This window comes from Zootoca vivipara, chromosome 8 (assembly GCF_965207765.1).
Source record: "Zootoca vivipara chromosome 8, rZooViv2.hap1.1, whole genome shotgun sequence".
Lineage (NCBI taxonomy): Eukaryota > Metazoa > Chordata > Lepidosauria > Squamata > Lacertidae > Zootoca > Zootoca vivipara.
Genome location: NC_142591.1, coordinates 59,277,237 through 59,399,132, shown reverse-complemented (window position 1 = coordinate 59,399,132; position 121,896 = coordinate 59,277,237). Strand labels below are relative to the sequence as shown.

Genomic DNA, 121,896 nt, shown 5'->3' with positions numbered 1-121,896 from the left:
CTGATAAAGGTCTGAAGGCCCCAATGATCTGAAAACAAAGAAGGCTTCTGTATGGTTGTTTTCCCAAGGTTTTGTTTTGGTGCTCTAGTGCTTGAGCAAAAGCAGGCAGGAAGAAGCCTTGAGTAAGAACAATATGGTTTGGATAACCATGCCAACGCTGTTCCTGTTAAGTACAGAGATGGTGGCTCTGAGCCAGCAGAAATTTCCATCTGTGCTACGAATGGGCACAGGGTTAGAAGGAGCTAATGATGGGCGCCAGGTGAATTTTGTCCCTAAACATTGGCTTCTGGGTATCGTGGACACCCTCTGTCAAAATTCAGAATTGCAAACTAAATGCTGTTCTATTTATCAGACTTTGGAAACTCAAAGGTTTGCCCCTGTAAGTAGCTACACTGAACAGGGTGTGTGTTTTGTAGGAAATATATCTGCATGGCGTACAAATAAATAATTATTGTATCCATGCTACATTGTTTTCCTTCCTTTATCCATTTCACTTGGCACAAAAGGTAATTGTGTAACAGAGGAGCTTATTCTGGTCTCTGTTCTGGGTTGCTGTCACACTGGCCTGCATTCTCAAGGAACTGCACAAATCTGCAGCATAATTTCAGCTGGCCATGCTTCTTCTGTGTAGAACACATGGTCTCTGAGATTTGTTTAAAAATAGTTTTGAAGGGTTAATCTGAAAATTAGCTGCAACATGATGGGCTTCTACCCCATACCACACTGATATCTATCTGAAGAGCAGGTTTGTTTATCTGCCTGTTTGTTTGTTTGTTTGTTTAAAAATATTGGTTATTTTTCATGTATATGCTTATACATTGCTCAGAACTTTTTATGGTGTGCTTCTTACTTATTGGTTAGTGGACCTTAGGGCTCTGGGTTATAGACCAATAATTAACTGCTCTATCAATTAATACAAGGATCACCTTTAGCAACAACTAAGGGAAAGGGGCAAAGGTCCCCCCCAGGAAAACCACCAATAAGGTGCAAGTTTGAGCAAATGCACAACAAAGCTTCAGGAAAAGGCAGTGAAAAACCAGGTGCTGAAATAAAGACAAACAGCATTAATATCAAACAACATCCAGAGTAGCTAAGGTTCCCTAAACTCATTTATTTCAATGAGTTTAGGAGCGGCTCAGCTCCTAGGATTGGGCTGTTCGGATGCAATTCTACACACACTTACTTCAGAATAAGCCCCATTTAACAGTACAGTCTGCATAAACCAGCACTGGATTGCGCTGAAAAGGTTAGGAACATAGGAAGGGACATTATACCAAGTCACCCCGTTGCTCTGCCTAGTTCACCATTGCCCACACTGACAGCAGCTCTCCTAATCTCAGAGTCCTGGGTTCGAGCCCCATACTTTGGGGGGCGGGGTCCTGCATTGCATGTGGTTGGACTAGATCAGGCATCCCCAAACCCGGCCCTCCAGATGTTTTGGGACTACAACTCCCATCATCCCTACCTAACAGGACCAGTGGTCAGGGATGATGGGAAATGCAGTCCCGAAACATCTGGAAAGTCGAGTTTGGGGGTGCCTGGACTAGATTATTGTCCCCCCAACTCTACAATTGTATGATTCTGACAGGAAAAAGTCTTTGCAGGCCCTACCTGCTTGCGGGCTTCCCATAACCATCCAGAGAACTGCAGGAGGCGGGACAAGATGGGCGTTGGGACTCTTCTGCCGAAGCTTCCCCCGAGGATGCCCTCTCTCCACCTCTTCACTTTTGCCCCTTCCCAAAGGGCAATCAGGCGCGCGCCATCCTCCACCTGCTGCTTGTTTTGTGCACCTCGAGCGTCTCTTCCTCGCGCGAGGATTTCCCCGCTCACTTCGATCCCGACGGGGTGGCGTGGTGGGGAAAGCTCCCCTTCTCGCCGGGCCGTGGCTTTGCCGCCCTGCCCACCTGCTCCACCTCACCTCGGACTACCGCCAGTCATTGCTTGCTAGGTGAAGCACGAGGGAGGAGAGCGCGTCCCAAGCCCCGAAGCAGCAACAGCCGCCTGTGCAGCGCGGGAAGGCGATTCCAGTCCGGGTTTTCAGGCTGGGGCGAGCGAGCGCTCTGCGCCGAGAGAGAGAGAGAGAGACTAGCAAAAGAGCCTCGCTTGCTCGGCTCTGCCCGTCCCTCCCCGCAGCTGGGGAGCGCCACCGCCGGGCCTGCGGGAAGGCAGGCAGCCGGGGCCCCGGAGCCACTCGCCCTCGGCGCGGGTCGCCCTCATGGCCGCAGCGCGGCGGCCGGCCTTCCTTCCCAGCAGCGGCGGCGGCAGCAGCTGCCCCCTCGCTTGCTCGCCGTGAGTGCCTCCCCAGCCGCCGCCCCCTAACTGAGCCCCGCCGCCGCCGCCGCCGCCGAGCGAGCCCGCTGCTGCTGCTTCCCGCGCACCGCGCCGAGGCGAGCTGGGCGCGGCCAGCCATGCAAGCGCGGCGCCTGGCCAAGCGCTCCAGCCTGGGGAGCCGGCGCCTCAGCGCCTCGCCGTCAGCCGCGCAGCCTTTGCCCAAGCTCGACAACTCGTGGAGGCCGCCCCGGCGGGAGGGCTCGGCGGCCGCCCTCGAGGAGGAGGACGAAGAGGAAGACGTGGTGGTCGACGTGGAGGAGGAGGACGACGCCGACGAGGCGGAGGCGGGCGGCGGAGCGGGAGGCAGTGGCAGCCCGCCGCCGGCCGAGCACGCCGGGCCGGGCAAGGGCCACGCGGCCGCCCGGGGGAGCCTCAAGGTACGTTGGCGTCGCTGGGCGGGAAAAGCGCTGTCGAAGCGCCGCCTGCTGCCTGGGCCGGTGGGGTCGTCGTTACTCTAGTCTCCGGACGGCGTTCCGGAGGGGCTTCATAGGGCGACGTCTTGGAAGTTGCGCGGGAGGCGCGCCTCGCTTGCCGCCACCCACCCCCACCCCCCAACTTGCTTGCAACCCCGAATACCAGCCCTGGGTAGGAAAAGAATGGGAGGTTAAGAAAGGGGAAGGGAGCACCGGGGCATACGCAGAGTGCCTTCCCAGCACGAGGCTGGAAGGACGGGGCACCGACTCCATTGCACATCTGACTGCCCTGCCAAGCTGGACAGGAAAACCGCCGCATACCATCCCCGCTGCATAACTGCCCCCCCCAACCTACCCACGTTTATTGCGAGGAAAATCTAGCTGTCTGCGGGGAAGGGTTTGGGTGCATGTAATGTGTGACAAAGGCATCAGGTGTACGTCTACCGTTCTGGGTGGAAAGGGTATAAGGGTGGGAGGGTAGTGTATTTAAAAAATAAATAAATTGTGGATTTAAACAAGGAAATGTAGCATAATCTACTGGTTTGTAAAGGCCCTTTGGGATTGGTGTTACCCATCTCAGACAGTTAGCTCATAGTGTAAATAAAGATGGCTGTTGTTTACATTTTTTTAATAAAAGCATCAACAACGATCCTTTTTACACGGTCTGTTGTGCTGTGTTGCAGAACTTTTTGCTGTTGCAGGATTAGGGATGGTGTGCTGTGCTAGAATGAATAACATGAAAGGAAGTGCCCCCCTGACAGTAGAGGGCAATGCTGGAATGACCACTGATAATAAGGATCAGCGTTTTGGGGTACTAGGGTGTGCGTGTAGTAGGCTTTGAAATGCATGCATCGGAACCACGCTGCTGCAAAAGAATGAAGCCGGCTCAGCTGCAACAGTGAAACAGGAGAGAATGGTAAAACATAATGAGGCAGTGAAGAGAGCCATGGGGATATTAAGTGTCTTGGGGAGGGGGTGTGTGAATAGGTAATGGGCAGGTTTATTGGGAAAGTAGTTGGAGCAATTAGGGCTGCATCCCTGTACACACTTTCTTGGGAGTAACCCCCACTGAATTCTGAGTAGATGAGCATGAGGATTGCACTGCAAAGCACAATCTTTGCACTGTGTGTGACCAGAGTCCCCTGTGACCAGTGAAGAAATTCATTCATTCAAGTGGTTCTAAAATTTCTGAAACAAGCATGTGTGACTACTACAGGGTGCTTCTTAGGTGATCTTCAGTTTGTGGTGGGATTTGGGGGAGGCATATATTACAAAGAACGTTAATAATGCAGAGTAATGGCCTTTCATTTATATTTTTCTATTGCCCATCAGTTTTTTAATAAAATAATTCCAAGGTGCATTGTATACAAAGAAACTAACAGAGGTGACAGAGAAGTGATTAAAACAGAAAAACATTAAAACAGAAAAAACATGAAAATGCATCAAGATCTAAAGAGCCAGAGGGAAGCTAACAGTCAGAGCAAAAATCAGGAAAAATTGTTTTTGAGAAAACAAAGGATAAAAGCTGACTGAAGGAGGTACTTTTTGGGGAACCATAAATTGGGGTGCCACCACTAAGAAGTCCTCCATTGTAGCCACCCTTCCTCTCTTGTGCCCAGAAGACAAATAGGAAATCAGTCCAATACTCCTGGTGGTCAGTCTCTGTTTTATTTCTTATACTTCTGTTCTGCTTGCCCACATAGAGGTTTACATAGAGTTTTCTATGCTTCATATCTTCTTAGCATTGTCACTGTTGTAGAACTAGGCCCATGTTCTGTAAAGCTAAAACTTCTGAATGGTTCTATGTGGGGCTATCCTATATGACATTTTGCACTTGTCCAGATTACAAAGGTACCTGATAGATTTCCTGAGTTAACGGGGAGATATGTAACCCTGTGAAGTCTATGCTTTATTCTCTGCTGCCCAGTGGAATACAGTATGAAGTGTGTGCAAGGCTTTTATTAATCATTATCAGTATCTACCATGTCCAATTTTACATAACCACACCACAGCCAATTGTGATTTGGCTGAGAAAGCGTGGAGAAATGTTGCATTGCCCAACAGGTTGACAGGATCTTTCTGGTGTCTTATCATCTCCCTTAAAATTGTATTCGGCCACTTCCAAACTGTTGCCATTTTGCAGGTAGGATTGAGTCTCGCACTATGAAATGCAGATGGCACTATTTAAATGGATTTGGCACTCTGGTACAACAAACCCATATAAACAATTTTTTGGACTTTTGCAGTAAGGAAAGTGATGGGGAAATGCACTGGAAAGTGTGGAAATTGCTTGACGTGATGTTGTATAAGCTCCCTGCGAACAAAGTGGGATGAATGCTCTGATAAACAGGTATTGTAAAAGTGGCCTTAGCTTGGGTTTTTCCTTCTGCAGTCTTAACACCAACACCAATGCAAGCCATGATCAAGGATATATGTTGTGCATATGTTTGTGTCTCAGGTGTCTCTCTTTCTTGATTATGGTTAACATGGAAAACTGAGATTTTCAACACTGGTGCTTTGGCTCCTTAATTGGTAGATGTACCAGTGATGGAACCAGTGGCTGCAGTGCTGTGAGTGTTTGTAGGCAATGGGATAGTAAGAGGTGATTGGAGACCTACAGTTTAAACCTATTTAAAAGTATATATATTTGTCATTTTTCATGTTCCCTGTCGAAATATGGCAGCCTGAGAACTGTGCTGCATGCTTGGAAATGTTTTTGGCTGTACAGTGAAGGACACATGCTAGTTTAACCCAATATCTGCTAAAGAAGAGAGCTTGATAGGGTAAAGTAGAAATGGGAACCTGTGGTCTTTAGATGTTGTTAGACAGCATGGACCATGCAATTAATATTAAAGAAATTTAGCTGCTGAGCTAAATTCAAGGATCCCTAAACAACTTGGGATCTAGTTCCCTGTAGGAATATCTTTTCTCATATAGACCCACCTGTGTGTTAAGATCTTTAAGGGAGACCCTCCTGCCTGTACTGCAGGCAGCCATATTGTAGGTGCTGACTCCTGGGGTGCCTGGGCACCCACAAAACTCCGTTGTGGGGGCTGGGCACCCACAAATTTCAGTACGAAGGCCATGCACACTGCATGGCACCCATGGCCCTGGGCACCCACAGTCTCGGGGCCAAGCTGGCACTCCTGCAGGCAGCTGAAATAAACCATGTGTCAATACAGTGGTACCTTGGTCAGTGACGGAGGTTCATGCTCCGGCACCGGGAGGCGGAGAGCAGGCGTGGCGTGGCAGTCGTCCTGGGCAGCGCCCAGCGCAGGTGGGGGGCAGCTGCAATGGCACCCTGCTGGGATCACGCTGCCGGGGGCGGGGCACTCCCCCACACTCCTCTTCCTCTGCCAGTGACCTTTGTTTGCATACGTTTTGGATTACAAACACGTCAAACCCGGAAGTGCGTGTTCCGGTTTGCAACCTTTTTTTTTGGATTATGACCCTTTTTTATTATTATTATGAACAATTTTTTTTTGGAGGCCCCATTGGCGAAAGCGCACCTTATTTACACCCTGTTTTGGTTTAGAAACGGACCTCGGAACAGATTATGGTTGTAAACCAAGGTACCACTGTATAGAGGAAGGGCCTTCAGTGGTGGTACCTTGACTGTGGAACTCACTCATCATTGAGGTACAGCTGACTCTTCTGAGTTCCCTCTTCAGCTGAACACTCATTTGTTCACTCAGGCTTTCACAGAACATTAGTCCGTGATCTTGATGGCTTAATATTGTATCATGTTTCCTCCTAGTGATTAAGTTGTAGCCATTTTAGTGCTTTGTGTTGCGTTTTTGCATTAGTTTTAATGTAATATATACTATTGTATTCTTTGGAAATGAAAAGTAGATAGTAAATATTTTAAATAAATAAGTAATGCCCACTATAGTTAGTTTAGACAATTCAGCTTCATAATTGGTGGTTTGAAATCGGAAAGTTTTGAAAATGACTACAGCTAGCATTCAAACACTGTTTCTAGTTTGGATAAAACAAAACAACTAAAAGGCGGTGGGGGCATTCCAAACACCTCTAGAAAAAGAATTGGGGAGGTTGCAAACTCAGGAGAACGCTATGGTTTTTTAAGAAGTGCTAAATCATGGAGTAGCTTTGCATCTGAATGCAGCCCCGTATCTAAAAGCTGTATAATGCTTACTTAACAACATTGCTAAAGGTATGGAATGGACAAGTTGAAACCACATTGTGTACTGATTGCTCCAGAAAGGCTTTTCTCAAAGATCCAACTGTGTTGGTGGTTAATGTGTTATGTTTTTTTAACTGAGATGGAGGCTGACAAACACTTGACACACGATAGTTGGATTGTAATGCAGAGAGTTCTAACCTGTTGCTGATGCCACAAATAAACTCAGCTTGGTTAAGACAAGAAACATCAAAGACATCTGCTTTGTATGACAAGAACACTTCTGTTCAGAAACATGCAGTATAAGGGGAAGTATTATATTTATTTTATATGGGGGAAGGAAGCTGTTGAGGAGTACTGTTTTGCATTGTTAACATTTGGGCCTTACACAGAGAATTTTAAAACCTGGTTTTTTATCATCAAGAGATGCATTGATATAGAAGTAAATAATAATAATCTGCTGGTAAAACCAAGAATGATGTACAGTACTATGACTGATACTGGAAGTAGTTGTACTATAAACACATTGGTCTGAGGGTTAAAAAGTAACTGTGCTATGGTCCCAAAAGCTGCGCCATCAGTTAATGTTACACATTTTTGAAACTCTGGCCAAAACTATGGAGAAACTTTAAAACGCAAGACTATTCCTGGCAATGTCCCAGTTTGGATATTGTACTACTCTTCTGATATGCTGGGTCATAATTTGAAGGAATGGGAGCATGTTGCAAATTCGTGGTCTCCCTGCTCCCCTCTCATGCACCTAATCTCTCACTTTTCTTAGGCATTGTGTGCTTCGAAAGCCAATAATGCAAATCATAGGTAGTGCTGACATACAAACAATGGTCTGCGAACCTACTCCAAGCCATGGTTTTGAAGATTTAGTAGTAAAAAGAGTTTCCAGTTTTAGTCATTTAGGGGGGAATCTGAGGCTGGAGGAGAGAATGGACACGCAAAAGAAGGGAGTAGTGAGGAAAAAATGTAAAGGGCAATTGCATGTTCCTGCTTCTTAAAATTATGGTTTGAAAAATTACCTGAATTAAGCCATGGCTTCTTCTTTTTTAAAAGAAAAGCATGGAGCAGAGAGGAGCTGCTGTGTTGGTCTGATCAAATGAAAAGTACTGTACACAAATTTACATAAATATGCCAGCTTCAATCGGCAAAAAGAATATGCAGTTACTGGGACTAACAGCCATATGTGTTGTTAATATAAAAGTGTATATCCTTCCCTTCTGGTGACTATGCACAATTCTGGGGTAGCCAATGAGTTGCCCTCCAGATGTTTTGGACGACAACTCCCATCCCATTCCAGCATGATTCAGGAATAATAGAAGCTATAGTCCAAACACCTGGGGGTGCCATGTTGACCAGCCCTGCTGTATATGCACAGAAGTGCCAAAAAGGTGCACTAGTTAATTCCATTTATCCTTTCACTGTTTGTTTGTTTGTTTGTTTGTTTGTTTTGTTTTTGCATGTGTAAACTATTTTTTGTTTCTTGTAATTTTAAATATAGTATACTGTTTGGGCATCAGAAGATTAGTACCCCGTTATGTTGTATTTCTTTCCTTTTTAAAGCATTTTTATTAAATTTTCCACTTTAACAATCTGATCAAATTACATTAAATGCTCCAAATCAGGGGTTCCCAACAAAATTTTCTCGAGGACCCCTCATCGAGCCGCTATTGTGACAAGGACCCCCATTAATTCCTAATCCTAAAATTAAAAAGTGAGAGCCAAATTAAGAGTCTTTTTAATACGTTTTTTACAGTTACAACAGAGTACTCCATCAGTATACAGTTAGTTTTAATTTTCAGTTCTTAATGAGATGAGTTAAATCTGTCCTTTGAGTTCATTATTTCTGAAATATTAGGTTCCAAACTTGAAACTTTCACTCTGAAATCTGACTGCAAATCTCTACCTGCCTACTAGTCAGCAGAAAATAACTTTTGGCTCCATTAGCACCTTTTTATTAAACAATTTTGGCTGAGTGAAACATATCCAGCGCCGTGGTGCGAAGATCCCTCCGGCGCCCCCCCCAAAAAAATTCCCAAGAATTGACAAGCTTTTTTAGGCGGGGGACCCCCAAAGTTGTTGACCATTTTTAGGAAAGGTTCCCCAGAGAAGAAGCTGACAAGAAGCAGCAGGTGGAAATTAGCAAATGATAAGGAAAGAAGGGGTGAAAGAGGGAGGGAGGGAGGGAGGGAGGGAGTCAGAGAAAGAAAGAGAGGGAGGGAGGGAGGGAGAGCCGCGCACAGCGCCCAAGCGGCTCTTGCTTTTCTTGCTGGTACAGCGAGCTGGGAGAAGAGACGGACTGACAGGAGCTCCCGTCCACCACCACCCCTCCCAGCTCGCAGCAAAGCAAGCGGAGCAGGCTTGGTAACTGGCAGCAGGGGGGAATGGGGCATCCCAAAAGTGCTCCTCCTGCCTTCTGTGCCTGCGTTCCAACGGAAGGCAGGCAGGGAAGGCAGGCGGCTCAGCCCGGGAGAGGCTGTTGCTTTTGCAAGCAGAGCTACAGCCTCTTCGGGGCTAGAGCGCCTGCGTTCCGTGGGCTCCTCTAAAGCAATTACTTCGCTTGCTTTAAGGAGAGCCAACAGAAGGCAGGCAGGCGGCTCAGCCCGGGAGAGGCTGTTGCTTTTGCAAGCAAGGTGACAGCCTCTTCGGGGCTAGAGCGCCTGCATTCCATGGGCTTCTCCCACCCAGTCACCCCTCTGTGCAAAGGGGGCTGATTTGTAAGGCGCCCGCACTGCTCCCTCACTGACAGAGGGGGTAAGACCACCACCCCAAAAAACACTGGCCCCCTCTCTCTCTGGGGGTGGGGGTGGGCGGTGGAATGGGGTGGGGGAGGGGAAGGCGCAGCTGCCGAGGTGAAGAGGCGACCTCGCGCCCGCTTCAAAGCCTCCCTCCGGGTCCTGAATTGAGGGAGCAGGGGCGCCCAGCAGCGAGTCCGCCGCCCTCCGCCGACTCGGGAGTCTCATTGGGTCTCCTCGGAGGAGGCGGAGCCACGCCAAAAACTCCACAGAACAGCGTCTGGAGCTGCTGGCCACAGGCAGGGAGAGGGCGGGAAGGAGGCAAGCGAGCTCTGGGGCTTTCGGCGTGGCGCCTCCTCCTCTGAGGAGACCCAAGGAGACTCCCGAGTCGGCGGAGCGGATTGCTAGGGGTGCCACGCCGCGGCAGCAGTGCGTGGCGCTCCCGCTGCGCGCGCGCCGCTCGGTACGCGCATCTTGGGGAGGTGATCTTGCGGACCCCTCTGGCATAGCTCGCGGACCCCTGGGGGTCCACGGACCACTTGTTGGGAACCACTGCTCCAAATTATAATATACATATCAAATAGTCTGAATATTCTGCCAAATTATAACTTTTTTAATAGGACTTCCCATGCTTCAAGTTCGGAGGGTTCTGATCGTCTCATACTTCTACTGCCTTTCATAGTCTTTTCCGATGGTTCCTCTAATTCTTTCTGTTGTTATCCTTCATTCTTCCACAGCCTCTGAGTTGTTCCCACAAGCAAGTTAAAACAAACAATGATGTGTTTCTGTGTGGATTTTATATTTATGATTCCCCTCTATAAGTTCGCAGTGTTTCCTCACAGGCTGGTGTTTCTGCCGAATCAGTCCAAAAGACTTTTCATTGCTGGCAGCCACCATCTTCACATAGTTCTGATAAAATCAAGTCTAAGCGTCTGCTCAGTAATTTTCCCAGACCGGTTGCATCAAACATTAGCCTTTCCAGGGGAGATTTACCAAATCAAACTGGAAATACAAATATAATGACATATTAAAGGCTCACCTCCCCCATAGCTGTTAAGTTCTCCCTTCTTTAAAGGGAAATTCCCTTATGCTGAATAGGCTTCCTCATGAGAAAAGGGAAAACTTGACAGCTATGACCTCCTCCTATGACTATTTATAATTCTGCAGCCCGGTCTTGACTTCCAATATGGCGGATTTCTAAATTAAAAGTGTGACACAGCCCCCACATAGATTCCAGGAAACCGTCCAAAGTTTTTTAACGACTCTTCAGCGGCTAATGAGATCCTGCTTCTGTCTGATGTCAACAAATTGGAGAATCTTTTATCCTCTTCCAAGCAAATCAATGATCAAAAGCCTTAATTATATAGTATTATTATTTCCACATAGTTTATAATTTTAGAGCCATATTATGTCAACAAATACAAAACCTTCCAGTCTCGCTTGTTATAGATAATGTAAATGGTTCTTTGGGGGAGGGGAGGGGTTGCCAAGTACTATAATAAAGCAAAGTACAATAATAAGAGAGACTCCCCCCCACCTTTCCGTTCCAACATACCATCCGTTCCAACATACCATCTTAGATGTTAATCCTTCTTCCACTCAGTCTTTTTTGGCACCTCAGTGGCTGGGTTAATTAGCAGAGTAATCCCCCCCTCCTCGCTTGAAGCATGTCCAAAACTTAAATCCAATTTTTCATCTTAAGAAATGGAACTTGATTCGCTTACGGAGACAGCGTCCAGGAGAGCCAGACTCTCCACCCAGCCCCTCCTTCCTTCCGAATTTGAGGCAGGGTTGTTGGGCATCTGCGGATGAGACTGTGTCTTCCCGTACCCCCCAGGAAGATTTTGGGAGGCTGATTACTCCCGTCTCAGCCTCTAATTACCCTGTGGGAGCTGGAGTGATGGAATTTTCAGCCATCTTCCATGGTGCCTCAAGCGGAAGTCCCCGTTATGTTGTATTTCATGCCAGAAAAATGGAAGGGAGGGAAAATAGGCAGGGTAAGCTAAGTATAGCTAAATGTTACTCGTTTCTGTGTTGAGGCCTTTGGATTGTCAAAAGTTACGCAGGAAAACTGTGCCTTTTTTGGCCCTTTTGGATGAAACTGTGCAATATATAGTAGTAGTCATATAATTTCTTGACCACAATAAAACCATTCACATTTCTGTTCTGGAGAAACTGATATTTGAGCAGAATATTATTTCTTCATCTGTTGAATAGCAAAGCTATGAATTCTCTTTCTTTGTACTATATTTTTTTAAAAATGTTGATTCAGAAGAAATGATGCTTATAATGGCATTCCTGATGCATTATTTCAGGTAGTGTTCTTCAGCACAGCTATTTCCAGACACTTTGAATGATTAGGCTTAACTAGCATAGGTTATTTATAATAAGCAGGCATTGGCAAGGTGAGTAAATAAATTCAAAGAGTAGCCTAGAATGTAACAATACATTAAAATTCAGAGCAGCACCTTTCCAAATATTGATAGAAGAATCTTTCTTACCTCATTGTGCTCCTCCGTGAATATTATTCTTGCTGAATAGATTGTACAATATAATTCTTCTTTTTCAAATTGATTTATCCTCAGGCTAGCACAAAAAAAATATGTTTAAGAGAACTTGAGGTTGGAGTTGTATGTTAAGAATACAAATCAATTAGATTTGTTTTTAAATAGCTTTTTAGATGCTTGATATTTTAACAGCATGAGGTGTAGCCTGGCCCCTGATGCTCCCAGTGATGGTGTGCTATTAAGCATATTTCAGACTTACAGGAAGGGTTTATTGGTGCTAGTAAAAGCTTTGAGGAAGAATTTGCACCCTAAGCATTCCTGTAAGTCTCCTTTTATTATCATTTCTAAAAAGGTTTTGCGTAATGTTTCTATGCCCAGAGCTCTCCCATTCCATATATCTAGTCCTGCATCTCCAACTAGCTTCCTGATATATATTTTTCATGGCTGTATCATTGACATCTTAAATACGGTACATGCATGATTGAACTGCTTCTCCCAAGCCTCCTTCTCTTTGGCTACATTCAGACAATAATATTTTGGCCTAATAAGCTGAGGTGTGAATGAGCCATGTGCCCCTGCAGGAAAGCCAGGGAACAAACCAAGAGGTCTTCAGTTAACTACAGTTTCATGTTGTATCCAAACTGGGAAGCCATGGTTAGCAGTTTGAGAATAAGGTAGGATATCAGACCATGGTTTGAAGCTGGCTTCATATCTGGGCTTCTTCTGGAGCCATTAACTAGCTTCCCAGTTGCACATAGTGCAAAATTATGGTTAACTGAAGACTTCTTAATGTGGCTATTGACTAAGGTCTATAGATACTATTATCCCTGTTAACCAGGCATTAATTCTTCTTATGTCACTAGAGGCTAAAATAACCTTGGTGACTAGGAGCACCTATCACCAACTAGTGCAGCAACGATGTCCTGGAATTGGGCAGTCCTTATATTTGGGTTACTGTGATGCACTATTCGTGGGGCTGCCCTTGGAATTTCAGAAGCTGCAGCTAGTGCAGAAGATGGCAGTGAAGGTACCGAGTGGAGAGCTAAAAGTGCTCAAACAGGCTGGCTGCTGTTAGGTACCAAGCAATGTTCAGAGTTCTGTTTCTGGTGTATAAAGCCCCAAACAACTCGGGACCAGAATACTTAAAAGATTGCCTTCCCCTCCCTATGCAGACATGTTAGGATGTTAAGATAATCAGAGAAATCCTTGCTAGTGGTACTACATTTTCTAAGCATGTCACTTGGGGTGGGAGAATGAAAAGGGGCTTTCTCTATTGTGGTGCCCACTCTTTGGAGCACTCTCTCTATTACTGGCATTGCTGATTTTATTTAGATTTTATGTATATTTTAATATTTACTTTTTAAACATTTTAGTGTTGAATTCTATTTTGTAAGCCTGTATGGGAAGCAGTGTTTAAATAATTTTAATAAAATAAGGTTTTGTTTCAGAATCCCCCCTCTATCTCTCTCACACAGAGTTTCAGTCACCAAGTCATGCCACTTCCCTCCTCCACAGCACAGCAAAACAAAAACAAAACAACAACAACAACAGCAAAACAACCCACCAGGTGTTTTTTCAGAGTCCACAAATCATGTTCTGGTTATCTCTTGTCTTGGCTACTGCAAATTTCTGTCCTTCCCTTTTATGCACCTTAGTCCTTTCATTTATGTCTAGAACTCTTCTATCCAAATCATTAATCTCCACTGAAGGGGGGGTGGGGGAAGGTGCATCCCATAATAGTACCACTTCAAATTAAGTCACAGATTGAAACTTAATTTGGTCTAATAAAGCAAGTTTTGCTACAGACCAGGCTTCTGTCTGCATAGCTATTGAATTACTGGAAATCCCCATCGAAAAGCAGATACAGTAGAGTTGAGTCATAGTGGGTTGCAGCAAAGCAAACTTACTTTATCTGTACCATTCTGCCTTGTAAGTCGCCTGCAGAGTCAGAGGCATCATGTGATGGACTGGAGAAGCAACTAGCACAATAGCAGGATAGAGTTGTTAAATTTTTGACTTGGGAAGGGTCTCTATGCAGAGCAATGAGACTAAGAGAGAATATGTGTCATAACTTGGAACATTGCATTTCTATTCTTTACCCAAGTCTAAAATTATAATTACCCATCCCCTTTCCTTACCCTTTATAAAGAGCAAGTTAGCCAGATGAAATTTGAAGGCTGTGTAAAAATCTGGTCTTTGATACATTGTAACTTGATGGGGGAATAGTAACACAAAGTTAATTGAACCTGTTGATTAGAATTTGAATCCAATTTTGCATGAACCCCATACATGTTATTGCAGATTGGGAGTGCTGTGCGTCTGTTCTCTTAAACTGAACTTTCAAAGGGGAAATTTCCATCACCCATAGGCCTACAGATTGGACCGTGAGAACTTGCTGCATCTCCTCAAATGCCTACACAGGTTTCAACATATCTAACAAAAACTCCTAGCCGTCACTTCTGCTGCATTTCATTTCATCACTCTTTTCTCTGCTGACTTTATCCCTACAGTATTTATTATTTATCCCTATTATCCCTATTATTGTATTTTAATATTCTGTTGGAAGCCGCCCAGAGTGGCTGGGGAAACCCAGCCAGATGGGCGGGATATAAATAAAATATATATTATATTATTATTATTACTCACCATATACAGTATTGCCCATTATTGTTACCCATGAATTCAGCAGATATGAAGTCTTCTGCATTCCTTAGCAGACCCATCCATTTGTACCATTGAAAGGGACATTGTGGGAGATTTTCAGTATACCACATTACCCCCGCCCACAAACACATTTAAAAGGGTGTAAGGTGTTAATCGTCCAAAGGCCTGGTTGAGGAGGGGACATTTTTGCCTGGCACCTAAAGGTGTATAATGAAGGCGCCAGCCATACCTCCCTGAGGAGAGCATTCCACAAACAGGGAGCCACTGCAGAAAAGGCCCGTTATGATGTTGCCACCCTCTAAACCTCTCGTAGAGGAGGCACATGAAGAAGGGCCTCAGATGATGAATGCAGGGTCTGGGTCGGTTCATATGGAGAAAGGCGGCCCTTGAGGTATTGTAGTCCTGAGCCATTTAAGGCTTTATAGGTTAAAAAAAAACCAGGACTTTGAATTGGGCTTGGAAACTAATTGGCAGCCAGTGCAGTTGGACCAGGATTTGTGTAATATGCTCAAACCGTCCTGCCCCAACCTGGCCACCAAATTCTGCACCAGGTTGGACAGCTGACCTACGCACATACATGTCAGGTACGTGCCATGCACACAGTGGTTGTCTGAATTGTCCCAGAATTAGTATTTGATTTCTTCAGGATAATTGGTTTAAAAATCAGCTTTCAAGATGGGAAACCTCATTGTCTTTCAAACATGACCGTTATTACTAAAGTGAAAGGTATACTTGTTTACAATTGTTGGCTGTGTTGTGTTGTGAGCTGCTAGCTTTGCAAAACAGAGGGGCAACATATTTTCTTGGCAATATGTCATTTGGCTGCATGTCGAGAAGTATAATATGACTAATGCTTTCAGCTTGGATACAGTTTGTGTTCTTAAAGTAATCATTCTGGTTTTACTCTTGAAACAAGTGCCAGAAGGCTTTCCAAGGAAACTACAAAATGGGAAATGTATTTAAATATTTTGCCTCTAATCATTTTAAGCGTGCGCTTGCACTGTAATTTTTCATTGTATTTTACAGTAACCTTATACCATACCATTATAATTATTTTTACAGTTTTTTAAAAATAAACTGGCACTGGGCAACAACCAGCAGTGTTTCCTGATAATACCCGTGTTGAACTCCCCCCCCCCCCCCGCAATCCATGTATTCAAAATTCTATGTATCTGTTGCATATTTTTAAAAAAATTATTATTGATAAGCTCTCTTGGAAAAGCATCAAGATTTTAACCAAAACCTTCACGTTTCACAAAAGGTCTTCAAGACTGAAGCTGCACCTTTATTTTTGCACAGGACTATTTTCACACATGGTCATAGTGTGGCTAGATGCAAGCAAAGTTGTACAAAGCTACCCATTTCTGTTTCAGTTACTCATTTTTCCAGTTTTAAATTCATTTCAGTACATTTCCACATCAGTTTGTGATTTTTTTATTTAAAAAAAAATTAGTTCCTACTGTAACATTTTCTGCAAGCAGTTTCCCCTAATGTAACACATTTTGTATGCCATTTTCACTAATATATTTGTCGTTTGTTTATTAATTCAATTTCTGTCCCAGCCTTCCTCCCCAAGAGGCCAGAGTAGCAAACAACAAAGCAGTAAAACATGACAACTGCAATTTAAAATAAGTTTGAACACTTAAGCACATCTAAGAATATGTAAGCCATGCTCAAGACGGCTTGCAACATGCGTAATTGCAAACATTAACAAAAGTAATCATAGGCAATAAATGAAACATCAGAAAGTACACATATTGAACAATTTCCACATAAATCATAATAAGATATAAAATAAAGATACAAAAAAAAATTAACATTCGCAAACCATCCTCCCTCAACAAAACCCTAACCCAAGAGTCTGTTCAGCCTTAGCTTTTGTAGCTGGAGTTAGCGTGGGTGGGAAAAGGCCTGCAAGGCAGAGAGCAAGTTGCGACAAACCCAAAACGTTGCCACCAATTAGATGCGACAATCCCGGCGTTGTCACTAAAACTTTCAATGATCCCACCTAGTATGTGCGGATCCCACCAATGTGATGTGCCTCCCTTTCTATACCACTAGCAGAGTGTTGAAGGAAACTGGTTATTTCACAAACCACCCACCTATCCTTCTTGCGCCCAAATAAACTGCCTGTTTAGGTTTGGGGTCTGCTAGTGATCGAAGTGCAGTTCCAGTTCTCCCAATAACGTGGCTCTGTATCCCTTTTAACTCCTGGCAAGTGTATCAGGAACCACCTTGTGCTCACAGTCAGGATTCCCTTTTACCTAAGGTTCACCCCTGCAGCCTTTGGCTACTTTGTGGCACCTTCCTCCTGGCACTTCTCTTCCCTGGGCTTGACCTTGAGGTTTTAAAACTATATTCCTGCTCCTCAGGTTAAGTCTAACCTCCTCTCTACGGTCACCACCCACTTGAGTTAGGATACTTCACTGGAATAACTAGGCACATCCGTTTTTAAGGTAACATTTAAGAAAGCTTTATTAAATTAGAGGACATGTAAAATGCGTAATGGTTTCATGCATATAAGCTCTTAGATCATGTTCTTAGTTACAGATAGCATTGGCTGAATAATATATTTCTAGTAAACTTCTCCAAAAGCACTCTAATATCTCCTATAACCACCCAAACGCTCCCGCTCCCAAAACCCCTCTCGACTCTATCAACTGAAATAACTGCTCCCCATTCCTTTTAAACTCATGGCAGTTCCGCCCCTCAGGAATGGAATGCGTCACTCAACAAGGAGGTTGGGATTAACAATTTCCACCCTGGGGTTCTATCGCAAGCCAGCCCTGTCCGTTACACAAGTCTTCCAGGATTCACAGCCAAGATGGTCCTGCTGTGAGAGCATGCTGGGTCTTCCTTCCTCTGTGTCAAGGGTGGGGGACCTGTGGCCCTCCAGAGGTTGGTGGACTCCAGCTCCCATCAACTTCAGCCAGGATGACCAGTGGTCAGGAATGATGGAAGCTGAGGTCCAATAAACATCTGGAAGACCACAAGTTCTAGAACTGAGGCTGGGTGCTGCCCACTAAGAACACCTTTCTTGTTTGCCCTTGCTGCTCTTATTTGATATGTGGATGGCACTCTCAATGGGGTGCTCATGACAATTTGCAGATATCTCTAGTAAAGGAAATGAAGAGCTTTCTGTCTGAAGCCTGCGAAGCAAAGTGGTTGGTAATGTGAGTCGGAGCTGCTAAATAGAATTGGATGCCTAGAGGCTATGTCTGCCCCCTCTTTTTAAAATGATGCAAATGAATTGCAAGAAATCTAATAATCCCTTTTAATTTTTCAGGCAACCAGCATAAAGCGTGAAATGACCTTCGCAGCATTTCAGCAGGAGGAGCTAAAAAGTGATCTGAATCAAAAACTGTCAGACCAACATTTTTTTCTGTTGGCGATGAAGGAAGAGGATTCGAAAACAGCAGACTCCAAAAAACCTGGTAGAGTTCATGAGCACGAGAAAGAAAGCACCCGCTCCATCTGCCTTCTCGAGCAGAAACGCAAAGTTGTATCTTCAAATATTGATGTGCCTCCTGCAAGGTAGGGAAGCCTGAAAAGCAGGGAAGATTGGCAAAATGACTAGCCTTCCAAGTTCAACAAGTTGGGTTTTTCTGATATAAACTATATAGCGCTTCCTACAGGTTGAATGTGTGTGTGTTGTGGAGGTTAGTGGTCATCGTTCAACATGGACCACTTGGGTAGAAGATTCACTGGGCAGCCTTTGGCCAGTTGCTACTACTCCAGTCCTGTCGTCGTAAAATAGGTATCAATAATAGTAAATTGTTTAAAGTGAAATGCCAGCAAGGAATATACTAACGCAGAGGCCTTCCACACTTATGACAGGTGAGACAATTTCATAGCCATGCTGGTGTATCATCAGGAGGGTACCAGGTCAGATAAGGCTGCCCTAAACTATACTCAGAGGCCTGATTCAGCTATAATAATTTCAGTCTGGTTTAGTCTGATAAACCATGATTTCATTAAACGAAGAATGAGCATTGTGCCTTTGCTTCTGTCTTCCCTTCTTTCTTTGTCATGCTGCAGTGGAATAGAATAGAAACTGAATTTGAAGGATGGGTATAAAACCAAGAGGCAGAGCAAGCCAATCCACAACCCTTGTGGGAAGTGTTAGAAAGCTAGAAGCTAAATGGCACCTTAAACCTAGGTAAGGTGCACAACAACGGAATGGCTAGGTGCGCTTTTTTAATAACAAGAATACAAAGCTGAAAATGAATGAACTGCAGCTAAAGTATTATGTTCATTTTTCACATGGTCTAGTCCTTCCCCTGCCCACCTTCCCTAATATTCTTAAGAGGGTCTCTTGTCCAGTCTTCAGAGAGTAGTTGGAAGTGGGGAGGTAGAAAAAGCTCCTCCTTTCCATCCACTCTGCAGTTTTAATATGAAACCTTAGGCGCAGTGCTCAGCGACTGCTTGCACTAATGAAATTCCCTGCCGCAAATGCGGCTAGAACAATTAGAGCTTCATACACCGCCTGTGGGAGGGGTTGGATGGAGCCAGTCACCACTGACTTGCCCCTTCTGGCCACAGATCAGCCATGTGGGCAGGAAGCCTGCTAGTGGTATATCTGGTGGTGGAAAACTGCAAAACGGGGGGCATTCTGGAGAGGGGGATAGAGCGGGGCTGAACAGTCTGAGATTCACTGGATAGTGAGCCTGACTCATGGCTGTTGCTGCCAGCATCAGGCTTGATCCATACAGGATTACTGCAACAACCTGGAGGTGGTGCAGGGATCAGCCCCAATCATTCTCCTGTTCCTTCCACCATAGTCACTATAAGTGGCTGGGCTGTGGACTCAGCAGTGGCTCTGCAAAGTCCCTGCAGTGGCGGGTGGGGTTTGGATTGCAGATTTCATTCTAGTGCAGTACATAGGAAATCAGTGCTGGTTGCCTTCTAGGAGTCAAGACAAAATATCTAGATCAAGCATCCCCAAACTGCGGCCCTCCAGATGTTTTGGCCTACAACTCCCATGATCCCTAGCTAACAGGACCAGTGGTGAGGGAAGATGGGAATTGTAGTCCAAAACATCTGGAGGGCCGGAGTTTGGGGATGCCTGATCTAGATTCTGGAACATCTTAAATCTTCTTGATTCCCCAGATGGCACTCCTCCCCACCCCCTGCATTTGTACTGACTGCTGCAAGTTTCATTCAGAAGACTTATCTTTCCCTCCCTTATCCTGCTTTCTCCCATTTCCCTTCTTCCTTCCTTCTCCTTTCCCTCAATGCTTGCCTTGGGGCATTAACAAAAGACTCATAAAATATATTTACCGTAAGTGTGCTTGCATTATTATGGAAGCCATTCTGTGTGATACGAACCTTCCCCAGAGTTTGAGGTAGTTGGCACCCATGATTTTGTTCTGGTCACTTACTGGACTTCCTGTGGAAATTTGTCGGACGTTATGGCACTGGGTTGTAGCTTTGATTCTGCCTCCATCCACTCTCAGATTATTAGACCTCTTGGGAAAGCTTTAGAGTTTGATATCCTGAACCCCTTCACTGATTGCTTGGTGCTGCAGCCATTAGGGAGCTTAAAATGAAATAGCAAAATAAAACAAGGAAGAAAGGGAGCTGAAGGCATAAGGAAAGGTAAGACTCTTTTTAAAAATAATTATGTATGTGGTGCTGTTGAATGGACATCGTAAGAATAGGGGTAGTAATGGCTATTTCTTCAGGGCAAGTTCATGCCGTAACTACAATGATGCTGAATAAAAACGGGGTATCAACTAAAGAGCCCCAACTGCAATTTTGTGAGAAATTACAGAAAGCAAATGACATACACTAAATGGTTGTTGTTTATTGAAAGGAGATAGGTTTGTTTGTTTGTTTGTTTGTTTTTAAAATGGCCAAGACAATAATCTAGTTGTGTAGTATGATCTGCCATATCAGGGTTCAATTGTGGCAACTTTTAATGCCAGCCCAGTCTCTGGTCACCCCTCTGCTCCCTTGACAATAGAAGGGAACCTTGAGTGCAGCAAATCCTGAGCTAGGCAATTACACCTGCAGTCACTGTTGTCTAATACAATGACAGGGAGCATCAAAGCTGAAGTGCCCCAGGTGCTCTTTTTCAGGCTAGTATGCCATGGCTTATTCAATTCGAATCAAGCTGTACTCTAAACCTCATCAAAGACTGCAGCACCTGTAGTAACTAGCCAACATCATGGCTCACATTCTCCTTGCTAACATTGCCCAATAATATTCTTGGTAGCTTAGCATGATAAAAGTCTTTTCAGACACAGGACTCACGTTTAACTCCAATGTGGTATTTACTATTAGTGTCTTTTTAATACTTTTAGTGAATTTATATTTTTGCTCTCTTTTTCTGCTGCTTGTGCAGCCTAACACAAGACTCTTGCATGCTGGTTCTTGCTACACAAATGGCCTTTGGCATCCCTTTCATTTTTCAGTCCCACCCCCCACCCACCCCGGACTTTTTTGCACCCCAGTTCCATTGACAAAGCGCACAAAAGGGGGGATAGCATTTTTATTAAAATGGTGGTAGCCACAGCATGCCTTAATTGAGCTTGTGTGAGCCACCAGTTGAAACTCTTGTACAAAGGCACAAACACATCGGTGTTTTAAATGTGTATCTCTCAGGTTCATATCACTCCAGGACCCAATGTGCTAGGCTATGCCTGATGGTGGTGTTTTTTTTTGGGGGGAGGGTTGTTTGTTTCTTTGCATATCAGCCCATGAACAGAAGCATTTGTTTGAATCTGTGATGTGTCTTGTTGAATTTGCTTTTTGACACTCCTACACAAAACCTATTTTTCTCTTTGGGTATTTGCTTCTTAAAATGTAGGTGAAATATTTCTTGGTGAATAAAAAAATAATACTGTTTTCTCATCTACAAACATATGAATATAACATAACTTGATAGAAAATTCTGCAATGTAAAAATAATATCCAACAAGTGGGTTTTTTTTAAAAAAAAACAGCTTTTAAAAATTCCTACAAGTTTTAGGAATATCTTAGGATAGCCATGACTAACTCAAGTCTACAGAGTATGTCTTGTTGTTGTTTAGTCATTTAGTTGTGTCCAACTCTTCGTGACCCCATGGACCAGAGCACGCCAGGCACTCCTGTTCTCCCGCAGTTTGGTCAGGCTCATGTTGGTAGCTTTGAGAACACTGTCCAACCATCTCGTACCGTTCTCCTTTTGCCCTCCATCTTTCCCAACATCAGGGTCTTTTCCAGGGAGTCTTCTCTTCTCATGAGGTGGCCAAAGTATTGGAGCCTCAGTTTCAGCGTCCGTCCTTCCAGTGAGCACTCAGGGCTGATTTTCTTAAGAATGGATAGGTTTGATCTTCTTGCAGTCCATGGGACTCTCAAGAGTCTCCTCCAGCACCATAATTCAATAGCATCAATTCTTCGGCGATCAGCCTTCTTTATGGTCCAGCTCTCACTTCCATCACTACTGAGAAAACCATAGCTTTAACTATACGGACCTTTTTCGGCACGGTGATGTCTCTGCTTTTTAAGATAGCTATCTAGGTTTGTATGTCTTAGTTGGATACAATCCATTGTCTTCATTCTGGTGTCAGTTTAGGAGAACAATCCATCTTGAGTATATTAACATGCACAATTAATAAAAAAATAACTATTATTTACATTCTTTGTTTAATTCTAATGACACAGCAGTGCTTAATTGTGTGCTTAACCTATTAATTCCATTGGCCCTAAATTTATCTAGATTGTGCCTATAACCTCGGAGTTTATGTGGAACCAACACAATCGTCACCATGAAATACAGCATAAAAGCATGTTTACATCACTGCCACAAGGGGTCACTAGAAAGTACTTGCAGCCTTGATACAGGAAAATGGATAAGGATTGTCCCACGCGGTTTTTAAAAAACAACCCAAATATTGTTTGTTGCATATTGTTTATTGTAATTGTATGAGGTTGAATTTGCAGTCTCTTGAGTTTCAAAATTCTTTACAAAGGAAATGAATAAGAATAAGGGTGTTGCATAGAATAGGATGGTGATCCTGTCAAACGTCACACAGCAAAACTCTTTTAATTTTTATTTAGTTTTACTAAATGATATTAAAAATGCATCAGCACTTCTGGGCAATAGTTAAGGTTAATGCTGCTCTTTCTTGTGCACTTTTGAATTACTTTAAAGTGGAGATCACCTGTTGAAGGTCAAAATGCTCACCTTGGTGAACATACATATATTAGTTGTCAAAAAAATGCATTTGCATTCCTTGCATGGCTCAGAGCAATACAAATCCCCATTAAAAATACAAAAATGCTGATGGGTTTAAAAGAGAAAATTCAAGTTGCAAATGTGTGCCTAAACAATATAGTTTTCATAAGACATCTCAAGGGAGGGAGGGAACTTCCTGCCCAAAGTTCTGCTAGCAGGGAGTTCCACAGGGCAGCGCCTGTTAAACTAAAGGTTCCATCTCTTGTGAAGGCCAGCCAAACTTCAGAGGCATGAGAGCCACCAGAGGTGCCCCCCCTCAAAGGATCTTGGTGATTGAGGCGAGTCAAATCTGAGTATAGCTTAGTTGGGTACCACCCTTTAATTTCTGGGACTGGCTCTGGAGCAGCCATGCAATGGAATGTGGCGTAGATCTTGCTTATTGGCAAGGAAGCAGTGCTATGATTCCCCAACAGAAATATGAGTAAGGATTGCAAGACGAAATGTGCATTCTGGCTGGCCAGTGTACAACAGAGCTGCTAAGTTTACTTTCAGAATGGTTGGTCCCATTTGTCTGCACAGTTAAATCAGTCACCTAGAGAGTTGTATTGTGACTAGATTTGTCTGTTTCACCTAGACAGGTTAGATAACATTCATTGTCAAGTACTAATTACTGATATGGAAATAAGAGTGAGCACCTGTGTAGAAAGGAACTGATATGAATTATGCACAGTGCTGATGATATCTGCAATTACTGAAGCAAAACTAACTCATGACAATACAGCACTTAATGCCATTAGATACTATGCTGTGTTAAATATGCACGAGCCCCTTATTTCAAAACGTTCAGGTGCTGTTCAGGGACATAAGAAATGAGTAAGTGTAATAGTCTGTCTAAAAGAAGTCAGTTGCTGAGTATCCCATGAACCATGCTTTATAGAAAAACTAAAGCAATGAAATGTGTGCTGGCACCATATCTACAGTGCAGGTATAATACAGACATAACATGACTCACACCGAAAGCTTCAGATCTGCTTCAAGACTGTAGTTCAGCTGCAATTCATCTCACTGGTTTTTATCTGAGTCTGCAGTCTAACTTCGTTGCAATTCATCCTTGTTTCTGATAATCAATTCACATATATTGCTTATAAATAGGTAGCTTCCCACTGATTTCTCCAAAATCTGGGGAAAGAAAGAAAAAGAAAGCTATTAAACTAGCTCAATTAAGGCTTGCCAGAACACCAGTTTGTATGAGCATCTTTAATCCTTTTATACTGTCTCCATAGGTAAAAAGGTAAAAGGTAAAGGGACCCCTGACCATTAGGTCCAGTCGTGACCGACTCTGGGGTTGCGGTGCTCATCTCGCTCTATTGGCCGAGGGAGCCAGCATACAGCTTCCAGGTCATGTGGCCAGCATGACAAAGCCGCTTCTGGCGAACCAGAGCAGCACATGGAAACGCCGTTTACCTTCCCACTGTAGCGGTGCCTATTTATCTACTTGCACTTTGACGTGCTTTTGAACTGCTAGGTTGGCAGGAGTTGGGACCAAGCAACAGGAGCTCACTCCGTCGCGGGGATTTGAACCGCCAACCTTCTGATCGGCAAGCCCTAGACTCTGTGGTTTAACCCACTGCAAATTCAGTGGGAATCAGAGAGATGCATTAATACAAACTGAATCTCAATATGTGTACATATATGTCAAAGGGGGGAAACAGTTAAACCAGAAGCTACTGCTGGACTCCGTTCCCATCATCCCCAGGCAGCATGACCGCTGGTCAGAAATTGCAGCTCTATTTTAAATGTATTATTTATTTGGTTTATATAATGCCCTCAGAGCAGATGGCGCTAGCTGTGAGACGTGATTTTTTAAAAAATTGCTGTCAAATTTTAGTAAAGGAGAATATAACAAAGGAAATTGAAGAAAAGGGGGAGCAAGGATAACAGGCAGAGAAGAAGTGTGCATGCACACGAAAGCTCATACCAAAATAAAAACTTAGTTGGTCTTTAAGGTGCTACTGAAGGAATTTTTTTATTTTAGGCAGAGAAGAGAAAGGAAAGGATGGTATGAGGCTAACCAGGAGCAAATAATATGTGTTAACATCTTCTAGTTTCAAGGCACTTGTATATTCTAGTTTCAAGGCACTTGTATATTCCCAACCCTCCTTTTAATGGAATACTAAATGTTCACAGTTGCATTTGCACACTTTCTGCATGTGTAATGCATGAAAGAGACAGGAGACTGTAAAACAGTCCAGGTTTTGGATCATTGCTAATGTAAGACATGGAAAAGTGACTAGAGTAAAGGACTTCAATCAATGATTGGGAAAAACAAACCCACTGTATTATTTTTCAAAAAGCCGAATCATTAGCTTGAGAGACAAATAGATGGATCATTTTCGTAGTGTGTGTTCACTCTCCTGTCTTTACACCGTTCTAAATGGGAGATTGAATGAAAAATAGACAGTCTAGATACTGCTTTTAAAGGAGATGTAGTGGATAGCATGTGCACACACAAAGCCTCAGAGAATATTTCTGTATGTTATTTTGAGATTTGTATCCTGCCAAACATGGAGCACTTAGCATGACTTATTAGCAGATACAGTTCAAGTTAATGACTGAATGCTTTGTTGCACAGTGGTACCTCGGTTTATGAACACAATTGGTTCCGGAAGTCTGTTCATAAACTGAAGCGTTCATAAACTGAAGTGAACTTTCCCATTGAAAGTAATGGAAAGTGAATTAATCCGTTCCAGATGGGTCCGCGGCGTTCATAAACCGAAAATTCGTAAACCGAGGTGTTCATAAACCGAGGTTCCACTGTAAATGGTAAAGGTAAAAAGGTAAAGGACCCCTGGATGGTCAAGTCCAGTCAAAGGCAACTATGGGGTGTGGTGCTCATCTCGCTTTCAGGCTGAAGGAACCGGCGTTGGTCCACAGACAGCTTTCTGGGTCGTGCATGATTAAACCGCTTCTGGTGCAATGCAACACTGACGGAAGCCAGAGCACAGGAAAACACCTTTTATCTTCCCGCTGCAGCAGTACCTATTTATCTACGTGCACTGGCATGCAAGTGTAAATGGGAATTGGGCATGCGAAGGTGCATTTGTACTGCTGCTGTCTCCTTTTGTCACATATGTAAAAAGGATATGGGTAATGAGAAAGAAGAGCCTTGCTCAATCAGACCACCTAGTCTAGCACCCTGTTTCTCGCTGTAGGGAACCAGATTCTAACAAACGCGGGGAAGGGGCAGAGCAAAGAGGGGTGAGCATTGGTTGTTATGAACAAGGAAAATCCTTCAGTTACAGATGATACTCCAGATTCCAACGCCAGCTTCCAGTAGGGAAAAGCCTGCTTCCATTATGGGCTGAACAACCTACAGCTGATCTGCTCTGCCCGGCAGGTGGCAAATTCCAGCAAGAGACTTGCTTCCATCTTAGGTTGAATGGGATCCAGCTGTTGGGTCTTCCTTCCCTTGAATCAGAGGATAGCACCAAGAAAGACCCAGGTGGGAAATGCAATCTTAGTAATCCAGTCACCCTAGGGGCATTTATTTGATGCTCATTTTTGTTATGTGATTTATTTTTTATTTTTTAGTAAGCGACTTCAAGAGCCTCTCAGGGTTATAAAGCAAGTTACTGTATAGGCATTCTAAATGAAATTGGGTGGGTGCTCTGTTATCCATCAGGATCATTTGGGTAATGTTGGTAAGGCCTCTTGCTCTTTTCTCAGGTGTTCATAAGTATTCAGCTAGTATGTGGGGGGGGCACTATTGCAGCAGCAGACTCTGCCCCTTTCCCACCCACCCCCATGTACATTCATTAGAAAATCTGTATGGAAGCTTACAGGTACAGACGTAAACACAGGTACAGTCCCTACAAAGACTCTAAGGGACACATGTAGGGCTGGAAATGGAGCCTGTTGACCCATTCAGGTGCCCCTTCATCATTCACAAGCAAATGCCTGAATTAATGTCAGTATCTTGCAAAGTATGTGAAGTGGCTAATTATAAGTTGGCAATATGTTCCTTAGGTAAAGGTAAAGGGACCCCTGACCATTAGGTCCAGTCGTGACCGACTCTGGGGTTGCGGCGCTCATCTCGCTTTACTGGCCGAGGGAGCCGGCTTATAGCTTCCAGGTCATGTGGCCAGCATGACAAAGCCGCTTCTGGTGAACCAGAGCAGCACTTTGATGTGCTTTCGAACTGCTAGGTTGGCAGGAGCTGGGACCGAGCAATGGGAGCCCACCCCGTCGCAGGGATTCGAACCGCTGACCTTCAGATCAGCAAGCTCTAGGCTCTGTGGTTTAACCCACAGCACCAACCGCATTCCTTACATTATCACAATTGAGCAGGGGCGGTGGGGGGGGAGATACATTCACACATTAATCTAGGGCAGGGGTTGCCAATGCAGTGCCCTCCAGATCCAGCCAGCATGGGGGTCACTGGCCAGGGATGATGGAAGTTGTAGTTCAACAACATCTGGAGAGCCACTTACTTACTTACTTACTTACTTACTTACTTACTTACTTACTTACTTACTTACTTACTGCTTTATCTTTCCCAGGGCAAACCAAAGTAGCTTACAACCAACCAACCAGACAAAAACACATACATAGATACATTAAAACCGGGGGGGGGGGTTAACATTAAAAACTTCCCATGATGTGTGCCCCAATCTAAGCTTTTGGCCACAGTGTGAAGAGGTAGAGGAAAGTCCTATGTTGTGCATAGAACATGGTGCTAGACATTTTGGGTTTATGCTGTTATTGTTGTGCCTGGGCTTATACCTGTTGAAAAAGCTAGTGGTAGTGTTGTTGCTTGTACGTAGCTTTTCTGTTTCCTGTTAATTTATGTTCTGCCCCCTTCCTTGTGGGAACAAAACTAAAAGCTCATAAATCCTCAATTAAATAAGTATATGCTTATATGATACTGCCACCAATAAAGCTTATATAAACTGTAGAGTGCTTAAGCCAATAGCCTTTGCTTGAAGAGCAGTACTGCATACCCATTGTAAATGATCATGAAGTGAGGATATGCCTTATTTTCTAGCCAAGGGGCTCAAGAAATAGCTGTGAAATTTCAGGAAACTGTTAACCAGCAGGCAGCATCCTCTGTAAAAGTAGCAGCTTTGTAGCTTGCGTTAAGTAATGTACAAAAATATCTGTTGAAGTGCCAGACATCTGTGCTTACTAAAGCAAGGCTGAGAAAAGCTGGCATCTTTGTGTATGTGTTTAATTTGTTTGGTTTTCCCGAAAATTAAAATAAACCATTTGCAGGGTTTTTTGGGGTTGTTTTTTTTTTACGGATGTTAGCTATTTGATTTTGACAGAGTACCTGCAGTTAAGGCATCCTTTATATCTGTTATCAGCTAAGGCTAGCTTTGGCTGCTGTTGCAGTGTTGTGTTGATTGAGAGGAGGCCATGAATTGTCGTATGACTTACCCTGGATGTAAGGAAAGAGTATAGGCCTTGGTATATCAATAAACAAAATAGGCCCAGTCCGTCACAAAGTGTGTCTTGTTCCGCTCCTGCTTCTGCCCATGGAGCCAGTTTGGTTAGATGTCGCAGCACCATGGAGAGTTCCTTGTTATCATCCTTCAGTGAGGGCCTAAAGTGAATACTGTAGAAGCCTTTGAGCCTCTGCGTCCAATCCAGTCCTCCTTTATTAAACCCTAGAGCAGGCATGTCAAACCTGCGGCCCTCCAGATGTTTTGGACTACAATTCCCATCTTCCCCAACTACTGGTCCTGCTAGCTAGGGATCATGGGAGTTGTAGGCCAAAACATCTGGAGGGCCGCAGGTTTGACATGCCTGCCCTAGAGATTCTTAAAGAACCAGCCCACTGGGCTGCTTCTCCTTTGTTCTGTGCTTGGTGTGCTCCCTCTGCTGATGGACTGGCAAGGTGGCATGGGCAATACTCAGTTCATCAGGCCCAAGGACAGCACCTGTGAGGGTCCTGCCTCTGGTTCTGTGGGCCTAGGTGCTGTGCCTCTCTTGGGCCCCTGATCAGGTAACACCAGTCCCAGAGCCAGGAATCTGGTTCAGCTCCTTAGCCAGTAGCTCTGCAGCCTTTTCATTTAGTATCCATCATCCCATGCTACCAGGATTGTTGGTCAGGGAAGGGAATGTGCCCCTTGGACTGCAAAAGGTGTGTGCGCGCGTTCGTGTCTCACTGTGCAAGTGTTTTGGTGACTTTCTTCAAGGTGTTAAGACTGAACATCCTGCTCCTTTCCTTTCTAATGTTGTTATGTATTGAGCAGTTTGTCTCAACCAGGTATCGCTGGCAGCTTCAGCCAGTGCAGATTGGTTGGCCATTGAAGGAAGCCAGCCTTTCTGTGGGGATGGCTTGAATCTTTGGCTCCTGCATCAGACATGTGTGGATCCCGACAAGAGATCCCCCTCACTCTGTGCTCACATACTCAGGTGCTTCCATATAAAGGAACTGTGTGATGCTTAAAAATCAGTACTAGTCAGACAAAACTGTTATAGGAAGTAGAAGGGGGCCTGACAGATTTCAACAGGGGGAAATGAATGAGGATAAATTCCCTGTCCAAAGGCTTTGTCCTCAATAATTCTGTTTCCTCGTCCGTCCTTCTGCCCTCTCCAGAAATACATAGCTTCCATTTATTTTACAGAAGAAGAAGAAATGGCAGTGCTGGTGGTATTATTGACCTAAAGATTGGTGGGAGTGAAAGGGGGGCAGGCTAATCCGATGATGTTGAAGCACTGCATTTGTTTTTCCTATCCCCTTTCCCCCCTGAAGCTGTAATGATGTCTTCCTCATAATGAATGATCTTGGGAGGGGAGAAAGCTGTATTGGAGGGGATAGTGGCTGCGGCTTGAGAAATTAGTTTTACGCGTGTCAGGCTTCGGAGAAACATTATGTCATTCTCATTTGCACTGCTTGAGGATGAGCTCATTGGGGAGGAGCCTCCGTGAATCGCAGCTGTGCCAGTTCAGCCTGTAGTGATTAGCATTCTCTGCGCTCACTAGCAGAACAGAATAAGGAGGAGGAGGAGAAAAAGGGAAGCTGCATTATAAATTATTTAAAAACCTACAGATAAGTGTGTGTGTTTTTTTTAAGTAATCATAAAACCCACAACAGATTCAAATTTCCAATCAAAAGAATTCGAGCAACTATTTTTCTTGTTACTGTAGGCTGGAAGGGATTGAGTTCTGTCTCTAAGAGGACGAAAGCTGAGCCCTGTATATTGCACCCAACTTTCAGCCCTAACTACTGATTTGGGTGATCTTCTTGGTACAGTGAGGCTTATCATTTATATTGCTCTTCATCCCTCTCCCCTCCCTTCCCCCCCAATCGATATGATAATCTTACTGGATAGATATCCTGAACTTTTTAGATTATCTTTCTTTTTTCCCCTTTTAGAAGGAAAAAATAGATTGCATTTTGGATTTTGTAACCAGTGAAGCTTGGCACCTTAGCCCAGTGCATCTGAAATATGGTGTGTGCTGTGAATATGGGTGTCTCAGGATCTCCCAAATAGCTTAGTGTTAAAAGCTATGTAATGGAAGGTAATACTGTGCTGAGCATTTAAACAAAAACTGATTTGGATTGGGGGGAAAGAGGTAACAGAATCTGAAAATGAGGAGTGTTTCAAAGAAGTAGGAGAGGGGGGGGATTAAAGAATCAGGAACTAGAAATAAGAAAGGGAAGTTGAAATGGACGGAGAAGTCCTATATTGAAAGATGACTGTAAGGGCTTGTGGGAGAGGCTGAGGACCCCTCTAGACTGGTGGGGATTGGGGTGTCTTCCGCAACATGTCACTGATGCAATAATAGTGCATTCGTGGTGGATTTATACTGGACCATCATTCTGCTTTGTAGTTGTTCTGCAATGCTTCTCCAATTTTGCAAATGGTATTCAAAGTGGGATTACTTATAACTGCCCAGATACCATCATGAAAATGAAACATCAAGAATGCACATTAAAAGGGATGTTTGGAGGGGTCCAGGGGGGCTGTCCAGGGGTAAATCTGGAGAAGTAGCTTCAGCTTGTAAAGGTACCACAGTTATTAAAGAGAGGAAACAGAGAGGAAACTGGTGTTCACAGAGCAGCAGAAGTCAGTGAAAATTTGTCTATTCACAAATTGGGGTGCTGTTTATAAACTCCTAGAGGGCAGGTGCGTTCATCCTAGAGACACTGTTTCCAGAACAAGCATAATTTACTTTTCAAATAATTGTCCCTTTTCTTGTCATATTTATGATCTTTATAGAGATTAAACTATTGAGGTTTTTTAGGGTTGGCGGTGGGGATAGAACGTTGTAGTTTTCTGATATCTCTGTCAGGAAGGTAGACTTTTTCCAGTCCGTTAGTGAAGGAGGCTCCACATTTTAGATACAGTGGTGCCTCGCTTAACGAATGCCCTGCTTAACGAAATTTCCGCTTAACGAAAGGATTTTTCGAGCGGAGGTTGCCTCGCTAGACGAATTCGTTTTATGAAAAATTCGTCTAGCGAATCGCGGTTTCCCATAGGAATGCATTGAAATTCAATTAATGCGTTCCTATGGGCAAAAAAATTTCAAAATTTTTTTCAATGCATTCCTATGGGATTCGCTAGACGAATTTTTCGTTATAAGAAAAGACCCGTGGAATGAATTAAATTCGTCTAGTGAGGCACCACTGTAGTAAACTTCATGTACACTTAGGTTTCCCTCAACAAACTTGTAAAGTGTGAGTGACAGACATAGTTGCATCTTAAACAACCATATACACCTCTCTTGGTATTTTACAGTTTGCATGTTGCCTGAGTGAACTAGTGGTGTCATATTGTTTTATTTACCACAAAGCAGCAAGACTCTTAAGCGTGTTCACGAGGGCCAAACTACACATTACACACACGACACCAACCTGATTGTACATTTTATAGAGAAGGGAAAAGGCAATTTGGAGCAGAGAAATTGTAGTGAGATCATTAACCTTACCCTCCCCCTTGCTGTTTCCCTGGTTCCTAACATGAAATGTGAATTTTGAACCCTGGGATAGGGTAAGCTGCTGACGACAGGGTCATTTGGAGTGCAGAAAAGTGATAGGAAAGGGTTGAGCATGCACACATACCCGTGCTCTTTTTACTTTTTTTTTTTTTAGGGGGAAAGCAGTGGGTGGGAGGGTGAGGTGCTTAATCTTTCCCGAACATGTGCAAATCTCCTATGAAATGTGCCTCTCTTTTTAACACCAACCCAGTCTGCTTCTGGATTTAAAGCTCAGCTGGAGAACATGAATTAAGTCTGCAATCTTATATAAAGCCTTCCTTGGAGTAAGCCCCATTTAACACTCTTCTCCTGCCCTGTTCCTTCACCACTACCAGTTCTCCTTGCAAGTATCTCTTCTCCATCCCTGCATTTGTTTTCTGAGGAAAGCTCAGGATAGAGTGGGAACCCCATTTTTAATATCTACTTCCACCCCAAATCGGACGATACAGAGGCCCCTTTTCTGTTAAGAATTTTAATTTATTTGAACTGATACAGATCAGGGCCTGCTGGGTCAAGGCTAGTCTAGCATCCTGTTTCACAGTGGCCAGCCAAACACCTAAAAAAGCAGAATTTGAACACAAGCCCCCTCCCCACCTGCAATTCCCATCAACTGGCATTCAGAGGCACAGTGCCTCTCACCACGAAGGGAGAACAAAGCCATTATGCTAGTATCCATTTTTATTGCTATAATGTCATTTTCAACAGTAGGCAAGTATTTTAAAAATAAGTATTTTTAAATGGGAAATACAGCTTTTTATAGATGATCCTTCCTTCCTTCCTTCCTTCCAAAAAAAAAAAGTAACAAGTTAATGTTCTGGAGCAAAATTATAATCCAAACTACTGGGCTAAAGGCATCTTTTTCTAAGAACACAAATATTTGTTTTGATTCAAAGTGTGAACGCAATTTTTTAAAAAGAGTAGAAACAAAATATGTTTGCAACCTTCTGTTGCTGTTCTGTCTGGATTTTGGTTATCTTTAAAAGTAAATTATATAAAACCAACAGTCTTTGCTTGCCTATGGGTGTGCAAACATTTTGGGGTCAAGCTCCACATTTGCTCAGGGTGAAGTGGGGGCGCCCTCCCCTCTCCCTATTTCTTACACACACAGAGACACTTCTCTCCTGTTGATAAGCAGGTTCATGTGGAAGTCAATAGTCCTTCATATACCCACATCCCATCCTATATAGGGCTTTGAATGTTACACGCTTTGAACTGTGCCCAGAAACAGACAGGGAAGCAGTGAATCTGCGCTAAAGATGTTTTCTGGCCCACTAGTCCTGCTTTGTAATCTGAGCCAATAGCACTTCAAGTCTTCAAAGGCAGTCCCAATGTGCAACACAATTGCGGTAGCCTAATCCCAACTCCTATTGAGATTGTAAACGGCTTTTCCAGCCTAGTCTTAATACCCCCCAGCAGTGCACTATGAATTTTCCTGCCACTCAGCAGATTTGCATACAATGTTTGCCGCATTGTGAGCCAACTCAGTATTGATAATTCAGTAAATGTTAATGGGAAGGGTATACTGAAAGCAACCATCAACCTTGACTTAAGTACATTATCAAACATTGTGTCTGAAAGGCATTAGTCCGTAGGGATCACTCTCGGGCTTTGGAAAGATAGAAGCTTCACTACATCGTAACACCGTGTGAAGCAAATTTTCCTTTCTCTACCCTATGCTTAAAATGATTGCCATTCATTAGTCAACTCCGTGTTAAAGGGCACTATGTTTGCCTTGAGGCTACTTTGTCTAATTAGCTTCATGGGAAATTAAGAAGGTGCTGTTGTGTTTTTTGCATTTCCCCCCTTTGAATTTCATGTTGTTACTACTCTTCAGTTACAGAGTAAATACTGCTACTGCTTTGACAGATACTTGAGGGTAAAACCTGCTGCCTATTTGTAATGTTCTTTATGCTGAAATCAGGACTGAACTTTGTGCTATTCAGGAAGTGTGTTAACAATCTCCTTCTTCTGTTCTAATCAAACATGATGCTTTTTGTTCTTCCTTTTCAATTAAAACCCAAAATTATTAGGTGATGTATTCGTGTATCTGCAGTGCATCATGTAATCTGGTCTTGATTGAGAGGCTGCCTGGTTGTTGTTTTTTCCTGAGCAGTCAACAGGAACATAGAAAGTTGCCTTACAGTGAGCCAGACTATTGTTCTATCTAGCTTAGTACTGTCAACACTGGCTGGCAGCTGATCTCCAAAGTCTCAGGTGGGTGCCTTTCCCTACCAGGAGGTGCCAGTATTACTGAACCTTGGAATTTTCTGTATGCAAGACAGATGCTCTGCCACTGAGCTCTGACCATAGAGACACCATAGTACCTTGAGACCTCAAGCAGACATAAGAGACATCCTTCACTGTGTTAATGCATAAAAACTTCAGTCCATGTCTGCTAAGTCCCTTTGATGCCTAACTGTGTTGGATTGCCACCCAATATGTTCTTGGTGATGATCCTACATCTTTGGTACTCTTTTGCACCTGAAACACATCTAAGTCGGAGCCAAGAGATATTGCTAGACTTTCTGTTTATTTAAGTCAGCATTCCCTGGACCAAGTTGATGCTAATGAGGCCTTGGCTTATCTGTTTTATCCACTTTTGTCAAAACAGTTTAGGTTTCTGCTCTTTACAGAGCTTCTGAGCAGGTAGAATTTGGAATATCAACAACATTATTGTTTCCCCAGCCAGCCTGCGTTTCCTGCTGATGTAGATCTTTCTTTTCCTTCGCTTTCCATTTCAGAAAATCTTTGGAAGAACTGGATATGGATAAAGTCACAGCAGCTATGGTCCTAACCAGTTTATCCACCAGCCCTTTGGTCCGCAGCCCTCCTGTCCGACCCAATGGTAAGCACTGTATTCCTACTGACAAGAGATCGTGAAAAGTGGTAGGGATAGTGAACTTAAATTTCATAAGTGGCTGCAATTCATGAAGCATGTATGTCTAACTATAGTAAGTATCCATCTGTTGCACTGGGAACATATAGAAAAATAAATCATATAAACCAGGGGTCCCTAAACTAAGGCCCGGGGGCCAGATGCAGCCCAATTGCCTTCTAAATCCGGCCCACGGACAGTCCGGGAATCAGCATGTTTTTACGTGAGTAGAATGTGTCCTTTTATTTAAAATGCATTTCTGGGGCCTGCCTGGTGTTTTTACATAAGTAGAATGTGTCCTTTTATTTAAAATGCACCTCTGGGTTATTTGTGGGGCATAGGAATTTGTTCATTCCCCCCCCATATAGTCCGGCCCCCCACAAGGTCTGAGGGACAGTGGACCAGCCCCCTGCTGAAAAAGTTTGCTGACCCCTGGAAACCATTATGCTATTAGGGGACCTTGTGATCAATGCATTGTTCATGAGTCACTTTTTTCTGAACAAGGGGGTGGGGAGTAATTTTGAGCAGACAAACAGCAGAGAGGGAGATATTTAGGCACTCCTTTCCCTCCCCGGTTTTTCCTCTCTGGGTAGAAGCTTCTAGGCAGTTTTTAATTTAAAAACAAAACAAAAAGAGAGAGAAGGGGGGCATGAAACTTGCTGCTGTGTGTAACAGGTAGCATATAAGATCAAACTGACATTCTTCTTTAAATAAGACAAAGAATAACAAAGAAGATGGCAGGAAAACAAGAATCAGACTTACTCTCTCTTTGTTTGTTTCAGCCTCATTCTATCAGGCTTTCTTCTCTTTTCAAAATTTTGTTCAAGTATAAATCTTTTCTTTTAAAAAAAAGAAAGATAAAGAGAAGTTAAAAAGCCAGAGAACACAGAAACGCCATAATTATGACTGAGCGTTACATTTGAATGATAGGTGCTTTTTTCACCCCTTTAGCTTCTGTGGACAAACAGCATTTAAAACTATCCTCGACTTACTTATTTATTATATAAAATTTACATGCTGCTTGATTGTAAAAAAATACACACATAACTCTGATACCAGCTGTGCTATGTGTGTATAAATTAGTGAAAGGATTGCAGTACTCCCAGGTATAAACTCTTCACACATTTACAGCTGCAGGACTGTTGCCAACATTCTCTTCTAAAAAACTGATACAGTGGTACATCAGTTCTCAAATGTAATCCGTTCCGGAAGACCATTTGACTTCCAAAACGTTCAAAAACTGAGGCACAAAGGGCTTGCTGCAAGTTAAATTGAGAAAATTGAAAACACACAGTGAAAGCTATTCAACTTCCAAGGCACGTTTGAAAACAGAAGGATTTACTCCCGTGTTTTCGATGTTTGAAAACCGAAACATTCAGCTTTTGAGATGGTCAAAAACTGAGGTACCACTGTATTGAGTTGCTTTGGTCCAGGGGTAAACAGAATATTATCCTCCAGATGTTGTTGAACTACAGTTCCCATCATCCTTGAATTGTTGCCCAACACATCCGGGGGGGGGGGCTACCATGTTGGCTGCCACTGCTTTATCCAGTGCTGTTCAACTTTAATTCACTTTCCTTTCCTTTTGATCTCACGAATTTCTAGAATCCTTAAATGGATCTTGGAAAGAAGGAGGATTCGTGCCTTCGAGTACCAGCAGCAGTGGATATTGGAGCTGGAGTGCTCCAAGCGACCAGTCAAACCCATCCACCCCTTCGCCCCCTCTTTCTGCCGACAGCTTCAAACCATTTCGACTGCCCTCCCAGACAGATGACGGCATTGACGAAGCTGAAACTAGTAGTCTCCTCTTTGATGAGCCCATTCCTAGGAAGAGGAAGGTGAGCCCAATATTGACTTCATAGGAGACTCAAGCTTATGTGGTACCCTTGGGGTTAATTTACAAACCTGAGGGGTGCATTGTTTCCTAAGGGATAGTATATTCACTGTTTGCTCCAAGATGTTGGCATGCTTTTTAAGTGTCCAACCCTGGGGCTTATTGACAAAGTGCCACAGTCAACTTGTCATGGTTTCTCCTCTCTCTTCTGCCACATCGACGTAGGTCTCTTACCATCTAGTTCAAATATAAGTAATCAAAGGCATTATCCATCTTAAATTAAGTTACAGTGAAAAGTTTGAGCACAGAAAATAACTTGTCTTTTTGAAATAACAGAGATTCCACACTGGAGTGGAATGGAATATTACATCTCTCCCTTTTCACTTTGCAAGTTACATACATACATACATACATACATACATACATACATACATGTGTGTGTGTGTACAGGCGAAACTTGGAAAATTAGAATATCGTCGAAAAGTGCATTTATTTCAGTAACGCAACTTAAAAGATGAAACCAATATATGAGATAGATGCATGACATGCAAAGCAAGATATGTCAAGCCTTTATTTGTTGTAATTGTAATTATTTGTCGTTAGGCGGGTCAATTATAAATGGAATGTAATTAATAAAATGTAATAGCAAGGTTTATTTTTGTTTATTTTTGTATTATTGAAACTATTTGTTTTATTACTGTGGAATTTCCAAAAGAAAGCATTTGTAAAAATTAAAATAAAAATTAAAAAAATGAAAAATGAAATAAATGCACTTTTCGACGATATTCTAATTTTCCGAGTTTCACCTGTATATGTAACTGCATGTGGTGCCAATAAGGATGTCATCTTATTTTAAACAATCTCTGGGTGCATTCCTGTAAACCCCCTAGTGCAGCTGTGGGGGCTTCCTTCAAACAAAGCATATCCCCCCCCCCCCTGCAGAGGATCACTTGGGGAAAGTGTTTTGACTCCAAACCACTTCCTCAAAATGGACTTCAAAGGGCTCATTGTAAACACTGATAATCAAATCAGAGGTTATAGTAAGCTCCTTTCAAGGTGCATTCCTGGCATCAGTCACCTGATAGGCAGTGAAAGTACATCTTCAAAGGTGGTTATCAGTTGAACATATCTAATTCCCCATCCCTTTGGTAAGATTTTTTATTAAAAATGCTTTTTTAAAAAAATGCCTGATTAATCAGGAACACCAGAAACACTTATCTATCATCATCATCACAATTATTATTTATTAAATAGCTATCTGCCCAATGTAACCATTTTACATTATAGAAGTAACAATACAGATAAAAGCACCAATTAAAATGGGAAGGGAAACATTATAAAAAGACAATCAAAAGCCGTATGGAACAGAAGAGTTTTACAGCTATGGTAGGTAATGAGCAGCCCAGCCTAATCTCTCTAGATGTCTCTTGGTCATGGGACATCCATATCAAGGCCTCTGAGAGTCATAGATTTTAGGCAGGTTCATATAGGAGATGGTGGGTCTTGCCTACAAACTGTTTAGGGCTTTATAGGTAAGAAGAAGCACCTTGAATTGTGATTGAAAACAAACTGGAAAACAGTGCAATTGCTGTAGGACTAGTGTTATATGATCCATAAAGCACTCACCAGACAAATGGTTGCCATATTTTAGTTGATTAGAAAAAAGATCTAATAAGTTAATTAAACATGGCAGCCCTAAGGTGGATCAAGACACCGGGGGGGGGGGGGAGAGAGACGGGACACGCTATAAATAAGTCAGATCGTTATAACAAAAGAAAGAAATCTCTATGGAAAACCTCGTTTTAAAATTTTGTGTTCTCTAGCGCCATCTGGTGTTGCATGTTTATAGTGCATTCAAATCGCTGTATCTTTACTAATGGAGCAGAGTCCCTAGTGTGTTCCTTAATTCTTGGTGCTAGATAGCCCTGGCATCATGATGAAGCCTAATGTTTTTTGGGGGGGAGAGTTTATGTGGCAACATACCACAAATTGGCAGTCTCAGTTTTACTTTACTAGAGAAATGAATAAATTATCCACACTTTTCCTAGAGTCTGCCATGATATACTATTATAAAACTTTAAAAGGTACTTTTTCTGCTTCCCTAGGAGTGCCTTTTTTGGTCAAGCAATAGAACAGTTCTACATTGAAAACCACAAACGTTGTACTCAGTGCAGTACACATAATTTACCTAAAAACCTGTAAAAGTGAACACATGGGAACAGTCACTTGAAAGATGCCATACTAATTACTTCTGTATTAGCGTTAAGCAGAAATTTACAAAATGGTCCAATTTATGATACATAGAAGTCAAGCAGATGTGTGAACAAATTAATTAATCTGTATTCTGTCATTGATTATTATTTTTCAGAATTCCATGAAGGTGATGTTTAAATGCCTTTGGAAAAACTGTGGAAAAGTACTGAGCACAGCCGTCGGTATTCAGAAACACATCCGGACCATTCACCTTGGGTAAGAAAACTACTGTCCCTTCTATCTGGGAAAAGACTGATATCCAAATCCATTTTACTCAGAAATAACCCTAATTGATTTCACTTGGATTTATATCCCTAAGCAACAGAGCTTGCTTAGAATCAACCGCTTAGCTGTGGTATCTCAGTTCTAAACTTTCAGATTGATAAACATTTTGAAAAAAATTCTATGGGCAGTTTCCATATTATGTCAGGATATCTTTTCACCTGTATCAAAGTTGTTTCTAAAGTGATTATGAAGATGTCATGCAGGTCTAGTACTCGCGTAACGCTAAAGCTAAACAGTGGCTCAACATGAATAAGCAAATGTGAGCTAAGCCATGCTTTGGCTTAGTGTGTCATCTCAATCTGTGCTCGTGGTTTGCTCTTTCCAGAAAAACCACAAGCTGTAACCAATGTTTGTCCTATGGTTTAAAACAGGCATCCCCAAACTTCGGCCCTCCAGATGTTTCGGACTACAATTCCCATCTTCCCTGACCACTGGTCCTGTTAGCTAGGGATCATGGGAGTTGTAGGCCAAAACATCTGGAGGGCCGCAGTTTGGGGGTGCCTGGTTTAAAATCCGTGGTTTGTCTGGGGGAGCCTCACTGTAACTCATTCCAGTCATAATAAGTCATTATTTATTGTGACCCATTAGCTTTTAAATTCTAGTGCCCCTTTATTCTGCCTCTGAGGCATACATGCCTTGCATGCACACATCAACAAAATGACACAGAAAGCCCACAGCCAAATGAAGAAGATATCTTAATATTGGTCCAACTGTCAGTTATAAAAGTTGTATGTCACATCAGCTACAAAAGATGAGAAATGTAACTTTTTGCATCTTCCCATATACTAACATCACAATTCTACTTTACTGCAGTTAATTTAATACGCTACAAATAACTTCTTGGTCTCCACTTGATTTAGGCGTGTGGGAGAGTCCGACTACAGTGATGGAGAGGAAGATTTTTACTACACAGAGATACGCCTCAACACTGATTCTGTAGCTGATGGGTTAAGTAGCTTGTCTCCCGTCTCCCCGTCTCTAGCATCTCCTCCTCCTTTTCCATCACAAGATGTGAGCAAAAGTGACCTGTCATGTGCCAAAACAGATGTGAAAGGGATGACACCTCTAAGCCGCTCGGCTCCTACCAATCTCTACCTCGTTCACTCTGACCATGCTTACCAGGTAAGATTCTTTTCCCCGTAAGGGTTACTTGCTCAGTGTAATGGGAAGCCCATGGTTTCTAATGTGAATGAGCCATGGCAAACATCAGTCTTGTGTGTTCACCTTCCCCTCCTTTTCTACTCTTATCATGGACAAGAAGCTTTTGATTATTAAGCAAACCACAGTTCAGTGTGACGTCTGAATTTTAGGAAATGTGGTTTGTTCAAACTATGGCTTCCTTCTACTGATCTATGGGGTGGGGGAATCCAGACTATTTATTAGAATCTATTCTTTTCTAATGTTACCATTCCTTTCTTTATAAATGAAATCAAGACAGCTGAAATCAATTAAAACATTCAAATTGTCAATGACACCGTCTACCAAGCCCCAAACAAGCACAACATCAGAAACAAGCAGAGAGAAAATATAGGCACCTAGCAATTCACAAAAGAACAAAGGCTGGTCTGAAAAGCGAGTAGGCTGCCTGGGGTCTGAAGGCATAAAGTACTATAAACTAGCTATCCCCCCCTCTAGGAGAATATTTCAGAAACTTTACGCCATGATTGAACGACCTGTTTCTGATAGACTCTTGCCAAACCTCAGTCTACAAGGGCACCCATAAGCTGGGTGTTCAACAGCTTATGCAAGGTTATATATATATATGAGAGGGAATCGATCCATCACCATTTGCTCCAGTATACGTGTTTCCAATCCCTGTGCAAGTCTTGTAGAGGAAAAATCTGCAGCCCCTCAGAGAATTAAACTGCAAGTCAAACATGAGACGATAGTGTTACTGATATTTATTTAACTTCGTTGTTTTTTCTTTCTTTCAGCAATTGCAGTTAAATTCTGAAAGATCTCTGCATACTGCCTTCCCTCTTTTCCCCTCCCCATTCTTGCCTTGCAATTGCTGCATAAGCCCTGACTTTTTGACTTGTTTCAAAATGATGCCAGATAGCACCCTGTGCTTGCTCATGTTTATTAACTGTTCTTTTCACCATTTCATGATAGTTTCTGTGAGAAACTAGCTAATGTCATTTTCTCTCCCACCCACTCTGGTGTTTGTTTCCCCCTAAAGTGCTGCTTCTGTGATATCTGATTTTTTTAAAAAAAAACCAAAAACCAGTATTGGGTCTGCATATATTGGAAAACCGTTCATTCCTCATGAATTATTGTGAATGCAATTCTTCTTTCTGCTTGCAATACATATCATTAGACATCCTCCCTGTACCCCTCAGAGAACTGCATGAAAAGTACAGTGGGCAGGGAAGGGCCATAGCACAGTAGCATCTGCTTGGCGTGCAGGAAGTCACAGGTTTAGTGCCAGCTAGGACTGGGAGACACCCCCAAACTGAAACCCTCTGTCAGTCACTGTTGGCAGTACTAACCTAGACGGACCAGTGCTGTGACTCTGTACTCCTATGTTCAAAATAATCTCTTTCCAAAACTTGATACCCAGTTTACGGTCCTTAGTATAAGACAGTTTGCAACATAATTCTGTAGAACAGAGATGTTCCTCCTTAACTGACTGCTGTTTTTTAAAACAGGCCACAGCTCCTGTGAACATTCCAGGAACAACAAAGTTCACTCCCAATGGAAATAGCTTTAGCATCTCCTGGCAATCGCCCCCAGTTACCTTCACTGGCATTCCAGTAAGTAGAAAACCAACAAAATAGAACAACGGGAGGTTTTCTTTATACCCGGGATTCAGAATCGCTGTCCCTCCAGATGTTGCTGGACTCCAACTCCCAACAGCCGTAGCCAGCATATGGACCATTGTCATGGAAGATGGGAGCCGCAGTTCAGCAACATCTGGAGGGCCACAGGTTCACTATCCCTGCTTTTATATTGCGGTACAATTGCTGGAAGCAGGCGCCGTTGTCTTTTGTCCAGGTGAACATTCCTTTGTAGCAGTGCTCTGTCCTCTTCCACCTGCCCTGCCCAAATCTGTAATTTGTGGGTGCATTGTTGAGATCAAGAGAGTCTAGTGGGAGCTGAGTAGAAAGACTGGCAAATGAACACAGTATTCCAGCTGTGAATCAACTAGTCCCTGCTGCCAGCTGCTTGCATTTTGGACCTTACATTGATGCTTCTTACTATAACAGGCAGTATCAAAGTGTTTCTCCTCTGGCACCATGATCCTGAATAGGTGATGCTCCCCAAAGTTATAACAGTTAATTCTGACGTCCTCCGGTCTATTGGATTTGTAAGCCGCATAGGACACTGGCTTGATGGTTTCTCCTCTTCTCTTCCCTTCCCTGCATTATTTTTGTTGACATGTGGTCCATTGTAATCCCATATTGCTTTCTATCATTCTTCTGCCCAGCTGCTTATAGCCCCTTTGTTTGCCATTTCTCCCTGCCTTGCATTTCTCCAACACAAATGGCTCCTATAAGTAAATTATGTTCTAATTTTTATTAAAATGATTGTTCCACCATTTAAGTGATTGCCATCAGAGCATAACTCTCCTTTTCCATATCTAAGTGTTTTACCTAAGGCCACACGTTCTGAATTTTCCATTTCCTGCAAATGCACAAAGCCTCTGCTTACTGACAGTGTGAATTAGGCACCGATAAGGTACTGCCCGCTTCTTCCCTCTCTTCACCAAGTGTATCACAAAAGCCTCTTACTGTCAACCTTTGGCATGTCTTGGAGGTTTTCTGTAGAGTCTGTGGTCTCCTGCTGAGCTGATAAAAAATGAAAGTAGCTGAATCAATTACATTGCTTTCTGCCAATGAATATTTATTAAATTCTATCAAGGAACAGCTAGCGGTGAAAGGCATCATGCTGGTAGCAATTTGAACAAGAGACTCTTAACAGAACATGCTGCGCATAAAATACTCCCAAAATTTGATTTCATGACAATACGGTTGATCTAGAATAATTATAAAGGTGGCTTGTTCTCTGTGGCGCTGTAGAAAATTGGCTGAAGTAGCACAAGAAATCCAAGATTCTTATTAGTCACTCTGTAAACCAGATATTGAAGGCAACTGGATTATGCATGTAGGTATTCGGGGAGCTTCAAGCAATGCCAGTGATCTTTTGCCTATAATGACTTACCATTCCCAACAAAATTAAACCAAGTAAATAGTTCAAGTGAATTAGAAAGTGCATGATTTTTGAAATTAAAAATACAACAAAACAGTTTAATATAAAGGATTTTCCGGTTTTCGTAGCAATACTAAAATGCACATTTAGATAAACATAATGCCGTGTGTTTCAAAGCATTTGTATTGTTTCAAAGTACTTTTTAAAATCACAGCTATGTGATTTTGGCATGTGTTACATTTAACTCCTAGGATGGTGCCATAGCTTCTGCTAGCACAATTTAGTTGAATACGGTCGAAAGATTATAAGGAATCAATATCATTGTCTGGAGCATTTTCCCATTTCACTGTAGTTTTCTAGACGAGTCCATATATTAGGCCAGAAACTAATAAAATGTTGAAGCTGAATAATGAAAGCATTAATCCTGAATTTCTCTTGGAATATACAGGTGTGCCTTCAATGGCTTTTCTGGAGTGTTTGATAGCAGTCAATTTTTTTGCCCTAACTTTATATAGCAGGTCCAGGATGGTTGCAGGCATAAATCTCTTTGCAGTGTGCATTAAAATTTCACGGCATTGGTCAAACATTGATGAAGTTTTGATGAAGCTATATAGGCTCTTCTCGGAACAGGCTCGTTAATGGTCTGTCACTTGAGTAGCAGCCTCCGTGTTTACTGTGTGTTGAATGTCTTGTCCTTCTCACCCTATGATTTGGAATGTCCTAGGACCAAGTGCCAAAGGGACGTGGGTGGCGCTGTGGTCTAAATCACTGAGCCTCTTGGGCTTGCTGATTGGAAGGTCGGCGGTTCGAATTCCCACGATGGGGTGAGCTCCTGTTGCTCAGTCCCAGCTCCTGCCAACCTAGCAGTTTGAAAGCACGCCAAAAATGCAAGTAGATAAACAGGTACCGCTCCGGCAGGAAGGTAAACACCATTTCTGTGCGCTGCTCTGGTTTTGCCAGAAGCGGCTCAGTCATGCTGGCCGCATGACCTGGAAAAACTGTCTGCGGACAAACACCGGCTCCCTCGGCCTGTAAAGCGAGATGAGCAGTCATTCGCGACTGGACCTAACAGTCAGGGGTCCTCTACCTTTACCTTTAGGACCAAGTGCCAGAGATTCAAGTCCCCTGCTGGAAGATTAAAATGTGTTTTGCTTCTGTTGCAACTAGATATTGGTACTAAGAGAGTGCAGGAAGGTTCTGATTAAACCTAGGGAAGGCATATCAGTTGTGCATAAGTCATGAAGTCTTCCTTGAACATTTTAAAGGGAAGTTCAAATGGTCACCTGCTAGGGGTGGGTAGTGCTGGCTCATTCAAACTGTAAAGTCTACTGTTAGACTTCCCCTTGGCCCCATAGCTGCTGGTTCTGGTGGGTATCCCAGTCCCCATCTCTTCTCCTGCACCACCATTCATTTCGTTTTGATATTGGATACGCCAGAGAATTTGAGACAAGTGCAGTAGAAGAGGAATGAGGCAGAGGAACTGGAATAAATGTTCAGCAGGACAATGTAGCATAGTCCTACATGGAACCGTGCTAGTTCAGATATTTGTCAAAGGACACTGCATGTTCAGATGTTCCCTGTCACTTAACATTTCTTTCCATGCATATGGGTGGAGGTGGGGGGCTGAATTTTTTTTTTTAACATGGGACGCTTTCAGTTCTGCCATGTGCTCCGCTGAATGCTTGGCTTGGCTGTTGGAGGGCCAATGAGATGTAGCAGCCTTTAGGAAATGCAGTACATATAATCCATTGTGTCCCTTCCCATTGAAATTCTGTAATCAGAATTGTATTTTCATCTCTGCTTCTAGATTTCACCAACTCACACACGTCCTGCAGGGTGTGGAGAGCAGAAGCAGCAAATTCAGACCGTCCTGTCATCCCCTCCTAGACTGTCAGTTGGTCTAAGGTAAGAGATGTTTTGCTTCTGACAGCAAATCACTAAATTAATTGAGGGGGGGGGGAGAGACTGTAAATTATTTGTTTCCCCTCCATTACATATGTTTCGATGAAATTCTTTTCAATATAACTAGACAGCAAAATAATATTGAAAATGTTTTTAAATCATTATTGATACATTTTTCTGTTTACAAATCCCATTAAATTCTTTCTCAGTCCAGAAAAATAAGTACAAAGCCCATCTTCCGTCTCTTCTTAAAGAAAAGTTTGTGTCCACTGATTTGCTCCTTGGCTAGGAAATGAGAGGGGAAAGGGGAATATAACTTTGCTCCTTTTTTGGAGTTGAAAGGAGACTGATAAAGGATATGTGAAGGTTTTTTTTTAAAAAAATGAAATGGGTCTGAAGGAGTGACTTTTTGTTCTACTGAATGAGGATGAAGGATTCTTGCTAACTTCACTTGTGAAGATTTAGGTTGCCATCCTATATTCACTTACCGAGGGAGTAAGCCCCACTGAACTTATTGGACTTACTTCTGTGTAGGCATGCATAGAATTGCACTCCTAGCAGAATAGTTGGCCTCATATTTGACCCTTCAAAGAAAATTTAAGGAGTAGTAGAACAGCTGGTTATTCATGTTCAAATAGCTATAGGAAGAAAACCAAGTGTTCCATTCTGTTGAAAATTTTCATTGGTTTACCAAAAAAAAACCCTCATTCCATTCACCACAGCCATCACAAACTAGTCTCAATTGGATAGACTTCTCCTGATTCTATGCTTCTTGCAGCAATTTTCCATTTTGGTTGTCTTTTACATCCTTTTTCAACTCCAGTCTGAGATAACTGAGCTCAAAGTAATCTTTGGATTTCCAGTAACACTTATAGCAAATTCTCCATGTCAGTATTTTAGATGAAATAACCATAAAACCAGCTTTCCTTTCCATTATTCTCGCAGAAAACCGAGGGGAGAGGGGAAGAAATGTCGCAAAGTGTATGGGATGGAGAACAGAGATATGTGGTGCACAGCTTGTCGTTGGAAGAAGGCCTGCCAGAGGTTCATTGACTAAAGCATGGAAGAAACGATGGAGGGGTATGGAGTGATTTATGGCAGGATTTTCTCGCTTGCAGCCAGGCTGTGTGGTTTTCCTCTTCTTTTTCTGTCCACTTCCTTCAGTGCTGGCTTCTACTTTGCACTCTAAAGTGAAGTAGTTATACCCCAAGAGAAGGACTTCTTCGAAGCCGACATGCAGCAATATAGTGGGAAACAAACAAAAACAAAACCTTCAAAAAGTTTTGAAGCAGGAGCAGCTATATGTCTTTTTTTTTCTTTAAAAGAAAAAAAAGAAAAGAACTCTTTTTAATAACCTTGAACAATTTGCCTGCTGGGACCATGTGTTTTTTTCACACTGCATTATTGTCTGTGTTGTGAACTTTGGGGTGGGGGTGGGAATCAAGTGATACTTCTTTCCCTAAAATGTTTATGCACCACACAAATGCATAACATAAGCTACAATTTTATCAAGAGCAGCTCTCCCGGGAGTGGTGAATATAATTATAATGTGAGCAAGTCTTGATTCAGAGGCGGGGACGTGTCCTTTAGAGGTACTAGGATGCTGCCTTGCTGGAAAGACAAGCATCCTTGTGAAGAATATTTTGTGAGAGGTCTCAAACTTGAAGCCCAAGCACAAGTCTTGTTTCTGTGCTAAAGGAGGATACGTGGGGAGGGCAGAGGAATCACCAGCAGGCCCAAACTAAAAAGTACAACCACAAGTGGGAAGGGAGTCAGTAAAGTTAAATGACCTTCGGCTGAAATAAGAATAAGAACTTGGGTTCCAATATGATCTTCCTAGAAGTGATTGCAGGAAAATTATTTGTGCTAAAGGCCCTGTTAAGGAGGAGCATGTGGACTTTTGTCAGCATTTATTCAGGGATGTGACAATCCAAACCAGCAGCTTCCTTCCCTGCCTTTTTATATGACATTCTGAAATGAACAGATCAGTTAAAATACAAGGCATTATTTCTGGGGGTAAAGGCTACATGGAGGAAAACAGCTGAACAACAACAACAACAACAATGCTTTCCAATAAGTAAAATAGGAGTGTCGCATAGCAGTTATATGTGTATATTAAAAAATACATAGAGGGTAAAGTTCTTTCAAGGTCAGAAATAAAAGGTCTTCAAGCTGCCTTGCACTTTGATAGGTCTTGGTGCTTTAGTGTAATTTAGTATTGGGGTGGCGTCCATTAGAAGGCACATATTATATTAGTGGGGTGGTGGCTGAGCGAGCTTTTGAATATCAGTGGGGGGGAAATGCATACAGGTAGATAGAAATTGTTTGTCTGAGCAGGCCCCACTAAAACAAATGAGATTGGTGCAATAGCACAATGGGATGCTTGTTCTTAAAACATCCTGATGGATTTTTGTCCTGTGATATTAACTCAGGTGGAAAAAGAATGGTATCCCAAGTTGGGAAAACAAGAGCAAGAGTGGGAGCCTATGTGGATGTCAGTCCAACTATTGCATGACTACATGTCATAGGCAAATTTTATTTTTTGTAAGACCACAGATACTGGTCTGTCTACCAATGGCTGAGGGGGGCAGCACAACATTTAATTGGAGCACAGCATCTATAGCTAGGGTTAGTCCCCACGCAAACTTTTTTTTAAAAAAAATAGCTTTAACAATAGGCCTCTTCCTTTGTAGGGTTCTCCACAGGTAAGCCTAAGATTCCAAAACGAGTGTATTTGGGAAACGTCTGGGTTGCATCAATAGGGTTCTCCTGTGTAAGCAGTCCCAAAAGAAATTCAAGCAGTTTTCTCTAACACCTCCAAAGAACACAATCCTACAGATCTTGAGCTGATGCAGTCAGTCTTAACAGCTGCAGGATAAGGATCATGCCTTCCTGGAGATGTGGCAGTGAAATACAGTGGTACCTCTGGTTAAGAACTTAATTCGTTCCGGAGGTCCTTTCTTAACCTGAAACTATTCTTAACCTAAGACACCACTTTAGCTGCTGCCACGCCGCCGAAGCACAATTTCTGTTCTCATCCTGAAGCAAAGTTCTTAACCCGAGGTACTATTTCTGGGTTAGCAGAGTCTGTAACCTGAAGCGTTTGTAACCCTAGGTACCACTGTAACAGAAGGCATGAGTTTTATACAAAACGGCATTTAAAACAAAACCAAAAATGAATAGTGTTGTTACTACATGGCAGCTTTTTAGATCTAGCCTGACCATTAAAGTTAAAAGAAAAGGTAATATTTGAGAGGCAGGGGAGTGAAGCTTTGTTTTTAGTTGCATCTTCAAATGTCAGTGGTGTTTGGCAAGGCTACCAGCAATGCATAGTGTTTACGTGATCGGGAAGCTAACTGCTAATTCCAGAGTTGTATACCTAATGTAACAGTCACACCCTGTGTTCATGCTTTAATGTGTAATGTGTTAGGTTGCAGTCATTCTTATGTGTTGCTGTATATCTCTTGAGTGTTCACAATGATCTGTTTGAGGTTTACTCAATAGGGATCACCCATAACCTCTGTTTGGACCTGTTGCTTGGAGACGAGTACAAACAGTAACCTACTTCCTTAATGTTCAGGGGGAGAAAAGGTAAGGCACAGGCTTCATTCCTAATGTTGCATAGGCAATGTTTGTAGAAGGCATGCTTGCTAAAAGACCCAGGTCCAATTCCTGGCATTTCCATTAAAAAAAACCTTAAACAGGACTATGAAAGACCTCTGCATGAGGCCTTAGAGAGCCACTACCATTTGGAATAGATATTATTGGCACCGATAGGCCAAGAGTTTGACTTTGCAATCACATGTTTTTAGAAGAATGAAGTACCGCAGAAATATTTTGCACTCAGCAAATTCTTTATTATTTAAATGTTCCAGTTGAGGTTCACATGGTCCTGTTCTAGTTCTGTGGCATTTTCACAGGACAATATTGCCATACAAGTGGCAGAATGATAACTCACATTCAAATAAACCATTATATGTCTAAAGGTCACAAAACCAGAAAGTGTAAGGGCAGAGAATGGTAAATATTTAGGCTGTTGGTGGGTGGGGCGGGGGCAGGTATTGGAAATACATAATAAACTAGAAACCCACAGCTGGTATTTCGTTGCATGTATTTATGGATACGATTGGAAATTCTGTTTCAGGATGGTGGCATATGATAGGGACTGTACCAAATTATTATTATTGGTGCTCTCAAATGTTCAGAGCTGAAGTCAGCCCTTGACATAGCTAAATATTCACAAGACTTGAAAACCAATGTTTGACCCTTGATCGTTTTAGCATTTTTGTCAGGCATTCTCAACTTAACTCTGCATTCATGAGGGCTAGAAACACTGAAACATGATCTTCCCAGGATAATGCCTGCTGAATATTGCCCACGACACTCTGTCTTAATGCAATAGCGTTCATAAAAATTAATCGGCATCAACAACTTATTTCTCCCATCTCCATTTCTCTGCTCTGCAAAGCTTTCTTATACTGTGTATGATTCAAGTCTTGAACAGTGGGAGTGTCCTATGTGGCAACACTGAGATAGGCTTTGTCTGAACTACTGTTTGCCATAGCTAGGTTTAAGGCCAAGCTGCCCTAAGATAGGATTTGGTTGTTTACTCAATTATTGAACCACCTTATAAGTGATTCTACTGGACCTCTTACAGGAAGAGAAGAGCGTAATTTTACAATAGAACTGCTTGAGCTTGCCTTGCTGTACATAGTAACTGCTTGTTCTAAAATTGCTTACAACATAACATTCTTTTTTTATTGTTGTAGAATTTCAATAGGGCTTTGAAACCCAGGAAAACCACAGAAAGTAGGTCATTAGCTAGAATTGTAATTAAGCCAGCTTGTCAGGTGAGAAAAAGGCTATACTGAACCACAGGAGGCTGCAGGCTGTTTTTTAAAAATACTTGTTGAAGTCCATTCATTTAAGTGGGTCTACTCTGAGTGAAGTTTATTTGGATACAGCCGAGTTTTGAATATCCGACCATGTCAGAGTTAGCCATCAGAGGCCTAGAGTCTCTTGGATGAACCCGTTGAGAACTGCCTTGTGGTTAGTGTTATATATGAAAATTACACCACCACCAAAAAAACATGCAGTGTGGACTTGCAGCTCAGTGGAAGTTTTTATTCTACTTTCCCTTTGAAAAACCTGCTCTTGCATTTCAAAAGAGGTTGAGCATGCAGTGGAAGAAAACAAATCTGAGGCTCCTTGGACACACAATTGTTTCTGGTTCTTTGTCACTGATTCTATTTGAAATGTGGAATATGCTGTTGTCGACCTGATCCCTATTCTAAAGATCCACCGCATCCTAAACTTACCGTAGTTTAGGAATCTTACCGTAGGCTTGCCCCCTAATTGTTATTCCCCCCCCCCACCCTGCCCTATTGACTCTTAAAAATTATGTAAATAAATTATTTTCCCTCAGGGAAGGAAAACAAAAAGAATAGCAATATAGTTTTGTTTTAAATAGAATTGGTTGAGCACAGAGAGAGAGATAAAAAGTTTTTGTTTTCTGGCCAGATTTATTCAATAAAATTTGGAAAAATTAGTCCCTTGAAGTTGTTTATAGAAACAAGCATTTATCTTAATCTTGTGTATATTCAGTAAGGCGGGTTTTGAAAGGTGACATTTGTTTACATTAGGAATTGAATTCTAGTGGACCCTAATTCAATTGGCAGTTGACCGTTCTTTCTACAATCACACTGCTCAAGTATCTGCAACAGAATAACCGCTCTTTTTTTTAAAGTTTATTATGTGCAAATAGTGTGTCTTTCAAAGACAAAAAGGTATTTGGACATAGTCAAGCCAGTCATTCCTATGCCCTGTAGGCTCAACATGGGATGCCCACTTCCCCCCCCCCCCGTGATCCTCTCCCAAGGTAGAAATTAAATTCTTTCCCAGGCAATACTGGTCTTATCTGTACCCAAGGAGTTGCAGGATCCACTTTCAGGCATCTTTTCAATCCCAAAATGGGTAGCAGATTCAAGGGGGTACCAAGTGTATGAAAACTCAGTATTGTGCTGGGGGGAAACAGGCAAGGAAGAGGCTGTAAGACAGTTTGAGGTTTGTTTCCCTTCTGATCTGTGTTCAGATGGGAACTTCTTACCAGAGCTTTTTTTAATTGTTATTTATTTTTTCTTTATAGATTTGTTTTAATGGAACTTCCTCTAGGTCAACTTCATGTCAGCAAGATAGAATTTTAAATAAAAATGAGACTTATTCATATTCCTACATATGAAAATATGGCATAAATGGCCTTTTTGTGGCTACACATACAGGAAACCCAACACTCCCCCCTCCTTTTTAAAAAAATTTTTAAAAAGGCAGTACTTTTTTATGTGAATGAGGGGCCACCCATCCTTTATCTGAGCATAATGTAATACTGTTTTTGTATAGTCCCGTTCTGTCAAACGCCTGGCCCTCAAGTCCAGTATATAGTGCATGATTCCTTTTCGTGATCAGAGCTCTCATAGGGATGCTGATCTTGCGAGAACTTTCACTTTTGCAAAAGTTTTGTAGGAAACGAATACTAAAGTCTGCCCAGAGAGAGAGAGAGAGGTCATTCTGTATACAGTATTAGGAACATAAAAAGAGCCTGCAGGATCAAGCCAATGACCAGTCTAGTTCAGAGTCTTTTCCACACACACACACCAAATTCGCCAACCAGATGCCAGAGAGAAACTGATTATAATAAAAAAATATAAAAAAATCATTCCAACCTTAGAGACCAACTAAGTTTATCATTGGTATGAGCTTTCATGTGCATGCACACGAAAGCTCATACCAATGACAAACTTAGTTGGTCTCTAAGGTGCTACTGGAAGGAATTTTGTTTGTTTGTTTCGACTACGTCAGACCAACACTGCTACCTACGTGTAACTGATTATAATCAGTTTGCAAGGGTGTTTCTTGGAAATTTGGGGTGCCCAAGTGTGAATATAGTAAAGGCCAGTAAGCTGCTAGGCATTGCAGGTGTTCCAGAGTCTATTGCACCAGACAAAGAGTAGGAGTGGATTGGCAGACAAATTAGAGTCAGGCGGGTTGTCTGAGGAAAAGAGGTTTCTGAGCATCATCGTTCTATGTGATTTTCTGTCTTGGGAGTCCCTAGTTCAGCAAAACACTTAAGCTCACGTTTAATTGAACTTGCTTATGTTTTTTTTTTAAATTAGGACCACTTAACAATGAGGCTGAGTCCCTTACACTATTAGGGTGCTAGAATGTGACTAATTATATTTCTAATATTGTATTTATACATTTACATTGCACGACAATCTGGATTTTTTGAGGTGCCATGCCATTTGTTGTCTAGGTCCAGAAAGCTTTTTTTCCTCCCACAATTTATATATATATAAGGGAGAAGTAATTAAAGATATGCCAAGAAGTAGCCAGCTTCATTGACTCTTTATAAAATATTGTAAAATTAACGTGTCTCGTGGTGGTCTTCGTGTCTGAGATATGCAGTAGTTATAGCAAAAATTAAATAAAAAAGGAAAGCGACAACAGCCTTACTGAATGGTGCAATATAGATTTTCTATTAAACAAAGGGCTATCTTGCTGAAGAAAAGTATAAGCCACTGTGAATAATAATAATAATAATATAATAATAATAATAATTTATTATTTATACCCCACCCATCTGGCCGGGTTCCCCCAGCCACTCTGGGCGGCTTCCAACAAAACATTAAAATACAGAAATCCATCAAACATTAAAAGCTTCCCTAAACAGGGCTGCCTTAAGATGCCTTCTAAAGGTCTGATAATTGTTATTCTCTTTGACCTCTGGTCAATAATTCTGCAGCATCTTACTAGCAAGTCTGCATAGCCAGAACTTTTAGCCAATTTAATAGGTTTCCAAAATTTGAATAGGGATGTAATTTGAAAATCCGTTTCAGAGAGGGATTTTTCTCGTCATTGTCAGTTTGAATCCTATTCTCAGGGCCATATGTCCCATAGGAAAGGAAGGTTAACTAGTATTTGAGTCCTGAAAAAGTCTTGTCTTTTTGTCATAAACTGGTCTCTGCCTAGTTCTGGCTTTTAGACAACATGAAGGTAGCTTAAAATTTGCTGGTTTCAAATCTGCTGGTTTCAAAACATACTTTGGATTGACCCACAGTCCTAGGTAATGATTATTTGTTTTTAACCACAAGACTGAAGGCTTTTCAAGCATCATAAGGAATGATCTTTTTTCTCTCTTACATTCTTCAAAGGAAAAAGAAAAAATGCTATCTAAAACCCCTAACGTTCACCAAAGATTAAAGATCCAGGGAGCAGGTTATCTTGTCGTTGCTCTCTTTTTTTACCATTGATGTTCTATTGTTATGGATCTCGAGGAAGGTCAGTGTGCAGACAAAAATACAAGCTATGCTTGTAAAGAATTTGAGCCAAGATGAAGTCTTTTTTTTATCAGAAAGCCCTGATTAGGGATACAGTAGTCATGCAATTTAGGTTATCAATATCAAATACCTTAAAATGCACTCATGTTGTACAAAGGTGGCAGTACTTTGCATCAGGTGAACAGATTTCTGGTGGGGATGGAGAACAGAGGCTAACTATTTAGCTGAATACCACCCTATTTTCCAAGTACTTAGATCAAGCTTGTGGCTTAATTACACAGAGTAAATTAATGAACATGGTCTGTTCTAATTGTCAAGCTTTGATTAAATATTTGGATTGATATTATATTATATTGATACTATTCTGGAGATCCCGAGTCATAAGATGGCTAGATTGGCCTCTACTAGAGCCAGGGCCTTTTCAGTACTGGCCCCCACCTGGTGGAACGCTCTTTCCCAGGAGACCAGAGCCCTGCGGGATTCGTCATCTTTCCGCAGGGCCTGCAAGACAGAGCTGTTCCGCCTGGCCTTTGGGTTAGACTCAGCCTGACCCCTGTGTTTTCCTCCCCCATGGCTTGGATTTATGGCCTACTTGAAATGAGGCTGCAATTTAAATTTTAATACTGTATTTTAATCTGTATTTTAATTAATTGTTTTTATGTTTTATTGTAATTCTGTTGGTGTCAGCCGCCCTGAGCCCGGTTATTGACTGGGGAGGGCGGGGTATAAATAAAAATTTATTATTATTATTATTATTATTATTATTATTATTGATATAGTAAAAGCTTCCTCAGGTTGCAATAATGGCACCAGTCCATCCTGACAAAGAGTAGCAAGCCTAATTATAATTTACAGTGGATCCCCCCCTTATCCTAAAAAAAAGGAACTTTGTTTTATTCCAGAAAGGTGGTCATTTTCTTTTAAAAGGGGGGGGATAGGGGAGAAACCATTTTGTACTTAGAAAATAATATGTATCTGAAGTCTGGGATCCTAAGTTCATATTTGGAAATAAGTTACAAATGAAATAGTAGAGCTGATTTTCAGACAAAATCGGTAAGGGCTGCAGCTCCTGTCATTTGCTGGGAATAAGTATTTAAATATGTGCTTTAATGTCAACAAGACAAACTATAGACTGTTAGGAACTGTCTGTAAGTTGAGGCTAAGAACCTGAAATCCAAGCTTTCCGTTTTCTTACAGTTATTTGAGATTCTCTTTAAATGTTTAGATGTAGATGTTTTAATCAGATTCTGATGTTGTGGAAATACCTTGGTTCTGACGAAGGTGGCACAGGCCTGGTTTGAATGCAGCGTTGCCTGTTTTGCAAACCATAGTTGGTGAAGACAAGAACAAGGGTCAAGCCTGCATACTCTTCCCCCTCCCCTCCTCTTGAGCATTGGCTTCAGTGTGGAGATCTTGGTTTGCTTTTAAATCAGAGTTCAGTGTCCAAAACAGGAAACTGCTTTAATATCAGTTTACTAACAGAGGTATTAAATCAGAAGACAACCCTGGGCAACCTGTCTGAATCCAACCTACTTTTTATTTTTTGACAGACGTGGCAAAGTTGCAACCTGTACATATATTCAACAGAGGCCAGCTCAGCATGTAAACTTCACTAAACAAATCAACTTGTGAGGTTAGCCTAGGAGGGGAAAGTTTGCCTGGCTCTCGACAAGCTTGGAAACCTAGGCTGTAGTCTACAAAACTACTTTGCTGAAGTTCTCTTGCAGATTTTTGCTGAACTTGAGTTTTATAGCTGCAGCCACTGTTGAATGTCTATGCTAATTCAACTTTTATCTCCTGTTTCTGTCTCATGTCCATCTCTGAGCTACGTTGCAGCTTATAGAAGTTTTGACTTATTTGTGAATTATGCTCCTAGCCTTCACATGTGAGAAGATATGTTTTAATATGCATGTTCGTCAGGTTCGGAGCTTTCTAGAAGAGAAGTGTAAGAGATTTCCATACCCTTTTTCTCCCTGTCAAGACTGTATTGCTGCTGAAAATGTATAATTTTAGTGAATGTTGGAGAGGCACATGGTACAAAATAATAAGCTTTCTTTTTTCGGGGGAAAAGCTAAGTTCCAAAGTGTACATGGAATACATGTTATCAAGCACACTTGGTAAGCGCAAAAGCACTAGTTTATATTTAAGAAATTGACAGCACAATCCTAACCATGTCTACTCAGAGGTAAAACTTACTGAATTCCATGGGGCCTATTCCCAGGTTAGGATTGCAGCCTAATATGTCAATCTTAAATGTTTAATTCATGTGTTCAGTTTGGTTTTCTAGCGATTACTTGCAGAGTTCTATAAAACTGCAGTATATTTATAAAGAAAGAAAAAAACGACCTGTTAACAAAAAGCTCATTGGGAATATCACTTTAAATTGAACTAGTGGATTCTAATAACAAAAAAGGTTTCAAGAAGGAAATGTAGTTAATATTATTCAGTTACTGCAGGGATCGGGAACTTTTTCAAGACCTAGGGCCATGTCCCCTTCTGGGAAAGTTCCCAGGGGAGAATGGGATCTGAGGCAAAAAGCAGGCAGAGCAAGAAATGCGAATTTTATAGGCTAGCTTCTACACAGACACTCCTCATCCTATATTCTCAACCCAGGCAAACAAGAGGCACTATCAAAGTTCAAGGATGCATTCAAGGCAGGCAGAAACACAACACTCAGTTGTAGGGCCAGCAAGGGGGTGTAGCCTGTGGAAAGTCCTGAGGGCCCCCACCCCTGAGGTTCCCTGCCCCGGAATTACTGCTTCCACAGTTAACGTTTGCAGGATAACTTATTTATGTCTCCTCCCAGAAGACTCTATGGGTTTTAATGAATGTAACTGTAAAACTATGCATTTTTCATAAGAACATGTGTTACGATATACCGGTTTAGAAATATTCCTAAAGGTCTACTAAAATGGTTAAATGTCGCCCATGGTGAATTGCTTGAATTTCCATTCTTGGCACACTTAAAATTCTGCTTTAGAGGGACGAGAAGGAATGGCGTCGTGGAAGAAATGTGTGTTTCTCTCTCTCTCTAGGTAATGCAGTTTTAAGACAAAGGGAAAGCAAGCAAGTGAACTGCTTTCATGTCCCATTTATTTTTAGGCAGGAGACTTGGGTGTTTGCCGGTGAGTCTTAACAGTGTGCAGTGCATGGTTTTGACTGGGTTGTGCCCCATGTTTTTATATTAACTGTGAGCAGCATTTAGTGGCCTGTCCATTCTACATCCTGCTCTATCAGCGACTGTGTACATTCAGCCCTGTGAGTGGTTACTTGAAACTAGTTGCCATAGAGAGTCGGGCCAGTCTTCCCCACACTGATGCCTTCAATATATTTTAGACTATGACCATCAATTCCAGCTAGCATTGCTGCACTGGGTAGGATTGATTGGGAAGTAATAGTCCAAAATATCTGGATAGGCACTAGGTTGAGGAAGTCTGGGTTCAAATACCACCAGCCAATTTAAGAAGTAACTTTTGAAAACCTTGTCAAGATTCTGAATATGCAGTTGTAACGGAGCAGAGTTGCAGAGTAAAAATGGCATTGTTAAGTTTTATTTTTTTACTGTAGTGTTAATGAGTTAAAATCCTGCCATGTTTTATTGTAAACACAGTGCCAAATATTTCCTTTTGCCTGATTAACAATACAGTTTTAGGAAAACTAGCATCCGTCCAATACAGGATGAAAGTCTCTTGCTAGTCTCCTAGGACTCGAGTTATACAATAAGATGTTCTCACAACTGGGGATCTATGCAGATTTGGAGGAATCTGCCTGCAAACATCATACTGAAGTGCTGAGCCTTGGACAATGCACAGATAGAGCTACAATTACTACATTACTAGAGGGCTTTTTCATAGTAGTATATTGTGCTCCCCGCGCCAAGGAGGTGACTTTAGGTTAGCCTCAGATTAGAGTCAAGCATACCTCGGAGCAGGGAGTGGAATTTCATCCACCAAAATTCAGCATGAATCTATCTGGGGAATAACTGCGGCCTACCTCTAGTCTGACACGGGGACAGGAGGCAACTTATCCCTAGGCGAATGCTGCAAAAAATTACTAACGTGTTTCAGGACCTGTAAGACTATGTCATATGCCTGCGGTTTCACTTCCACTGGAATCAGTGGAGCTCCTTCCAAAGAATGCAATGAGAGTGAGTCATCCTTTGGTTTTCAATAGGAGTCTCTTTTATTGTCTGTTTTAATATGGGGAATTCACTTTATAAATATTTGAAAGAGAGCTTCCAATTTTGGCACTAATGGAAATACTGGATACTTTTAATATATATTTAGAAGGTTATTTGAAAAGCAAAATGGTCTGTCTTTTTATATAATTTTTAGCCAGATACATATACTCTGATTACTACTTCTGTGGATTCCTATCAGACTGTAAGGGGGGGGGACTAGTTCAGGTTTCAAAACCCGGGAGGTAGGGGACAGGGGAACTGACTGTTTTGAAGTGCTTTGCTAGTTTTTAGTATATTGTGTGTTTGTATATAAATATATCTATATACAGTATAAAGACATATAAAAATAGGTCTGTAAGGTTCAGTGTTTTGTGTTTTTATCGCTGTACTCTAAGGAAATAAAATGTGTTTTGTATTGCTTTATGAATTAATTACAAAAGGCTTTATGCATTGATCAAAATGTTTTCTAGCTATTTTACACCAGAAGTTGATAAATAACTCTAATCCTATGTAAATTCACAACATTGAGTTTAGAAGTGGAATTTGAGATTTTTAAGCTGGCTCTGATGGCACCAGATAAAATGCACTTTCTTTGTGGCATGTAATATATTTTGCTCTCAATGGGCTTTAAAACAAAAGACCACAACATGTTTACATCTTTTCTTGTGCCCTCCTCGTCCCCTCCTTCCTTTATAATAATTGCAAAAAAATATTTCCTATTTGGCGGGGGGGGGACAAACAAATATCTGAGTTACTGAAGTAACATTGTTCAAGAACGGATTGTTGGGAATAGATTAGTATGTTGGTTTAAAAAAAAACAAATCATTTTAGTGATAGTCTTCAGTATGTGAGCTCTATTTTGTGATGCTTGGTTGTGGCAAATATGCTGTTGCTTATCTAGTCTAAATATCATTGCTTTCTTGTATTTTACTGTTAATGGCTATTCCATAAGTTGCACTTGCCTGAACTGAGTCAGAAGAAGTCTTGCGGAACTATTGAGACTGTTACGATGTCCAGAAACATTACTTAAATGCACTTATAATTGATTTACTACCATGCAGTATGTTGAACTGTTTCATGTAATAAAGGCATTTGTTGTATAAACTTTGTCGTGGGGGCCTGTTTTCCTTGAGCTACTTATTTTTGTGCTGAAACAAAAAAATAGGGGGGACAATAGCAAAGGCAGGGGAACACACAGCCGAATCTAATGTACTAATCTACTTATGGAAACATGGAATTTAAGTAATTGAAAGGGTTCAAAAGTCCAACACATTTTTTAAGTGATGGCTCTTCTTTGGGACGGATTACAAAACGATGGATGGGTATAAAGACAAGACCAAAAAAGCAAACAAAACCCAATAGTTTTAAACACCAATATTTGTCCATATGTTATAATGATTTGAGATAGCTCTAATTTGTATACGCTAGATCCGTTACCCTAATGGAAGGGAAGCGAGACTTAAATATTTTGATACACAATTTTCCTTCATGTTTGGATAGTCCTAAGAAGCAAGCATTCTTGCGCAAGTACAGCTACACTGCAGACCACTACTGTAATAAAAACTCCCTTTGCTCAACCGTGTACACCATGGGTAGGCAAACTAAAGCCCGGGGCCGGATCCAGCCCAATCGCTTTCTCAATCTGGCCCCTGGTGGTCCAGGAATCAGTGTGTTTTTACATGAGTAGAACGTGTCCTTTTATTTAAAATGCATCTCTGGGTTATTTGTGGGGCGTAGGAATTCATTCCCCAAAAAAATATATAGTTCTCCCCCCCCCATGGTCTGAGGGACAGTTTGCTGACCCATGGTGTACACCATGCAGGAGTGCCGGCTTGACCCCACAGCTGGGTTACCCAGGGCCAGGCACGCTGCCATGCAGTGTGCATGGCCCTGACACCTAAATTTGTGGGTGCCAGGCACCGATGACACCATGAGATACTAAGTTCTGTGTATCCTATTCAAAGTGGTACCCAGATATTGGAGTAAGACACACCTGCAATAATCTTCTCCATTCACAAGCCTTTTGCACTTTTACCAGTCTGGCATGATAGGACAGGCACCTGCTAGTGTTGCACCAGAGGGAGTCAGCCCAGCCTCACACACCAGCATGGATTTCCTGCAACTGGCTCCTCTATACCCAGCACAGCAGCACCTAGAACAAAAAGACATCTCACTTTAAAACCAGCTGGAAAACCCGTCCTACTAAATACATGTAAAACCATCTTATTATATACATGTATTCGTTGAGCAAATCTTTATCGTAGGTTGCCCTCTTGTGGTTAGAAAGTGTGTTTGCAGCTTTAAAATCCCTAAAACCGCTATTTACAAAGCAGCTAACGCCTGTCCTCTTTCCAAATAATCCATACAACTGGCAGTGCTGGTGGTGCTGATAGGAACTGCAGCCTAGTTAACATCTGCATCCATTCTCACTAAATTAAATGCTATTAAATGTCACATTCTCACTAAATTAATTGGAGCAAGAGCACAGAAGGATTCTACCTCAGAACCTGCTTGGACGGTCGGAGCTTAGCTCCAGGGCCTGTGGCATCATAAGGAAAGTGAGTGATGTTGATGCCTCTGGGCTGTAGGAGGCAGGACTACCACATCAGAAGATGCCAATTCCAGAAAGGATGGAGATTGTGCCCCCCCTCTCTCTCTAAGGTAAAGGTACCCCTGACCGTTAGGTCCAGTCACGGACAACTCTGGGGTTGCGGTGCTCATCTTGCTCTATAGGCCAAGGGAGCCGGCGTTTGTCCTCAGACAGCTTCTAGGTCATGTGGCCAGCATGACTAAGCCGCTTCTGGCGAACCAGTGCACGAAAATGCTGTTTACCTTCCCACCGGAGCGGTCCCTATTTATCTACTTGCACTTTGATGTGCTTTCGAACTGCTAGGTTGGCAGGAGCTGGGACTGAGCAATGGGAGCTCACCCCGTCGCGGGGATTCGAACTGCCGACCTTCTGATCAGCAAACCCTAGGCTCAGTGGTTTAGACCACAGCACCTGCATCCCTTTAAGATAGGCATGGCCAAACGTGGCCCTCCAGCTGTTTTGGGACTACAACTCCCATCATCCCTAGCTAACAGGAACAGTGGAGGGCCAAGTTTGGCCATGCCTGCTTTAAGGCAATGAAACAGTTCAGCAGTTTAATGATGCAAGGGATTCAGAGGAGGAAAGCTATCCTTTTTAATTAATTTGTATGCTGTTATTGACTTTTGTTTCCCCTTCTTCCTAGCAAAACAGGATCGACTGACCTATTCTCCCTTTCCCCTTCCTAGTGCATAAAAATCCAAATTAAAAGAAAAAGATAACAAAGAAATATGATGCAAGGGGGGTTAAGGTATTGCACAGGTGATGAAGACCGCCTCTCCAATTGTCCCACTAGCACCTGGGTTGGGGGCCACAGAAGGATGTGGCCCTGTTTATGACAAGGATGGCCAGCTGTACAGACCTGTACAAAAATATTTTTTTAATCATGAAACAATAGCTTTTACACCTCAGTTCTTACTATCTTGGTTTGAGGGAATGAGTACGCAAATCAGGATAAAAGGCCTATTGAAGTCAGGCACTAGTGGCAACAAGATTATCCATTGTGCAAAATATTTACAATTTGTGCACCCAATGTTTGAGCTGTACAACTTAGTAAGTAGCACTTTTTCGCAAGAACACTTACATGTGTAGAGATACACTGGGCACAGATACAAGCTAATGGGTGAGCAAGCTTTTTTGCATTCCACCACTGATTCCAGTTTTTTGAATTGCACATCTTGACTTCTAGCCTGGCAGCAGGGTCAATATACAATATACATACCTGGTGTGAGGCGAAGGTGTAAATCACAACAAATTGTCCTGCTTTGTGTGTAGGCAGTGCCTTTCTCCTTGCCTGCTACAGTTGCCTTCCCAGAAACTTTTATGTGCTACTTTCCCTGTGAGATTAGAAGCCCTGGAGCTAAAAGTAATTTCTTTGTTTAAATATTTATCAACCACAGTGTCATAAAAAAAACCCCACAACATACAAAAATTATAATAAGACCAATGAAAACATTGGTTAAAAACAATAAATACTGGTTGGCAAGAATAAATTAACATTTCAAAGACCTGCCTGAATAATACTACTTTAGGAGGTGCCTAAAAGAATTGTTGCCCTAAGGCTATGTACTGGTCTCCCCTTTGAGTTTCTCCCACCTGTGGTAAGATTTTTTTAGGTGGGGTGTAACACATGTCTTTTCAGATTAGGATTTGGTGGGGCTGCATAGTTTTATTATGTAAAACACCTTGAACCTTGGGAAAGGCTGCTAACTAATGCAAAACAGAAAACAAAAAAGGGAAAGCTTGCAGGGGGAAATGTTAATAATAGAACAAAAGGCCAGGTCTCCTCCTCTCCCCACCCTGCCCCACTGGCCCTTTAGCTCTGTCCATGGGGGAAAGTGAGGGGGGGAGAAAGATGCACCACTTTTTGAAGATGGGTCACATATTTGGATGGCTCTCACTCAAGTGGAGGCTCCAATGGGGAAATTCTCATTGAAACATTGCAGCCTGTTGCTGTAGTGGCCCATCTAGACAGATGGAAGGAATTAGTGGGTTCTCACTGCAGGGGTCACAGCTGCAGATGTCACTGGGAAATTCAGTGCTGCAGCAGCCTCCAAAACACCAAAGACAGTAAAATGGAGAAGAGGATCCAAAATCCCCTGAAGTCATGTGAGGGGTTAGGTAACCTGAGCTGGAATTCAAACCACTAATCACTTTAGAAAAGTGGGGAGAGTATGCTCACATTTGCACTGCAGCCTAGCAGACCAATCCTATCTAGAGCTTTACCGCAGCTAAAGCAGAGTGAGATCAACACTGCCCTGCCTGCTGCTGCTGAGACCTATATTTAACCCAGTTGCTGTATCTCCTTGTGCTGTTCTCTACTGACACAAAGGGAAAACGGGGCCCCTTTTTCCTACTACCCACAAAGCTCCTTTATAGACCAGCCAAGTGCCTTGTGGACAGTAAACCTGTTGAAGCCTTGGCCCCAGGTTTCTTCTGGGGCTTCGTTCCAGCACGAGAGGAAGGGAGTGAGAGGCGCATGGCACTATGCTCCACAGCATTACAAGGTTTTGCATTTTACTTCCATTATTCTTAGATACCCTGGGCACCTTTCGACACAAACACTCACCAGAAGAAGAATGTAAAGCTGGAAACAGGTGCAGCACTTTCAAAACGCTTTTCAACAGCAAAGCATTTACTTACGTTTAGCTTGGGGAACATATGTAGGAACAGGGTTTTCTGGGCCTGGAACCCTATTGTGGATGGCAATACTCCACCCCACTTGCAAAAAGAAGACATATGGTGTGCAAATTTATGGCTTCTTTTACAAGTGTGGTGGATGGGTCACACACAAATAATAGTATGTGTGACAGAGTATCAACAAATAGAGGTTTCCCCCTTAATTGAGTTTCCATACCAAAACAGGATTAACCTGTTGAATTTGCACCTGCCACACAGCTGTGGAAGCTGCAAGAATCCTGTTTGCCACCCAATGCCAATGTAAAACATGCAAACAACTTGATCAGTTGTAAACAAGTTGTGTTCCTGTAAGCCAGGGGTCAGCAACCTTTTTCAGCCATGGGCTGGTCCACTGTCCCTCAGGCTATGTGGTGGGCCGGACTGTATTTTTTTGGGAGGGGGGGAATGAACAAATTCCTATGCCCCACAAATAACCCAGAGATGCATTTAAAATAAAAGAACACATTCTACTCATGTAAAAACACCAGACAGGCCCCACAAATAACCCAGAGATGCATTTTAAATAAAAGAACACATTCTACTCATGTAAAAAACACGCTGATTCCTGGACCGTCCATGGGCCAGATTGAGAAGGCGATTGGGCCACAACCGGCCCAATTAGGTTGCCTACCCCTGCTGTAGGCCTTTTGTCACTGATCTTAAGTGGGCAATTCAGCATCTCTTTTGCATGCAGACGGCCCCAGGTTTGCTCCCTGTCATCCCCAGGGCAGGGAACGGTTCCCTGGAGAGGAGCTGCCAATCAGTTTAGAGTGACAATACTGAGTTGGGCAGTGCAATGGTCTAATTTTGTGCAGGGCGGCTTGCTTTCCCCAACTCCAAAAGAAAGTTCCTCTTATAGAAAAATGTTACAGAGTTGCATATCACAATTGAAAAATAGCATAAAATTCCACTGTCATAATCTAAAGTGAGGCCTCTTGAATGTTTTTGGCTTTTGTTTCACCTTAATATTGGCTTTTATTTTTGTACGGTATTACGTTGTAAGTTGCTTTGAGTTTACTTTTCATTTTAAAATGACTAATAAGTATACTTTTTAACAATTAAAACATGCACATTATACTCGTAATAAAAGCAGTTAATGCTTTTATTTGACGTAATTAAACAGTCACAAAGAACTATGCAAGGTGTCAAGTGCATCAAAGCTCTTAACCAGTCTGGAAGGAAAAATAGAGGATGATAAACATGATGGAAATCTCAAGCCATATGTTTGTAAGCTTATTTCCAGGTAATGTTCATATGATTGCATCTTTTTACAGCAATCATATGTATTATTATTATTATTATTATTATTATTAATTATTAATTATCATAATCATCATCTAAGAAATTTGCACACCATCCTTCATCAGCAGATATCAGGGCAGTTCACAAGAATATAAAAACACAAAATACATGATAAAAAACAAGAACAAAAAAACTAACCAATATCTCTTTTTTCAGTTATATTTCTATCCTTATCTTGATTTTTTTAAAAGCTGGTATCACTAGGTCAAGTTCATGTGTTCTGTTGAATTACACTTGTTTTAATTGGATTTTGAATAAATGTGCAATTGATAGTTCCTGTTTTGCATTTCATTGTATTATCTTCTTTAGTGAGTCGTGCAACCCGCTATTCCGAATAATGTTTTCTTTTTAAACAGGGAAGGGTTGCGGCGGGGTGTTTATGTAACGGGGGGGGGAGGGGTGGCTCGAAAAGTTTGTGAACCAGGGAGTTAGAAGAAGACAGAGCCTCTCATTGACAAACCTCTCAAAGAGTCTGCGCAGGAGGAGGAGGAGAACGAGAAAGAGGGAAGGTTTCCATAGCAGCGGCAGAAGCCAAGCAAGCAAACAGCGCTGAACTTGGACCAAGAAGAAGTGTGCATGCACACGAAAGCTCATACCAATGACAAACTTAGTTGGTCTCTAAGGTGCTACTGGAAGGATTTTTTTTTATTTGTTTCGACTACGGCAGACCAACACGGCTACCTACCTGTAACTTGGACAAAAAGACTTGGGCTTCAAGTTCACAGCGTTTAGTAGCTTCGCCCTCGTAGGTGTCGGCGATGTGAGCAGGTAAGTGTATCTGGCAGGGCTGATCTGAATTTACTCTGCATATAAAGAGGATTGGCTCTAAGGGAGGGACCTCCTCGAGAGGCAAGGAGTTTGGATGGATTTTCCAGAGACTCGCCAGCAGAAAGCGAAGCCGAAAGGTCCACACGCCTCTTTAACTCCTTGAGGGTCGTTTCCCCATCCCCCCAAGCCGGACATAAGAGAAATCTTCTATCATTTCTTTCGCTTGCTGCCTCAGTTTCCCAACTGTAAAAGTGACATCACCAACCCACCTAGCCAGTAGCATTGTTCGCAATGCTGAAATTGATTTAAAGCGCATCTTGTATAGATAAATGATTAATAGTGCAATCCAATGCCTCTCTACTCGGCCACAAGTCCCAGTGGGTTCAATTGGACCAGGTAAAGTGGGCACAGTGGCTCTTGCCTAACACATTAAACTTTTACTCAGCTGAAAATAGTTTATTTTTCAAAAGTGATGGAAGGGTGGTATACAAGTTTTAATCAAATAAATAATAATACTACTACCTGTGACATTTGGCCTGCCATTTTTAAATGTGACACTGCGGGCTGAGGGAAGAAAGACAATATAAATTGATTTGGAAGCTTTTACAAAACTCCTAAGATTGCAGAAGATGTAAAAATTAATAAAAAGCAGGTTGCATAAAGGAAGCCTCCTGTCAGCACAAGGACTTCTGCATGCACACTGGGACTCCCTCTGCATTCCCCCAATTTCAAGCCTTTATAAAATGAATTTTCACTGGCAGGAATCAACTCCAAAGGACACTATAGAATAACGCAGAAGGGAATTTTGAATCTTCATTTAAATAAATGCCATGAAGCATGTACTTTAATAGTTAATTACTGCAATGTAAAGAAACTTGACATTTAAAATCTAACTAAAAATATCAAGAACTCCAAAAGTCCTGCTTAACATAAATCTCTGGAACAGGTTGACGTTGTCTCCTGTCCCTGGTTGGGGAAAAAGTGGACAACAGCAGGCAAGGGATCATAATGGACCGATCCTATTCAGAGCTATGTTTAGCTGTGCTCTAACTAGCTGTGCTGTCATATCTGCCCGCATGTCATCCAGTATAAGATTATGCAGGGACACAATTGCTTCATTGACGAATGATTCTGATTTGCCTTACCAGGTATTCAAAGCCAATGCCCAGCCTCCCCTCCTCCCACCCGTCCTTACCCAAGAGCTTGAACGCTTGAATCTCCTTAAAGTAACAGGCCCATTTATGCCATATGGGCTATAGAGGCACAGGATTTGCTTAAAACCGGGGGACACATCCTAAATCACAGAGTCTAGAGGAGAACACAAACAGAATTGAAATCTGCATTTTGTTTTGTCCAGATGTAAGCCAGGGCCAAGCAGAACTGAAAAGGCATAATTCAGTAGAGGGGGGATTCAAGAGGACTAGGGAGGACCTCCCCCCCCCCATGTCAAAAATGTGCTGTCCTGTGTGCCCCCTAAATCTGTTCTGGGGGTTCCCTTAAACCTCTGGACCAGATTTGAGGAGCGTGGGAGAGGAGGAGTCTCATTACTCAAATGGAAATTCTTGCACTGATGGGATGATACCACCCCATTGCTTTTTCCTTGCCTGTGCTGTTTCAAAATATGCTTTGTTTCACCTTTACACCCCCCCCCCACAGCAGCACAATGGACTCTGTGGGTGCGATTGAAGCAGAGTACATAAAGAATTTGCAGAAACAAGTCTGCTTACTGGAATGTGAGACGTCATATCTATATCCTTTGAAGTAATACTGTTTTAGTACAAGTACGGTAGCTATGAAAAGTCTGAGCTGTTCACACACACACAGCCCGCAAATAATATTTAGGAAACTGGAATATTGTGAATCCAAGTCATAGCTCTGGATGGCTTGTACATGTAAACAAACACCTGTCTTTAAAAATCTCAAAACAATTTCATTTGTAGTCAAACCAAGTATACAAAAAGAACACGCTCCATATGCTCATCACCCTTGACAAATGCCTGAAACCAAACTACATTTGAACTCAGTAATATGAAAAATAGAATCACACTTCCACCACACAGGCTCTCGTTTCATTCCTCATCATCAAAAAATTTAAAACAGAGATCAGAGTTAGTCTTATTTACACATTTTTCCTGTTTGTCATCTGATCTCATCCGGATTTAAAATAAATTAAAATGAATGGGGAACTTCAGTCATCGAAATCTTTGCATCCCAGGAGAGCACTTTCAGAACATTGATCTTTATTAATTGCGGGTGGTAATTATTTTTTCCACTCCTCAGCTACATGTACAGGGTGCCAATACTGTAATGTATTCTCAGTGGTCTGTTATTTTAAAAATGCGTAGTATCAGGAAAGCCAGCTCATCCAAATAAGTACTGGAACACCCAAAGATTGGAGCATTTAGGAAATTGGGAGCAAAAAAATAAAAAGCATTCATACCTCTGTAATTCTAAAGGTCATTGTGTAGTTAATAGGAACCGCACAATTGTACCTGCTTACACTTAGAGACTTCGAACACTGACAAGCAAAGATTTAATGTAAGACAGCTGGTCAGTTCAGCAGGCTCTTGGCAACTTATGGACATGTACACACAGCTTGGACAGCAGCAGATATTAACATATGTTTTTAAAGATGATCATTAAATGTTGCTTTTAATGAAACACCTAAAAAAACATGCTGATATCTCAATAGGGTAATGCATATATATTCATTTGAATGCTGGCTGCAGTTACTTTGAAGCACAGGATAACTGAGGTTTAGAGGTTATACATGCTTTCACAAATGAGTTACAGATGTCTCCGCTTCCTCCTCACTGCCTGCAATGCTGCTGTCTGTGGATGCTGTGACATCTTCGTTGGTACCCTTGCCATTATCTCCTCTCTCAGCTGCTTCACCCTTTGGGCCACCCTCAGATGCACTTTTAACTTTCAATGGCTGAACGCCTTCTGGAAGCTGGACACCAGTTTCCGAAGAATCTGTGCCAGATGCTGTTTTCGGCATTTCTGTATTTGGATCACCTAAAAACTTCTGCCAACCCTTCAGTCTCTCTTCCCTTTCTCTTGAAGTCTCCTCAACCAGGTAATCTGTTACACCATCCCAGGTCTCCACAGAGAGCTGACGTCCACCAAACCATCGCCCGTTGAGTGCCTGTTTGCAGACATCTCCTTCTTCTGCTTCTTTAAATGACACAGAAGCAACACCATCTGGGTGCCTATCAAATAGAATGACTTTCTTTACTCGTCCAAACTTTTCACATTCTGTCCGAAGATCTTCTCTTATCTCATTTAGCACTAAAGGATCTTCCTCAAAATCGCTTGGGTGGAACATGTTCCTGATAATGATAACACGCTCGTGCCGCATTCGAACACTGCCATCTTTCTTCTCCGCCAATCCAGCAGTTTTTGTTGTCGAGACAGCTTCTTTTTGTAGTCTTTGCATTTCTTCTTCTTCTTGCTGGCATCATACTCCCCCTTCAGTTGAAACCGTGCAACTTCCACATGCAATTTGTAGCCTCTAATTTCATTTTCATCCAAAAATTTCAATGCTAGTTCGACAGATTCTCTCTTTAAGTAGCAGCAGAGCCCATCTCCTTTGAGATTTCCTTCTTTGCCTTTGTAAAGTTTAATTTTAGGCTCCTCTGTTTGCGGATCACGCATAACAATACCACATTTTGACATAACCTGCACGAACTCATCTTTTGTAATGTCTGGTGGTAAACCCGTCACATATACATTTGTGTTTCTCTGTTCTTCAACATGAAACCATCCTGCAACAGGTTTTATTTTCTCTCCTTTTTGTTTAAGATCTGTTGCCCGAGATGCTTTTGGATCTGCTGACTGCTGGACCTTGGTAGTCTTTGAGTCTGCAGGAGTATTAGATTCAGTCTTTGTAAGAGATGTAGGTGAATTGTCTGACCTTTCAGTGGGAAAGCCGTAGTTAGCATGATATGTTGCCAGGAAATCTTCAGTAACCTTTGGGAACCAGGCCTTCTTGTCGCAATCCCACTCATACTGCGTCCCGTCCTCTGGGTCTGTGTACGTGAAAGGGTCCTCGCCGCCTTCCCCGTCATTCTTGCCGTACAGCTCCTGCAGCCGCAGCTGCTGGTAGAACTCCTCATTCCGATCCAAGCCGCCAATACTCATCTTGTTGCCAGAGCCCAGGCTGACAAGGCAGAAAATGCGAGGCGACTCAGCAGCGACTCACCAGCTAGGCCACCTCCTGCTTGGGTATCGCCGGACCTCACAAAGCCTTAAATCAGATTTTAAAAATAAAATGCTTTTGAAGGAAAAATCTTTCTATAGTTTTCTATTTAAGTTACATTATGGTCCAAAGGCTATTCATCAGGAAATAAGGATTTGTTTTAAGTTTTTCATGTGTGCTAAAACTTAGTCTAAGTTTTTTTTTAATTGTTTCACCACATCAGTTAACAAACATGGATACATATGCTGTAACGTTATTGTTTTAGTTAAATAAATCATTTACATTGTTATTAAGGAAATGATTATTTTTCTCCTTCCATTAAAGTACAGTAGAAAAGTTGTCCAAATATAAGCAGTTAACTTATTAAACCTCACAATAATTTCATAATTATCTGTCTATGTATTTCTAATAGCATAACCAAATCAGTAACTTTGGATATAAGTGTAAAAAACTACTCTGAAAATTTATTATTCCAAGAATGAAACCTTCATCTGGTTGTAAATATTAAGGTTATACCAGCAAGAATGAGTCTTTCTGTTAAAAAAGAAAGAAAGAAAAAGATTTAAATCAAGTCTTACTGACTAGTGATTTGAATCGTGATTTAAATTGATTTGATTTAAATCAAATCCACCCTGGATGTGTGTGCAGGGGAAAGCCCAAGTATGATCCTCAGAATCCCTTCCAACTCTACAGTTCTATGACACTGCAATTCTATACATGTCTACTCAGAAGTAAGTCCCTCCGAGTTCCAAGTAAGTTGGCACAGGTTTCCAGCCTAAATTATTCAAAATAAATATCCACATTTCAAATAACCCTTGGTAAATTTAAAAGTGTTATTTCACAAGCAGTCAATTGTGGCATTAACCATCTTTAAAAGCGTATTACTAGAGGGGGGGCGGGTAATGCCTGCCACATTTTGATGATGCATGTGAAATGGAACCTGCTTTTGGGCCCTTGGTCCCATAAGTGAATGCATCCAAAAGTATATGCAGGGATGACTGTAGTAACAGAATTTTCCCTCTGTGAGAGGCAAATTGTGACCAGCTGTGTGAGCTTTTGGCTTCACAGAGACTGGGAAACCCTTTCTCTTAACATCAGTTTATCTCAGACAAGAAATTTAGCTGTAAGCTTAGCTGGCAGCATATTAAATCTCTGGCAACCAGAGCTTAGTCTTTCATCTCTACTTTACCTCAGGAATATGGAAGGCCATCCTTTGAGGGGGAAAGTACTGCATTCCTTTTATGTTCTTTATACTGACAGCTTGAAGTCACTTCTCTGTCTGCCTATTCAGGAGCAGGGCGCAACATATCTGCCAGAATTATTTTCAGTGCCACTGGAAAGCCATGCAAGGAGAGAGAAGGCAGTTCCTTTATGTTTAACTTTATCCTACAGGGAACATTTTTTTCATTATCCTAATAAAAGAATGTCTGGAAATGTGCACACCTCTCAAGCTCCATCTGCAAAGCAGAAGCATGCCACATTCCTGGGAACTGTAGCTTGTGAAGGGTGCCGAGAGTTCCCCTCCCAGAGCTCCCTGGGAAGAGGAACTGGCCATTCACCCCCTTTGAAAATTGTAGCTCTTTTATTGTTTTATAATTTGAATTCAAACTGTAATGCAACAAAATGCAGTATGAAAGAAGCAATAAAATATGATTTAAAATATGTATTGTTTTTAATGCAGAAATAATAATAAAAATTATTATTTTTACCCCACACATCTGGCTGGGTTTCCCCAGCCACGCTGGGCGGCTCCCAGCATATATCAGAACATACTAAAACATCAAACATTGAAAAATTTCCGATACAGGGCTGCGTTCAGGTGTCTTCTAAAAGTCAGATAGTTGTTTATTTCCTTGACAGGGAAGGCACTAGTACCACATACTGTGGACCAGGTGAATGAAGCTCACAGACCACCATTTGGGAACCCCTTCTCGGTCCAGTATACCTGAAGGAGCCTCTCCACCTCCATCATTCTGCCATCACTGAGGTCCAGCACCGAGGGCCTTCTGGCGGTTCCCTCGTTGCGAGAAGCCAAGTTGCAGGGGACTAGGCAGAGGGCCTTCTCGGTGGTGGCGCCCGCCCTGTGGAACGCCCTCCCAACAGATGTCAAAGAGGAAAACAACTACCAGACTTTTAGAAGACATCTGAAGGCAGCCCTGTTTAGGGAGGCTTTTAATGTTTAATAGATTACTGTGTTTTATTTTTCTGTTGGAAGCCGCCCAGAGTGGCTGGGGAAACCCAGCCAGATGGGCGGGGTATAAATAATAAATTATTATTATTATTATTATTAATTATTATTGTGAAAACTGGGCACAGAACAGGCCTGGAATATGCCAGTAAATCATATGCACGAAGTGCTATTGTCAGTAGTTATGTCTTTTGTACTCCTTTATATGTGTGTCTGCTATTCTGAGGCTACCGGTAACACTTCATGTACCTGCTGAAGGAGGCACTAGCCAGGAAAGGCTTCTAACACAAATATGTCAATTATGCTGGTTGAGGCACAAAAGCAGTTTCCTGCTTTTACCAGTCAAGACACCCACAAGTCACTCTTTGTTGACTTATTCAAGGCAGGGGCGTAGGAAGATAGGGGCGGTGCGCCCCGAGCGACACGATCCCAGGGGCGCCATCGCCGCTGCCTGCCCCGCCCCCAAAATGTGTGCCCCGCCCCAAAACGCGCACCACGTCACTGGGAGCAGTGCGCCTGTTCTCCGCCCCTGGTGGCGGAGCATGAAGCTCCGCCGCTGATTCAAGGCCACATGCCATGTCTAACATCTATTTCACGATACCCAACTCTCCTTTCACTCAGGGTTATATGTAACTTTTAATACCTATTAAGTAAACTGGGTAAATAGCAAGACATTTATGTGAGTGATTAGAGTGGGAGATACCGTATGTTTAACTCTCCCATAGGGCTCAGTGGAGCTTGCCTTAGGATTGTACCCATTCCCCAGCTACCCTCCTCAAATTTCTTAAAATCTGCATTGGAAAGCAGCTGTTTTCTGTTGTGGGGGAGGGGTGCATTCATTAGCACTGCAGAAATTATTAGAGGGTATCTCAAACCGATAGCAAATTTGCAGACAGCGCGGGATTGTTAATGTGATTGATATTTCCAAAACATATGAACTGACCTTCCAACATCTCAAACAAATGCTCCTTAATTATCCATCATAAACTAGGGAGAGAGCTAAAAAGGCTACAAGCGTCCAACCCAAAGTTACCAGAGAAGCCGGAAAAATACTGCAAAAAATAAAGGTAACTCCCAAAGTTTTCTTGCCTTTGGATGAATTCCATTTGTAAACAGCTGTTAATTTGTTATCTGTCAACTGTCATCGGGACTCAATGAGCTAATCTACAGGCTCACATTTGTTTCACAGAAATTTGTTCTCATAGTTGCATAGTCACTGCATTTATATAGGAACCGTCACTTAGGAATAGGTATTAACTGTACACTAATAGGATACAGAGGTGTTAGATGTAAGCTTAAAACCTTCTGTTATGGACCAAATGCCCTATTCAAAACAAACCTGACAGTCTCAACATAACCCATCTTCCAGTTAAACCTTCTAAATGCTCCTAGTCATTTTCACTTTGGCAAGGCAGCATAGCTGGCTCTTAGGAATAAAACGCAGAATACTTCTACCAGTATTTAAAATACAGTGGTACCTTGGTTTAAGTACACAATTAGTTCTGGAAGTCTGTACTTAACCGGAAGCGTACTTAACCTGAAGCGTACTTTCCCATTGAAAGTAATAGAAAGTGGATTAATCCATTCCAGACAGTCCACAGAGTACTTAAACTGAAGTGTACTTAACCTGAAGCGAACTTTCCCATTGAAAGTAATGGAAAGTGGATTAATCTGTTCCAGACGTGTACTCTGCAGAGTACTTAAACTGAAAGTACTCAAACCGAAGCGTACTTAAACCGAGGTATGACTGTAAGTAGATATTGACTAGATGGAGATGGCTGAGACCTTACCTCCCCGCAGACTGTCTCGTCAGAGTGCTGCATGCTCTAGTTATCTCTCGCTTGGACTACTGCAATGCACTCTATGTGGGGCTACCTTTGAAGGTGACCTGGAAACGACAATTAATCCAGAATGCGGCAGCAAGACTGGTGAGTGGGAGCGGCCGCCGAGACCACATAACACCAGTCTTGAAAGACCTACATTAGCTCCCAGGAGGTTTCCGAGCACAATTCAAAGTGTTGGTGCTGACCTTTAAAGCCCTAAACGGCCTCCGTCCAGTATACCTGAAGGAGCGTCTCCACCCCCATCGTTCTGCCCAGACACTGAGGTCCAGTGCTGAGGGCCTTCTGGCGGTTCCCTCACTATGAGAAGCCAAGTTACAGGGAACCAGGCAGAGGGCCTTCTTGGTAGTGGCACCTGCCTTGTGGAACGCTCTCCCACCAGATGTCCAAGAGAAAAACAACTACCAGACTTTTAGAAGACATCTGAAGGCAGCCCTGTTGAGGGAAGCTTTTAATGTTTAATAGATTATTGCATTTTAATGTTCTGTTCTGTTGGAAGCCGCCCAGAGTGGCTGGGGAAACTCAGCCAGATGGGCGGGGTATAAATAAATTATTATTATTATTAACAGCATCTGAACTACTTTGAACATGTACCATTTGTCCACAGAAGTGCAATCTCAGTCTTTCAGAGCACCACTGTGCATAAAAATCATAAAAAATACATAAATATATTTTACCTCCAGCCTCATTACCTCAGTCCAGACAGAGCAATGCATATTCAGGACTGGATGTCACAAGCACAAGTGTATTAAAGGCAGAGCTGAATCTTTGCATCTAGCTCTCTAGATTATATGCACATTTGTAGATTTAGCGTGGAGCCCCAAATGATTGATAGATAGATAGATGATAGATAGATAGATAGATAGATAGATAGATAGATAGATAGATAGATAGATAGATGGATAGATGGATAGATGGATAGATAGATAGATAGATAGATAGATGGATAGTTATTTGGCGTCAACATTTGTCTTCCACATTTGTATTTGCATGATGCTAACCTATAGTGTATATTTTAAAGGAACTGGAGACTACAATAAACACTGCCCAAATAGAAACTGTACAGAAAGAAAACAGCACCAAGATAGTGGAATCTGAAATCCATGCAATATACAGACAACTTCAAATACTATCGGGTAATAATGTTCCATGAGTTGTTGTTCTTACAATCAAGATATATTCATAAATATGAACTGATGCTAGCTTGGCTTTTGTATATGGCTAGGATACTTCTCTTATGGAAGAGGCTAACATCCAACTACAGTATACCAATGATGGATACATCCAGGGCCGGCTCTAGGTAGACCCCCGGTGGTGCGGTGCGCGGGGCCGGTAGGCAGGGCGCCGCACGGAAACCATGCTGCGCCCTGCGAGGGCAGGGGCGCCGGAGCGATCTCCGCCCTTCAGCACCAGGGTGCGCGACCTGCTCAAGACTGCCTTGGATACATCTTCAGTTCATCCACCTTAAGCACTATCCACTGGGTAAAATGGCTGGTGGAATGGACAAAGTCTTATTTCCTGAATGCCTGCTCCCTTTTCATTTCATTTTTTTTTAAGTTGCCAAGTGTGTAAAACTGTATGTGGGCAAGTTAAATGTGCGCAAGTTGCAGGCTTACTGTACACATCTTGAGTGCAGATGCTGCATTGCTTTCCGACACAGTGTGGCACTACCTTTTTTCTATGCAACCTGCGCTGGATCAAGGCACAAATGTCTGCTCTTTCACTGGTAACTTCACTCCAGAAGTTTCTAGAATATGGCCCCCTTGCAAAATTTACCACTGCCCTCAACACATTTTTACAACGAAACCGATCCCGGTATATGCCCCAACACTGACTTACAGTCCTGGCTCAAATCTTCCTAGTTCTCTTTCAAGAACCAGGGATATTGAAAACTTACACAAATATTTAAGGTTTTGCATGTATATGAATAGGTATAACTTGTATATAAACAGGGCCTTCTCGGTAGTGGCGCCCACCCTGTGGAATGCCCTCCCACCAGAGGTCAAAGAGAACAACAACTACCAGACCTTTAGAAGGCATCTCAAGGCAGCCCTGTTTAGGGAAGCTTTTAATGTTTGATTTCTGTATTTTAATGTTTTGTTGGAAGCCGCCCAATTATATTATTATATTATATAGCTTCCTTGTTATCAGGCTCTAAACTTCTTGCTGGGCTACTTCAGCTGCCACAACCTAAAATACTGCTTATTCTGACATTATATGCCAAGCTGTGGAGTACATTAGAGTATCTCACAGCTCAATCATAAGCATGCTTTATTTGGAAATAAGCCCCGCTTAGCTCAAAGGGACATATTTCCTGTTTAGTATGGTCAGAGCCAGCCCAGCCATTAGGCAGAGTGAGACTGCTGCCTCAGGTGGCAGGAAACCCCCAGATGGCACGCCCGTTGGTGCCCTGCCCTGCCCATCTCCACCAGAGGCCAAAATCAGTGCAATATTGCCTGTAATCGCCTGTGGCAGGGTGTGTGCTGCAGTGGCAGAGCAAGCGGTGGCAGTAGCAGGAGGAGACAGGTGCTGGCAGCAGTGACAAGGCAAGGGGGCACTTCCTGTTTCGCCTCAAGTGGCAAAATGGGACATACCCCGCTGAGCATGGTTCTTAGAAAAAACAACCTTAAGAATATCTGGATGTCTTTTAAAACATATATCATCTGAAAAGTTATCTGCAAAAAGAAACTGAAGTTTATTGGAAGATAGTAAAGCTTTTAAATGCTGAAGTGAACCTGATAATTTCCTGCAGACACAAATGCTAAAGAAAAGCTGGCCTTAATAGAGACTGCTACAAAGCTGAAGCAACTGGCTGACATCTCCACTCAGAATGTTTCGCACAAGGCAGAAGAACTGCTAAATATTCAGAGAAACATACAGCTCACTGCAAATTCAGTGAAGGAAAAAGAGCACGAGGCCCATCTTTTGGAATCTCAGGTGAGCTATTCTAACTTCATAATAGACCCATCTTTCATAAATGTTCTGGATATGAGGAATTGCTGCCACATTAAGCTGTTAAGCCAGCGTGGTGTAGTGGTTAAGAGCGGTAGACTCGTAATCTGGTGAACTGGGTTCGCTTCCCCGCTCCTCCACATGCAGCTGTTGGGTGACCTTGGGCTAGTCACACTTCTCTGAAGTCTCTCAGCCTCACAGAGTGTTGGTTGTGGGGGAGGAAGGGAAAGGAGATTGTTAGCCGCTTTGAGACTCCTTAAGGGGAGTGAAAGGCAAGGTATCAAGTCCAAACTCCTCCTCTTCTTCTTCTGAATGATCAAGAGATAAAACACTGGACCCAGCTAAATCAAGTGACACCCCTGAATACATCCTGTTTTCTTTACCACAAACTCCAGCGGAAAGAGTGGCGTCCAGTGATGTCTGTCAACTTGTGCAACAGGAATTAACTTGTGCAATGGGACTTTCAGTTTCTCTCCTCCTCATTGCAGCCCCTCCCCCCAAAAAATCTGCTTCAGAGAATCCTCCAGCCCTTTGGGGCAGGTTTTGTGGGTGTCTGGGAGGTAAGAAGAGCAAGCCAAAGCCCCATTGTCATGCCAGCAGGCCCGTTTGTACTATTGCTGGATCGCACTCAGACCATTCTGAAAGCCGTATTCACTTCAAGGGCTTTTTCATACACCTTTTAAGCTTGCACATAACAAAAGCGCTGAATTAATGCCAGATGACCAATGCAGTGATGTGGCAGAAGAGCTGCATCCTCATTGTTTTTATTCCAAGGGCTCAAAATTACTGCAAGCATAGAGGGGACACACCTATGTGCCATCACTATAATGGCACATCACATACAACTAGTCCAGGAATCCCCAAACTCAGCCCTCCAGCTATGTTGGGACTACAACTCCCATCACCCCTAGCTAACAGGACCAGTGGTCAGGGATGATGGGAACTGTAGTCCCAAAACAGCTGGAGGTACGAGTTTGGGGCTGCCTGAACTAGTCAATAGGTGCACTGAATCCCCATAAAGCAAAGAGCTTTTCAAGTATGTCGCTAATGTGGGTCAAGATGCATCTCAACTTCTGTTCATCCAAGACCCACTGGATGAGACTTTTGGTGTGGAGGGAGATGTGCAACCACAATCAAGGCTGTGAGTTGTTGCCTGTGACTCCAGCAGGAAGCTAATGAAGAATTGCATGCTCCCTAGGCACAATATAAACAAATCCAGTGCTAGGAAAATGCAATATCCCAGTTACCAGCATGTTGCTTGGAAGAAGACAGCCATCTCAACGCTGTGTAACCAGTGGGTAGCAACTGTGCATTTATTGTACTATAAACAGATCACTTAAAAAAACCCGTCTGTATTTGAACCTTTTTCTCACTAGACATAGTAATTAATTATAATGATCAGAGTAATAAAACATGGTGGGGGAAGAGAATGTTCAGCATTTGCTTTCACAGTCTGCTTTATTCAGCTTCAGCTGCAGATTCAGCAGCACCAAGCTACAGAACAAAAACTCACAGAAAGCAGATCAGAATGCCTACAGCTGCAGGCATTACTTCATCAACTAGAGGAGAAATTACTTATCGGCTCCCAGGCACAGCAGCACATTGCAAAAGAACTTAGGTAGGCAGACACCAACTCCCTGTCTTTTAATATGTTCATAACGATTGAGCCTCAGCCATTCTCACTTGGGTGACCAATGACTTGTGTATGAAAACATGCTGTACAACTTATTAAAGAGTAGTTCATCTTTGCAGGATTTACTGATGTGTTTGAGATGGTGAACCATTAGAACTTTTGGCTAATATATCCGAGCACTAGATGCTGAAGATCTACTAAACTGAAGGGTGGGATTTCCCCTAAAGTTCGTAATAATCTACAGCTATGAATGGCTAGCAATTTTTGTTTAGTACAAGCAGACTTCACTGACAGTTCTGGTTATACAACTCCCCAGATTTGTCTTCAGCACGGGCATTATAAGATTGTCATATATATATTTAAAAAAATATTGTATTGGGAATACCCCATATGAGCCAATATTTATAATTATGTGCATTTAGTGAGGAGAGTGAAAAATTAAGGCAAGTCCTCAAGGAAAAGGAGCTTTCAGCTGATGAGGACAAATATTTACGTGACAAGATGTCAGAAGATTGTGGGCACCTGACAAGGGAAAATGGCCTCTTACAAGCTCAAGTGCTGAAAGCGACTACGCAGTTGAGGAGAGTAAGTATTTCTCTAGTATCCAACATGTTAGTTCTTGGTCTTCAATTTCTATCTAGAAAAAGATTTGAAAAGCTAACAGGTGAGCTCCATTTCAAGATTTTCAATATTAGCTTTTTATGTTGTTGTTTTTGGGGTTTTTTGGGGGGAGGCACAGATCAAAAACAAAAAAATAGATGCAAATAGTTTTGCTAGAATGCTTTCGCTACAGAAGCTAAACAAACAAAACAAGGCAGTAGCTCATTGAACATGATGTATGTCCCATGACCAGTGCAGCCTATATATACCTGGATTTCTGCCATGGCCCAAGACTGGCATTGTAGCAGCTTTCCTTTACTATATACATCAGGCATCCCCAACCTGCGGCCCTCCAGGTGTTTTGGCCTACAACTCCCATGACCCCTAGCTAACAGGACCAGTGGTCAGGGATGATGGGAATTGTAGTCCAAAACATCTGGAGGGCCGAAGGTTGGGGATGCCTGCTATACAGCTTATTATGGCCAAGTAGCTGGAAATAGCAGAACTCTGTGCTATCTCTCGTAGCAAAGAAATATTTCAACAAGTTGGCTAGAGCATGACCTGGCAACTAATTAATGCTTCTGCCATGGCAATGAAGCAGACGACTTGCTTGCACAGCAGCAGGGAAAATGTCAGAAAACAGGACAAAGTTGGTCATACACAAAGCAGTTGCGTGGCTGTAGTCCTCTTGAATGCAAAGTCTATATATCAACAGATCAATGAATTTATACTACAGAACCAGAGAACCTATTGTGATTCCCTAAGACAGGGCATAAGTGTGCCCACACTGATAAGTGCTAAAAGCAGATAGCATGGGATTTCTCCCATAACATGCAACTATAGCACAAAACACCCAAAAGGATATGTCCCATACATCTACAGATTGTACCAATTCACACAGGCATGCAATTTGCCGCTGTTGTTTATAGCTTAATTGCCCTGAACTGAACAACAGCAAACGGCATTTGTTTTGTACATATACAGCATGCTCTTCCCCCTTCTCACAGGAGATGGCAAAATGGAGCCCCTGTGGCATTACTATAAAGCATTATGCCCCTGCATGGGTGGCACTCTAGCCTTAAAGAGCTTGCAGCTCCTTTAGACTGGAACACTGGAAGGAACCTATAGTCTTCCAGATGTCGTTGAACCCTTAACTTCCAACCGTCCTAGCCAGCATGGCCAACAGCCAGATGCAAGTTGTAGTCACAAATCTGGAGGGGCACAAATTCCCCTATTTCTGCACTGCCCATGGAGCTGTTTTATATTCACCAGTGTGAGGTGGTGCACTCTTGTTGTTGTTGTTTAGTCGTTTAGTTGTGTCCGACTCTTCGTGACCCCCATGGACCATAGCACGCCAGGCACTCCTGTCTTGCACTGCCTCCCGCAGTTTGGTCAAACTCATGTTGGTAGCTTCGAGAACACTGTCCAACCATCTCGTCCTCTGTCGTCCCCTTCTCCTAGTGCCCTCAATCTTTCCCAACATCAGGGTCTTTTCTCATGAGGTGGCCAAAGTATTGGAGCCTCAGCTTCACGATCTGTCCTTCTAGTGAGCACTCAGGGCTGATTTCCTTAAGAATGGATAGGTTTGATCTTCTTGCAGTCCATGGGACTCTCAAGAGTCTCCTCCAGCACCATATGGTGGTGCACTCTTAGCTTTAAGGAATCAGTAGGTCTTTGAGGTTAGGAAAAGGAACAAGAATGTGACATGTTTACTGAAGCAATGTTGTAAGGTGGGAGAGAAATAGCAGCATCCCAGGCAAAAGGATGTGTACCATGTCCCTCGTTTATTACCTGCATGACTGTTTTGACTAATGTACACTCTTAACTCATATCAATGCTATAGGAGAAACAGCTGAGAGAGGACAAGAGCACCTCGCATTCAAGAACAGCGTCTGAGCTAGCATCAGGGAGAGAGAGAGAACGGCAATTAGAGAGGGAGCTTAACTACTTGAAGACACTACTACAGAACGAAAGACAGAGAGTTTCGAACGTCCAGGAGCAGGTCTCTGCCACTCTCATATATTTTAAGTCAACTGTATTGGTAGAATGTAAAGGTTGTTGCAATTAGAGCACTTCACACATTTTTGAAGGTGAAAAGAAAGGAACCCGACTATTGATATAACAGCAACTTTCCAAATCAGACAATTCTACTAGAATTGTGTTGGATGCAGCAATTTAGAACAATATTTGTCCAAATATTGTCCAGGGATCAAACTTTGTGCTCCTGAAGTTGATCTGACACAAAATTTGCAATGAATCCAGCACCATCCATTTCCCTTTTATCCCAAATGGTCACTTTGCTCCTTTTAAATATAATTTTGTGTATCTACATAGTCAACGGCTTACTGCCACAATTTTTAATACTGTTTTTCTCAATTGTTGTAACCCCGCCTGGGACACTCTGGTGAAGGGCAGGCAAGAAATCTCACAATGATGATGATGGTGATGATGCAGTCTTACGAGAGAGAGCTGTGCACCAGTAAGTCTGGTGACTGAGTATAGATTGGCAACTTCTGCTTTGTGCCTTGCTGAGTAAGGAACCTGGTTCTTGAAATCCCACGCAGATTTCTACCAAGAGGCAAGTGGCCCAAAACTCCTCATCACATAAGATATGCTTTAGGTTGTAAAACATCTTCTTAATTTCCAAACAGTGCCTAGCACATTTCCTGCATTAACTACAGAAAGTTCATTTAAGGAGTACGGGAGATGCATGAAAACAGTGTGGATCAGGCCCAATCGCCTTCTAAATCCGGCCCGTGAACAGTCCGGGAATCAGCATGTTTTTACATGAGTAGAATATGTCCTTTTATTAAAAACTAGTCATGAAGCCCGTTAAATTAACGGGTGCTAGAACAGACCTGTTGCTCTAGCAACCTCGGGGACATGCGCAGAGCTGAAATTGCTCGCCCGCCGCCACTTGTAACGGCCGCTGCCGATTAAAAGTAAGTCCACGCGAGAAGTAAACGGCCTCATGAGTGTGCCTGCGTGGAGACAGAGCGCGCGCGCGCTCGTGAGCACGGGGCTATCTTGCGCGTCCTCTGGATTCTCTCGTGAGAGCTGCTCCGAACGCCGAGAGGCTGAGCTCCCTTAGGCGCCGGCCAACGTGCTCCGTCTCTGCGCTCCAAGTCCCAACGGCTGTCCGTGGGGCACATGCGCAGTAGCGCAATCCCACGGACACAGGGATTAGACCAGGGGTCCCCAAACTACGGCCCCCGGGCCGGATGCGGCCCAATCGGCCTTCCAATCCGGCCCGCGACGACCCCCGCCGCCCGCTGCCGCCGCCCGCTCTCGCGGCGCGCGGCGCGGCGGCGATCTAAAAAATCGGCAAAAAATCGCCGAAAATCCTTTGTGCGCATGCGTACGGGCCTCTCCCGACCCGGACGAGGTCATTTCTGGTGCACTTCCGGGTCGGGGGAGGCCCATACGCATGCGCACAAGCGATTTTCGGCGATTTTTTTCCCGCCCGTGTGCGTGTGCGCATGCGCACGGGCGCGCCCTCCCCCGCCCTCCGGCCCGCTGCGCGCGCACTCCCCTGCCGTCCGGCCCACCGCGCGGTCGGCGCGGCGGGCACCGGCCCGCCGCTCGGTAAGTCTGGGGACCCCTGGATTAGACGCAGAGACACTTGCACTTTATTATAGAGGATGCATTTCTGGGTTATTTGTGGGGCCTGCCTGGTGTTTTTACATCAGTAGAATGTGCGCTTTTATTTAAAATGCATCTCTGGGTTATTTGTGGGGCCTGCCTGGTGTTTTTACATGAGTAGAATGTGCGCTTTTATTTAAAATGCATCTCTGGGTTATTTGTGGGGCATAGGAATTCGTTCATTCCTCCCCCTTCAAAATATAGTCTGGCCCCCCACAAGGTCTGAGGGACAGTGGACCGGCCCCCTGCTGAAAAAGTTTGTTGACCCCTGCTCTTGAGCAACTGAATGTCTGGTCAGCTCACTGGTTCTGCACACCAAGTAATGGTTACACAGTTAAATGGGCTGTATATTCCAAAACTAAGGGTTGTATCCACTGTTGACCCTATTCAGAGTAGACTCATTGAAATTAATGATTATGACTTAGATTCATTGGTTTCCATAGATCTACTCTAAGTAAAACTTAGTTGAGCACAACCCTAAGAGAAAACCAACTGCCCTAATGTTACAATAGCCTGAAAGAACACCCCATTGCTAAGTAAAAGGTTGGCATTATAGCAGTAGCTGTGAATGCCCCGGCTCTCTTCTAAACACACTTGCTTAATCCCATGCACAGGAAGCCTGGGATGCTACAGTGAGTTCTCAAGGCAGGGGGAATTAAAATTAGAGCAATGCCTGGACATTAATCAATGCTAATAGAAGCCATTGGTAAATAGGTACTTCACCTCCAGCAAGAAAGGAAATCTATGGATCAGAATGGGCAGTTGCTTCAGTCGCAGCTAATAGATTTGGAAAAGAGACGTGGAAAAGTTCAACTGGAAAATTCCAAGCTGCAAAGAGAAAAGACTCATTTGGTAGAGCACATTGCTCACTTGCATAAAGAGGTAAGTTTATCTCTGCACTTCTCAAACGGCATTTATTTTTTTAGCCTGCACTCCCAGTACAAGGGAGCTTCCATCTCCATCTAATTCTTCATGCAACCACATGCACTGGCACCAAATATGGGAATGGCCATTGACCTCAGGCCACAACCTAGACCATTTTGTGAGGTGTGTGATTGTATTTCATAGCAGCTGGACAGGACGGGGGGGGGGGGCTAGAGTTAGAATTGAGACTGTGCTGCATCACAGTTTAATAATCCTTTCTCTGCCGCACTCCTGACAAAATCCCCCACCCAACTGCTGTTTTTGCCAGGGAAGGAAAGTTGCTATTGATACCATTGCAACTGCAGCATATCAGGGGCAGGGGAGAGCATCTATTATGTCCCTTTAAAAAACCCACATTTGTATACCACCTTTAAAGAAGGTACCAAACTGTTCAAAGCAATTTACAAAATAAAAATATAAAACAGCATGGGCGTAGGGCCCCCCCAGACTTTTGTTGGGGGGACAGAACCAACATGATTGGTCAGTTAGTTATTTCTATTGTTTTACTTGATGGGGGGGCAGCTGCTCCCTGCAACCCACCCACCCACCCCCCCGGCTACACCTATGTGAAACAGTGCTATATCTCAGCATTAGGTACATTCTAAATAAAAATATAGGTGACATTTAAGACTAGAAGTGTGGAAATAAAGCTAGCAGGCAGACCAGATGTGTGAGAGCTTTCCTTGCTTTGAGTATAGAATCTGCCATTATTTATTATTATTATTATTATTATATTTATTTATTTATTAAATTTGTATGCTGCCCTTCATCTGAACATCCCAGGGTGGTTCACAACAGAAAAATACAAAATGAAAACCCCAAATACGTAAAACAAAAACAATAACAATAACCACAGTAACCAAACACATTTAAAAAGCCATAAGATATCAATGTAATTTATACTTACAGTTGCAAAATGTAAGAGAACCTTTGGTGGAAGTGCAAAAGGACAAAAAAACCGATCTCATTGTGGGGGAGAGGCAAGGAGCTGACATGTGACTTTATCAAGGATTCTCCCAGCCTACTGATGATGTAACAACCTCCAGGTGTGAGTGCTTGTGTTAGGAAGCTGCTGTAATTTCTTCACCTTGGGGGATATTTACCAAATTGTGAGACTGTGTGCAAGCAAAGGAGCAAGATAAGAACTCGCCAAGTCATGGCTTGCTGCTATTATTTGTATTTGTGCACTTGCCAGGACAACTTACTTTAGCCATATAAAACCAGCATCAATTAATTGCAGGTTTTGAGGACCTATTAGGAAGGGGGGGCTGTACAGAAAGGGCTCCAACCACTTTAACTCCTTTTTTTAAATCAAAAGTATGGCATCCAAGTCAGAATGAATGCAAGTGATCTTGCCTACCAAATGTTATGCCAAGTGGTCACAGCTGGCATTTTGCTGGTTCTAGCTAATGCCACAAGCTTGGAAAGGAGACTTCTCACCCCTCAGAAAAACCTCTGCTGGTTTCCTTTCCTGCTGGCCAGGAAGTAAGATATCTTTGCCACCATCACAGAGTAAGTTTCTTACCTGAGCTTAATCATACTTTTTAAAATTATTTTTTTGCCACCTGTGCTCTAGTTGTCAACCCAATTGCTTCATAGCCCTCAGCTGCTCAGAACAAGAAGGCACTGATATGGCTCTACAATTTGGGTGAATATACTTAGGAGTGATTGCTGATCTCCTGTGTGACCTCACCATTCCCAGAGGTCAGGCCTCAGCAGAACTACCAGCTAAACTGCAGGAAACCATATAAATCTGGCATCCCCAAACTGCGGCCCTCCAGATGTTTTGGCCTACAACTCCCTAGCTAACAGGACCAGTGGTCGGGGAAGATGGGAATTGTAGTCCAAAACATCTGGAGGGCCAAAGTTTGGGGATGCATGATCTAAATCCCTGCAAGGAGTGCCTAATAGGTCAAATGTTCAGATAATCTGTGACTACTGAGCCGTTTCTAGCTCCTCCCATCATTGTCTCCTAAACCAGTACAGAAGATAAATTTCAGTTCATGTCCTGATGCACGCACTGGTCTATATATTGAGAGAGGCGTGTGGCATTCATCCTATGCCATCCAGGACAAGGCAGCCTCAGCATGTATGTTCCAAGCCTTGGAAGTCCTCGAAACACCTCAAAGACCATGCCCATCAGTTTGGGCAGGAAGACTTGATAGCAGCATGGACAGTATGCCAAGAGAATCCCCATTCTATCTAGAGCCCCCAACCCCAGGTTCAAAACTGACTGTTGGCACAGGGAATCTGACAAGGGTAGTGGAATCCTTATGGACCAGAAAGAATCATAGAACTGTAGAGTTGGACAGGACCGGTGGGGGGGGGTGTCATCTAGTCCAACCCCTACATTGTAGGAATCTTTTTGCCCAACAGGGGGCTTGAACCAACAACCCCGAGATGACAAGTCTCATGCTGTACCGACAGCTATCCCACAGATGTGGGCAACCTGTGGCCTTCCAGATGTTGCTGAACAGAAACTCCCATTATCCCTACCCGTTGGCTGTTTGCTAGCGCTGATGGGACACCCGGGGGAGCAAAATATTACCCCTACCTGTTACAGGTCGAAGCTACTCTGACTCCCCCGCTCTCAGCTGCACCTGACCACGTCAATGAGATTTTACACTGATCACTTCATCCCACCAGATCAGTTAACCATAGGTTTAGCAAATTCTTCCAGGACTATGTTACAGTCGGTTTATCACCTTTCCATTGGCTAACCTGGCGTGCACCAGCAGCATCTTAAGGCCAGAGGGTCTGCAGTTGAGCCACTAGTTATCAAGGCTGGGAGAGAGGCTGAAAGTGGAGGCAGTGGAGATGTAGGGCTTGCCATTCCTGCACTGCCACAGCAACCTCTGTCCCTTACAACCCTAATGGGAACCCCACATTCTCCCTTGAACTAAACTCCAATATATCAGCATATTGAGCTCAGTAGGATAAGCCTGTTTTCAAAGGAGCTGTCTTACTTCATTTCTACTTACAGGTTTCAATCCCCCTCTCAATGGCAACCTGTTATTTGAAGAACACTCTGCTCTCACACAAGTTTTAGCTCCCCTTAGCCATCTTTAGTTTGCCCCTCAGGAGACAAAGGCATATGCATTTCCTCACTCAGAGAAACCCCACCCCAAATGGCTGTTCAATAGAAAACATGCAAAATGTGGCCATCTATTCATATATATCTTTGGCCCCAAAATGGTTTGTCAAGGAATCACATCAAGTTTATAATAGCCGCTTACTGTAGTAATGATGGTTCTATGAGCCTGGAAGTTCCACAGACAGGATGCCACTCGGTACCAGATATTGGGAGAGACATGAGAGAAGCCATTGTGTCACAAAAGTGGCCATTCCAATGGTGGCTTCCGACTTCTGGAATACTCTCCCAACATGCTTGTCTGCTTTAAAGCCACCAGGCAAAAACATTTTTATTTAGCCAGGCCTTTGGCCGTTAATTTGGCAGGTAACATTGTGGCTCATCCTTTTAATGGATGGTATTTATTCTTTTTATATATATACTTTGCATGAGCACTTTAGGACTTGTTTTATTGCTTTTTTATTTAGTTGTAATATTCTTTTATCCTGTAAGTTGCTTTGAGACACTTAACTGTAAAAAGTGCCCTATATATATAGTTGCTGGCATCAATATGTCTCGGGAGACAATGGAGGAGTGCACCTTTGGGGGTGAAGTCAAACCACTGGGAGAGGTACATATAGTAAATCATAAAAATAGTGTAATGGTACAGGCTTCCCAAAGGTGTCTGGTACACCACTATGGGAAACAGAATGCTGCATTACATGGACCTGCAAACTGAACCAGTTTTGAAGTATGTAAGCAACACTTGGTTTAAACTCAGAAACCACATATTCAACAGGACATCCAGGTGTTAGAGGTATCAATGTCAGTGCTGTATCTAACTTTTCCATTCCTCATGATTAGGAAAATCAGAATAAAATTTAATTGGCATAACTTATATAGTCACAGAATTCAGCATTCCTTGATAAAGAATGGAGATTTACCTTTGTGAAACTGTTAAGGCTCATTTCCTTATGTCCAAATTACTAACTACATTGCTGATAAGTTCTCTCCCATCCCAAAAGAAAATCTGGAGTCCATAACTATAATGGCAATAAATTCCAGAGGGATATGTTGCTCAGAAACAACTCTGGTAGTGTCTTAAAAAGGAACACATTTATTGTGGCATAAGTTTTCAAAGGCGAGAGCAATCTTCTTCTGATACATTGTATGCCACAAATTGGTGTTGTGTTTAAGGTGCCACATTGCAGTAAGTGACAAGATACTTAGTGAAGAGGAAGCATGTGTCTTATGTGGAACCACCAATTACTTACCCGCAATGCTTTAGGAAGAACTACATTTGGACTGACCACTCGATATACATGATTGTGCAGTGCAATTTTGTGCAAGACTGTAAACATCCCCACCACCACCTTATGGGCTAGAACTACTGCATTTTTTTTTTTTTGCAAAAGCAAACTTTTCAGTGAGTCAAATGCTCATCAACCATTTTATACAGGTAGCAGTCAAAGATGAAGACTGATTTTTGAGCACAGTTTTATTGCTGTTTCAAAATTAACATGTCTTTTCCCATTACCCAGATTGCTGAAAAGGAAAAGGAATTCAGCTTTCTGCACAGCCATGTTAACAGCTTGTCCTGTGACCTCAACAGTTTGCAATCTCAAGTCGATACGGCATCTATTCTGCAGAAAGAAAAATTGAAAGAATTCTCCAATATATTAACAGCAAACAGAGCATCAATGAGCTAACTTTGGGAAGCAATCGTTCTTTTCTGCTGTTACTTTAACTCATATTTCTAGAAGCTTGCTCAAATTGAAAAGTTGCATGTTGTGCCACTTGATGAACTTTGTTTAGGCCATATTCTTACAAAGATAATATTCAGATATGAATAAAAATAGACCCGAGTCGCAGTCTAAAAAAAAGGAAAGTAGTCATTAGCCTATCCTCAGCTAATCAGAGAATGGCATCAATGTATTTTTTAAAGCCCTTTGGGTTATTCAGTGACCAACATTCAACAAGTGGACAGGAAATGTAATGAATTCATTAGTCCTAAGTGAACAAATGGAATTTGCATTGTATCCTTATTGGCAGTAAGAACTTCCATTACCATTGTAAAATTGGAAACCCCTTTCATCCAGATTATGATTCCACACTGAATTGCCTTAGACAAAGGGACAGCAGTTGATAAATTAATGATACCCTGCTCTAGAGGGAGGAAGCAAAAAGTTAGATATCCAAGTTGTCTTCACATAATAGTTCCTGGAAAACATGTAAAATGGGGTAAAGGGGAGTTGCAGCTCTTGGGACACTAACTCTTCTGCAAATCTCAAATGACTCTGGAGAGGATATATTTGGTCAGGGTACTCAATGGAATTAATCTATATGCTGAATCAAATTCTTTCATTTTCTAGAGAAGCTGTAGAGGTTTAGTTTTAACCAGGCCTTAGGTTATGTGGCATGTGCTAACATATAACTGCACTGAGGGGGGGGGAACATGGATGGCACCCTTTAGCAATGCTAGTTCTAGACTATATTCTACACATGATGTTTCAACAGCACAAACAAGAATTGTATACATGTACCCACCATTTAGTGGCCATCAGAAATTTTCTTCAAATGTCTTATAATCATGGACAAAGAAATACAAGACTTGAGTGTAATAGCATGTACAAGAGCATAGAAATTTTAGAAAAAGTGGCCATTAGGTTATGTTTTAAGCACACTCAGACTTTCAGGATAGACAAACTTCTCTAGCAAAAAGTGCTGACATACACGACTGAAAGGTGTTTAGCTTGACTATTGTTAAACCATGATCAGAGCCAAAAGTATTTGGATTTGTACCTTACTCTAATCACTTTCCAGAAAGCAATTTGAAAATTAAAATTGACTTCAAACAAAAAGTGTGAGGAGAACTGCTGCACTGGTTTATAAAAGTAGTAATAAAACCTTTTTCAGAAGTCAAAGGATCAGACATATTCTAAATGACTTTTTGATTAACATTTCACTTGACCAAGAGAATTATAGATACTAGCATAGAGGTCTGAGATACTCCGGTTTTGGCTGCTTATTCCAATAAAATAATCCTGACAATGCTAAAGAGACGGTGTATTTCGAAACAAGCAACAACATAAGACAACACATAAGACACGCTATTAAAAGACTTGACCAAAGATCCAAATAATTAATCTGAGGCCAATGTAAGCTTAAATATGTCTACTGTAAAATTTTGTCCAAAAAATATAACCCGAACAAAAAGCACAACAATTCTGTAGTGTACCAAGTGTATATTTCAATTTACTGTATGCAATCTAACAACAAATTTGGTCATAATTTACCAGATATACATAAATGATTTAAGTAGCAAAAGGAGATTCGGTTTCAAGAGAATAAGTAAAATACATTAAGAATGTAAAGCCAGGTCCAGTTTAAGCATTAAGTGAGTAGTATGCGCTAATAAAGCAGATTTAGGTGGATTTTGGATATATATATATATATATAATCTTTTTATATATATATAGATCTACCAATTGTAAACTATTTTAAGGGGAATAAATGGGGTGGAAGAATCTTTATACTATAACTTACATATTCACAGAGCAGAACATTTACTTAACGTTTAAAATACTTCCCATTCATATTATCTTTGCCCACTATTTTCTACTTTGGACCCCACCAGAATTACACATTACTCATTTCAGTCTAGAACGAGAATAAGATGTATTCAGTTTTTTAAAAGTAAAACTCAAGAGCTACCCATCTGTCAGGTTTACAGTGATGTGGATTCTACCAATGAAGGTTTTGGATAGAAAAGGTTATACATTTTAATACCCATATAATCTCTGTTTCATCCTGCAGAAACAGTGTCTAACATTAAGCCATTGCTGTATTGAAAGAAGGGATAATAAAGCAGTCTCTTTAAATATATATATATATATATATATATCTACTTCAATCAGATGGAGCACCATTAAGATTCCATCTGTCAAAGCAATTAAGTTTACCACACAACTACCATAATTTAGTTATCAGATATAAAATAGGAAAATATACTCATTTTAAAGTTAAACTCAAATATGGTGACCCCCTCAACTTATATAATACAGTACTATCACACTGGCCTAGCTATGTGTTATGGTAAATGCTGTGCATATTTATTCATTGTGACATAGAAATATATTGAATGCAGGTAGCATTCAGGTAGCTCACTTGCATTCAGGCTAGTTGAAATTGAGAATTCTAAGCATAAAAAGGTGCAATACCCTCCCTTTCCCTCAGAAAAAGGCCTGAAATCATTGGTACAATATAACAAGTTTAGAAAAGATTTATGGCTACAAAAATTCAAGTTTCAATATCTCATCCAAAAACAGAAGCAAAGAGCATTGGGGATAAATAGCTCTAGCAGTTATATTAACAAATACCATTTTTTTTTAAAAAAAATGTTCCAGCAAATTAAGCTGCCAATTAAAATGTAGTTTGGTATATAAAAGAACCCCCAAAATAGTAGAGAAGCAAAAGTTCATTTTGTGTTCACTTTAATGAAGAGCAATGGGGCACAAAAAAAGAGAAAAATGACAGCCTCATGTCTAATTTTCCACATAACAAAAATAGACAAAAGCAGACAAATTGGATTGAACTATTTAAACAAAACAAAAAAAAGCCAATTACATTTACTTCTGTGACACTCCTCAGATTCTAGGACTCTATGCTTTGTGATGGACTGAGGTATACAGTAGTGAATAAAAATGATAGCCAATAGGAATAGTGCTAAGAAAACATAAATTAAAACATGGGTAGCCATGCCAGAAAGTGTCTAATATAAAGTTATTTAAGTGACAAGGAGAAATTTACTTCATTCCAATCACAATCCTCCTTGTAGCTTTAAGTCATTATTGTATTTTTGGTGAAAAGTAGCTTTATGCAAACTCAAGATATCAAAAACCAGAAAGTCAGTAAATTAAATATCAATGATTAAGTTCTCCAGGACTTGTCAGCTAAACCACATCCTGACAAAACTAAAAGACTTAGTTCATGTCATCAAGATGCTGATATTTAAACCATTGAGGGGAAGGCAAGGGAGGTGCAGCAAAATCCCCTTTCAGGAAACATGAGCTGCTAGCCCAAATTAGCTGCATTTTGTTCACAAACTATGATTGGAATCTCAATGGAGTCAACTCCAAAGATTGCAATTTGCTTCATTCGTGTTAAAGAACACATGGATGTGTAACACAAGCACAGTTATTACTATGCTTGATTAGGACCCAAATAGCTATATCCTATAAATAATAAAAAATACATTTCTTTTGATAATTGACTGTAGATGTGAGGACTCTATAATTCAACCAAATGGTTGTATGCTTTACAGTCCTGTGCAAATATCTTAAAAAATTAATAATCCTTTTTTGCTATAAGGCTTTGACCCTACGATTTTCACAGCAACATAACTTCCATCCAGCCTGTACCATGTTTCCAAGCCTTCAGTCCAAAAATTCAACATGGTCAATCCATGTGACGTCCAAATAAAGCATCTTAAGAAATCAAGCCACCTCAGTCTTCTAAAGGCACAGAGACTTCCCCAGATTCATCCCACCGAGTCTGGTCGTTCTGTTCTTCTACATCATCAGGCAGCTCTTCGTCAGCCTCCCCCACTTCATTTTCTTCAAACTCTTCATCTCTAGGAAAATCTGTGTCCTGTACCTGATCTACTCCTTCTTGCCCTCCTGGTTGAGATTTATCTGCACAGTCAACGCAAACACCATAACGTCGAGATCCATGTCTTATTCCAACACTGGCTGCTAGCATGAAAATCTTCTTACACACCATACATTTGTACTTTTTATCCTTTTTGTGAACCTGCACAAGAGGAATCAGTGTCAATAAGTCACTTATGTTTCATATGAATCACTTGATTTGCTTGAAGTACTGCTATTAATCCAAATTATAGTTGCACACATTTTGTATTAACTCTTTCAAAGCATGAACTCTAACTATTAATAGTTGACCCAAAGTGTTGAATTTCACAAGACGTCAGAAATACACAAGTGGTTCTGTAGTACAGTTAACTCACAACTTATGTACATTTAATATTCAAACATTCAGCTTTACATGCCTGGCAATTTCTTTTAAAAATATTTAAAAGGGGGAGGGTTTATGGGAAAAAGACTTTGGTAATCTCACCCACCTTTGAACCCAAGGTGCCTTGACTATACACAATTTTGGCTTTGTGTACCATCCCCGGAACGTAACTCCCATGTAAGTTGAGAGCCGCCTCTATAACTACAATAGCTATTGTCGTATACTAGATACCTGGCTTAAACTACAAAAACGCTTCTATCCCTTACTGAATCCAGAGTTTATGTTTAACTACGCTGTTCCTGGGCAATGATTTAGAACAGTGTCAAAACCAGAAAGCAAGTTTCTGGAAAATCTGGAAGTAATTAGAACACAATTTTATTATAAGCGGAACAGCTTAGCTGTCTTATTGCCAGTGTGCACCAATATTACTTACTACAGTGACTGCTCAGACAGTTTTAGACAAGTAACACAAACCTTAGCCTTCCTTCCAGCCCCAGAGCTGCAGAGGAGGAAAGACAATTCCCTCTCCCCAACCCTGCATGACAACCCTATGGCACTACTCTCTAAAAACATATGACAGGTCAATGACCTGAAAGTGAGCAAGGTGTTTGCATGTATCTGTATTGCTAAGGGAATATTTCCTTTCATTTGTTTTTGCACCCCCATTGTGACTGGAGCAATTTGTTCAAGGTCTCAGAAAGTATATATATTCCACTGGTGTGTGAATCTGGCAGAAGTCTGCAACCCTAACCCCATTTACCTGGGAGTAAGCCCCATTGAATTCAACAGGACTTACTTTTGAGTAGATGTGGTTAGAATTACACTGTTAAACACACTGGAGTGAAGAATTATAGTCAATGAAAAATTATTATTCACCACACCAAGCTCTCCTCAACAGTTCACTATAATAATTTAAAGCTGTTACATACCAAGGAATGCCTTTTTACATGCTCTCTACGAGTAAATAGCTTTCCACAAATGTCACAGCTGAAAGATCTCACTCCTGTATGAATGAGCAAATGTCTCTTTAGTGTTCTTCTGTATTTGGCTACATAGTTACAGTGTGGACACTTCAGTTTGTTCATGATTAAAGAAGAGTCACCTAAAAATCCAAACACAAACAAATTTAATAAGTAGCAATTTGACACTCAGCAGTTAGTCATGTCCACTGATTCAACATGTCTTCCTAAATTACATCTAGTTGAAGACAGCAGAACCTATAAACGCAGAATCATACACAAGAAAATAGACATGGTGACCATACAAATATCAACAGATAATATAGCAACACACAAAAAATGCTTCATGACCAATATGCAGATGTTACTGAAATCTTTTGAAGTTGAAGGTTATTATTATCATTGTTTTGTAGGAGAGCAGATGGGAAAGGAGTACCAGTAAGCCAGAAGGAAGGTTCAAAAATCTTCAATACCTATCCCGAGAAGAGAACCATCTCAAATTCTGCCTGAATATCTACCCTTAGGTAGAAAGTTGGGTTTCTCTGGAGCTCTCTGGCTTCTTTACCTCTTCTCTTCTTCCCCCTTTTCTAAATAGAGTGGTACCTCGACAATCGAACAATTCGACTTCTGAAGGTTTCAACTTCCGAAGTCGACAACCCCGGAAGTCTTTTCACCACGTGCGTGTTCTGCGCCTGCGCAGAAGCGGCACATTGACAACCAAAGTCCTCGACTTACGAAGACGGCCACAGAACAGATCGTCTTCATAAGTCGAGGTACCACTGTAGGAGTGTTTCACACTTCAGACCCTCTTTGTTCACCATCAATTCTGGATGCAATAACAACACTTGTTTTTTGGTGCCTCTGACACTGGAGATGGAGTTTATCCAACTTGATTACTAAGAGTCAGTATGAGTTTCTCAAAAACAAGTCACACCAGATGGTTCTCCTTTCTTTTTTATATACATAGAGCTTGGTGGATCAAGGGAATGCTTTGGATGTAGGGTATTTTGATTTCTGACAAAGTCCCCCAGGAGGTTCTTGCACAGAATATCATGGTAAAATGGGCTGTTAAGCCGATTTCTAGCTGGTTGACAGATTGAACCCAAAGAGTGCTCATTAATGATTCCTTCTCAACCTGGGGAAAAAGGGCAAGTGAGGTGTCACAGGGTTCTGTCCTGGGCCTGTTGTTGCTCGACATCTTTATAAATGACTCGGACAAAGGAATTGAGAGGATGCTCATCAAATTTGGAGATAACACCAAACTCGGAGGGGTAGCTAATGCTGCTGAAGACAGAATCAAGATTCAAGATGACACCAGATTGGAGAACTGGGGAGAAACTAACAAAATGAATTTCAGTAGGGACAAATGTAAGGTTATGCACTTAGGCAGGAAGAACCAGGTGCACAAATATAAGGTGGGTGACACCTGGCTTACTAGCAGTACATGTGAAAAGGATCTAGGGGTCTTGGTGGACCACAAGCTTAATGTGAGTCAACAGTGTGATGCAGCAGCAAAAAAAGCTAATGCTATTCTAGGCTGCATCAACAGAAGTATAGAGTCCAGATCAGTAATAGTAATAGTACCACTTTATTCTGTCTCGGTCACACCACACCAGGAATATTGTGTCCAGTTCTGGACACCACAATTTAAGAATATTGACAAACTGGAACATGTGCAGAGGAGGGCAACCAAGATGATCAAGAGTTCTGGAAACTAAACCAAAGGAGTGGTTGAAGGAGTTTGGTATGTTTAGCCTGGAAAAGAGACTGAGAGGAGATATGATAGCCATCTTCAAATATCTCAAGGGCTGTCACAAGAGTGAACAAGCAGGTTTTCTCCTGCACTGGAGGGGAGAACTTGAACCAATGACTGCAAGTTACAAGAAAGATTCCAACTAAACATCAGAAAGAACTTTCTGACAGTAAGAGCTGTTCGACAGTGAATCAGACTCCTTCCAGAGGTTGTGGACTCTCCTTCCTTGGAAGTTTTAAAGCAAATGTTGCATGGCCATCTGTCATGGATGCTTTAGCCAAGATTCCTGCCTTGCAGGGGCTTGGACTAGATGACTCTCAGGGTCCCTTCCAACTCCACACTTCTATGAACTTGGAGACTTAATTATATCTGTTGACCCTGTTTTAGTTCTGTTTTGTATATCAGATGAAAGAGTACCAATGCAATGCTCTTCCTTTGGGCTTTATCTGCACCTTCCTAAAAACTGAATGGAATATGTATATCAGGCATGGCTGACCCTTTTCGGCCTGAGAGCTGCATTACACATGCATACCATATACATAGGGACACAACACACAGGCATGTAGTCTCCAAACTCACCTTTGCTCCATCCCAGATCCTATAAGCAAGGGGAGATCTGCATCCCCACTGTCTCACTTGTCTGGGCAGAGACTGAAACCTTTCTACTCACCACTGCCCATCTCTTTCTTCTCTTTCACTATTAATCAATTATTATTGCAAGTGTTAGCTGCTTCTGTAAGCAGTAAGTAAAGGTAAAGGGACCCCTGACCATTAGGTCCAGTCGTGACTGACTCTGGGGTTGCGGTGCTCATCTTGCTTTATTGGCCAAGGGAGCCGGCGTACAACTTCCAGGTCATGTGGCCAACATGACTAAGCCGCTTTTGGTGAACCAGAGCAGCGCACGGAAACACCGTTTACCTTCCTGCCGGAGGTACTTGCACTTTGACATGCTTTTGAACTGCTAGGTTGGCAGGAGCAGGGACCGAGCAACAGGAGCTCACCCCGTCGCGGAGATTCGAACCGCCGACCTTCTGATCGGCAAGCCCTAGGCTCTGGTTTAACCCACAGCTCCACCTGCATCCCATTTCTGTAAGCAGTAACTACTCCCAAATATTATTGTGAGAGACCATATTTCAGAGCTGCTGGTCACCAGTGCCACCTAGTGACTTTAAATGGAGAACAAGATCAAAGCAACATTGTATTTCATCAATAGACAAAAAAAGTTCCCAAGTGCCATAGATACTGTCTATGAGCAAATAGTTTATGAGAAAGCTAATAGTAAGACAGTTATTTTGCTTCCTGGTGAAAGTTAGAAAACACAACTATAAGAACAGTAATCTCTTAGAAACTTAATACTTGCCATTTTCCCAGGTTTCTTTTGGCCAGGATTCAGGCAACAAGCCATACTTGAAATCATTTGAAGAACCTGGTAACAATCCAAACTTGAAATCACTTGAGATACCAGGAAACATTCCAAACTTGAAATCATTTGAGGTACCTGTTGAAAGGTGATATAGGGGAAAATTATATAAAAAATATTAAGTACACATGATTGCTTTATCTATACAGTAGCCTGTAAAGAATGGTAGATATTATTTTTAATGCAGACATTAAAAAAAATTCTATCTTTGGCCGAAGCCACTATGAAGTAGTGAGAGTTGTATACTGCTGCACAGGCACAGTGGTCATGCACTGGCATTTAGCTAAGCCTGAGTACAAACCCTGCAACAGGTGAAGGTGGGTGGGTAGTGAAACAAACTGTACATCACTGTCATTGACTAGGCAGATTTCTGTACCCGCTCAGAGAAACAGCCTGACATCCTGTACCGGCATAAAATTGTGGCAGGCAAGCACAGATTAATGCAAAACAAAAAGAAAGTGACTTTCCGCAATCCAGGTTTTATGATAGGGTTGCAAGGATAAAGCACTCCCTATAGCTTTTCATTTGTTACGTTTTCATGATGATCTTCCTCCCAAAGGCATGCCAGGTTGCATACATGCAATCAAATAAAATAAAGACTCATAAAAATTGTAGCAAGTGAGGAAGTAGTAACCGTTTTGGAAGGACCTGCATTTACCCAACGTTTCTCCCCCAAAGCTGGTAGCAGAAGAGGTGCTATCAAAAAGGATCTAAAATATGGCAGGAACAACAGAAACTCTCTCCTTAAGTCCTCACCACACTAAGCACTTGTGGTTTTACATTACAGGCACACTATCGAATAAAACTGCTCAACAGTCATTCCCACCTACCACATTCAAAACAAAATCCAAGCAGTAAACAGACAGTAGATCTGCAACTGAAACTAATTCATCCTGGGAGATAAGTGAAACTCGGCCTCCACAGATGAACTTGGACCTAAACAGCCACACCTACTAAAATGGTTGTGCACAATGTGCAAAGCAAATGCACAATGCGGGGAAAGAGTGCAACTGGAAAGGGGGTGCACTTGAGCATTCAGCTAAAGTACCTGAAGTCATATGTGCACAGCCCAATGAGCTGCATTTCAGGATCTAAACGCTTTACCTGCAGCCCAAGCAGTATCACTACAGTATAGTAAATACCTTCCCTCACCACAAGCTACTGTAAGCTTCCCACAATGCTCTCAGAAGTCAATGTACCTAGAACCAATCAGGACGCAGCATCTTCTCTCCATATGCTGCTGCCCTAACATATTGCCACCAGTGTTCGAAACTCCCATTGTTCTCTAGGCATATTTTGTGACACAGAATTTCATTAATGTGAGCAGTTTCTGAGTTCTGGGTGCAGTACTGCATCTAAGATGTCAGATTGAAACTGCCACTGCTGGAAGGAAAGGAGGATCTTTTTCTGCCTCCCCACTTCCAGCCACTCTCTGAAGACTGGAGAAGGGACCCTCATAAGAATATTAGGGGGGGCAGGTAGGGGAAGTATGGCTTTGTTTTTTGCATCTTCAGATGAGGACTAGACCATGTGAAAAATGAACATAAGACTTTATCTGCAGTTCATTAATTTTCAGCTTTGTATTCTTGTTATAAAAAAGTGTGCCTAGACCAGGCATAGGCAAACTCCGGCCCTCCAGATGTTTGGGACTACAATTCCCATCATCCCTGGCCACTGGTCCTGTTAGCTAGGGATGTTGGGAATTGTAGTTCCAAACATCTGGAGAGCTGGAGTTTGCCTATGCCTGGCTTAGACACTGTTATGGTGCCCATAACCTAGATTTAAGGTGCCATTTAGCTCCTAGCTTTCATATCTCAGTTTCTAACACTGATTGCTACTAGTAAGTGTCAATAAAAGTCTTACCATATATGAAATCTTCTTACTCCCACAGGCACATGAATACACCTACTGGACTCACTGGCCAGTACAAGTAAGATCTTGAGCAGAAAGCATAATTCTATGGTAAAGCTAATGCTCCACAAGTCAAAGTCCCAAGTTTGATTTCCACTGTCTCTGGCAACTGAGGCCTGTTCCAGGAACATTCAATACTGCATAATGGATTAGTTCTGCTTTCCTCAGCTATTTCTTTCCGCAATCTAAGCTTGTAACTGTCATTGTTAGCTACCCTGGGATGATTTTTACCTGCCCTGGGCTTCTTTTACAGTATGGACAAGAAGAAATAGTAGTAGTAAGTAACAACAACATTTTAACCCTTTCTTCCTGGCAACATCATTCCAATGGCAATCATGCATGAGGATCCCGAGGTGCTGGTCTGGGGACTACAATTGATTGTGGTTACAGAGTATACTTCTATTCAATGGTAAACCAAATCAAGTGGGAAAATACTGTTAAAAGCAAGATACCTAGTTATACTAAGAGTAGACCCACTTAAATCAATAGTCTTAGGTTCACCAATGGCTTAATGCTGCTCAGGCTCTACTGCAGCAGTGTACTTTTTTATGTATTAAAAATATTAATGTTATTGTGTTCTGAGTGTTAATGTCACATGCAGTTTGGCCTTGAGAAGGAATAATGCCTCTTAAAGATGGTGCTTGCCATTCAAAGCTTTTATAAGTACAGTGGTGCCTTGCTAAACGAAATTTCCGCTTAATGAAAGGTTTTTTCTAGCGGAGGTTGCCTCGCTAGACGAATTTGTTTTACGGAAAATTCGTCTAGCGAATCACGGTTTCCCATAGGAATGCATTGAAATTCAATTAATGCGTTCCTATGGGCAAAATTTTTTTTTAAAAAAAATATTCAATGCATTCCTATGGGATTCGCTAGATGAATTTTTCGTTATAAGAAAAGACCCGTGGAACGAATTAAATTCGTCTAGCGAGACACCACTGTACTTATAAAATCTTTAAAAGATTTTTTAAAAAATCTGCTGCTGATTCATTAAGGCACTTTTAGTTGATGAAACTTTTAAAAATGATTAACACTGCAAGTCTAGATTTTACCCAAATAGCATAAATCAAAAGTTTCTGCCAACTTGAAATATATTTATTTTAGCCTTTTCAAGATTGATGCAACAATTCTTTAATAATTAAAAGAGCTACAGCAGATGGTACTTTGCTGCCACAAGAGTACTGTAACAGAAATACTTATTTTATTGTCTTGTATTGTATGCACCTTGTAAGCCAGTGGACTGCCTGGATCTGCAAATGTAGGAGAAAGCATCTCCATGCAATCATGTCAATATCCTGCATCAAATTCACTGTCCCACAGGCTTACCTGATGAGCTACAAGGCCACTAACAATTATTTATAAAATCTAACAAAAACTCCTTAGAACAGCAAGTTTCCAAGGTAGGATGGTTTAAATTGAGCCACAACCATCGGGAGGGAAATTGTGTCCAAGATACAGATCTTGACCGGGTAGCATTCTGTCTATAACAAAGGCATTATTCTTACATCCCTGTCTCCCCAGACACTCCATTTATATAAATGAATGAAAAATCCAGTACAAACTCAGCAATATGCAACACCACACTCGTTTGCTATGGCAGGGAGGCATCAAGTCTTTGAGGCTCAATCTAAGCCTGCTGAAATCCTCTATATCATACAGGTGAAACTCGGAAAATTAGAATATTGTCGAAAAGTACATTTATTTCAGTAATGCAACTTTTTATTTTTATTTTTACAACTGCTTTCTTTTGGAAATTCCACAGTAATAAAACAAATAGTTACAACAATACAAAAATAAACATCACTATTATATTTCAATAATTACATTCCATTTATAATTGACCCGCCTAACGACAAATAATTACAATTACAACAAATAAAGGCTTGATGTATCTTGCTTTGCATGTCATGCATCTATCTCATATATTGGTTTTACCTTTTAAGTTGCATTACTCAAATAATTGCACTTTTCGACAATATTCTAATTTTCCGAGTTTCACCTGTATTGAAATCACTGAGGCTTTCAACAAAGGCCTTCAATAATTCAGCCAAGCAGCCTGTTAGGCAGCAAACTGGACAAATCAGTAACAGAGTCCATTCTAAGTGTGATCCCTAGAAAAATAAAATTAATTTGAAACTGAAAGCCAACTTCACAATATACCTGGCCAAGAAACAAAACTGTATCCTGCATATCACAGCAACCACAATCATCACCTCCTAGCTAAGCACTGAATATTTACCCAAATAGGAACTAGCCAATATAGGTTCAGTAGTCTTACACAGAAAAAGTGCCGGCAATGCAGCCCAAGTTAGCAAGATGATCCATTCCTAGTCATGAACATGGCACTAACCCACCAGCAGCTGATATCAGGCCAACAGTCCAAATATTCCAAGTCTTCATATCATTTAACCCAGTGCTCCCCAACCTTTTTATCACCGCGGACCAGTCAACGTTTGATAATTTTACTGTGGCCCGCTGAGGGGGGGGGGGCATTTATTGTTTATATTTTATTTAGATTGTTTTGATTTAATAATTTTAATTTAATTGTATTTAATGATCCTTAGGCGGCCCGGTGGGGGACCCAGGTGGCGCTGTGGTTAAATCACTGAGCCTAGGGCTTGCTGATCAGAAGGTCGGCGGTTCGAATCCCTGTGACGGGGTGAGCTCCCGTTGCTTGGTCCCAGCTCCTGCCAACCTAGCAGTTCGAAAGCACGTCAAAATGCAAGTAGATAAATAGGAACCGCTACAGCGGGAAGGTAAACGGTGTTTCCATGTGCTGCTCTGGTTTGCCAGAAGCAGCTTTGTCATGCTGGCCACATGACCAGAAGCTATACGCCGGCTCCCTCGGCCAATAATGCGAGATGAGCGCGCAACCCCAGAGTCGGTCACGACTGGACCTAATGGTCAGGGGTCCCATTACCTTTACCTTTAGGCGTCCCGGTACCAATTGATCCACGGGCCGCTACCGGTCCGTGGCCCGGGGGTTGAAGACCACTGATTTAACCCATCCTTCAACATTATCTCCACACAAATCTATAACTGGCATAGGTTTGACCCTGCCATCTCTCCACCACAGAATTAGATTCCAATTTATGTATTACTTTTCATACAAAATTACATCTTAGTAGGAATTATCCAGCCAGGGCTTAATAATTCTTAAGAAGAGGTAATCCCTGTTTACAAACACCAGAAAGCAGGTGTCTGGAAATTTTAGCTGTGGATCAGTCCTTGCTTTCAGGTCAGCAATGTCCTGCCCATTTTTCTTTGGAAGGAAATGTGTGGGTTTATCACATGTAAAATGAGATGCTGTTATTTCCCTTCTTCTAAAGAATTCAGGGGAATGGGAAGAATCTTCTCTCTGTGTGCTAAGATATGTAAAAAGTCTGATGGAATGTAATTCTCTTACTGCTAACCAAACACCTGTAACAAAACAAATTACAGACAACCCCCGATTTGTGTGGGGGTTGAGTTCCTGGTGTTCCCCCCCCCAAGCAAGCCCACCCTCATGCTCAGCAATTTCTGGGTTGCAGCAATGCACGTGTGCACTGAACAAGTGTAAAATGGCAATTGCCTGTATGCTCTCGCATTTTGCACCAGATACAAAGACTTAAAGTACAGTAGAAGAAACTGTTTCAGACCTTCTCCAAAGCAGACCTGAAAATGAGACACAAGATACCATTCCTCCTCTAAATACCAGTTGTCTCCTGTGCTCAAATTTTTTTAAAAACAACAACAACAACCTACACCTCATTTCATGCTGGAAATCTGCATTAGTAGGCATTATTTTCCTCAGTAGGTGTGGTCACTGATAAAATTCAGTTTATGGTCACTATTGGTGGCGATATGGAAATGTTTGCAGGCCCAGTGGGTAAAAATGTTTAAATTTTCTCATAGATTTTTGATGGGTTCTGGAATCTATAAACATTTTAACCCACCCTTAGGACACATACCAGGGAAAGAACGATGGTACTGATATTACCATGGGATGTTGCATATTAAGCTAATCTCTGAACAAGAAAGTACAAGGTGATGGATTATTCAAGTTAAAATTAATAGGAACATGGAAAGTACTCTTACATGTCAATTGCTTAATTTTCTCACAGAATCCCTTAAAGACCTACCGGTACATCATTGTATATATCCATGTGAATGTACAAATGAAAATGATTTACCGGTAAACATTTAAATGCACAGAACACTCAAGGCACAGCTGCATGAGCTTTGCAATTTTTAGAACAAGAAAAGCAAAATTTTGCACACACAAAAAATTGTAAAAAAAATAGCACACATTTAGTCTGAATAAATAAATCAGCATATAATAGCAATAGAAAATGGGTATGGGCATCAAATGCCTGTCCACTAAAAATCCTACTGAACTCTTCTGGTTATGAAGATTTCATCAGCCTTAATCATTAATAGATTTAAAACAGATAGATTTAATTTTATCTCAATTTTGCAGGCAATGCAAAACAGTCTTTTTGCATGCAAAATAAACACCAGTTTGTTGCAATACTACAAATAGCTACTCAGAAGTCTATTCTGATAGACTATTCCGATAGGTCACACTCCAATGTAAAGGGAACAGAAGAATGTACAGTAGTCTCATTCTTGAGGACTGTTTGTATCATGGCCTGAAAATATACGGGGTGTGGGTGTGTACACCCACACCCACACACCGTATATTTTCAGGCCATGATATATATATGGTATATAAAAACACAGTTAAGTTGGCAAGTCAACCTAGGATTTAGGCAGAAAGCGTGCTGCTCTGGTTCGCCAGAAGTGGCTTTGTCATGCTGGCCACATGACCTGGAAGATGTATGCCGGCTCCCTCGGCCAATAATGCGAGATGAGCGCGCAACCCCAGAGTCAGTCATGACTGGACCTAATGGTCAGGGGTCCCTTTACCTTTAAATATTTTGAGTGTGTACTGAGAAGCACTATATGAGCAAAGGTGTTGTACAGATGAGTCACAATTTGCATGGGGGGTAGGTTCCAGGAACTGCATGAAAAGCCAAAATCACGTATAGCCAGAACAACCCCAGAACTGCCCCCACGCGACCATCACTACCTGTGTGAGACCTTCTGTGAGTCCACTAAGCAAGGAAGAGGTCTTAAAACAGAACTTTCCAAACTTTTTTACGTTGGTGACACACGTTTTAGACATGCATCATTTTGTAACACAGTAATTCAGTTTTACTACCAAACTGGAGGTTAAACTAACCCCTTTCCAGCCCAAGGAGGAGGGCGGGGAGCATTTGCATGACAGTGCAGCCGAAACACTAACTTTTCACGACAGTTTGGAAAGCTTTGCCTTAAAAGCTTTCTACGACAGAAAAACCTGGCTCTGGGAAGATTTCATATGAGCTCTAGAGATCATTGCAAGATATCAGATGACTAATAGGCTAGTTTCAACACACTCACATATCCTCCATCCAGACAAGGAAGAAGTATTATCAGAGTGCAAGGACTCATGCAAGCTAGGCAAGAACACTTAAAGAAGGTGAGATGCAGAGTGAATGAGGGGTGTGGCTGGGCAAAGACTCAAGAGCTACATACAGAGACCTGGAAAGCTGCATTTGTCCCTGTGGCCCAAGGTTCCCAACACTGGCCCTAGAGAATTGTTCTAATTTAGCATGTTTAATTTACTTGAACTGGGGAGCTTGCTTAACACAGTGGTACCTTGGTACTCGAACAGCTTGGCTCCCAAACGCCGTAAACCCAGAAGTGTTCTGGTTTGCAAATGTTTTTCAGAAACCAAATGTCAGATGTGGCTTCCGCTTGAGTGCAGGAAGCTCCTGCAGCCAATTGGAAGCCACGCCTTTGTTTTCAAACCGTTTCAGGAATCGAATGGACTCCCAGAATGGATTAAGTTCGAGAACCAAGGTACCACTGTACTGGATTTGCAACTGACAGACAATCAATGTTACTAATGAATTTATAACACAGAACTTTTTCCATGAGAAAGAGATACTGGAAACTTTTCTAAAAAAAATTCTGCTCCCTGATAATTGTTATATAAAACAATGTACTCCTGAGTGTTTCAGACTCTTCCATCTTCTGCAGGACATGAAAGTAACTCGTCTAATGCAGAAATATACACCAAATCAACAACATGCTAACGTGAGCCAAAAGTTACTTCTTAGAAACTGGTTCTAATTGGCGAAAAAATGAAAAATACAAATTTAAGAAAAAGCCTGCTGCACCCCAGCAGATAAAAAAGTCTTTGGTGGTGATGTGAACCCTGTCAGAAGCTATAATGCCAGGAACCTTTATCATGAAATAGTAGCCTATTCAGAACAATGTGTAAACACAATATGACTGGAAAGCTAGAACATTTAAAATTGCTGCATCCACAATATTGGTCATGTCATTAAGTCAAAATCTTCATCATTATTATAATTTAAAACATAGAAATGGTGTTAAGATGCCTATCCAGTAATTTCTCCTTAAATATGTGATCTTGGAAAGACAAATTTAATAACCAATATACCTATTGACTTAAGAACGCTGAAGCAGTGGGCAACTATGAAAGGAAGCAGCCTTTCAGGAGCAAACAACATCTACACCTTTTGTGGCACTGAAAAGTCAGATTGCCCCACCATCTCCCTTTAAGGGTTAGCCCATTTTAAATCAAATTATAAAACCAGGTGCCATTCCCCCTTTTACTTATAAAAACCTCAAGTGTCTCAGAGCAGCACAGCAAAGGAAGCATTATTTAAAAGCCCTTGGCACTCCTACCCTAAGACACAGAAAAAAGTGGTTGTTACAATAAAGTAAATCTCATTTTAAAATTAAACTAGCCTAGATTGGAAAAATGTGTTCTAGGGGAACAAGTTTACACCCAGACAGCACATTTTACTCCATGTGAGAGGATGTTCTAAACAGTTTTACAACAAGTCAATGAATATAACAAACCATTATGCTTAGGATAACTATGCTACTAGTATTTACCTGCTTCTTCTTTGATAAACTGCAAGTCTTCTTCTGGATATTGGACCGATGATTGAGTAGCTGCACATTCTTCTAATGTTTCTTCATTATTGGGTGGTATATTGTAAACAAACCTTTTAGCAGTTTGGTTTTTCCTTCTTGCTTTTCCAGGTTCTTGAAGCGATTGTCCCTGTGAGCTCATATCATTCCATACAAATACCTTTCCCTCACCTTGAGATTCATTTTCAGCCATTTCAGGTGAGCTGTCCTGGACCCAATCATGCATTTGGTAATTTTCAGATTGGCTCTCATCTATGCAGTAGCCATCATTTTCAGTTTTTATACTGCTTGCCAAGTTAGTAAGATTTCGTGTGGCCCAAAAACTAGCAACTTTCTGATCCCTTGAAGACAATCCATCCCTGCTAACAGACCTTCTATTGTAATCCACAACGACAGCTTCTGGGGCTTCTGATTTTATGCTTATATTTAAGGCATCTTTGATAAAATTGCGACAGGATTGGACAACCTCTGTCATTTGAAGGTAGCTGGCTACTGACATTACTTCAATTGCATTCTGGCTTGTAAGCACAAGGTTGCCAGAATATAGGAAGTCCAAGATGACAGAGAAGCCTTGAACAGCAACAACATCTAAGTAGGTAACAGTGGTTTGGTTACGGCTTTCTTTGTTTGTAAAGCAATATAGAGTCTTGAAGAAACGGCTGCCTGCAACCAGGATGTTTTTGTGAGCTCTGAAGACCTTTCCACTCACTACAATATGAACATCACAAAGAATGCCCTTTTTCCTCTGCTCATTTAGTTCTTGTAATAGTTGATAGCAGTAAGAGTTCTCATTTGGCCTAATGTTGTAATCACAATCCCTCTCATTAGCCAATTCCGATGTTACTTCAGATTCCTGTAATTGAGAATGGAGGAATTAAGAAGTTAGTATCTAAGTAGTGACTTTTTGGTTTGAAGTTCCAAATGAATAAGACTATTTTTTATTTCTAACTTACCAATTAAAGAAGTATTTTGTTTAGTGCTCAGCCCACAGCCTCCCCATCATTCAGTTCAACAAAACATACACTAATAATAATACAGTAATAATAATAATACCCTGCCACTCTGGGCGGCTTCCAACAGAATATTAAAATACAATAATCTATTAAACATTAAAAGCTTCCCTAAACAGGGCTGCCTTCAGGTGTCTTATAAAAGTCTGGTAGTTGTTTTTCTTTTTGACATCTGGTGAGAGGGCGTTCCACAGGGTGCGTGCCACTTGTTCTCACAGCGAGGGAACCGCCAGAAGGCCCTTGGCACTGGACCTCAGTGTCCGGGCAGAACGATGGGGGTGGAGACGCTCCTTCAGGTATACTGGACGGAGGCCGTTTAGGGCTTTAAAAGTAAACACCAACACTTTGAATTGTGCTCGGAAACGTACTGGGAGCCAATGTAGGTATCATGCAGTGGTATCATGCAGCCAACACAAATCAAGGATTCTCAACTATTTCAACTCATTATTTCTTGACTCTATGGTAAACTTTATAAATGCATTTTTAATAACAAGCAGATAAGCTATATTAAGGATACAACCTCATGCTGTTTCCAGCTGCTTAGGAGAAACAGGCATTGTTCCCTCAATGAAGAATGCAATTGCACTTAGAATCACGAGTTGGAAGGTACCACCAAGGTTCATCTAGTCCAACCCCCTGCAATGCAGGAATCTCAGCTAAAGCCTCCAAGAAAGAGGCGTCCACAACCTCTCAAGGGGAGTCCAACAGCTCTTACTGTCAGAATGTTCTTCCTGATGTTTAGTTGGAATCTCCTTTCTTGTAACTTGAAGCCATTGGTTTGAGTTCTATAATAATAATAATAATAATAATAATAATAATAATAATAATACCCCGCCCATCTGGCTGGGTTTCCCCAGCCACTCTGGGCGGCTTCCAACAGAAAGATAAAATAATCGATTAAACATTAAAAGCCTCCCTAAACGGGGCTGCCTTCAGATGTCTTCTAAAAATCTGGTAGCTGTTTTTCTCTTTGACATCTGATGGGAGGGCATTCCATAGGGTGGGTGCCACTACCGAGAAGGCCCTCTGCCTGGTTCCCTGCAACTTGTCGACATCCTTCTTAAATTGTGGTGCCCAGAACTGGAACAGTATTCCAGGTGTGGTGTGAGTGACCAAGGCAGAATAAAGTGGGACTATTATTACTTGCCTTGATCTGGACACTATACTTCTGTTGAAGTATAGCTTAGAATAGCATTAGCTTTTTTGCTGCTGCATCACATTGTTGACTCACGTTAAGTTTGTGGTCCACAAGACCCCTAGATCCTTTTCTCATGTACTGCTACAGTAGTAAGCAAAGTCTCCCCCTACCTTATATTTGTGCTACTGCTTCTGCCTACCTAAGTGCAAAACCTTACATTTGTCCCTACTGAAATTCACTTTTAGTTTGGGCCCAATTCTCCATTCACTCTGCTAAGGTCATAAAGGTAAAGGTAAAGGGGACCCCTGACCATTAGGTCCAGTCGTGACCGACTCTGGGGTTGCGCGCTCATCTCGCATTATTGGCCGAGGGAGCCGGCGTATAGCTTCCAGGTCATGTGGCCAGCATGACAAAGCTGCTTCTGCAGAACCAGAGCAGCACATGGAAACGCTGTTTACCTTCCCGCTGTAGCGGTTCCTATTTATCTACTTGCATTTTGACATGCTTTCGAACTGCTAGGTTGGCAGGAGCTGGGACCAAGCAACGGGACCAATCCTGTATTCAACAGCATTAGCTACCCCTCCGAGTTTGGTGTCATCTGCAAATTTGATGAGCATTATCTCAGTTCTTTCAACCAATGACTTCAAAATAAGGTGATTAATCCTTTGCTTTAGAAATAAAACTCAGCCATGTATACACTGTGGATCCAAAGTTGAAGGTGCACCTGTTTCAGAGTTTGCTGACACAGCAGAATCCCCTCACAAGAGGAGTTCCTCTCACCCTCAGCCAAAACACCCTCATCCTCCATCCCACAAATTAATACTCAGTGGTGCCTTTCTTCCTTGCACAAGTTACACACCCAGAAAAAGTATAGACGATTCCACTGTCTTTGCCTACCAAACCAATAATCTCAGTTAACACAATTATGGGTATCAACTAACACTCCGTCAAAAGCAATGGGACTAGAACTCTTTGTACCCTAGACAGAAAGAGGGCGGGGAGGGAGAGTAACAGTAGCACACACATACACATTTGATACTCACCTGAAGGCGACTGTTGCTGCAAAATGCTACATCAATTTCACCTTTGCCACGCACACTTTCAACCTATCTGTCCTGTGCAGCAGCTCTACACACCAGAAGTTGGTGGTTGCTCTAGCAACACAAACCCATGTTCATATATGGGTATAAAGCCAGAGGCTAGGATGTGAACCCAGTTACAGTAACTGCTGTATCATCTAATAACTTGATACAGCTGGTAATAGGATACAGCTGAAAACTTATGACAATGTAAGCAATTCATTTGTGAATTGGAGCACAATTAATTCAAGATTCAGCAACCAAAACCTGACTTTGACTTGTTCCCAAAGTGCCCCATGCTTGAGCAATAGATATTTAGTGGTTTTATTATTCATTTGCTATTATCATTCAAGTTAAGTCTTTATGATTACATTATTTCTTTTTGAAAAATCTCAGTATACATATTGAAGGACATGTGACAAAAATATAGTCATACCTCGGGCTGCATCTGCTGTGGGTTGCGTCTTTTTGGGTTATGGACATGCCGAACCCGGACATCCCGGAACAGGTTACTTCTGGGTTCAGCGCGTCCATAACCCGTGCGCATGCGCAGAAGCGCTAAATCGCACTTTGCACCTGTGCAGATGCGACGAATGATGTCACGTGCCTGCATAGATGCTTAGGTTGCGGACTTTTCGGGGTGCAAAAGGCACCCCGGAACGGATCCACAACCCGAGGTTCCACTGTACAAGTAAGACCTGATGTTAGTGTCAATATAGCACCTGAAAAAAGTTAGTATTAATGTAAGAACTATCCCCATATGGGACAGTTGCATATTCCTGCATTGCAGGGGGTTGGACTTGATGATCTTCAGGGTCGTTTCCAACTCTACAATTCTATGATAATTTGCAATAAGTGATCCTAAACCAGTATCATGCTAAACAATTCTTCTTTAAAAGCTCATGTGCCAAAGGTATTTTCTAGAAATTTAGTTACCAATTACCACAATTTGTGGGGTGCGACAAGAGCAGTAGCAGATCTTGATTGCACCTGGAAAGGGACGGACTATACCTTGTGGTAAGAGTGGCTCAGAACCCTGCCCAACTGCCAAATAGGATTAGAAACTGGCTCAATCTCTGTATTAAAACAAGCTATGAATACTAGTAACTATCACTATGCCATTGCAGCTCTAATGCTGAACTATAATGAATGCTAACTAGTGAAGATGCAGGGAAGCCTAATGGTGAGTAACAAGAAGACCACTCAGGACATCCCAAATTGTCAACTCTTGTCTGAACTTGGGTCAGTTGCCACAAGACTGCCCAATACCAGAATTATTTGTAAGAATCCAGTAAGCAGTGAGTAACAACAACAACAACAACAACAACAACAACAACAACAACAACAACAATTTATTTGTATCCCACCCTCCCCAGCCAAAGCCGGGCTCAGAGCGACCAGCAACAAGTAAAAATAGCACAGTGTACATAAATCACAGTGTCATTTAATTAAAATACATTCTAAAATCAATTCAGAATCAAATTAATGGCAACCATTGGGTTAGGGTTCTATGAGGATTACAGAAAGAGAGAGTGGGTCAGACTGTGCCTTGGCCAAAGGCCTGGTGAAACAGCTCTGTCTTGCAGACCCTGCGGAAAGATGTCCAGTCCCGTAGGGCCCTAGTCTCTTGTGATAGAACGTTCCACCAGATCGGGGCCACGGCCGAAAAAGCCCTGGCTCTGGCTGAGGCCAGCCTAACCTTCCTGTGGCCCGAGATCTCCAAGATGTTTTTATCTGAAGACCGTAAGGTCCTCCATAGGACATACCAGGAGAGGCAGTCCCATAGGTATGAGGGTCCTAGGCCGTATAGGGTTTTAAAGGATAAAACCAGCACCTTAAACCTGATCCTGTACTCCACCAGGAGCCAGTGCAGCTGGTATAGCACCAGGTGAATGTGATCCCACAGTGAGGACCCCATAAGGAGTCTCGGCGTGGCATTCTGCACTCGCTGGAGTTTCTCTGGGATAGTATCAAGGGCAGCCCCACGTAAAGTGAGTTACAATAATCAAGCCTGGAGGTGACCGTCATGTGGATCACAGTGGCTAGGTCAGGGCAAGAGAGGTAAAGAGTCAACTGCTTAGCTTGGCGGAGATGAAAAAATGCCACCTTTGTTATATAGCTACAACCTCCGCCTCCATAGAAAGGGAGGTGTTGAAGATTACACCCAAACTCTTAACAGATGGCGCTGACACGAATTGCACCCCCACAAGAGATGGGAGTTGGCCCCCCAATCCCATATCGTCCCGACGCAGCCAAAGGACCTCTGTCTTCGAAGGATTTAACTTCAACCGGGTCCCACGTAACCATCCAGCCACAGCTTCCAAACATCTGATCAGTGTGTCTGGGGCCGAGTCAGGATGGCTGTCCATCAACAGATAGAGTTGGGTGTCATCAGCATACTGATGGAAACCCAAACCAAAACTCCGGACAAGCTGGGCAAGGGGGCGCATAAAGATGTTGAAAAGCATCAGGGAGAGTATCGCACCCTGTGGCACTCCACACACCAAGGAGTGCCAAGACAACAGTTCCTCCCCTCCCCCCAAGCACCACCCTCTGTCCCCGACCAGAGAGAAACGAGCACAGCCATTGAAGGGCTATGCCCTGGATCCCCACATTGGCGAGGCGGTGGTACTAGGTTAACGTGCAGACAAATCAATAGTGAACCAAAACCACTGAGCTACCATTTACTGCCTAATCCTATGGTCTTGGGAAGACCTATATTTACTCATTTCTTCTGCAAGTTGACCTACATTTGTTTATTTCTTATGCAACTTAATCAATTGAAAGGCAAGGTACAAATCTTAATTGGTAGCAGGGTTAGAAACTCAAATATACTGCCAGATGGCACCTTAAATCTAGGTTACAGTTGCCACAATGGAATATGTAGGTGCCATTTTTTCATGGAATGAAATTTATTTTTGTTTAATTTATATAGCTGCCCCATAGCAGTAGTACCCTAGGAAGCCAGTGGGGTATAGTGGTTAAAGTGTTGAACTAAGACATGGGAGCTTAGGATTCAAATCCCCACTCAGTCATGAAGCTCACTGGGTGACGTTTGGCCAATCACAGCCTCACAAGGTTGTCATACAGATTAACTGAGGGGGGGAGGTAAACAAAAAAGGTGGGATATAAATACAATAAATAAGCTCTTCTGCTTGCTTGCTTAAGAAAGCTGGAGATGTCAGTCGCCAACCTGGCGTCCAGAGATCTCCACATGGTCACAGTTAAACCTGCTCCAGTCGCAAAATGCACCTGACGGATTTCTAACTCTGATTGGTAGAATAGGTTACTGTCCACATTGCAACATTTTATAGAAAAATATTAAGTACAGCCTTTCCCTCCAAGACAAAATGCTCCTTTTCATTCAGAATCCTCAAGTCAACATATGTTTTAAAAAGAAAAAGGTAAACAGTCAACAAGGCTGATGGGATTATTTTATTTTCCAGCAAAGAGATGACACTTAAAATTATGGCATATTTTGAAATATTTTCTTCACACCCAATTATATAGAAACAATATACGCAAATAATTTCATGTCAGTGCTGGTCTTTAGCTGTGATTTCCACATTTTTTTAAAAAAATCTATTTTTATTTATGAAGAATACTAGGTACACTATTGACCACTACAGTTTACATTTTAACTTTCTAATATGTGATACAGTCACTTACATCACAATCCTATACATGTCTTGGAGGCAAGTCCCAGTAAGTTCAATGGAGCTTACAGTCATACCTCGGTTTAAGTACGCCTCGGTTTGAGTACATTCAGTTTAAGTACTCCGCGGACCCATCTGGAACGGATTAATCCACTTTCCATTACTTTCAATGGGAAAGTTCGCTTCAGATTAAGTACGCTTCGGTTTAAGTACTCCGCAGACCGTCTGGAACGGATTAATCCACTTTCCATTACTTTCAATGGGAAAGTTCGCTTCAGGTTAAGTACGGACTTCCAGAACCAATTACACTCATTCTTCGGGTTAAGTACGCTTCAGGTTGAGTACTCCGCGCACCCGTCTGGAACGGATTAATCCACTTTCCATTACTTTCAATGGGAAAGTTCGCTTCAGGTTAAGTATGCTTCAGGTTAAGTACAGACTTCCGGAACCAATTGTGTACTTAAACCGAGGTACCACTGTACTTCCAAGAGACAGAGTACAAGAATGGAGCCCTAACATTTCAGCTAAACAGGATAGCTACACCCCACTGCACCTCTTCAGATATGTATGCCAAGACATCTAGATAAAAAATAGAAAATATTAAAACACAGGTGTACAATTTCATTGATACAGAATTGGGGACTCTCCACAGCAGGAAGGGCTGTTGTGTGTGCATGCTAGAGAGGAGGAAGGAGAAGTTCATCCATGCAACATTGGATTTCACCCAAGCAATTTCACAAGTATTGTTGTTATTGTGTGTCTGATTTCTGAAGTGGTTCACAATGCATGGACAGGGAAGGGGGGTGGGTCTGCTCTTTACACTAAACTAAGTAAGCACACAGCTTCATGAACCCTAGGCACTAGAAGTTTAGAAGCAAAGATGATAGTAACAGAAGCTGAAGATCATTACTTTTCAAGTTAAAGAACTTTAGCTCCCGCTGAGCACAAAGCCTACATATTCAAGCAGAAGTGTGCCATGTGATTTTCCAAGTGCTACACTGGAAAGAGAACAGAAATCCTACTTGTCTTACTTCTCGTAACTGAAAATCATCATCATACAAAAAAAGCATAATTAAATTTTCTTTGTAATGTACTGTTGTGATAATCACACATCACCTTTTCTAGACAAGGCAAAGTTTCTACCTAGACACATTTGACAAAGGGAAACAAGTGAATGGATTCCATACATTCTACAAGAAAATTCAGATTGCTATTTTATACTGCTGCTCCCTCAAATGTCTGTGAAATGCAAGGTGAAATATAAGATGTGCAAACGGGAGGATTTTAATTAGCTTAACAACCTAATCCTCAAACAGATCTTCAGACACAAGCCCAAGAGATTTGGAGACTAACGCCCTACATCTATTTTCAGGATCCTTAAACTGAAGAGAGATCAGCTTCCTGTGCCTATTTAAAATATTATACCCCACATTCTCCACTGCATGAGTCTAAACCAGCTTTCTCAATCTGTTGCCCTCAAGATGCCTTGGACTACAACTCCCATCAGCCCAACTGGCATGGCTATGAGGAAAACCTCTGCATTTTACATAATTAAGTATGGCATAAGGAAAGCAACAACTACACTAATTGGAGCTGCTCATGTTTTACTTTGAGGGGGAAATAATTTGTTAGGCTTCCCAGATATGCTACCTTCAAATAGAAAGAAAGAGATATAAGACTTATGGAAAATATCTCCCAAGCAAAATGTATTCAAGTCATTTAGAAGGAATCAGAACAATGAGTTCCTATACCTGAGACTCCTGTAAACTTGAAACTACAGCTGTTACCCACCACCACTATATCTCAGTGCTGAAATACAATAGCTGTTATAAAGAAATTAGAATACGATAACTATTGAAATGCTAATGTTTAAGGACATACTTTGTAGGACACATTGCTTTCACTAGTCTCCAACACTCTATTCATTAAAATCACTACTGCTACAGATGAGAAACACAGTTTTTCAGTTGTTCTTCAGCAAGTTGATACACATATAGCCACCAGTGAATATTTCCTTTCCTTTAATCACAGGGAAGAATTTTATAGAGTGGTACCTCAACTTACGAATGCCTTGACTTCCGAAGGTTTCGACTTCCGAAGTCCGCTAACCCGGAGGTATTTTTGCCGCGCACGTTCTGCGCATGCGGAAAATGGACATTTTGACTTCCGAAGAGCGCCACGGAACAGATCACCTTCGTAAGTCGAGGTACCACTGTAGTTAAAAGACTGAAAAGATGCACAGTGCACAAAAAGCACCAAACCAAGCTTTGGGTGTTTGAAAGGCATACTGTCCTTTTTCCAGCACAAAGGTTTCAAGCAGGAAAACCTAGAAGTTTATAAAATTGAAAAGGCATTTATTCAATAGTGCTTGAAGCCTAAGTGACTATCCATGCTAAAAGCAGTAGGAACATGTAGCACACAAAGACAGAAGTCAATAAAGAGGGCCACAAATTTAAGCTGGCCTTCAAAGCCAATCATCATTACTATGACCTTGCCCCTTAAGTACCAAATATTGTACTGTTCTGAGGCAAGCACCTTCAAAAACAAAGCACAAATGCAGTGAAAACAATCCTTATTTCCAGCTCAAAGCTCAGAAAAGCAGAGGTGTCTACATTCTGCTTCAGAAATTACCTCCTAGGCACCTGTACAGAGATTTCCCTGTACAGAGAACTTCCCTGTAGTTCATCTGTCCAGCACTCACTGGTTCTGGCAAGGAGGCAAGAACATACCAGTGATTTTTTTGCAGGGGGGGTGACTGGCCTACCATGCTTAGAGTGAAAGTCTATTTATGCCCCCCCCCCAGATGAGAATATTTTGGAGCCTGCCTATGCACAGGCCCTCATTCCAGCCTCTCTAGTACTGCCCTACTAACCCAAATGAGGTAAGAAGCACACTCACACCAAGACATGGAATGGAGGGAAAAGTGTAATATGCACTTAAGTTTTAGGGAAACTGCCATAAATTTGAACAATGATTTCCACATGGCCAATTTCAGTTGATTGCTGGACAATTTAACTTCCATTCTACTAGTCATACTGGCTGGGGCTGACGGGAGCAACAAAATCTGGTGGCCCCGGGCTCCTACCCTTGCCTTAGGCCAAGTCACTAGCCATAAACTAGCTCCAGTCCCCACGTCCAATAAGGTCCCAACTTTGAATGTGCCCAACAGGCTTCATCAGATGACCGCACGATTCAGATGTACATTGGCATCCATTTTATTCACATATCCCTTAGCTGATTTTCTTAACCGATCTCAAATGATTTTTATGAAACTAGAAATGCTATTCTGAATTCCTAGAAATGTAAAAAATTCTACTTCACCACTATTTTAATAAATGTAGAACCAAACATACTATGTAGATATTTAATCATCTATATCCAGGTTTGCAGATGCAAAAGTGTCATGTGCAACTAGTTTCAGTATCAGTTTTACATCTGGAAAGCTGAGGGAATTTCTAAAGTTTGATATTATCTAGGAATACAGAATATTCCTATTGGAGTACGCTAAACGATTAATGTAATATTGCAAACCTGCACAAAAGCTTCTATGCAACTCACTTGGTTTCATCAATATTCTACACATAACCATTGCATTGAAGATAATGAAAGCCACTCAAAGCATCCTTCAGAACTATTTATAAACTATCTGCTGTCCTTGTGTGGGGGAGAATTCACAAAAGTCTAAGAACTCTTAAAGTTTCATTTCAGCCAATTAGACATAGTGTGGTGTAGTGGTCAGTATTACACTAGGACCTGGGGGACCAGGATTCAAATCCCCACTCTGCCATGAATCTCACTAAGTGACCATTAGCCAGTCATTGCCTCTCAGCCTAACCTACTTCACAGGGTTGTTGTGGGGATTAAATGAGGACAGAAAGTACACCATATTGAGCTCCTTGGAGAAAAAGGTGGGATATAATGCAATAAATAAATTTCAGTATCATTTACAAATTTTTCCAACTGTGGTTATTCATGTTTTTGAAGCATAGGGTGATCTATGTAAAAGCATCATATATGCATCTTGATCCAGGGTCTATGTAGTGGTACAAAGACAAATGTCACAGGGATCAACTGCAGAGGTTACTGCCTGCCAGGAGAACCTTACTTGTGTCCTCTCCATCTTTTACATTGGAGAACTAGATTGGAGAAACAGGTAATTACCATACAGGAAGCTATTATACAAGGTAAACATTATGGTAGCTCACAATGTTAAAAGGTTATGTGGCGGTCGGTAAAGCTTCTAAACAAAACTAACAGACAAGTCAGCTAGAAAACAGAAGGCAGAATAATCTGCTTACTGGAGACAGAAGGTGAACAGAGTACAATGTGCCCTCAAACCCAGGCTATAGGGGAGAGAAGAATCCAGTTAAAGCAGCTTGCACACGTGGGCACGCTGCTTTGCACGAGACTCCCCAAAGGAGAGATATGCCCCACCAGCCCTGACCCCCACACCAGCCGCCCCGCCCGTCCGAACCCGCTGCTCCCCCCTCCCTGCCCTGATTCGACTGACCTGCTCAGCAGTGACAGGCTCGTTGAGGCGGTGTTCGGTGGAGATGTGGTGCCTGAGAAGCAGGGCGCGCTTGTAGTTGCGAGTGCCCTTGCAGAGCTCGTCGTGCCCTCCGCCGCCGTTGCTGCCGCCGTCCGCGGAGGTGTTAGTGGAGGCGGCGGCAGTGCACCAGGCACAGGACACGAGCCCGGTCTGCTGGCAGTACTGCAGCCACGGGAACTCCTTGAGCCAGGCGCTCTGGAAGGAGACGTGCAGCTTCTGCAGGAGGGACTTGGGCCGGGTCGCCAGCGGGAAGTGCTGGATGCTTTCCCCCTCCCCCGCGCCCACGCTGCTGACCTCCGCCTCGTCCCCCCCGGACCGCCTGCTGCTGCTGCAGCTGCCGCCCTCGGCGCCGCTGCCATCGCCCAGGCTGCCCCCCTCGCCGTCCTCCTCGTCCTCGCTGCTGTCGCTCAGCGACCCCCCGTCCTGCACCAGGTCTTTCCCCTCCAGCACGCCCACGAGCTCCAGGTCCTCCTCCTCGCCACCGCCGGCCCCCCGCCCGTTCAACGGCCGCCGCGTCCAGGCCGCCCCTTCGCAGCCATTGTTCGCCGACGCCGAGCCCCCGCCGCGGAAGGCCAAGGTCCGGCGGTTCCTCTCGGCGAACATGGGGCCCACGGGGGCGGCGGCAGCGACCGGCGCGTCGGCACCTTCCGAGTTCGGAGGGGTGGTGGGTAAGAGCAGGAGATCCTTCCCGGCGGCGTCCGTGGCCTCCAGCTCGGCCACCTCGAACTCCACAGTCTCCAGCTCCACTTCCTCCTCCACCCCCTGGCCGTTCAGCTGCTCGGCCTCCTGGCGGACCCAGGCCTCGCTCGCGGCGCCGCCCCCGTTAGCCGTAGGGCCGCCGCCTCCCGCAACGGCGGCGGCGGCGGCCGCGCTGACCAGGCCGCCCCCCCGGAACGCCAAGGTCCTGCGGTTCATCTCCGCGAACATGGCGGGCGAGCGCGCGCGCGCCCCCCGCCCGCCTGCCTCCCCCCCGCCCCTCCCTCTCTATTCCCGCCGCGCGCCCAACTGTCCCCCTCCTAACCGACCGCGGTGACGGGTAAAGACGACGGAGGCAGCGAGCCTTCCCGGTTAGGTTCCAGTCAGCCTTCCCGAGTAATTAAAAAAAGGGGGAGTAAGGGCGGGGGGGGGAGGTTGAAATCTTATCCCGGCGCTCTCTAGCCCGTGTGGCCGCCTCCGCCTCCTTCTCCTCAAGCGCTCGCTCTCCCCCACTATGGATCCGACTCCGCCAGCCACAGCAGCAGCAGCAGCCCTTCCGCCCCAGCAGGCCCCGGCCCAGGTCGAATGGCAAATGAACAACGGACTGCGCCCACAATGCACTGGGGCGGCGGCGGCGGCAGCAGCAGCAGCCGCCGACGCCGCGGGGGAGGGGAGGAGAAAGAGGGAGAAGGAAGGGGGGCGAGGAGGAGCCCGAACAGCTGGCGAGTGTCAGGTTTTAGTGCGCGGTCGCGTCATGCGCGCCGCCCCGCCTCGCCACGAGTTGGCAGGACTTTCCGTGCGCGGCGTCCCCCACTCGTCGTTGTCGTCGTCAAAGCGCCCCCACCACTCCCAACACAAAACACCTTTCCGTCCCCAAAGACACGGCGCGGCTGTGCCCGCCCCCTCGCTGAGGGAGGGCCTTCCACCCTCCTGAGGCGAAACTCCCACCCCTTTGACATCATCGCCCTACAGCGCCCAGAAGTGGACATCTTGACTCGCCCACTTCACCGTGGGCCGCGCCGCCGCGCCCCGATTCTCCTTCCCTCCCCCCCCCCACACCCGGCCCTGAGGACACCGAAACCTTTCTCGGTTACGGCTCGCTGGAGAGCCATCTCTGCACCCCGCCCTGGGCGATAAGGAACTACGACGCTCCCCCTCTGAAGCGCTCGCACAACAAGGCGCCACGCACAAACACACACACAGAGAGGGTGTATAACAGGCTGTGCTAATCTCCTTCCCCTCGGAGCACACGCTCTCCCCGTCCAGCAGCACCCAGTGGGAGAGCCTCGCTGCGCCCTTGAACCCGGCGCCCGCCTCTGAAAGTCGCTCCGCCGGGGCTGTGTGTGAGCGCGCTCAGCATTTTGGAAACGCTGCCCGCGGGCTACGACGCTCCGGTGCCAGGCCCCAGCATAATTACTTTTTGCAAATGCACCGCCCCGAGTGCCTTTATTGCGCTTATTGTGAAACGGGGAATTTAATTATAAAGGTCATGCACGTGCTGCTGCTGTTCCTGCTGCGAGTGAGGGTTGCTCTATTGACACGCACGCGCGCGGCCGTTGCGTCACTCGCCGCCAACCGAAGAGCTGCTTTCCCGGGCATGTTGAGACCTGCGCAGCCTTCGAAACCGGAGTTGACACACTCCAGCGACCCGAGAGGTTGCGACGAGGTTGCTAAGCCAGCGCGGGGGAGGGAGAGCCGGAAGGAGCGCCGCGGCTGCTGCAGCCGGGCCCACGGCAGGGCTGCGAGCGCCGAAGCCCGTGGAAATGGGGAAGTTTCGGTGAAAATAAAAGTTTGGGATAAGGCTGAGGCTGCCAGAAGCTGGATAAAAAAAGTTACAAAGCGCGCGCCGCTCCGTCGTGTTGTAACGTTTCAAAGCATCAGCCGCCCGTTTTCCAAAGTTTCCCGCTATGCGTAAAGGAAGACAGAAGCGGGCCATTCAGTAGCTAACCAAATACTGTACTGCTTTGCTGGTTATTCTAATGGGACTTTTCTTTCTCCGACCAAGGCATTGTTCAGTGAAACAAAGACTTAGGTTTGTTATTTTATAAATAACACATTTCTAAGGAAGATATGCATCCAAAAATATTTTCTCCGCTTTATGGATGGTTATAGCTGGCATATTATTAATAAATAAATAAATTAGTTTAGATAAATACACATATTGGCAATTATAATGGGTGGCATCCAGACAGGGTATAGTCTCTTACAAGGTGGGGGCGATCTTGTATCACCTTTGGGGGGGGCACATTGTTTTCAAATAGTTATTGTTAATATGCACTTATGAAGCACCTGCCTTCTAGCAGTGCAGTTATGAAAAGATAAGGCAGTCCTTGCCCACAGTCTCACAATCTAATAGATACAAGACCTAAGGGAAACGGAATGGGAAGAAAAGAGCAAAACAAGCAGGGGATAAACTGCTTCAACAGAAGTATCAAGGGAAGAATATTACCACTCTATTGTGCCTTGGTCAGATCACACCTGGAATGTTGTGTTCAGTTCTGGGCACCACAGTTTAAGGAGGATGTTGACAAGATGGAACGTGTGTGCGGAGGAAGGCAACCAAAGTGATCAAGGATCTGCAAACAGGCTTTATGAGGAATGGTTGAAGGAGCTGAGTATGTTTAGCCTGGAAATGTGGAGAGTGAGGGGAGTTATAATAATAGCCATCTGTGTGAAATGGGAGAGGGAACAAGTATGCTTTTTCTGCTCTGGAGGGTAGGACTTGAACCAATGGCTTCAAGTTACAAGAAAAGAGATTCTGACTAAACATCATGAAGAACATTCTGACAGTAAGAGCTGGTGGACTCCCCTTGAGAGGTTGAGGACTCTCCTTCCTTGAACGTTTTTAAGCAGAGCTTGGATGGCCATCTGTCATGGATGCTTTAGCTGAGATTTCTGCATTGCAGGGGGTTGGACTAGATGAACCTTGGGGTCCCTTCCAACTTTACAATTCTATGATTCTATTCTTCACTAAATGTCTTAACTGGAACAGATGCTCCTTCACATATGGATGTCATGTGATTCTGGAAATCACTTGATGGTGGTGGTATTTGAAAACTGAATGAAACAAATAGTATGACTAAAATGTGCATTCAGTTTTGAAATGAATTGGATTTACATTCAATTACATTTCCTATATCATTTCAGCAACATTCACACATGACCCACCTTAGGGCATTCATCTAATTAAATACATTTTAGAGAATGAAATGAAATGGGAGAATTCATGTGAATTAATCAAAATATATGCATATGAAGAAAACTAATACTTTTGAAGGGAAAAAAGCATACTTTTTGCATGATACAAGGACATGCTGCAGGAATCTTGAGCAAAAGCCAAGCTGGTCTTTTTGTACAGGGCTTCAATACTGACTAAGGAGAGTGGAGTTAAGTGTAAGATGAAATAAGTAGTGTGTGCATGCAGACCTGAGAAGTTATTGCTGGGATACCCGTCCACCGAGCTTCAAAACCATAATGGATTTGCCCTAACTGGTTTGTGATGAGCATAGTTTTGAGGCAGTAGTTTACTTCATGGCACAAGATTTGTTGCTATTTTCACCATTGCTAATAATCTAAGTTCACTAATCATGCACATTTTAGTTGATTATTTGGTTTTTAAAACTGATTAAATCTGCTTACGTCTGCATGACTATAATGAAAGCAGTTCTAAAGTAGGGAAAACATTTTGGGGTAAAGTATGCTTGGCATCAGGTTTGACAAAGGTTTAGTAGTCAAATTATGATCTTAATGTTTAAATATTCTACCCTTATAAAAACACTAAAATTCTTCAGATAAGTTAGATAATATCATTTAAAACATAGTTTCTGATAGCATTCTACAGAGTGTTTTACGGTTCCAAGCAAAACACTCAGGGATGCAATATTTCATTGCAATATACTGTACACAGTTGCTTCATGAACACATAGACACCCCTACCCCCCCCCCATAATTTCTACTTCAATTTCAGCCTGTTGGTTTCAACCTCGGTCATGAAAAAATGGTCTAAAAAGTCAGATGATCCTGTGTACTCTAATCTGTATCCTGGAACAACAGCTGGCCTATTAATTATAATGGAATGCTAGGCCTCCTACACAATGGCTATTCAAATAATTTAAGTAATTTTGAGTAGGAGGTTTCACCTCATGAACTTACTCCAAACTCACTATCTCCCATGCCTTCCCAAATATTAGAAGCCACAACTGGATTCTACGCAGACACTAACATTTCAGCCTTTTCCTTTTTGGACATCACAATGAGCTTTAACACCATAGTTTTGAGGCAGATTGCTATGCTGAGAATAAAAATTTCATCCTAACAATTTAGGCTGAACTTCTGAACAATTATTATTTGGAATAAGCACCATTTAACTTACTGAGACTTAGTAAGCATGCATACTATGCTGTTAGTCTGGCAAACAAGTTCTCTGGTGTTTTTCATTGCTCTGTATATCGGGCTACTCACGAGGAAGTGAGTTTTTTAAAAATGAATGTAGGCCAGTTTGTAAGAAAATAAATACTTATTTTTTCAATCTATTAATACAGTGGTAAAGGTAAAGGGG

At 42.5% G+C, this 121,896-nt stretch overlaps 3 protein-coding genes, 1 long non-coding RNA gene and 1 pseudogene across 9 annotated transcripts; 2 read left to right on the top strand and 3 right to left on the bottom strand.

Moving 5' to 3' along the window:
- The first annotated feature begins 2,408 nt into the window (after positions 1-2,408).
- Positions 2,409-58,861, top strand: ZNF704 (zinc finger protein 704). Of its 2 annotated transcripts, XM_035126040.3 has the most exons (9): positions 2,409-2,708; positions 18,087-18,334; positions 34,688-34,791; positions 36,427-36,659; positions 39,024-39,124; positions 40,054-40,315; positions 41,842-41,946; positions 45,150-45,247; positions 46,190-58,861. In XM_035126040.3, the coding sequence occupies exons 1-9, from the start codon at positions 2,409-2,411 to the stop codon at positions 46,299-46,301; spliced, it is 1,563 nt and encodes a 520-aa protein (XP_034981931.3). In that variant the 3' UTR covers positions 46,302-58,861. The 2 variants fall into 2 exon arrangements, with proteins under 2 accessions (XP_034981931.3, XP_034981933.3); XM_035126042.3 differs by lacking the exon at positions 41,842-41,946.
- LOC148684866 (uncharacterized) lies at positions 20,900-59,884 on the bottom strand. 3 transcript variants are annotated; one of them, XR_015951529.1, is made up of 6 exons: positions 59,751-59,884; positions 42,925-42,981; positions 40,979-41,057; positions 36,727-36,892; positions 35,584-35,660; positions 20,900-24,140 (listed from the first exon to the last, which is right to left on the bottom strand). It is a non-coding gene; the product is annotated as an uncharacterized LOC148684866 (long non-coding RNA). The 3 variants fall into 3 exon arrangements; XR_015951530.1 differs by lacking the exons at positions 42,925-42,981; positions 59,751-59,884 and adding an exon at positions 42,787-42,829; XR_015951531.1 differs by lacking the exons at positions 40,979-41,057; positions 42,925-42,981 and having other exon boundaries at positions 59,751-59,876.
- A 4,983-nt stretch (positions 59,885-64,867) lies between these two features.
- On the top strand, positions 64,868-89,068 carry LOC118089960 (uncharacterized). Of its 2 annotated transcripts, none has more exons than XM_060277735.2 (10): positions 64,868-65,093; positions 66,750-66,842; positions 72,471-72,549; positions 74,345-74,459; positions 76,076-76,260; positions 77,742-77,893; positions 78,331-78,493; positions 80,352-80,510; positions 82,865-83,032; positions 87,686-89,068. In XM_060277735.2, exons 2-10 carry the CDS (start codon positions 66,757-66,759, stop codon positions 87,851-87,853), a joined length of 1,275 nt encoding a protein of 424 aa, XP_060133718.2. In that variant the 5' UTR covers positions 64,868-65,093; positions 66,750-66,756; the 3' UTR covers positions 87,854-89,068. The 2 variants fall into 2 exon arrangements, with proteins under 2 accessions (XP_060133718.2, XP_060133719.2); XM_060277736.2 differs by having other exon boundaries at positions 64,951-65,093; positions 66,753-66,842.
- LOC132592542 (17S U2 SnRNP complex component HTATSF1 pseudogene) lies at positions 66,852-72,463 on the bottom strand (annotated as a pseudogene). The gene has a single exon (XR_015951526.1). The product of XR_015951526.1 is annotated as a 17S U2 SnRNP complex component HTATSF1 pseudogene (transcript).
- A 301-nt stretch (positions 89,069-89,369) lies between the features above and the next one.
- ZBTB10 (zinc finger and BTB domain containing 10) lies at positions 89,370-118,209 on the bottom strand. The gene is made up of 5 exons (XM_035125615.3): positions 116,604-118,209; positions 105,172-106,063; positions 96,250-96,387; positions 93,107-93,279; positions 89,370-91,955 (listed from the first exon to the last, which is right to left on the bottom strand). The coding sequence occupies exons 1-5, from the start codon at positions 117,567-117,569 to the stop codon at positions 91,650-91,652; spliced, it is 2,475 nt and encodes an 824-aa protein (XP_034981506.3). The 5' UTR covers positions 117,570-118,209; the 3' UTR covers positions 89,370-91,649.
- Positions 118,210-121,896: the final 3,687 nt, after the last annotated feature.

Coding starts and splice junctions, on each gene's coding strand:
- ZNF704 (XM_035126040.3), top strand. CDS start 2,409: ATGCAAGCGCGGCGCCTGGCCAAGCGCTCCAGCCTGGGGAGCCGGCGC. Junction 36,660..39,023: donor CCATTCCTAGGAAGAGGAAG/GTGAGCCCAATA, acceptor ATTATTTTTCAG/AATTCCATGAAGGTGATGTT. Junction 45,248..46,189: donor AGACTGTCAGTTGGTCTAAG/GTAAGAGATGTT, acceptor TTATTCTCGCAG/AAAACCGAGGGGAGAGGGGA.
- LOC118089960 (XM_060277735.2), top strand. CDS start 66,757: ATGGACTCTGTGGGTGCGATTGAAGCAGAGTACATAAAGAATTTGCAG. Junction 72,550..74,344: donor AAATACTGCAAAAAATAAAG/GTAACTCCCAAA, acceptor TATATTTTAAAG/GAACTGGAGACTACAATAAA. Junction 77,894..78,330: donor CACATTGCAAAAGAACTTAG/GTAGGCAGACAC, acceptor ATGTGCATTTAG/TGAGGAGAGTGAAAAATTAA.
- ZBTB10 (XM_035125615.3), bottom strand. CDS start 117,569: ATGTTCGCGGAGATGAACCGCAGGACCTTGGCGTTCCGGGGGGGCGGC. Junction 96,388..105,171: donor GTTTATCAAAGAAGAAGCAG/GTAAATACTAGT, acceptor ACCTTTCAACAG/GTACCTCAAATGATTTCAAG. Junction 93,280..96,249: donor AAAAGAAACCTGGGAAAATG/GCAAGTATTAAG, acceptor TTGGATTTTTAG/GTGACTCTTCTTTAATCATG.